General features: G+C 45.0%; 5 protein-coding genes and 1 long non-coding RNA gene across 10 annotated transcripts; 5 read left to right on the forward strand and 1 right to left on the reverse strand.

Moving 5' to 3' along the window:
- Positions 1-18,887: 18,887 nt before the first annotated feature.
- LOC149340584 (interleukin enhancer-binding factor 2 homolog) lies at positions 18,888-34,324 on the forward strand. The gene is made up of 12 exons (XM_089549408.1): positions 18,888-19,014; positions 19,625-19,739; positions 20,546-20,602; positions 20,682-20,810; positions 21,448-21,550; positions 23,703-23,768; positions 26,772-26,891; positions 27,589-27,755; positions 30,117-30,178; positions 30,851-30,965; positions 33,004-33,091; positions 34,025-34,324. The coding sequence occupies exons 2-12, from the start codon at positions 19,641-19,643 to the stop codon at positions 34,162-34,164; spliced, it is 1,146 nt and encodes a 381-aa protein (XP_089405534.1). The 5' UTR covers positions 18,888-19,014; positions 19,625-19,640; the 3' UTR covers positions 34,165-34,324.
- A 5,908-nt stretch (positions 34,325-40,232) lies between these two features.
- Positions 40,233-53,426, forward strand: LOC149340585 (SAC3 domain-containing protein 1). The gene is made up of 8 exons (XM_089549409.1): positions 40,233-40,623; positions 40,722-40,784; positions 42,856-42,984; positions 43,400-43,564; positions 44,082-44,288; positions 45,755-45,895; positions 50,457-50,643; positions 53,219-53,426. The coding sequence occupies exons 1-8, from the start codon at positions 40,502-40,504 to the stop codon at positions 53,321-53,323; spliced, it is 1,119 nt and encodes a 372-aa protein (XP_089405535.1). The 5' UTR covers positions 40,233-40,501; the 3' UTR covers positions 53,324-53,426.
- A 995-nt stretch (positions 53,427-54,421) lies between these two features.
- On the forward strand, positions 54,422-85,147 carry LOC149340586 (polyamine-transporting ATPase 13A3-like). 5 transcript variants are annotated; one of them, XM_089549411.1, is made up of 30 exons: positions 54,422-54,548; positions 55,123-55,405; positions 56,575-56,742; positions 57,208-57,347; positions 57,908-58,052; positions 59,071-59,205; positions 61,057-61,123; positions 62,866-62,994; positions 64,905-65,054; positions 66,254-66,364; positions 66,452-66,498; positions 67,151-67,339; positions 67,890-67,951; positions 70,709-70,853; positions 71,293-71,376; positions 71,683-71,836; positions 72,790-72,913; positions 73,579-73,703; positions 74,337-74,518; positions 76,086-76,187; positions 76,652-76,731; positions 77,989-78,141; positions 79,328-79,424; positions 79,813-79,885; positions 80,000-80,150; positions 81,085-81,239; positions 81,327-81,415; positions 81,880-81,963; positions 83,561-83,720; positions 84,810-85,147. In XM_089549411.1, exons 2-30 carry the CDS (start codon positions 55,355-55,357, stop codon positions 84,995-84,997), a joined length of 3,540 nt encoding a protein of 1,179 aa, XP_089405537.1. In that variant the 5' UTR covers positions 54,422-54,548; positions 55,123-55,354; the 3' UTR covers positions 84,998-85,147. The 5 variants fall into 5 exon arrangements, with proteins under 5 accessions (XP_089405537.1, XP_089405539.1, XP_089405536.1 ...); XM_089549413.1 differs by having other exon boundaries at positions 54,447-54,548; positions 55,261-55,405; XM_089549410.1 differs by having other exon boundaries at positions 54,478-54,548; positions 55,337-55,405.
- Positions 85,148-86,030: 883 nt separating this feature from the next.
- Positions 86,031-88,171, reverse strand: LOC149340587 (uncharacterized). Its single transcript, XR_016283634.1, has 3 exons — positions 87,978-88,171; positions 87,883-87,916; positions 86,031-86,420 (listed from the first exon to the last, which is right to left on the reverse strand). It is a non-coding gene; the product is annotated as an uncharacterized LOC149340587 (long non-coding RNA).
- Positions 86,599-92,214, forward strand: LOC149340588 (ankyrin repeat and SOCS box protein 1-like). Its single transcript, XM_089549416.1, has 5 exons — positions 86,599-88,685; positions 89,224-89,444; positions 89,797-89,982; positions 90,775-90,937; positions 92,007-92,214. The coding sequence occupies exons 1-5, from the start codon at positions 88,511-88,513 to the stop codon at positions 92,171-92,173; spliced, it is 912 nt and encodes a 303-aa protein (XP_089405542.1). The 5' UTR covers positions 86,599-88,510; the 3' UTR covers positions 92,174-92,214.
- A 33,189-nt stretch (positions 92,215-125,403) lies between these two features.
- On the forward strand, positions 125,404-128,869 carry LOC149340589 (acetylcholinesterase-1-like). Its single transcript, XM_089551296.1, has 3 exons — positions 125,404-125,501; positions 126,008-127,558; positions 128,722-128,869. The coding sequence occupies exons 1-3, from the start codon at positions 125,404-125,406 to the stop codon at positions 128,867-128,869; spliced, it is 1,797 nt and encodes a 598-aa protein (XP_089407422.1).
- Positions 128,870-143,221: the final 14,352 nt, after the last annotated feature.

The raw sequence follows: 143,221 nt of genomic DNA on the forward strand, positions 1-143,221 counted from the left end.
GCCCCAAATCTGACCACCCAGTAAGCACACAGTTAACAGTCACCGCCTGCGTCCCCCGGTTCCCCTTCCAAGTGTCCTCACTCCGCCCTGTTTTATTCGCCGTGGAAGTACGCCATCTCACCCACTGGGCCTGTTACCTTTCTAAACAACATCCCGTCAGTTCCTGGGCGGGCATATTACACAGGGACCCTCCTGTTCGTTTCAAAATCGCGCACTATTTTCTTTCCCTTCTCTCCTCCTCCTCCCCCCCCCCCCCCCCCCCTTCCGTACACACTGCCGTGAAGATCAACCATCTGTCCATCTGTCCTCCCCCTACGCACTGGGCTACACTGGACATCCCCCCCCCCCCCCCCCCCCCATCCTTACGGAGGTTATTACACCCCTTCCCCGCGTACGCCACCAACGGAGCGGTACAACAACAAAGGCGTTCTCCTTAGAGAGAGCCTCCAGCAACAGCTGCCGAGAGCTTCGAAAAGCTCGTTCCCGAGACAAAGAAGGGGGAACACCCACACAGCGAACGAAGTACACCGCCGCCCTGCGGAGCCTAGCCAGGCCCACCTTCAGCCTCCCTTCGCTCACTCAAGAACAAAGAACGAAACCGATGGCGCGCCCAGGAAGCCGGAGCAAGTGGCGGTTTTCTCACGGGAAGCGCCGAAAAAAAGAAAAAAAAACTGGGACTACACGTCGGAAAAAAGTGGGCGGGAAGAGACGCTGCGTGTTGGAAAATGCGTTTCCAGCGTTCATAAGCGGTGAAAACAAAAAAAACAAAAACAAATACGCCGGGGGTAAGTGAAAAACGAAGTTTAACGAATAGGTACAGTTCGAGTTTACGTAGGATGGAACAATTTCTCGTTCGTTCGTTCTCCACTAGGGTCGCCTTTCATTTTTAGTTCGCCGCTAGCGTGCTTAGGAGTTGCGGTCGTATAAGAAATTCCTCCGCCAAGCGAAGAGGCGTGTTTAGTTACGTTAGGTTTCGCGGTGCACAATCAACGGAGGCTGTCGTGCGCCAAACAAAAAAGGCCTGTTCAAGGGGGGGGCCATCGGGTGAGAGTTAAGAATTTTTTCCAGGGCCCTCTGAGTCTAAACACAGCCCCCGGGGCATAGGCGTACTGTTATGTGCGCGCACGCTGAGCTCTAAAAGAGCAACGCAGCGTGCTGAAAAAAAAAAAAAAATACAAACCTGATTGGGGAAAAACGATTCGGCAGAGAGACAAAGGTACTTACGCGCGGGAATGTGAAATCAATATTGTCACTGGGTTGAACACTGCGCTGACACCCACCCACCCAGCCACCCATCCACTCACACCACCCACACACACGCTTTACAGCGAACAGTTGCGTCACAATTTGGATACGAAAATTGGTTTTTGAGGAAAAGAAATGGTGCATACAGCTGAAGGTGATATGTCGTCGGTTCGAATCCCTCTTGCAAGCTAGACTTCAACTTGACTAGCACATGCAGGTTATATGCAACCAGAAATCGTATGACACCACCCGAAACACTGTACAACAAGCGGTTGGGTTGCGTCCCAGTTTAGGCACAAATGTTGCTGTGAAAATTGGCGCCACACGGAAGTCGGCCAGAGGCGAGAATACACAGGGCGTTTCACGTAACTTGATGACGTCACCCCATTTTTCTTGCCATCGCTGGGATTTTCTGTACTATCTGCGAGCACACACACAAACACAATCCCGCAAGCATCGCTGGTTACGGTTAAAGGCGGTGGTAAAAAAACTTTCAGCGCAGCGTGGTTTTTGGCGAGGAAAAACAGGCGTCATTCTTCGCGCCGGCTTATTGGGGTTCTTTTTCTTCCTCGAGTAACAGGCCGGAGCGGGCAGTTCTTTTCGAGATGAATGTGAACGAGGAAAAAGGAAAGCACAGCAACCTGCTTCGAGATTGACAGAAAGAGGCGCGTTTACAGCTCCCCGGGAAACGTCGTTAGATAACAGACACGCAACACTCTGGCGCAGATTACAAACACATACTCTCCCCTCGCCCCTTACCCTAACCCACTATCATCCCTCCTTCCCCACTCCTGCTTGCGCCCTATGCCCAGAACCCTTCGCTTCTTCCCTCCACATCCTTTCCCTCTGCCCGGCGGACCCTCCCCCGCGGGACCTAGAGAACCTCAAGACCTGGGAGGACTGGGAGACCCTGCTGCACTCGGAGGACCCGGCCGTGCAGACCATCGCCACCGGCCGGGCTGCCAGTGTTATGGACCTCAGGAACATAAACACTTGAGTGCAGTGGGGTCGTGCGGGGACCCTGGGGCGTGCCCCGAATTCCTTTGTAAATAAAGTTTTCTCTCTCTCTCTCTGGCCTTACGGCAGCAACCTTCTGGCAATTAACCTCACAACAGAACGATTACACTCCAAATAATGATATGATTGAAACAGCGCAAGGCCGAAGGCCAAAAAGAGAGCAGAGGAAAGGAGGAAAAGGACAACACAGCGCTGAACTAGCAACTGACATTTATTTGGCACGCTGCGCGTATAAATACATTCAGGCACCAAAATAGAAAACCACGCATAGAGCAATTCATACACCAGGATCCCTGCAAGCAAACACAAACTAAGAAGTGCGATTCAGGAAGCGAAGTTCTTTTTGTGATAAAGACACTGATGCAGCACTTACACATGTATCACCATACTTCTTGATATTCGAAGCCTCGATAATTTCCCGGCAAAGCTGGTCTTGCCCGATTGCCCCAAAAACCATGAATGCAAATTTGTGAAGTGTCAAAAAAATGTCGTGTATTCCATTCCTCTCACTTGCAATAGGTTTTATATTGGCCAGACAGGACAGTGCTTAAATGATAGGCTCAGGCAGCACCGCAACAATGTAGATAACAAAGAGTCTCGTAACCTTAGCATGCATTGCCGTGAATGTGATTGCACCCCACAGTTTAATTTTTGCCGAGTTGTTGCTAGGAACAAAGACCAGCTTTGCCGGGAAATTATCGAGGCTTCGAATATCAAGAAGTATGGTGATACATGTGTAAGTGCTGCATCAGTGTCTTTATCACAAAAAGAACTTCGCTTCCTGAATCGCACTTCTTAGTTTGTGTTTGCTTGCAGGGATCCTGGTGTATGAATTGCTCTATGCGTGGTTTTCTATTTTGGTGCCTGAATGTATTTATACGCGCAGCGTGCCAAATAAATGTCAGTTGCTAGTTCAGCGCTGTGTTGTCCTTTTCCTCCTTTCCTCTGCTCTCTTTTTGGCCTTCGGCCTTGCGCTGTTTCAATCATATCATGTACAACCAACTCGCCCATCAGCTCGTGCTTTCAAACTCCAAATAATGTTTACATCATTTTTACACCGGATGTTGTAGCCATATCTACCTCGCGGTGCTATGCCATGCGGCGGTTTATAGGCAAGCCGAGCTGTCTTGAAGACCTTGCCCTTTCCTATTTCCTCCTTTCGTGCACGCCAATGCAGCCCCGTGTGATTTGATTTGACTGTCAGCCGTGGAGCCGACTTCCTGCATTTTAAATGTCACTAGACTTCAACACTGCCAGGTTATGCTCCACACCTTTTTTTTTTCTCCCTCCTCCATGATCTATCTGAGATTCTATTTTAGTTGTCCACCAAAAGTAAAAGTCACAGCGCCTTTCGTTTCTACATGACCTAACCTAACCTAACACGCACAGGCGCAACACCACTCGCATTCACGGCCACAGAGGGGGGCTAATCAGCTTCGGCAAGTGCACAGCTGACAAGCGGGGGCGTCTTCGCGGCTTTTGTTCCTCACAGCGCGAACAGCGCCACTGTCGTCCCGAATCACAGCAGCGCGCCGGTTAAGCGCCGTCATTAGTGGACTCCTCCCTCTCTTCCGCAGCGCCCCGGGGCGATCCCCGCTCGCCACCCGCGGGAACAGCAGCAGCAGCAAGCACCGCGCCCCGGCTTACGTACGTGCGCGGGCTATTAGGCGCGCTATCTATGCACAAGCGCCTACGCGCCGGGCGGGCACGGCTGGGCGCGGACACGCACGCACACAGGGGCGCGAGAAAGCGCAAACTTTGCGCGCACAATACCGAAGCCCCGGACTCGTCCTCTCTTCAGTTTGCACGACACGTGCGCGAGCTCTTCCCCTCTCTCCACTGGAGCGTCGTTTGAGCTTCAAATGCCGCTGTTCTTCCTCCCCCTCCATCCCTCCCTAGGTCACGTCGGCAGCGGCACTGATTGGAAGCTCGCGCAATAAAGGGAACGGAGAATGGTCAATAATCAGCGCGATAACTGCCGCCACGGTTGGCAGTTAACGTTAATAACGTGACTTCAAACGTTCGAAGCGCCGCCAACGTTAGCCCATCTACTGCGGCGACGCATCTCTATGGAACGGGGCACGCCGCGACGTCCGACTTTGAAGGCGGCAATCTTATCCTCCGCTGATGCAGTGCCAACCGGCTGCCACTCACGGACGGCCAGATCGCACGCACTGGTGCGTACCGATTCCGACCGGACGCACGGCTGAAGTTCTGTTCCTACCACGGCGTGCCGACAACGGAAACGGCCTCTTGCGCAGCGAAGCATCGGCCACGGCGTACATACGTGCCGATGGTCACGTATGTGCGCGAGTTTCCTCACCGTCGGAGAAGTAGGCCCATCGCTTTCAAACGTGCTTTCGAAACTCCGGTTCCGCTCCGTTCTCTACCAAGCCCCGACCGAACAAAAACCTCGTGATCGGAAGCAATGCCTCCAGGGGTGTGTGTTTGTGTGTGTGGTGATTATCGTTACGGGTGGGGCATGCTGAAGAGAGGGGTGCACAGCGCTGAAACTGTCTCCATTGAAGGGATCAGCGCAACGGCGCTGTGCGTGCCTCTCCTCGGCGGGGGTGGGGGTGTCTCAGGCACAACATCCTTAAAATGCAGATCACGTGTACCTTATATGAGCGACCTGATAGCCTGCACACCATGCACGGACGGGCACTCACTGACGTCTTGTGACGAGACACTGCAATGCCCTAGAGACACAATATAGTCAGAGCATCGCCGGCCTATAATGGCTCCCTGTCGTTTTAAACCAGCAGGATATAAATACTGCACATAAAAAAAATACGATTATAGTTTCTCAATGCGTTTGACCAGAGCAGTTGTTGCATGCTTTTCCGATTTGTGCTTTAGCCTGCTCTTCCTACTTTTGCAGTGATAGTCACGTGACAAGCTTCAATAACAATTAACGCGGACTCCACCAACGCCTGTTTGGAGCGCGCTGGAACGGTTCTCCTCATTCCCAGAGACGTCACGTCACGGTCACGCGATGTGTTACATCACCAACGGACAACGCTCAAGACCAGGAATGGGCGCTGAACAGCTGCGCTGCAATACGTTGCCTATTATGTAACTTTGCAGCCCTGCTTCTTCGGGCACGGCACGGCGCCATTAATACCTGCAGCCACGCGTTCCTCGGCCCCAACGGTAAACATCCGTGCACTATCGCAAAGTGCAAAATAGTACAGCAGTTACTGGAAGAAGCCGGAGGTTCAAAAAACGGTTCGAGCCCAGCAGCGACTAGGACGCCTCGATACAGCCTTTCTTTGCAACGAGCCACCCTAGCGGCGACATGGAGGACAGCGCCCCCTACGCTGCGCTACAGCCGCTTCCCAAAAAACCACGGCACCGGGCCCGGCCGGGGTCGCGGGCCGAGATCGCCGGGGCCGACGAGGCGAAGAAGAGTTCGTTCGCCCGCTAATCTGCCGCGCGTGGAAGAAAGGCCGCGCTGCTGAGGGGGCGACGCGTGATCATCGCCCGCGCCGAGCCACTGCCTCCTCGACTCCGACGCGACTCCATTTTCGCCCCGGACGGCGAGAATGCGGAAACGAAAAGGCACCGCAACCGCCGTGGCCAGGGGGGTGCTGACCTCGCCTGCCTCCCCACACACACACACACGCGCGCACAGTCGCTGCCCTCTACCTGGCTAGCTGGACAAGATGGATGCGACTGAAATGTCGCCAAGCCGAGCGGCACCCGCTGGAAAGGCGCGCTTTCTCATCCTTCCGCCTCGCGACACCACTGTGGAGGCGAGGGACGGGGAAGAGGCGCGCGCTATCTCCGAGGGAGCGGTAACGCATCCACGAAATCACGGTCGCGGCCAGAGCCGTTGCAGAGCGACGTAAAGGAACAAAAGGTCAAGCGCGCCTTTTCTCGCTCACTGCCATCAGTGCTGCACGAATTTCCGCTTTTTGGGGTCGCCCCCATAGGCGAATCCAAAAAAAAAAAAGGAACAAAAAATACGAGGGAACGCCTGCCCCAACATAGCTATCTATATCAGGCTTGAACCAATCAAAATAGACGAACAGGTGCCGCGCATGATCGACGCAGACTCGCCCAGAATTCGAAGCTCCGCTATTTGCATGCAGTACAGCGCGGAGCCGGGCCACTGCACAAGCGAGCGGCCCTGCAGCTGGGTAAATTGACGAAGCGCGAACCAGGCGGCGCTAGGGAGCGCTGTACGGAAAGACCGGAGAAGCGAACGTCGTCCCCTTTTTTTCTGCCCCTGTGTTCCCTCCATTTCAAAGCTGAATCAATAAGCCGAATGACGACAGTCCAATTACGGCCCATAATGGGGCAGAAATATCGCTGCTTTGTAAAAGCGCTCCAGCTGGGGCAACATTCCGCACAAATGAAACGAATACGGTTGAACCTCGTTATAACGAAATTGAAGGGGCCCGGCGATTACTTCGTTATAGCCGTAGCTTCGTTATAGCCTGTGTTGAGCGAGCTTCCGAGGGGAGTAGTCATTTCCTCGTTATATCCATTATTTCGTTAAACCGCCTCGTCATCGAGAGGTTCGAATGTATATCCGTGTCTTTTGTGGGCACTGTTGAAGGCAGCTGCGAGCGCTTCCCGCGTTTTCATTCAGTCCCTAAACACGAGCGACCAGCTTCGTTTCGCTAACACGTAGCGTGCGTAACAAAACGACTTCCCTAAATCCCTAATTCATTCACACAGCTCCTCTCATTAAAAGTCAGCCAGCGTGCTTACAACAGGGCCCCGTTCCCGCAGGGATTCCCCGCGAGGCTTGCGCTACCGGCCTCGCTCTTATTCGCGCCAGACACTGTCCCAGACAGGGAAAAAGAAGAGAAGCCGCCGCCGGGCCGAATTCCCCGCCGGCAGCTGTTTCTCGCACCTGATGGGTCTCCGAATGAATGGCGCGACGTCGCAAGAAAGTCTGCGCTGCTCTCCACGGCGCCGACGAAGCTAGCGAGTCTGTGCGCGGGATCGCCTACAAACGACAATACTCGAGAGTACACCGAACGCACCGTGGAAACCATTCAGTTTCAGTTCAGTGGAGGAGTAAATCTTTCTTTAGGCCGAAAGCACTGGTGGCCTCCTAACCTGGAAAACGCCGGTGTGGTGAAGCCTCTGAGGTTAGTCATGTGATGCGGGAACTAGACGAGACACTGAACTTTTGGCGACGGCTACGCTGGGGTCATTAATGACAATGGCACGGATAAAGGCCTTTAGGTTGAAGACATTTATGGTAAAGACCTATAGGTTCCCTTGAAGGCATTCCATGCACACGCCTTCAGGATAAAGTTCTTTATGTCAAAGGCCTTCAGGGGAAATGTCTTTAGGTAGAAGGCCTTTGTGGGGTAAAGACCGTTAGGTCAAATACCTTTACGATTAAGGCCTTTAGTGTGAAAGTCTTTTAAGCTCAAAGGATACTTTCGCATTCCCGGCATGTAAGGATCTCAAGTGCCCACCTTAACTTTTCTCTCTCTCTTTAGGGCCTTCAGAATGGAGCAGCCACCTTCAAAACACTGGGCTCTTGAAATGCGGCCGCAGCGGTCGCGTTTCGATGGAGGCGAAATGCGACAGACGATCGGGTGCTGCACAACAGCCGCGTTTACACGAATGCGACAGAAGTCGACTCCAGTTCACTTTTAGAGGGAAAGTGTAAAATCTAACGTTCGACGAAAGCTCGTCTGGCCGGGTAGAAGATTCATGATTTTAATGAAAGGAACGCGACCTTCTGGTTGGCGTTCCTTCCATTAAAATCATGAAAGTGTAAAAACGTCGAGGAAGGGAGTGGATTGGATTGTAGAGCATTTATTGCGTCGAGAGCAGGTTGCGGAGGCACGTACTAGATGGCCGCTAGCCCATGGCTAGCGGCGACCTCGTTGGCCCGCTCGATTGCCCGCACTTGGATCTTGGGGTCCGAGCTGACCAGCACGGCCTCCCACCGCTCGGGAGAAGGGAAGACGAGTCAGGCCTTTCCTCCTCAGAACCCCCTCTCTCTCTCTCTCGAAAAGTCGACTCAAGACGCATTCTGTCGATTCATGTAAACGCGGCTAATGTCGGTGTACGTCAAAGAACAAACCTCGGATGTTCGAAATCGATCCATATCCTTCCACTACAGCGACTCCTTTCCTTCACCCCTTGCCTCGCGGCGCGGTTCGATTGTCCACCTTGAACGACGACAGCCTTTCCTCATTCACCAATCATTACGGCTACAAAGGCAGATGGAGAGAAAGCATCGCGAAGTCTCAAGGTGATGTGCGCCATACTCCTTGCATGGTAATTCGCTTAACTAAACGCGCTTCGTGCAATAATCACTTAACGACTGCCCCATTACCAGAATCCGTCCGCAGAGGCCAAACATGTCCGGCGCCCAGCTGCGCGCCTTGCCTTTGCACAGACAGCGAGTGCGCGACGGATTAAAAACAAAAAAAAAAGAGCAGAACGCAGTTCCCACGTCGCCTCGCGATGGAGGCGATTACCCCTAGGGAGCGTAATTAACGAATCAGTTAACCACCCAAGCACTTCGGATTTAATAATTAACGTTCTGCGACCGACGACGTATACACGCAGGCGGCGACCCGCCCGCGGCGAGCCATGAACGCACAATGACCAGTCGCGCGTTGGACAGTACTATAGCTTAACTTCCTTTCTTTCTCTTTTTACTTAAACGCCGGAGAAACACCTGCCCTCCGGTGCTAGTTAAGCCCTAACATCCGCGCCGCCCACGCAAACAAACTTAACGAACTTCGGAGAACCGAACGCATTTCCGCCGTTTGCACTTGAACGATGCATGTCGAAATACTGGGCCACCATACAGTTATCGTGAGCACACAGGCAAGCAAAAAAAAAAAAAGGGGGGGGGGGGGGGGGACTTGCGGGGATGCGGACAGCTGCCGACGCAGCGAAGCGAGGTTAACGCGTAAACGTAACGCCAGTTAATGTACGATTCAGACGCCGGGCGGTGATGCGGGCAAAGCTTCGGGCTGCAGCTGCACTGGGCCGGTAAACTGCTGGCGATACTGCTTTGTAAAAAAGAAAAGGAAAGGAAAAGAAAATTACGAAAGGATGGCTCAACGACTCCGTATCCACATGAGGAGGCAATTGCTGCATCCGCGCACTGCACCTCGAGTTCCGAATAATAATAATAATAATAATAATAATAATAATAATAATAATAATAATAATAATAATAATAATAATAATAATAATTTATTCAGCTCAATACACTAACCCTAGCATAATCCAGCTCGCTTAAGCTCATTTAGTTGAGCTTGCGAGGGGAGCTGAACAATTTATCGAAAACATAACTTGCGAACCGTAGAACATATCTCTACAGGTGATAAAAAAAAACAGCCAAAATACTAATTCCTCTTGACAGATCAACGCCTACGTTCGACAAAGCCGCAGTTTTCTCAGCTGCGTAGCACGAAACGAGGACAATAGGCCGCGACTCCGTGATTCGCACCGAACCACAGCACCCTCCGTGGTTCTCTGCTACTGACCTCAAAGACGCGTGCGGCCACAAGGCTAAGATTAACTGTTTGACATAAGCAAAGAGAAACCCTTGATTGAGCACAAAACCCTCCGGTGGTGGCACAAACGCTTTTGACAGGAGACAGGAAGCCAAATTTAAGCTCGCAATCATCGATGACAAATCGCCCCTTTCTAATGAAGAAAGCGTCACCTTCCCCAAGAATGAACCGCTAGTAGTAGTGCACGACTGCATGTTTAGCAAGATTTTGTTTCACAAAACCTTGTGCACTTTTATCGCGGATGGAAAACGGAAAGGAAATCAACTAAACTTAGAAAATTAAAGAGAGCAAAGCGTCTCTCATAGCCTTAGTCGCTTTGGGACGTTTAAACCCCATAGACCAAACAGAGTAAACTCCCGACCCTTGACGTTATTATCAGCTTCACGAGTTTGAATCAGAGCGGCGAAGGAAAGGGGGACAAAAAAAAAATAAATAAACTCCAGCTTTAACTCTGAACTTCTCTGGATTGAAACCGGCTTTTGCTACCGAAGAATCCCCGACCGAGTTACGAAAGACCCAGACATCGAATTTTCACAAAAGCGAAATGTGATGGAGTTTCACTTTAAAAAACCAAGAACCCCATTTATCTAGCGCAAAAAAAAAAAAAAAAGAAATGCGTGTGAGCCGTAGAACACAAACAAATCAGGAGAAAGTATCGGATGTGACGGTCAAACTACGCCTGAGTGCGTTACATAAACGACTTATTTAGGAGAACGAAAAAACAATAAGCCTTGCACGCGATCGGCGCCTTCCTCAGATGACTGGGTGTGACGTCAGGAGACGAAACCAGATACCGTGTCACTGACGATTGCGTCTCTTTCTTTTCCCGCGTCCTCGATTTCTCTCCACGAAATCCGCTTTCATGCCTTTTCCAGGCAACGGCGGTTGTTTGCCAACAACGAGAATGGCGCAAGACTGTCGGGTTAAGTTAGCCACGGGGCGACGTTGGCGTCTCGATTGAACTTCGAGGAAACTATTTACTTTTTTTTTCCTCTCTCTCTCTCGTTAGGTATGCGTACTCGGGAAAAGTGAGGCAGAACAACAGTATGTCGTTTTGCACACAGGAGCACAGACAATGTAGGATAAGGACGGCCTTATTTTCGAACAAACGCAAAAAAAAAAAATTGCGGAAGATATTTAAGCTCCGCCTCTAATACTGGAGGCATGTTTTATTCCCTACAATGATGCGGAAGACACTACTATGAATGAACCACCATGTGTGCATTCGGCTAAGACCGCTAAATAATTTACAATCCGTTTTTCTGTCACGCTGTTTCGGTTTCAACAGCAGAACGATGGCTGCGACCTCATAGAGAGGTTTAGGTCACGTGAGTGATGGAAGAAAGCATGGAAAAGGCATGGAGGCTTCATCGTTTTTAATTCACTGCAGTGCTGAAGCCAGCCTTCCTCAAGAGCCGGGATGACAACGAATGTAGAAGCACCGATTACGCTGCAGTTTTTTTTATGCCTCACGTGACCTATAACCTGTCTTTGACGTCACAGTAATCGTTCGGCTGTTGAAACCGAAACAGCACGAGAAAGAAATTAGATCAGAAATTATTTAGCGGTCGTAGGAGAATTTCACAGGGTGATTCACGTATAATAATGCCTTACGCATCAGAAAACACGCATACAAAAATTACGTCTGCATACTCCTTTAAGGGTATGACGCAAAAACATGAATGGGTTAATGCCCCTGTGTATGCGGAACTCGTGATTCTGGGTGGGTGGCCACGTAGAAGTGAGCTTTACGGTCCTCCTGAGTTTCCTCATGCGGACTTGCGAAAGTCGGCTCTCGCTTCGTGCGCGCTATCTATTAGGTACAGTTCTTTGTGAAAGCACGGTTTCAAACCACGGCTGAGCGAGTCGATCCTACTTTCGCAGCAAACTGAACATGAGGCTCGTAAGGAAATTTCATTACGGTCTTCGCTTATCCCGCCCCTCGCCTCCTTTATTTAAAGGTTGGGGGGGGGGGGGGGGGGGGGGGGGGGTCGGCGTAACCAGTAGTAGCACTGGGCACGAGAAAGATTTTGTAGCCAATTAGGTTCCCTCAATATACCTCAATATATTAGTCATTCCTTAACATTCAATTCACTGAGAAGCGCGATCAGAACGCACACAGCGCACCTCGCTACTTCCGCTCTTCAGCGGTTTGAAGAGGTACCTTCCAACACGTGGTTCCTTTGTTTCACGCTTTTGATACGGCCTAGTTTAACTTCCACATTGAGCTCGCATCAGCTATACGGCACACAATATAAACCAATACAAACCCACGAGTGATTACTCAATATTTGGTTACTGGGCGTCCCACGTATAGCCTGCTATACGGCACTCCTCCTGCAAACTGCACATGCAAGCGCAGGAACAATCCGAACGAGTGTTCCGCTTCTAAGACGAACGAGAGAAATATATTCCACCCTATCCCTGCGAATAGGCGTAAAGTACTGAACGCCTATTTGCAGCATTTACCGCTCAGCAGAAGCCTGCGGCGTTACACAGAACGTCGCTGCTTAGTCGGCTGACCATCGCTAACCAGCGCTTCCTGCCACAACTCAAAACAAACACTCGCGGCGTCCGCTGGTAGCCGCTGTTCGGCACTGCTGCTGAACGTGAACGCATACAGCGTACGACGGGCACTCTCTCAATATGTTGATACAACACTCGGCAGGTTTCGACAGAACCGACGACCGCGCATACCCGTAGGAGTTTACCGTTTTTCCAGGTCCGCTGCGCAATGATGGGGATGGCGCCGAGCGCTAATTCAAAGCCCATTTTGGCGCCAATTCAAAGCACATTTTGGCGCCATTTCAAAGACTGTTCAGGCGCAGACGGGCGGCCTCGGAAAACAAGCTTCGCTGGGATACCTTTCGAGTCGTCGGCATCGGTGCCTAAACCAAACAGCGAGAGAGAGAGAGAGAAAGCCCAGGCACCCTGGACACAGCGTACACAGTGTATACACGACTACACGCACACTAGCCGCAATCGATTCAAGCCACGCACGGAGTGAGCGGTGAGAAGGAAGGAAGGGAGGAGAGGGATACGCCGCGTTCAAGGGGGGAGCGAGCAGCGGCAAAATTCCAGGACCGCGCCGAAGCGCGCAGCTTGCCCCCGCAGATAAGCATCTGGACGCGAAGCGAAGTTCGGCGCCGCCACAGTCCAAGGCGGACGCGCAGTGGACTCGCACGCAACTGCAGAAGGAAAAAAAGGCAGGTGCCGAAACGTCCCTCGAGGACGTCATCGTCAAATGCAGCTCACGCACTCGCTCGACGACGTCACGCGCGGTCCAGAACCACGGGAATTACTCTCTTTTTTATTACTACCTTTTCACGCGCTACACAACGTCACGGTATTCCGCGCAGCAGGGTTTACCGAGGCCCGATCCGACGCCGCGTATACTACTTGGCATACACCAGCAAACCCGTATACTACACGACGAACACAATACGCGCGGCTGCCGACTCGAGAACCCCCCCGTTTTCGTTCACTCAAAGCAGAACAGAGCGGCAGTCGCGGCCGAAGGCAATTAGACCCGCCCAGCCATGCGTATCTCCGCCGCATATGCATATATGATCAGGCGCATAATAACGCTGTTCCCAATTCGCGCGCCGTCAACGGCGCTACGGACTCGGGAACGAACGAAACAGGGGCGGGCCGGGCGCCCACATATAAGAGCGCGGTGGCGCCCATTCCCCCGCGTGCGCCATATCAATTAGTGCAGCGATGGATTGCGCGGTGCGAAGTTTGCCGCTTCGCTCTCGATCGAGCACCGCAGAAGCCGTTATGATTAACAGCAAGCGCAGAAACGCGAGAGAATGCTTTCTTTTCTCTTTCTTTTTGGAAAAGTTAACCGAGTGTAGCCGGAAGGAAAAATCCGGACGCTTGTAAATTATAACGTTCGTCGCCCGCGGCGCTCTACTTGCAGACATGCGAGGCAAACTGTTCTAGCGAACGCGGAACAAAGCGAATAGGGGGAGCTGTGTAAAGTTCAAGAAAACGGACAAGAGAAATCGGGACCACGGTTAGATACTTTCGCGGGCTGCTCAATCACCCTCCTACTACCCCCTCCTCTCCACTACCCCCCCCCCCCCTTCCCCTGCGCACGCACGCCCCCACACGCAAGCTCGCGCGTGATGACGCTCAACTTGCGGGATGAAGCTCAACAAAGCGCGCGGCTATAGCGTTCTCTCCGACCATTCGTCTTGCTCGCGTTTTTGACGCGCACTACGCCCTCGATTTCCCTTTCAGTATCCGCGCAATGAATCCGCCACTCCTGCCAGCAGTCGGCCAGTCAGGACAGGTTGTCAGCCTCCCGCTTGAAAGTAGTAGTGAGCGGAGGGGACAGGTGCACGTGAGCCGACCCCCCGGCCTATTAGTCGCGCCTCGCGCAAATCAGCGTAAGCACAGCAGGCACCCGAAAGCAAGCAGAAACGCAGTTGCCTACGCAATGATGCGTCGTCCCTTTCAGAGCCGCAAGACGTAGCTGCTATCATCAAGCTTTGTCAACATGGGCCCACATTGCCTTCTATTTCACCCAGTTACCGCTCGTGCCAGCGACTCGGCGCCGGTTCCCCTACTTACAAAATAGCATTTCTTTTTCCTTTTACATTCCTTCAACCCACCGACAATTATTTCTGGTCAACAGGAGAGCCTAGCTTTATTTCTGCGTCACCCACGACAGGCGCACAGGAGGGCCAGATCTGACGAGAAAATGGGAGAGCTCTTTACGTCACCTAACCTCATCATGACGCTGGCGCCATCCACGTGGTGATCGGCTGCGTCCATCAGTCGGCGCGACCAGTCGTCACGAAGCCGCGCCACGACTGCGCGGTGTTCGCAGTGGCGAGTCACAAACGTCGCGCGACCGATTTCAGTCAGTTATTTAGAAGAACGTGTAAGAAAAAGAACCGTAGCGCAACCAAGACGTACACAAGAGAGGACTACACAGGACTAGCGCAAAAGTCAGTCAGTTAGTAACGGTCAATTAGTTACGCGCGCCGAATCGCATCATTTTTCGCGCATGAATTTTGTACTTACAGACGCAGCAACCCAGTCTACGAGTGCCAAGAAAACGAATGCGGGGGGGGGTAGAACGGCCAGTTAATCGCATGGGACGAACAGAGATGGCACCAGGAGGAAGGGAGGAGAGGAGGGGGGGTCGAGTGAAAGCGCACTCACACACACGAGCACTCGGAACTGAACGAGCCCGCACGTTACGCCGCTGCCGTCAACAACCTCGCAAATCGACGCGAGACGGAAGCGGCAGTTGCAGGGTAGAGGGCGAGAGACGACAAAGTGTGCCTTCTCTCCGCGCAGTATTGATTAAAGGCGGCCGCCATTTCCTTATTCCGGTGAGCGGCGAACTCTGCCATTCGCTGCGCGGAATACATTAGGGCTGCCCATCGCCGTCGCGCTCGCTCGCGAGGCCACCGCTGGCTCTCTACGCAGCTCCAACAGGGGAGCCCGCACCGAACAGGCCCCGTGAGAGCAGAGGAAAAACAAACAATTACGGGGAAAAAAGAAACGGCCGCAAAACGCCTACCGCACGCCCCTCCTTCTCTTTCCCCCTCTCGCCCTGTGTTTGGTTAGCCGTACACCGTTAAAAGGGGAAGAGGCAATGGAAAAGAGAAAAGCGAGCTCCGTGCCAAAGAAACTCGCTACATTTCAGATACATTTCAAGCAGATGGCATGTTAATTGCGCAACGCGCCGAGCCAGCCGCAGCAGCAGTGCGCGATTCGCCTAGCCTAGCGCCGGCGTTGCTATCGCGCATGCGCCGCAGCGACATGCACGCAGGACCGGGCTGGCCGAGCGCTATAAGGCGCCAAGGGCGCGCGATATCACAACGAGTGTAGACTACTAATCTCTCCGAGTCAACCACGGCGTCGAAACTACACGGTCATGCGCTCGCGGAGTTTGTAGTTTACTAGCCCACGTAAGAAACACACACACAAAAAAAAATCTAGTTCTCTGGATACGCGCTCAAAGAGCGGTAGCCGACAAGCGGATTCGCCCGCACGAGAAGTCGCGACAACAATCGCCACAGCTACACAGCAAAGGGAAAAACTATGGCTTCAATGCACAGGCGCACAACCTCATTGTATTTCAATGTAAAAACTACTGCACAGCAACGTTACATATCCATATACAAGTTCTTTCTATACTTACGTGATGAGTGATCTGCTAGACGCGTCCTGAAACGTATCGAGAAGTGCCCGCTTATGATAGCAAGATAACTAATCAGTAACCTCGTTCCGGAATTAATTTTTAGCCGGCGTTAACTGCGATCATATATATGTATATGCGCACCAGGGAGCTTTCACGCTGCCTGATGTGGGAAATCCTAATTTCGGTAACCTGCCTGCAATACATCACGCAAAAGCGAACCAACAGCTTAACTTTTAGAAAGGCTCATATTTATGGAAAGCAGGTTCGGTGGCGCATACCCTCTCCTAAGAAAACCGGAGAAGGCAGACCACAAGCACAGCACAACAGCGACTACAGTAGACAAGCGAGCTGCTTCCGTCGTAACTACAGCTAAGAGCGCCGCAAGCATTCGCGACAGTAGACGCAACATTCAGACATTCACTTCTCAGCAAACGCTCCAACCAGAGCAGAACAAGATTTGCAGCGAACATTTCTCGCCGTGAACAGAAGGTGCTGTTTTAGAAAAACGGCCACAACGGCCACCGGATCAAAGTTCGCGGGTATCTTGGCTCAGTATCTTGCATTCAAGTGTGAGCCCACCGAGTCCGTGAACGCACATGCGGCGAGGACAGCAGTGAGCTCCTCACTTGAGCAATCATAACACAACGCGAGAACAAAGCCACAACACAAGCGTTTCGTAAACGTGCAACACCCTGCGAACCAAACAAACGTGGCATGCCGACGGCATGCCCGGGAAAACTGGCGCGGGCTACAAGATCACGCCCTGCCTGCCCCAGTTTAGCGTTGCTCGGGGACATTTATGAACAAGCTGACCTGCGAAAACGCGCGGGCGGCGGAGTTTCTCAGCACCTTCTTCGTAAAGAGGTCAGGGAAGAATGTCCCACCGCGAGAATAAAAGCACGGCGGCGCTTGCGACACGAGTTGCGTCAGATCCCGCGAAAGAAGTTTCCGCCGCCGCCGCGCCTTTTGTTTACGCACAGCGGAACACCCGCTGACTACGAGCCCGCGAAACGCCGCGGACTAGTTGGCAAGTGCGTAAAGCGCGAGACCACAATTTCGCCGCGGCTAACCATGCACCGAAGCATGGTCGGACATGTGCGAAAAGAAGCCCCAGCAGCGAGCGCAGACGCGCTGGCCTGCACAGGTATACACGATGCCGGAGCTGTCGCAATACCAGTTTTCTCTCGGAGGGACAGGGATGCCAAGCCGCTGCGCACCGAAATCGGGCAAACAAGATCAAACCGGGGAAGCCGCGGCGCGGTGCGATGGCCGTTGCTTCGGCCAGCGCTGGAAAACTTCCCGATCGGGAGCGCGCGCTTACGAACAGAGAGCTACGAGCCCGAGCGCACGACTCCGCGCACGCGGATGCGAGCGTCACCTGCTCGAACGTAAACACGGTGCATTCCGAACGCTGCCCAGCGCCTGTCAACGGCGACGGGCAGGCGAGGCCAGCGTGCGAGTAGCAAGCGCGTCCTGGGCAGCGCCGGAGAGCCCGCGTCACCACCTCATAAAGATCGGCCGCTTGCCCGCTCGCGACTCTCCGGAGCACCACAACCCGGTGCACAAAACGCAGCGGCCACCATGGGCTGCGATTCCGTTTATCAGCCATGATGGCAATCGCTGAATTCGAGCCCAACACCAGAAACATCAAAGCGACCCCCCTCCCTCCCCCCTTCAAATCCGCACTCCCTTGGTCCGCTCATCGGCAACACAGGGAGGGCGCGAAAAATACAAAGCGTCAAGCGCGCTCACCTTTGTCGCAGGAACTGGACGACGCTACCGTTAGCAGACAACACAGCAACGTGATTCTCGACGCCATAAATCCATCAACTGCAGATACTCCATAGAATCACCCACACAATTAAATCCCTCCGCCGACCTGATCCACACGCGCGCATACGAATACACACGCACACACGCGCACAGCGAGTCGTGCGGCCGCTCTTCCACAACGGCTCTTCTCTCCAGCGCCCCCACCCCCCACACGATGGACGCCCTCGTCGCTGTTGTTTGGCTTTTCTTTTAATGCGCAGGTGCGCTGTGCTTTTTAAGCCGGTGACAGATCAAATAGCTTTCGTTACACTACATTTTCGTTCGCTTAGAGTAACATCTAAACTTCCTTCAAGGCATGCGTGGAATTTTGAGGGGTTGGCAGCGCTTAACGCAAAAGCCTGCAAGAAAGCAGAACGAAGATCCAAGGGGTGCTGTGATCGGCTGCAATTCAATTGTGGTTTAGTATAGCATGAGAGCGGCTCACTTTTGGATTACACTTGCGCTCCACGGCTTATATACGGCCTTATTCAAACTAAAAACAACGAGATCGCGTTGCCAGAAATCAGGTCGAAGCTTACGGATGCGGAACACGCATCGGAGACACAGCGTGCGGTCTCATTTAACGCTCGTCATTTGACAAAAGGGTCACGAACGCTAAGGAAACTTAATAGGACTTCTTTCCATGAATTTTTCGCTCACCTTGCCGACTTAATTAATCGGCACACTTTCTAGATCTCATTTCCGGCGAAGATGCCGTCAAACATCTGCGGAAAGTTTAAAAAAAAATCGTAAACACGAAAACGCAGAACGAACGGGATGCGCCTCCCGTCGTAAACTTTGTGCAAGCGAGCTCATCGCTCCAACCATTTTATTTTGTGTGTTTCCACGATCCACTTCGCCTCTCTTTTGTTTGCGCTCTTCAAAATAATCAAAAAATAAAACGTAGTAGCGAAAGTTGACTATTGAGCATCAAAGCCGCCGTGCAGACGACGAGTGTGACCTTGTGCTGCCATCTCGGGTCGTAAATGAAATGCGCGTACTAGAGCCCTGCAAATGTTTAGACTAAATGAATTCTTTTTAATATACATTTATTTAACAAGTGAACAAGGTTTTAATTTGCGAAAAATACCAACAAAGCCAAGCATTAATTGACTACTGATTTTTCTTCTACGAGCCAGGCGCCAAAAGGAAGCCAGAAGGCCAGAAGCTAATCCACGCCAATCTGGAGAAGCCATTTGATCTGTGGTTGCCGGCGTCGTTTAGTGTCGTCGTTTTTGTCGTGATCATCAGCTTCGCTGTAGCTGAGTAAGTGCATATTATTTTTATTTATGCGCATATTCGCTAGATCTTGGTTGAAAGTGTGTATGGGCGGTCTACTCGGTCATTTGTGTGTTGGCGGTTGGCTTCACGGTGGTAGTAGAACCCGCATTCATGTCTTACGCCTAAAAGGTTCGCCGGCCGGCGATGGCGGTCATCATTTGCTTCATGTTGTAATCGCCTCATTTGGATGTTTGTAGACGTAATTCCTGCCTTGTGCTTTTTAAAGTGTTGTTTGTTCTTCTTTACATACGCCATTTTTTTTTACCTGTTCGGCTTTCGCGAGTTTTCTTTGGCAAGCATGGCAAGCATGCGTGCCATCGCTCATAGACCACCACTTGCGCCAAAAACCGCACTCGTCCGTAATATCCGCTCTGGTGCCGGTGTTCTTGTCTGAAAGCTTTTGTTTTTGGTTTCGTCATTGTACTCATAGGAATCGGGAAGACAGTAGGGCTTCTGAAACGCAGCGTGTGCTTTTTCTCTTTCGTTTTTAGTTTCTCACTGATTACAACCCCGGCGCTGTGAAGTTTCACATTATTTTCACATATCTGCAAGACTTCGACTGTGCCCCATGTGTGCCTGACGTGCGGCTTCTTAGTTTCAGGTTTGCCAGGATGAGAGGCGGAATGAGAGGAAGGGGTCGAGCCGGTCGTCCTGGAGGGATGTTTAAACCAAAAGTGTTTGTTCCGCATTTGCCATTCGACTTCTATGTGGTAAGTTGCTAGCTGTTATAAAATACGGACTCACGAAATGCAAACTAAAAGAAAACGAGAAAACCGTGTACACTGTTGTGTGCGCCCAGACCAGCGCGTATGACGATTTGAATTATTTTTGCATTTCTACCAAGGCAGAGAGCTTCGCCAATTGGCATCGTGACACAAGTGTTCTGCATTCAACCTATGAACAATTTGTTCTATATTTCTAAGCTTTGCGGGTTTTTGCTTTTTCCTGTACACTTTCCTGACATGTTGCACTCTACTTCCAAGGCATGTTATAACATACCCTTTAGGTCAGCACTTACAAGCACTATTCAGCTCCACAAAAAAAAACGTATTTTTGCTTTGGCTGATGCCAAAGCCAGCAAGTCACTGTTCCACACTGTCGCCAAGGCGTCACCGCATAGCAAACATTGGCAGTTGTAGGTCATTGAGGCTGTGTGACACTTATGCACGTGGTAGTCTAGGTTTCAACTTCTCCTTTGAGTGCGATGACAAGTGACATCAAGCACCTGAAAGTGTCTGCCCTGTGTCCTATTTTTGCTCCCAATTACAACTCATTGCACACTCTACTGTGAAAACGGCTCTCTCCTCAATCCTCACAAGGTGCTGGTATTTCTGTGCAAAAATAAACAAACTAAAATTAAAAACATTGCACCTTCAATGCAAGAACAGTGCAATGCAATACTGAATGCTAACCTTGCCCTAACCTTGTGTTCCTTATGCCATGTTTGTACACTTCCTTAGAAAACTGTTTGTTCATAACAAGGGCTTTGACAACTGGCGCTAATCTTTCCTTACAGTGTGAGCAGCAGTTTCAGAGAGTCAAACCTGCGGCTGATGACAATGCCCTGACTCAGGCAAGCATGTTTCCTTTTTGCTTTTGCTCACACATAGCATGGTTATTTCACACTTAAAATTTTCCCTGTGCTACTGCAGGCTCTGCTGAAGAAGAACCATGACCTTACTCCTACATCTGCTGAACAAACCTCCATACTGAATCTTATGACCAAGATTCAGGCTGTGCTGGACAACCTTACTGTTGCACCAAAAAGCCTCGATGCCTGTGTAAGTTTTTATTTGTTTTTTTTTTACTGAGCCTGAGTTACCGGAGTTACTGGGAGGCAAAATGAAAAAAGGCACTCGCTCCTTTATCCCTTCCCTTAAGTGATCCCGGCCGCGGCGGCTGGAATTTCTTTGGAGGAGAAATTCTAGAGGCCCGTGTACTGCGTCGATGTCAGTGCACGTTAAAGAACCCCAGGTGGTCGAAATTTCCGAAGCCCTCCACTAGGCGTCTTTCATAGCCTCAGTCGCTTTGGGACGTTAAACCCCATAAACCAAACCAAACCTTCCCTTAAGGTGTGGTTCAGGCGTCCGCTGAGATGTGACAGATACTGCGTCATTTCCTTTCCTCAAAAACCAATTTCAATTTCACAGCTGTTTTTTGTGGCCTGTGATAGAGTGGCTATGGGATATCTTAGGCTAGCTCCAGAGGAAGCTTTTGCAAGCCAAGTGCCAGGCAACTGTGATGTCATAAGCATGCCAGTAGGCAGCAATGTTTTAGCTTGCCAAATGAAGGCAGGAAAAGCTCTCTTGTGACAACTATCAGCTGTCCAAAGAAGAGTGGCAATGAAACGCTAGTTCTTGTTAGGTTTTTCATTTGTTATAGGAGGCTAACTTGATGCACATTTGGACCCTGTTCTAGCAAATTGAAGAAGTTCGGCAAGTGGGCTCCTTCAAGAAGGGCACCATGATGGTCGGACACAATGTGGCGGACATAGTAGTCATTCTCAAGACACTCCCAACAGGTACATTCATGATTGTATCCCTCCATTGTCACCTTTTTCCAGGTGTAGTGGCAAAAGCTCATTAATGACTATTGCCTTAGAGGGGACGCAGGAATTAAAACTTTTTGTTTGTATGCAACCAGTGTAACCAAATTCGACACAGATGTGTAACTTTTTGTGCTGGTTTCTGAAGTGCAACTAGCACCCTCATAATGTCATCCTCGTGGCATTCGGTAATTAAGAATAACGTGGATAAGTTTTTGTCACAATGTTCTTAAAGCAACTCATTTTTTTTTTTAGGTTCCCAGTACTCATGGAAATAGAAGTTACAACTCCAGCGTACATATTTATATGAGAACGATTCTCACGAAAATAACTTTCAGAAATTGCTGGAGATGTACATAGAAAAATGGACAGCTTTATTGCGTTCCTCAGAGTCTCAGGATTAATGCGCGAAGAAAAAAAAATCATTCCAGTGTCATTCGTTAAGAAATGCCAATTGGATGAGTGACAGCAATCGCAGAAAAAGTGAAAGCTGGGAAAATCAACCTTAACCCTTTCACTGCCAGGTTTTTTTACTCACAGCTGCACACACCCTGCCGTTTTTTTTTTTTTTTTGCATGTTAGTTTCCTGGAAATTTTTTGCTAGTAATGCACTGAAATGCTCTGCAGGACTTGTAGACGTTTTTATTCAGGATAATCTTATAGATAATAGTTGTACTGAATCAAATCTTAAAGCACCAGTCTGGCCCATCTGATTTTTTCTGCTTACGCGGATTTTTCGGTGGCTGGGGCTCTTCATCGCTGTCATCACTCGACAAGGCACTTAGGTGGGCTCCTTCCTCGTTGCCACTATCATTGGAGTCCGATTTCATAAGTAGTTCTTGAATTTCTTCGTCCGTCAAAGCGCGAACGCATGTCGCACACCGCCTCACATAGCTGCTGTGCCGAGACCAAAACGAAGCGACTTGGATGTGGAAACATGCGTGCCATCTGGTGTGTAAAGTTTACCCTACAAATTTTATGAATTTATGGGGCCTCGAATAGGTGGCACGACATGTGTGCATCGTTTTATTTTTACACGAGTTTTATCGGGAGAGGCAGGGGTGTGCATACATGGTCGCCCGAGTTATCTCGGGAGTGGCAGTGAAAGGGTTAAAGTTTGTTCCCTCGTTTGTTTAGTTTTTTGCCTCCTATGCTTTTACTTTTGGTCAGAGAATTGCAGCATTGCAACCAATGGAAGCTCCAATCTTCTGATCCTTCCTCTTCGTGCTGATACTAAGGTGGCGATGCTCCCGTTATGGGGAAACCTGTAGTATCCACGATGCGCCAGGACCATCTCTCACAATTTTTGACTACCACATATATATAAAAAAAATGTCTTGTTTTTTAAATTTTGGGCCGCATATTTCACTAATATTTTGTCAGAAGGTGAAGATCCAAGAATTACAAGAAAAAAAAAGAGGAAATGAAAATTTTGACCAAACTGGCCACTTTGTTTGCCATGTCTCCCCTTAAAGGGGCACTGAGGAAAAACTCCATTATTGCTCTGAGTAAAAATTGATTCTCTGGCTCTTTCTGGCAATGGTGATGTTTGTCCTGTATCAGAAGACACAATTACCTTCGAGAAAATTGGATCTAAAAATCTTCCTGCTAGTCTATTCAAGCCCATTGACATCCAGCTTAGCCTCTGGAATGCTCACCCCAAAAACCGGTATCGACATGCGCATTTTGCTTGCCAAATCAGCTGGTGATGGTGACACCAATGTTCAGATTTTTTGTCCTTTCTAGAAAGCTCAATTTGTACTGGGAGTGCTTCTTTGTGATTAGAACGCAGAGTCCTATCGATGTAGGCGAACTTGTATTTGTCCTTAGTGTCCCTTTAATGCAATTTCTCTTAGGCATTGCATCTGTCCCTCTGCAAAAGTGCACTGCAGTGTGGGTGGCTTATTTCTGATGTCATATAAGGAATGTCCTCCACGGTGCGGGTTGGAGCAGGTGGCAAGTGTGTTAGAAAAACAGGTTTTCACTGCAGTGTTGACCACTGTGACATTGGTGCAAGCCATGTTATCTGTAATCCAGCAATAGCCTCCGTCCTAACAGAGCCTTTGCCGAAGTTTAACTTTCGGGCACTGTGCTTTACCTGCATGTTCATTGCCTGCATTTTTCACAGGTGAAGCTGTGCAGGCGTTGGCAAACAAGGTTTTAGAAGAGGTGAAAGCGGCAGACCCCAGCTTGAGTAAGTAGATGTGTCCCTGAAAACTGGCCGTGTGTACTGCCATTCTCTGTATGGGTGAATTGGAGCACTATATGAGTTCGAGCTGGCCTGCGGGTCGGTCCGGGCCAGGCCAGGAAATATGCTTTTGCAGTGGGCCTCAGGATCATGCATAGAAGGGCTATGCGTGTATGGCTTTCAATTTTATTATTGCAGGGTGAAGTACACTTCGAGTGTTCTAACAGTGACACAGATGAAATAGGGCCATGGTGGTGGCTGAGAAAAAAAGAAATACACAGAGCTTATATACTTGGCCGCCGCGGCGGCTCGGTGGTTATGATGCTCGCCTGCTGACCCAAAAGATGCAGGTTCGATCCCGGCCGCAACAGTCTCATTTCAATGGATGTGGAATGGTAGAGGCCTGTGTCAGAGCATGCTAAAGAACCCCTGGCGGTTGAAATTTCCGAAGTCCTTCTCTAAGGCGTCCCTCACAGCCTAAGTCGCTTTGTGATGTTAAACCCCCATAAACCAAACTTATATAATAGTATACTTATTTTTAGTGTCTTCTGTAGTTTCATTTTCCCCACGTGAGTGAATTTAAACAATACTGACCTTTTTTTTTCTTTACTGTGAAATTATGGAATCTTGGTGCCAAAATATTTTTAGTAGATTTTAATACTACTGTAGAACACCATTATAGTAAAGTGAAACTGCGTTCCCATTTGGCCTTCCATAGATGACTGCTTTTTTTTTTTTTCAGCTATAATAAAGATTTTTTTCAAAGAAACGGCAGTAGTGGTGGTGACGTACCTCACATTCGGAGGCAAATGGATACTAACGGCGATAGAACGGTGCTCTTTGAAATAGCTTCACCACTAAGTTAGGAAGCTCTGAGGAGAAGCCAACTTCTTGAAGTCTTTGGGGCCATGAGGCAAAGTGCAGAAGCACGGAAAAAAAAAAAAATCTGGCTATGAACGCACAAAGAAAGCTGCATAGGTCATTGGGAAAGGAAAGACAGTAAAAATGCCGTGATGAGTAGACAAGGGAAGAAAAAGGCGAACATTCGCAGCACGGCAGCGTGAAGCACAGGGAAGCGGTGGCAAGAAATGGAGGTGCAGCGGCACTGTGTGAGCGGTACTGCCACGCCTTGACTGTATTGCGAGTTTCTCCACTATTGCTTCTTAAAGGGGGACACTGGTCTTGAAAAGAAAATTTTATTAATTTAGTCATAGTTATGAAATTTTCAGGGCACATGTATTTTTGTGCGCTGATTCTAGATTATGTCATTTAATTTCATGTAAAACAATTCCATGAGCACTTATGCACTTTTTATGTTAGTATTTTGCGGAGAGTTTTAAAGAAAATTTGCTGCAGGAAACTCGCTGATATGTATGCCATTGGGTTCTCTTGACACCAAGGAATACAATAAGGGTAAAATTATCATCCTGGCTATCATAGAACTTGAGTTATAGGGTACTGAAGCTGCCACTTCACACACAGGAATACACATTTTCCTTCTCATTTCTGAAGCGACAACTTCAAAACTCTATAACTTAAGTTCTATGATAGGCAGGAAGACAATTTCACCCTTATTGTATTCCTTGGTGTCAAGAGGACCCAATGGCATACATTTCAGCGAGTTTCCCGCAGCAAATTTTCTTCAAAACTCTCCGCAACATACTAGCATAAAAAGTGCATAAGTGCTCAAGGAATTGCTTTACATGAAATTTAATGACATAATTTAGAATCAGCACACAAAAATACATATGCCCTGAAGATTTCGTAACTGTGACTTCGTTAATAAAAATTTTTTTTTCAAGACCAGTGTCCCCCCTTAATGCTGATGCTGCTGAAAATGGCGCCGTGTTCACAGGACACTTGGTTTTCACATGAAATCGAACTCATGTTATGTTTGTAGCCGCATTGTATTTGGGCAAACGCAGTACTTCCGCAAGACATAAACAAAATCGAAACCGTTATACCACGAGACGTGATAATTGAAATTAATTATCACGTAAAAGGGCAATAAGAGCAAGATGGAGGGTATTTGTGAGTGTTTCTCTTATAAACAAGCACTGTGTTTAGTAACTAGCCAATTAATTACCAGAGAGCATCCTCAGAGCCATGCTATCACCAACAACTGATTACTACAGTAAAGACCCTGGTGTAGTAAAGATTTCAGCTGGTTCGAGTAACTTTAATATAGAGGGGTTCTACTGTACTATTTTGTTGTTGATGCGGGATGAGAGAAAGCACATTTGTAGACAGAGTTTAATGAGCGTCGCTCACAGTGGTATGCCCCAGTAACTTCGAACATGCACGCCTGGCTGTGTTGCACAACACAAGAAAAGTTTTTTAAAAATGCTAAATCCAGCACCGGTTTAGTGGAACGATGTAACACCTGACACATTGCTCACTTACAAGATGCCACGAGAAGCACTATAAGAGGAGCATGTTGGTTTAGTACATTTTGGGTCTTCAAACACACATTTTGCTTTGACTAGGCGCTTTTGTTTTTGGTCTCCATAGGAATGCGGCCGCTGCATCCATCAATTCAACCGGAAAAATCATGCTTCATTAAAAAAAAAATTAACTCTACAGCTTCGAGGACATTTTGATATTTGGACATTGCGGGCTTTTAAAAATGACTGCTTAAAAGTTTAGAGGTATCATAAAGGTTATTGCAGATGTATGCAACCCTTTTGAATTGGCTCTTGGAACTTTGGTGCTAATCACAGACAAGATGACTGCTCAGAAAGCTGAGCGGCAATTTCACATTCTCTTCTATCTGTGCTTACGAAACAAACTTTTTCAGGTGTTATTGCGATTTGAGCACCTTTACCGGCTACTTTTTACTTGTGTGGCAGGGGAATGCTTGCACTCAGTGGGCAGTTTACCTCTTCAGTTGCTGTAGAAATGGGCCCAGTAGAGTGATACTGTAGAGGGCCCAGGCCTCGCAATGCGGCCCGTGCAGTGCTGTAGTGTGAATACCTTATAGTATGATTTATTTGATGGCCTATTTTGCAGAATTAACGCACCAGATGACAGAAGCTGGTTTCGATCTGAAAGTTCCCGATGGTGCCACAGCGAAAATCTTGATCAGTACAGTTCTTCAAAACCTGCACAAGCTGGATCCTGAGCTGCACTGTAAGTACTGTACAGCCTCAGCTTTTCTTCACTTTGATGTGGTTTCTTAAAGTATCCTTTCAGTGCGCTGGAGTGCTCCTGTTTGATCACGCAAGTTGCTTTGGCTAAGCAGCAAGAGCAGTTTGTGTGTATATATAATAGGGCTCTATTTTGAGAGGAGCTGATATGCCCCCAGAATTCAGTATACTGGCTTTTTGAGTGATGAAAATTGTCTTAGCAGGAGGCACTGGAGACATTACAACTGAGAGCGTCTGTCCTCCATAGTAGAACTCATGATCCTGGCTGAAGGAGTGAATCAGGAGAACTTGGCAGTTGGAATGACATGAACTAGTGAACACAGACATGCATAGGCCTCTTCATAAGAGGCACAAATTTTCACTGCACCACATGTTTATAAAGATAAGGATGTGAAAGTAGCTCTAACTCTACCTTCAAAAACGTCTAGAGCGAACATGAGGCAGATAGGAAACGTTTGAAGCAGTGATATCGTACTTGGTGGTAATGAACAGTGGCTATTAGCAAAAAGTAATTGTGTTTGGGGAATTTTTCTTAAACTACAAAGTTTTTGTGGAAGCCTTATAGCTTTCCTCAGTAGCCGTCTGGCTGTGCTTGGGCAGACGCAAATGAGTAGTTAATTGCTCATGATGTCTTTGATTGAGTATTGTGCTAAGAGCTGTTGTTCTGTTTACCCATACAGTGAAGCAGAAGCTTCAGCAGAACCACCTGACTGCTATACGGCATTCACGCTGGTTTGAGGAGAACGCTCACCACTCGAGCATCAAAGTGCTCATTCGCATCTTGCGAGACCTGCGCAGCCGTTTTGAAGGCTTCCAGCCGCTCACACCATGGATCATCGACCTGCTGGTTAGGAACAGTTACAATTTTCTCCTTCAAACTCTGTCTTCTTCACTGCCTTGGTTAGGCAGTGTGCATTTTTATGCTAGTCTGCTTTTTTTTTTGTCTGAGCCATACAGCTGTTATGGCTGTGCTGGCTTCAGCTCAGTTGCTGGCTCTCTTTGTTAACCTGCAGTGTCTGAACAAACCTTACACTTCCTTTTGGAATCTTGTATCGCTTGCAATTTTTCTACATATAAAATTAAATGACATAGCCATAATCAGCACACATAAATACATGTCCCCTGAAGATTGCATAACTCTAACTCCCTTAATTTTTCTCTTGAGCAGGGTCCCCCTTTAAGTGCGTTTAAGGGGGGACACTGGTCTTGAAAAAAAAATTTTTATTAATGAAGTCACCGTTACGAAATCTTCAGGGAGTACCGTATTTACTCGCATAATAGGCGCACTTTTTTTCCAGAAAATCTGGCTCAAAGTTCGGGGTGCGCCTATTACGCGGGGTAAAATTTCCGGAAGTTTTTCGACTCGCAAAATTGAATACACCGCGTAAACGCACTCGTGTACGGGCCGCACCCCGTTTTCGCGAAGAAAATGTAAAAAAAAAAGGCCCGTGTAAGGGCCGCACCGAAACTTTCGGAATGCACGCACCGAGGCCTCCGCGATCGGCTCCGGCTGCGCGCAACGGGCGCTTGATCGCGGAGGCCACACACGCGCACAGGAGCTTCCAGACGCCGCCCAAGGCCAAGTTCATCATCATCATCGTTTTCCTCCGCCGCGAGCTTTCGCTATCTATATCGCCATCAGCATCTCCAGCTCGTTTTTTTTGTTGTTGTTGTTGCTGTAAAGTGCCGGGATTTGCGGTAGCGCGATAGTTATCGTGGTTTATGGCTTTGCCGCGGAGCGTTGATGTTTTAGCTCGAGGGGCAAGCACCTTAACAGCTACACGACTGGGAGTTTGCTCTCGAACGCGGCAAGCGTGCGGCAGGTCGGAAAATACGACGTGGCCGAGAAGTGCGGCAGTTGCGACTGCGGCGTCCCTAAATTTTCGTGCGCGACTCCAAGTGCCGAGGTTTTCGCGGGCCTAAGTCGGGAACGTTTCCGGCTGGAGATGAAGCTTTCCAAACAGACGTTTAAAGTGAGCATCCCTGAAAACTGTGTGCGGCTGTTCTACGCGATGTCGTTGTACGTGCTGTGGGTCCGCAGCAGCTGCGACGGCAGCAGCACTAGTGGGGACTAGTAGTCAGTTCAGCAAAAACTTTGTTAAAATAAAGATTGGGAAGCGGGGGGTGGCGAGGCGTCGGCTTGCAATCGTGTAAATACAGTATTGATCACAGTGCAAAGTTCGGGGTGCGCCTATTATGCGCGGAAATAAAAAAATCTGATTTTTCGCGCCCTAACTAGGGGTGCGCCTATTATGCGAGTGCGCCTATTACGCGAGTAAATACGGTATGTATTTTTGTGTGCTAATTCTAAATATGTCATTTAATTTCATGTAAAATGATTCCTCGAGCACTTATGCACTTTTTATGCTAGTATTTTGCGGAGAGTTTTGAAGAAAATTTGCTGCAGGAAACTCGCTGAAATGTATGCCATTGGGTTCTCTTGACACCAAGGAATACAATAAGGGTAAAATTGTCTTCCTGCCTATCATAGAACTTAGGTTGTAGAGTTTTGAAGTTGTCGCTTCAGAAATGAGAAGGAAAGTGTGTATTCCTGTTTCTGAAGTGGCAGCTTCAGTACCCTATTACTCAAGTTCTATGAGAGCCAGGATGATAATTTTAACCTTATTGTATTCCTTGGTGTCAAGAGAACCCAATGGCATACATTTCAGCGAGTTTCCTGCAGCAAATTTTCTTCAAAACTCTCCGCAAAATACTTGCATAAAAAGTGCATAAGTGCTCAAGGAATTGTTTTACACGAAATTAAATGACATATCTAGAATGAGCACACAAAAATACATGTGCCCTGAAAATTTCTAAACTATGACTAAATTAATAAAATTTTCTTTTCAAGACCAGTGTCCCCCCTTAATAAAGTCACAGACCAGTAGGCTAAACTACACCCCTATGCTTCGTAAACACTGGATTTCACATGAAACATATTAATATTGATGCATACCATGTGTCTTTTTCGCTTACAAAGGGGGGGGCAAAGGTAAAGCATCTCGACAAATTTCAGAACGCAAGCTTGGCCCTAAACTGTGCTAAAGGTCTGTGATGCACACACTGGCGTATTTGATTGACTCTCTAATGAAGTGCAAGCATAAGGAGCCAGCAAAACGTTTGATCTTGCTCGTGATATCAACCCACCACCTAAATTGTGAAACTCTTGCTCACTTGTCAGTCATCTAAAGCATTCCTTGCTTTCCAGGCCCATCACGCCATTATGGTTCATCCAAGCCGACAGCCACAGCCTATTAATATTGCATTCAGGTAAATGCGATGTGCCTTGTTTGTTTGTTTTTCCATCCACGCATGCTGGTGTGTGTTTCTGTATGTTTAGCTTCATGGCAGATAATTCAGGCTACAGAGCAACCATGCAACTACGATATCATCCAGGTTGACAGCTGCAGTTGCAAAAAATGTTTGTAGTAGTATTTACATTGTTCATGGACTGTACAGAGGGAAAAATGCTTGTCTAGAATGGGGAATCGTCCGCACTGGACAGTAATTCAAAGTTTCAAAGGATGCTCAGAACGTGCAGATCGAGTTCCCGTGGTAAAAAGACGACTTCAGACTCCTCTTTAGTGCACCTTTAGAAAGCTGGTTTCTCCTAGCCGCTCTCAAGCCTAGTGGTGGAGGTCACTTTAGCTACTTTGAAAAGATTGAAAAAAAAAAATGAAATTCGCACTGTATTTTTGCCTTGGTTCAGAACATAACAAGAGGCAAAAATTATTTGATGTCTCCCGTAAAATTTTGCGGATTCTTTGCTGGCAGAATTTAAACTTTCCCTCCCCATAAAGATTGGGGCCTTAATTATAGTGATGATCGTATATAATTTGAAGTATTTGGCAACCTTGCTGACATATTTAATACTTGTCGGCGCCAATATAGCAAACACTGCATTAATACAGTCTGTTCCTCCCATGCCTTCTGCCTGCTTAGGCGGGTCTTGCAGCTGTTGGCGGCTGGTTTGTTCCTGCCTGGCTCTGCTGGAATTCCTGACCCCTGTGAAGGAGGCACTTTCCGGGTGCATACTGTCATGAGTCTCGAACAGCAGGTGTGTACACATGCATGTGTAGGTCATAACTTCTCCCCTCTTACAGCAGTAGCTGGTGGATTTTGTGAATAGCCTGCCTTGCTTGATTGGTGACTTCGTGGTGAGCTGTTGAGTCCAAGGACATTGAATCGAATCCCAGCTGCAGCAGCTGCATTCCAGTAGAGGCGAAACGTGAAAATATCCGTGTGCGTTATGATGTCAGTGCGCATTAAAGAACTCCAAATGTTCTAAATGTAGAGCCCTTCGCTACGGCATCTGTCAAAGCCGATGTGCAACTTAGGGACGTTAAGGGCAGAGAGTAGGACCTATATCTTACATGCTCGTGTAAGGGCCGCGCCCCCAACTTGGCAGCCAGTAATTCCCCCCCAAAAAATTCAATGTCGCCAAAAGCACTGTTTCATGTGTGCAAATTCTGCCCATGTGGTGTGTTCCGTTGGGAGCTAATGGACGGTAACTGCCTGCACCACTCTGTACGACCACAGACACGTTGTCCTGAGCACTAGATTTCGTTTTGAACCACGAACACACTGTGCTTCAGCGCTGCTGATTCATCTTGTGTGCTCGGCGTCTGCACCAGAAAGCCCCAAACGTTATCCCACACAAAAGCCAGGATGGTCTGCACCCACACCCACTCTAGTAGGCTCAGGCATCGGCAGAATACGCACCACAGTAGCGGTCCGATCATCTGTTATCACTATGCTCAGCATGCTTCGCAGCAAAGCCGCAGCTAAAGTGCTTGGAATCTAGTCCAAGTTTATCATCAAAGGTCTAAACTTGTTAACCGTTTACCATCGGTCAATAACCTCACATTAAAATGAACATATAATTGATTTCCGCAGTTCCTTCGACTGCCAAGCACACTTAAAAGCAGGTGAGGCGGAGGCCGCTTCACCCCTGCAATGGGTGGAGCAGCCTCCGTACCGTCATTACTGACAGCCAAGCGCCCGTAAAGTGATCTAGAAACCTGTTTTACTCCGGGAGGTTAATTCGTGCCGGTCGTTGAGCATGTGGCGTATCATCCTTACTTTCAACTCATTATGTACTTGAAGGATTCGCTTTGGCTGCGCTAATTCATCATAAAAATGTCTGTCGTCAAATAAAATGGGGCCGTGTATTTGGAGCTTCGCTGTTGTCGAAAAAAAATTTATGGAAAAATTTCCGGAGCCCTTCACTACGGCGTCCCTCATAGCCTGAGTCGCTTTGGGACGTTAAACCCCAATAAACAAACCATAACTCTTAAGGTAGCATCTTTGAGCAATGCATTTTCTCATAGAAAACTGCCATGCCTTTTGTTGCACACATTTTTTAGTGACTGAAAGTTTTCTTAAGTCACGAACTGACTTGTTGAACTTGGAACTTCGACTAAATTTAGTTAATTTGTCATTCCTGCCTGGCACAGTGTCATTTGTTGCAACAAATGAAATGCAAACAGGTTATATTTGTAATGCGAACACCAGAATACAAAAATATTAGCTGCTAGAAAAGATATACAGCCACAAAGCGGTCTTAGCGCCATAAAAGTAAAATCGAGCGCATTAATATTCAGTTTCTCTCATCTAAGATCTTCTCATTTTCCTGTTCTTGTTTTAGTTGCCTTGTTTGCATTTCATTCATTTCTAGTATTAGCGCGCATGTGCATAATTGGTGGTGTGTGTCTTGAGGTAGCAGTATGTGGTGTTGTACTGTTTGACAACAGGCCAGCTCATAAGGCAAACTTTTTCAGCTAAACATATGTTCAAAGAATGTGAGCTCTAACAGGGATGTTCCAAAGACAAGCCTTGTCCAGAAAAAAAAAAATCCTGTTTTTCTTATCGCTTTAAAAGTTTATCGCTTTTAAATTTTTCAATTTTTTTTACTCCCATTGTTGCACAGAACACACCTGCTGCTCATGCTGCCTGCGTATCTGTTCCAGTACTTGCGAGGTCACTGCATCACACACGACTGTTGCGACGAACTTTTACCGCTTGTTGCTGCATTATAGTTGTACCTGCATGCACTGTTGATATGTCTTTAATGGGACACCTGTTTTCTCTTGTAGGACATGGTATGCTTGACTGCCCAGAACCTGTTGCGAATCCTCTCCCATGGCGGATACAAAAGTATCTTGGGGATTGGTGGACCGAAGAGTATGTTCCAGTTTTCATCACAAGTTTTTCAGGATTCATAGCTTGTGTAGTGTGACGAATGCTTTTGTTCTTTCACGGTCAGGAAGTTGAGTCTGGAAGTAGAGGGGAGTTGATAAATGCATTCACTTTACCTGCATTTGTGTTAACAGAGTGGTCAGGGGTGGTCTGCTGAAGCAGATTTGTTCTGCATTTCCTTCTTGAGCTTTCACGTGTACACACTCCAGTTGCTGTTCTATTTTCTTTAGTGCTGTTCTGAATGGTATGAAGTGAGGAGTGCAGAAAATTCTTTTTATGCCTTGTGCTATATCTGTTCTGACTAGCGAGCTGCTAGTCGGCACTGGTGCTGTTGTAACGCAAAGCAATGCAGCTCTTTGAGCACTTCAACGAGCTGCTAGTCAGCACTTGTGGTGTATTCTTCCCTCCCCTCTTTTTTTTTTTTGAGAGAAACCTAAATCTAGCTTGCAACCCAACCTTAGTGTTTGAATAGTCAGTGTATTCACATGTGCCTCTTCAGGAATGCATGCAGTAGACTCCCTTTAAGACGAACTTAAAGGGACCATCAGAAGTGTCTTCCAAGAAGGATACGTGTATGAGCATGCCAAAAGCATAAAAGTAAGAACGAATTAGATTACTTTGAAGTGATAAGATGATGGCAAAATGAGTATTATAAATGAAATGAGCTGAAAAAGGAGGGTATGAAAAAGCTCACGTCATCCTATTTGAAAACGGCACCGGTTTGGTTTGTTTTAATGCACTAGCAATCTCAATCTCCAGTCTCAGATTTCACCGATGTTTGTCCGTCCGAAGCCTCTTGCAGGTGGCCAGTCTGTCTGCTGGCTTGTGGGCAACATTGTTGCTCACAACATTGTTAGGTTTATTCAAGAGTTCATGTTAGTGAGAGTTTACTGTACTCATATTTATACCTGGTTCCAGATGTCGACAAAGAGACTACTGTCCTGGAGGGAGTTGTGATTACGCCATTGACCCAGGTGTATGAAAAGTTCACAGAAAAGAAAGATGATGAGGAAATGGACCAGGAAGAGGAAGACAAGATGGAGACTCAAGAGCAGTAACCTAATGAAAGCAAGCATTGGGACTACTTTGATTGGCACTGTGGCGTTAGAACGCTGTCATTTGCAAGCCACACAGGTGGCATCATTAATGGTAGGTCTTCATTCTTGTGCTTAGCACTGTGCCCGGGGCCTCATGAATAAAATATTCCATCAAACTGTATGATTCCTTCTGTTCTGTGCTAAAAGAGAATGCATTTGCAAGCATGGATTTGCTGTGTTTGCAAATAATTACAGGCTATGCTTTTTTTTTTTTGTACTACAAGTTGCGACTGTCACGCCGTTGTTCACTGTATGCAATGAAAGAAAATTGTGGTCCTTTTCATCATGCATACACTGAACGATATTTGTTGTCGCTTTCAATGTGATTGTCTGCAAGGAACTTTCGGAGACATGCATGAAAGATCCTAGTGTCTTTTTATGTAGGGTAGGTTTAAATGCACTGCGAGAAAGTATCAAGTTCATGAATTACGACCGTACCGCTTTTCAGTCGCTGAGCTCGCAAGTATGTAATTGGAAAATTGGTACAATGTGAGGTACAATGTGAGGTATAATGCACGGTGCTACAGTCAATGTGCCTTATGCTGGTGTGCCTGTTAGGCTTGTTCGGTCCTCACAGATTCATAGTTAACGCAGCTAAGTATATGTTCATTTCATTGCCCAGCTTTATCGAAATAAACATGCTCATCTACAGAACATTTTATGCATGCTGAAATGCATAGAGGATTACTGAGATAGCAGTGATTTACTATGTATGCAACTAAGCTACAAGGGCTTTGTCTGGCATTGTTTTGATGCTGCTGATGACATGAATCCTCCCTCTAAGCTGCAGCTACCTTAATTTGTGGTTGCCAACGCTGAACATGCCAAACAAGAAAAATTGATAGGGGCTTAACATAGGTAAACCGAGTAGACCTGCGAAGGCAGGTGTTCATTCTTCAATTCCGCCTTAGGGGTGTGGCATGGTATCTTTAGTGGGTTAATGCCCATGTATGCTGAATTGATAATCCCTACTTAAGATTCATAGATGGCGGCGAGTCCTCATATACCACTACCAGTGCAGCGGTTAAGCGATGCGCCACTGCACTGGCAGGTGGCTGTTTCTATACCAGCCACCCGTCGGGATTTTGCGACCCATGTTGCTCTTCCCAAGCAACCTCGCGCAGATGGCACGACGCTCGTCCGAACTTAGCTGAGTAACTCGTGTAAGCTCGAGTAGTAACTCTGGCTGCTAGGCAACGGTACAAGATCGTACGTGCCATTTTTGCCAATACGCTTGTGGTGTTAGCTTGAGGTTAAGTGTTTGGTTTAGCTCGTGCTGGCTCACTGGTCGGCACGACGCCATCATGAGCTGTGAAACCCAGTGCCGGTGGTGCCCTCTGGGTGTGTAGATAGATAGATAGATAGATACTTGAGGCCGTACCCTTTGTAACAGGCAGGCACCACTAAAGTGAGCACCCAGACCCAGCGGCGCGGCGCCATCTGTTGGAGCGCAGCTGAAGCTGTTGCTAGGGGACGGCGACTCAAGGTCGTTTGGTGGCCGCACCGCCACGAGCATACGCGACGAGCCGAGCTGGGCTTCAGTAATGTTGCTTTCGCAACAAAAGGGGGCGGGAGGGGGTGGCAGGCTGGGAAGGCTGCAAGCAAGAAGCTGGAAGACGAGGCCTTCAGTGCAGCACCGTAAACTGAGTGACGACCCTAGGCCACCACTATGCCTCCTTGCCCTCTTACGTGGTACACCATGCCCCCCAAAACTTGCTGGCTCTGGCATTGCCAAGATGGCCATTGCACTGGATATTCTCGCCAGGTTACCATTTATGGCCCACAACTAGTCGTGATAGATAAGAGCAGGGTGGTGCCCCAATCTGCTTTACGACTCGTGAAGTTAACGTGAGGCACCTCACCTGGACTTGTCCCACCACAGCCAGCCCTGGAGCACACTTGGCCTTCCAAGGCTGGACGGCATCGTGGGGTGGCACTAAATGCAAAGTAATTGCTTTGCTGGCTTTCACCAGGGCTCTCGATCTCTGGCTCTTCATTAGATATGAAATTCCAACCATATAAATTTCATACAAAGTAAGAGAATGCACAAAGATACCAAAAATAGAGTCCTCGACTTCTGTCTGGCGCATGCTAGACTTAGCTGCTTATACATAGGGGTTGGTTGGTTGGTTTATCAAATCAAATCAAATCAATTTATTTAGCATTTCTTTCAATACAGAAATAAATGCAAGGATAAGAACAAAAAGCTGCTTCTCGAGCAGCTTGACAACGGTTCTTACCCCTTGTTTTCTCTTGGCAACGGATAACAGCAGAAATAATACAAAGCTGCGATTAAAATTGTATGAAGATAAGAGCATGCAGTATACATAGAAACTGTAAACACAAAATATATAGTAAACACAAAATACATAATATACATAGTAATTCCAAACAAAAATGCTGCATATTAGTAAAAAGTAATAATACCGGTTCAATGTAACTGATAGACATGGATTCAATAAGACGAATACTAATACTTAATCACCAATATTTTGCACACTGAAGAACATCTAACGACGAAATTGATATATGGCTATACAGGACTAAAAACATTTTCTGCTACATTTGCAGGCATAGAAGCACAGACCACAGTTTTACCACAGACAGTGTAATGCAGCCACCATTAAAAATACGTGCACAAAAGGCTGCAATAATAAAACAAGATTTCAAAACATTGACGTTACCTCCCTAAATTGTGAGTGAACAAACACTTAAGGTGTTGTTTCGATAGTGTGTGGATGTCCGTGTTTGAATTATGATAGTTGTTAAGTAAAGTAGGCATAATGTATTGTAGTCTGTTGTGACCATGATTCGTGCGGGAAAACGGCACCAACCATACTTCTCTTGTTCTTATATTGTACGGCACCTCGGGTGGTTTAACGTCCCAAAGCGACTAAGGCTATGAGAGACGCCGTAGTGGAGGGCTCCGGAAATTTCGACCACCTGGGGTTCTTTAATGTGCACTGACATCGCACAGTACACGGGCCTCGAATTTCTCCTCCAAAGAAATTCGGCCGCCGCGGCCGGGATCGAACCCACGTCTTTTGGGCCAGCAGCCGAGCACCATAGCCACTGAGCCACACATAGGGGTTGGACCAAGGAGGTTAGATATATAAATTCTTGCTATAGTCGCTTCACAAAGGTTATTAGCGCAACTTGGCTGCCTCAAAGAGACGGTAGCCGGGCCAGCCCTTCTACAGCGTCTTCGAAAGAGATCTGAGGCTCGAGTGTACATGGCACTCAATACCCTTGGTTCGCTGGGTCTTGACATTCGAGGTCGAAGCAAGAGGTTCGAACCACCTTGGTCATTTGTGAGCCTCGACTGTTTGTTGACAATTCCTCATCTCCGTGCTAAGTGGAGTTCTTTGGTGGCAACACATTTGCTCGTATTGGAACACATTGAGTCCGAATGTGCTCGTCATCTTCAAATTTTTACTGATGGCTCTGTGGACAAGGCCAGAGGAGCTAGTGCTGCTGTTTTTCACATTCCCTCTTTGAAGTATACCTGGTCTATTCACTTTACTGAAGTCGTGTCCTCCACAATGGCCGAAAGCGTTGCCATTCATGCGGCTCTCAAAAAGCTAGAGTCCCATATGGCTGAACCTGTTGTTATCCTTTCAGGTTCAAAATCTACCCTTCAAAGGTTAGAGCGTGGGTTCCCTACTGATGCTTTGTGTCTTATCTCTCTATGCTTGTTTCATAATCTGAGCAGCAGAGGCTTCTTTGTACTTTTCCAATGGGTCCCTTTGCATATAGGTGTCGGGCAATGAGATGGCGGACAGCCTCGCCCATAGAGCGCTGTCTGGGAACCCTTCGAGAAAAGTTCTTCAGGGTGACAAGAGACTCTTCAGAGAGAAAGTGTTGAGACACTTCACTTGTTTGTGGGGCTCACCCAACAAGCCATGTGTGACCAAAGGTACCCAAAGATCCCAAGTGACTTAACTGTACCGCATACGCACGAGATCTGCTTGTACTCCTGCGTGGATGTATAAGACGGCCCTGGCGTCGTCTCCATCATGCAGTGATATAGGACATTACTAATGTGCTGTACTCTTTACTACGCGGAAGGGTGCGAGTTATTCGGTCCTCTCAAGAAGGCAGGACTCCCTCACAGCTCCCTTCAAGACATTGTTTTCCCACGCGGGAACCAATTCTGTAGAAAGGAGGCTTCACGGCTTATTTTAAAATACTTACTGAATACGGACCTAGTCTCCATATGGTGACAGCAGGAGTGACAATTATTTGTGTTTGTGACTTCGGTGCCGGATTATGTGATTTAGTTATTGTAGGTGTCGCTAGGTTGGAGCAATTGCCGGCGGAAACCGCAAGGCTAACCGCACCTGTAACTTACAGCATCCCAACTCCACTTGGTTGTGACATGCTTGGGAAAGAGAGAGCAACTGTAAGAAAGATCTCACAAAAAAGGTGATCCTCCCCTCTCCATGGTGGGCCTTACGTGGGCCTATCCTCTTCCTAAGCCGGACGCCAGGTGGCCGACCGGCGGCGATGCCATCCGCGACCTCTTCGGCCCTTCTCGTGAACCTCCGGGTCCGAGCTGAGCAGCACGTCCTACCACTCGGATTGATCGGAGAGTTGCAGGCCCTCCGGCAGTTAATCTCGATTGCACAAGCATAAAATGTGTGTAGCACGTGTTTGCTTTGACCCAACTGAATGAATGAATGAATGAACTTTATTTCTGTCATCATGGGGCCTCACGGTAGGGGCGCAGCAATTAGGAGGGGGGCGCCTCCCAGCCGGCTCTCAGCACCGGAGACCGCGGAGAGAGTCTTGTGGTAAGCTAGTCTCCGCCTGACAGATGATGAGTATTTGCTGATCCGGGTCGTGGCTTCGGATCAGCGCTTCCCAGGTGGTAAGGTCTGGGATGATTTGTATTTTAGCCCCAGGAGAATCCTGACACTCCCAAATTAAGTGATTTTGCGAAGTGATTCTGTGGCAGCTACTGCAGAGCTAAGGCTTCCCAGTGTCTTCATCGTGTAGTATAAAGTAGGGAAAGAATCTGTTGACCTGAAGCCTCCTCCAGGCCCTGCACTCCTTTGGAGTGAGTGACCCAACTGATTGTAAAACATTTTATTCGCCGGGAAGAGCTTGGCAAGAGGTCGCGTTAAGTGGTCAAGAGTACATAGCCCTCGACGACTTTGTCAGCCCACTCCACCGCCAGAACTTGCGTTCTGGGGTCAGAGCTAGCCAGCACGGTCTCCCACCGCTCGAGAGAAGGAGCTGTAACTAGATCACCCGGAGGTGGCTCTATTTTGCAGTCCCACAGGATGTGATCGTAGGTAGCACGTTGGCCACAGTGTTTGCAGTTTGGATTGTAAAGATCTGGATAAATGTGCGCGAGGAGTGATGGGGTGCGTATCGATCTCGTCTGTAGACGACGCCACGTAACCTCTTGTTCTTTAGTAAGTCTTTTGTCTGGAGGGGGGAAAATTCTCCTCTCTAATTTAAAATGATTGGTGAGATCATGATATGTGATCATTGAGTCCTTCGTGAAATTCAGGGAGCCAGACTCATCCACTGCCCGGTCGACGAAACCTCGGGCTTTATTGTGGGCTGCCTCGTTCCCCGGATTCCCCGAATGGGCTGGGACCCATATCAATTCGGAATAATTTGGTGAGAATTTGGTTGCGTTAAGGATTCTAAGGGAGGTGTTTGTAATTCGTCCTTTAGCGAAATTATTGATACCCATTTTGGAATCGCTGAGGATGATGCTCCCTTGGGTATGTGCTAGGGCGAGGGCTATAGCCGCCTCTTCTGCCGTTTCAGAGGATTTCGTTTTGATTGTCGCCGAGACGATGTGGTCACCATTCTCGTCTGCTGGGGTACACTTGCCCTTACTTGAAAAGCGCGCGCTGCAAATGTCTCCTCTGCCGGCAAATACGAAAGCTAAGTGTACTAAGGTAAAAAAAAAAAATTCAAATTCACATCGACACCACCTTTAGTTTTTTTTTTTTTTCAAAAGGGACGCCACTGCATTAAGAACGCCTACGTTCTTATCGATGGGACAAAAAGTCGCTGTAACGAACAGTGTACTCGGCAGTTTCGGTTTGGCTTCCAGACATTTTTGTTGCGGTGCATGGGAATGTTCTGGCATGCTTCGGCACATTATGCCTTTGAAGTAGACATGCTTTCGTCCTTTCGTGCTTAGCGCTGTTGACACTCACTGGAAGGTTTTATTCTTGCCGTTCAGCGTATGGTAACGATGGTTTCAGTGCAGCAGAGTAGAAAGCGGTAGCGGCACCGACCGTGGCAGTCGCAGCCGTTTCTTGAGCGTAAGAAAATGCGGGCGCGTAGGGAATACATACGTGAAATAGGATGCGGAGACAAGTGCGATACCCCGGCACGGACAAATCCTCTCGTAGGAACGTGCCAAGATATGTGCCCACTACGAGAACGGCAGTGGTAAGCTTGCAATTTTCGTCCGTTGTAGTGGTCATCAGTAAGCGTGCACATGTTGATGTGTGTATACGTTTGTGTTTACGGAAAATCCTCTATTACAGGCGTGAAAAGGAACGTCTTCTACACCCATTCGAGGTCCTCCAAGGCACTGAAAACGATACCCGGTACGACATATTAAATCTCACTTTGAAGCTTGACTGAGCTAACTCGTCGAGCAGCGCGAATGTGGCCGGGGTGTTCAAAAGTGTGTTGCTATGCGTTGTGCATCGATGGACCTGCGACTGCCCGCGATCGCTTACTGCCTTGACAGCATGAAGCAGCCTGCACATGCCTGCAGCAGAGTGAAGAACCAGAACGCGGTAGCGGCATTGGCGACATGCATGTCGTGAACAGCCTCAGCACACAACGGTTGATGCAACCCTGTGCATCAGATCTCCTTGCCTATTATTTTGGCACTTTGCGTTTTGTTTTTTACTTTCATAATTTAACGCAAGTACTATTGTCGTAGTCGATCAGAGAGGTTCAATGATATGTTCTAGCACTTTGCAGTGCATTCATTCTTCTGTATTGATGCATGCGCCTCACCTACATGTAGCCCAGAACCGTTGCACAATATAGTAAATATCACACGGCGGGGGGAGACAGATGGAAGGAGACATAAGTAACGCTTGCATCAGGTGGAGTCTGTCATTACCTGAAATTTGAGCTTGACTGCTTATTTGTGCAATTGAGCTGTCTTAAGCATCAGCAGCCGAGTTGAAGGCCTCTGTAGAGCAAAGTCCTCTCCCAGCAATCTTTGGCTGCCTTGTCTTGTGCCACCTACGGCCACTCTGCCCCTGAAAATTTCCTTAACACATTCCCAGGTTTGTGCATCACAACTTTCTGTTCATGCATTTTTTTTCTATTGCATGTGCTATAGCCTTTTTTGTCAAATATTGCCACAGTGAAGAATAGAGCACCTGATTACCTTCTCATTTTGTGTGGCTCCTGTTTTGCCTGCTTAAATTGTTTGCTGACCGTAATTTACCAAATACTAGACCAGACTAGCACCCTTCTCCACATACCACGTCCAGCCTTGCAGCAGCAGACCACTGTCTGAAGTATTAATGTGTTAACAAGGTAGCTGCAGTGAACATAATATTGTGCTGAAGCATGAGAGAAGCCAACAGCCACAGAAACCAAGGAAGGGACAGAGGGGATTTTTCAATTTTTTTTAAAATTTATTTTCTGCTGTTCGACTTAGAATATTACTGAATATGTTATCGCTTAAAGCTAATTGATTAGAAAAGCAGAAGAAAAAACAACCACATGCCGCCGGTGGGATACGAACCCACGACCTCCGAATTACGCGTCCGGTGCTCTACCGCTGAGCTACGGCGACGGCTGTCAAATCTTCTGCTTTCGGGGGTATTTATGTTTACAAATAACCTAACCTTGAGAGTGTTCATCAGCGCCACCCACGTTCGTAAGCGGCGGACGTAGAACGTCCTGAGTTACCGCTGATGTGACGTAGAACGTCATCGAACGACGAGGGTGGAAGCTGTGTGAGAACCCTCTTATGCTTCCTATGGCGTCAAGGCTGCCAGAACCGAGGCCCTCGCTAAGCAATGAAGCAAACAAGGGAAAGGGAATGAGGGGCTCGTTATAAATATGAGAGAAGCCAACAGCCACAGAAACCAAGGAAGGGACAGAGGGAATTTTTCAATTTTTTTTAAATTTATTTTGTGCTCTTCGACTTAGAATATTACTGAATATGATGTTATGTATAGCAAAATATTTGGAAAACCCTCAGGAAAGACTTTATTATCACTCTGTGTTGACACACAGTTTAAAAGAAACCATATAGCTGCAAGTGCTGCACACTTTTGCTAGAAATTATTCACGCTGGCTTCATAACACTGCTTCTTTTGCTGGAATCCTTAAGTGAGCTTCACTTGATGGTAGCAAGGAAGTTTGTTTTGATCAGAACTTCAGTTGTCATTTAGCCTTCCATAAGGGCAAATATGTCAGAAAAAATAATTTACTTGCAGTTAAGCAAAACTTATTCAGGAGAGAATGCTTGCTTGATTTGTCAGACATGCTGGCTGACTTTGCAGCCTGGCTTTAACAAGTTTGCACTTTACAGTTGAAATGCAGTAAGCACAAGAACTAATGATATTTAATGAAGTTGATATTTCCTGCTTTTAAACAATACTAAAATAAGGTGAATCTAATTCAGCCCGCTCTCAACTGCAGGCCCAAGGCTGACAGAAACAAGGCGGTCAAGCAGTTTTCAAGGTCAGCAGCTGGACACAGGCAGGCCAGCCCCGATGAACTCAGACCTCCGAATGTCTTGCTCAAGACCACAGCGTACCTAATGCGGACGTAAGCCAATTTTATTCAGTGCTTGCCAGCTTTATAGACAAACAAATGTTTGATAAAAGGTGTAGCTGCATAGTTAACTTTGTAAAAATATAATTTGTAAATAACTTGGAAATAAGTAAAAAGTGACTAGTTAAACCAAGTTCAATTAGTTCGCACCCCCGTTTATTCGAAGTGATGCTTTGGTTCTGTAAGAATAAAGTGCATTAAAAAGGTTTCTGTTAATTTTCTGTGCCCTTTGACTTTGAATTGAAAGTATATTGTAATAGAACACTAACTCTTTGTTTCAAAGGTGCCATTTCTTATAAATGAAACTGCTAAGTGAAAAGAGTCCTAAAATAATCTACCTGAAAACTACTGAATGATCACTGGAATGCGAGCATCTTTAGTGTTACAGTGTGGTTATTTCTTAATGCAGGATTGCCCCATCATGCAATGGTGACAGCTGGACTGACACTTACCACTTTATCTGGGACAGGCTGTGGTCTGTACGTCAGGACATGACCATTCAGGATCTTAATGGGAGTGACTGCATTGAAATTCTCGAGTGCGCAGTGCGTTTCTACATATATGCCGCCTTCAGGTAATGTCAGAAATGGAATTATTGTTGTCATCAATAAGTGATAAAAATTTACATCCGATACAATAAGATAAAATGTTCTAAAACACAGCCCCAAACATCTTGAAGTTCACATTGGGTATTGTCAGGGTGAGTTTTCTTTTAACATCCAATGCTCATGACTAGTCATGCATTTACAAAAAAAGGCTTCTATTAGTGGCTTGCAAGCACTTCTTGGTGATGGAGACTGCAGGTATTGATATGGGAGCTTATTGGGCTGCTACTTGTAAGCCTAGCTGTAGATAGGCGTGCACAGAAGGAATGGAGTGGGGTGTGCATTGGGACTCTTTAGTGGATATGAAGCAGGGCTCAACTATGTCCTGTATTCTCCCCTGCTTCTGAGAAGTCAGGAAGCAAAAGTTTCTGCCATAAACTTTGCCTTGGTGCGACCAGAAAGTCATGCGTCTACACAAGCCAAGAAGGAAAAGAAGCAGATCACATTCAAGACTTGCTTTTTTGTGCTCCTTTTGTTTGCAAATAGGTGCTTTGAAGAAGACGTTAGTGCCTTTGACCCTCACATCAACAGCCAGCACCTACAGGAGTGTCTAAAACGTCTGCTGGTTCAGTACCAACATTGTGCTCTGGAACATTGTGCGAACAGACCGGAAATGGAAGCCATCTATATACTCCACAACTTGGGATCATATGAGGCTTTGACCCATGCGATGACCCTTTCTAAGGAAGTGAGGTGAAACTGGAGGCTCCAAGCCCTTTTTCCATTTATTACAGCAGCAATTTCAGTTAGATGAGCACCAGTCGGTATGCTACATTACCATAGGTGTGTGGCCATGGCATATGCATGCTTATCTTTCTAAATTTCCACAAATATCATGATGAAAAATGCTCAGCAGTGTTAAAACTAATTTGCAAGCCAGCTACAAGGAGTACACATTTAGTTAACATTGTGTGAGCATACTAATTTGCTGCTGTAAAGTGAGCAGAAAGAAATGCACATGCAAATGTTGCAAATACCTAGTCATCATGACTGATGTACATATAAAATTCGCTTTTCGTTGTCTTCAAACCAAAGTTGTGAATCATTAATTTAAATAAATACATTTTGCCAACTCGTTAAAAATATCTGACTGTGAGTTTGGAAAGATTTTCATTGTCTCATGAAAGCATTTATAGTGCTGAAATTCTCAGTGCTATGCGCTTATTTTATACCAAAATCTAAGGTACTAGATGTGCGAGCTGGTATGTGAATATTTGCCAGAACAATGTGGGACCTGCAGCTTGGTGTACATTTCAGCAAGTATATCAAGATTTGTGCCATGTTTAGTGTTTGCATCTGTTAGTATTCATAGAAAAAAATAATCCTCTTGTTATCCTTTCTTTGTACTACAGTGAAGCCTGTGGGCCACAGCTGGCAGTGACTAGGAATTGGCTTGCTAAATCACTGTTACGAGCAGACAATTTTTAAAATAAAATTTCACCTGCCCAGCTGCTTCCTTACTTTAAATGACAATTTGGTAACTGGCTTAAGTTACGTTTAGTTTAAAATATGATTTTGTTTGCATAGCTTACTTGTCCTCTTCAGCTATCGTTTACCACTGCAGCATTTAGAAATTAACTTACCAAGGTCAGCTTGTCGTTTTGCTCATCTGCGGCTTATTTGATTAGAGAAGCTTGAAAAAAAACTTCCTTGAGCAGAGTACACCAGCTGAAAAAAAAAAAATAGAAATGATGAACAAGACTAGCATTATATGTCTCTGCCTTGTATAAGGGAAAAGGGGATCCTATAGAACAGCATAGTATGTCATTTATGCCTTTAGGGCTCAGAATGGCCTTAAAGCTGGACTACATTCTCATTGCTTATGTGCGTCCAGTTTAAGCTTCCAGTACTGTTGCTGCCAATGTTGATTTTGATTTGTAGAAACCTGATTTATTTCAAGGGTGCAGGTTAAATTCAACACCACTTTGTTACTGGAATTCCCGTGATCGAGGAACTCAGTTTCTTCGGAAAATTTCCAGTTGCCTAAGCAACCTGGTTGCTCTAAAGTGCATTCAAAGTTTGTGTTCAAAGTTTTTGTTCAGTTTCACTATGAAGCCTCCTCTTTGTTCCTTGCACAGTGTGCCCACACACTCTCAAAGGGTGCGAATTTTTTTATTTTTTATTTTAGCCTTATTTTGGCTCGTCTTCATTCCTTCCAGGAGTCACAACTTGGTGAAGATTTCTCTTGACACGAGCCTAGCACACAGGCGAGGAAATTTCATCAGGGTGCTGAGAAGTTACAGATCTCTCCCTTTCCTTCTGGCTTGCACATTGCACCCCCATTTGGAGCTTATCAGGAGGCAAGTATTCACTGAGGCAAACGTCTCTCTTCTCAACAGGAACAGCCACTCGCGTCTGGGGTTCAGGTTAGTTCGGCAGTGCTGTTGTTTTTCTGCATGCTACTCACCACACAGGAGCACCGCCGGACCAACCTGTTGAACTGACTGACCCTGCTACACATATTTACCCAGCTATGCAACTGGGTAAAGAAGTCTTTGTGGAGGACATGTTCACTGCCACTTTCAGTGATCTTTAGAAAGAAAAATCATGCAGGCCACAATGGCACAATGGAAATGGGTTAATTTTTGAGAGGTAATTTTTTCTTTTTTTCACCATTTGCATATCTGGTGAAGCATGCTCTCGGTGCCATGCAAGTGTGCTTTTATTTGGGATCGACAGTGTTGAGCTGTTTTTTTGTTTTCTTGAACTGGGAGGGTGGCTTGTTGCTCTGGTGCTAAGCATAAGGACATGTGCTTGGCGCCTGGCTGCAGTGTTCATCTGTCTGTAAGCGTGAAATCAAGAATATCCAAGTACTGAGATTATTTACAATGCGAGGATACGAAATGTGAGGGTCTGAAATTAATGAGCAGCCTCCACTGTACCATCTGTAGATTATAGTACAATTGTGGACATACTGCACTAATTTTGAGTCCTCGGATGCTTAAAGTAATCCCTCTTTTGCTTTAAATGCTGTCAAACTGTAGTAGTGAAAAAAAAATTTCTTGAAAGGAGTATATTTCACAAATATTTTGTATCATTTCCAAGTGTGACCCAGTGGTAGTTTTGCATATCTGTGTGGAACATTGATTCATTGTACGAGTGCTCAATTTTTCTTGACAAAATCTAAGAGATGTATATACTGGTTCATTGCCATGTTCCGAAGCCATTATAAATGCTTACCACATGAGAGGCCTACAGGAGCTGCATTTATAGGTGAAACCCTAGGATTTGGCTTTAGTGCACACATGAGAACTATTCTGAGCTTACATAAAGACACACATTTATTCGAGTGGAACCTTTGGCCCATATTGCCTGCACCATTGTCTTTATGCCTCGTGATATTATCCCAGTATGTTGTGTGATTGTGTGTTGTGTCAGTTCTTTTTCTTCGTCTTCTTTGAGGCTCACCTGGATAATGTTTATGTTCTATCGAGGCTACACTGGGCATCAGAAAATCCTAAGGGATGGTCCAATAAATTCTTCATATTTAAAACAAATTTAGCCTTTTGGTCTGACTGTAATGTTCAGTAATTGTTTTAGCTGGTTAGTCAGCTCAAACAATAGTTAATAGTAAGACTTTTACTCAGTGGCTTTGGCATTTGACTGCTGATCCCAAGAGGGCGGGTTCAATTCAGGCTACGGTGGCCTTATTTCGATGGCTGCGAAATACAAAAACCCCCAAGTGCTGTGCCATGCCAGCACATGTTAACCCATTTATATTGTAACGGAAGATAGGGCGACAGGTTGCTAACCAGCACAATACGGCAGCCAGCCAGCGTGAGACACTTCAACGTCTTCCTTTTCAAGCACCACCTGAGAGCACCAGGTGGCAATATGCTGAAACATCAGAAATTAAAAAAATATATATATATTTTTCTGTGTAAAATGTTTATTTCACTTCACAGTTCAGATTTATCCGTTTATTGGCTGAAATATTTTTCTCAACACCGACTTTTGAGCCGTCCTGTTACAGTGTAAGGCACCAGACACCTGTTATGTGTGGTAAAGCTTCAAACATGTGACGTCGACTTTAAATCACATTTCTCATCACTTGTGGTGGTCTTCTTATGACAATGCACAAAAATCAATCGTTTTTCTTTTAAAATTTACAAATTTGTCGAATTTTAAAATGGCATCCAAAGACTGGCGAATCGTTCTGAATGAACACAACACAACCTTTGCACAAGAAAAGCTTGGACCCTCTTGAAGCTACACTGGTGGGCACAAGCTTTTACACAATAACTTTTAAAGTTACTGGTCAAAAAAGCGGCATGTGTCCTACATGTAGGACACAAGGCATGTATGGGTTAACCCCAGGTGGTCTAAGTCAATTCGGAGCGTAAAAACCGTAGCGCAAAGAGACGAGGACACAGAAAGAACGACAACACACGGCGCTGTGTCCTCGTCTCTTTGCGCTACGGTTTTTACGTTTCAAATATGAACCAACAAGCCCAAGCATATACCCTTCTGAAATATATTTCTAGTACAACGGGCCCTTTTATGTGTTCTGTGGATCCTTCGACTGTCATAGCTATCATTGCTGTCGCAACCAGTCGTGCTAGGACATTCTCGTTTTGCTGCCGGAACAATCTGCTTCCAGACGAGGTGAAGCATCTCTTCGGTGGGTTTATCCCTTCACGAGGACATGGCGTCGGAGTGTGCAAGATTCTGAAGGCTGAGTCGTTTCGACAAGCTCGTCTCTGCAAGGAATTTCTGCATCTTCTTGCTCATCAAACGTCGAGCCAATCCACAGCAGTAGCGCCGTGTGTTGTCGTTCTTTCTGTGTCCTCGTCTCTTTGCGCTACGGTTTTTACGTTTCAAATATGAACCAACAAGCCCAAGCATATACCCGTTTCAATTCGGAGCCCTCACCTATGGTGTCCCTAATCGGCCATATGTCGCTTCGGTACATTTAACCCCACAATTCACAAGTCGCATTAGCACCTATAGCTTGCAGAGCACCCTGAGTGCAGTGTTGGCATCACTGTTTGATAGGGGAATGATTGGCGATTTAATAGCCTTTCTAAGTTAAGGGGACACTAAGTACAGCTCTGTTAAGTTTTTGTTCTCACTAAAAATCAATTCTCTTCGTGGCTAAGTTGATGTTTGTTTGGCAGCAACAGACACATTTATTGCTGCGAACATTGGACGTAAAAATGCAACATTTTTGTCACGCCTCTCAATTCAAACTTGTGACATCAAGAACAGAAAGGCCTCTGTGATCACTTTTTCGAAGTGAATGGCAGTGTGGCTTAGCCTCGGAGATATGCAACAATAAAAGTCTTGATGTCATCACAGTCTGTTTGTGAAAACAGCTGGTAGCAGGAATACCCGCATTTAATTATTTATCTTTGCCTACTTTATGAAAGCTCCGTTTTTGGCGAGAGTAACCTTTTTGACATTAGAATACAGGAGTCTATCAATAACGAACCAATTGCAGTTTGTCCCTAGTGCCTCTTAAAGTGTTCAAAGTTTATCTCTCCAGTGGTCTAACCTTGAGCAGAATTAAATGCTGTTAATGAACAAATGCACAAATCGCTTTTTTGCATCTTGCACTGTGCTACAAAAATGATCACTTCACTTGTCCTGAAGGCCTACAGGTTGCTTTCAGAAATTGGGTAGAGCCTGAAAATAGTTCACAAAAAGTGCCATCTTCATTGGATTTTGGCAAGTGTTCTACTTGGATAAATTTTATAAAACATATTACGCATAAATATTTATCTGAATGGGAAATATGATGAATTAAAGCAACGCTTCACTAAGGTAGTGTTCTTGTAGTGAAATCAAGGTTCTCAAACTTTATTTAGATGCAGAAAATTGCTTTTTAATCATAATCCAGGTAAGATAATGCTCAGCTGCTGATATACTTCAGTGGACATTACCGTATATTCCGGTGTATAAGACGCACCCTTGTATAAGACGCACCTGCCCTATATGCAAGCTGTCACTGAAAAAGTTCGTATATAAGACGCACCCGTGTATAAGACGCACCCCAGTTTACCCAGTTAGGCTAGTGAGGCTTAATTAAACACGCTTACGCGACTATCGCGAAATGCACCGTACCTGTGAGCAATTCTTAAGCAATGCTAAGTGATCGAAAAAGGCAACACTCACGCCATACCCGTCCACGTTTTAGAAAAAAAGAAAGAAAAAACGATACAGCTCCTCATATGCCCATAACAACATTTTATTTCTACTTGAAACCTTCGAAGTCTTCATCTTCAGATGCGCTATCAAAAGGTTCACCCATTTCTGGAAGCAACTCGGCTGAAACACGCACTACGTACACGGAGCAAAAAAAGTTGCAAAGGGTGACTAAAAAAGAACGCCGGCTTGTCTTGACAATGGCGAGAAGCGCGATTGTCACCATCTTTTGGCGCTTCGCATTACTTTTGCTTGGGGCCTCCGAAACAGCCGCGCGTTTGTGATCCCGGAAGTCGTCATCCTTGCCGTTTCATGATAAAGATCACCTAGAATGTTGCGCACGGCGTTCCTGGTATTGAAGTATTAACCGTGTTACAACCGCGTTATTGGTAGTGATATTTTTTAGGTGAAAAAAGCTTGAGCATGAACCGGAGTAATCGATGAACTCGCAAAAAAAAGATGAAAAATTCGCATATAAGACGCAGCCTTGTATAGGACGCACCAGCAAGATTTTCGAAAAAAAAAAGCCGCGTCTTATACACCGGAAAATACGGTATTTATCCTTGCCCTAAGGATCATTCGAGAATAAGGCAAGTGAACAATGTAGCTGTGTGCTGAGATTGATCTCAACACCACATGTGGGCAACAGGACATGCTTCTGCATAGCATTCTGTACTTCACTGTGTTTGAAAGTGTGCTATACCTTTGTTCGCATAGGACGGCGCTTCAAGTCATGGCAGTGGCATGCAGTTCCCAGAACTGCAAGTTTCCTCTCTCTGTGCTGGCTCGCTGGCTTTGCTGCACCGACAGTGATGCAAAAGAGCTGTGCCTCCTCTATCAGCTGCAAGTTCAAAACTCTGAAGTGAAGTTCCTCAAAGGCAGTGGAGATTTCACTGTGAAACAAGTAAGAATTTTGCGTTACAATGCCCCCAGGAGGTTGGGGAATGTTTGAATCATGTAATTGAAAAAATTGCAGAAGAGGGCAAATACGGGCTGGTTGGTACGTGTTTCACGAATTGGAAAAGAAACAGTGCTATGGAAGACGACACAAGAGAAGGACAAACACCAGCGCTGACTAACAACCAAATGGTTTATTGCTACAGGTGAGGCAGCATATAAATGAAATGGCATGAGTAAAAACACAAAAAAAGCATGAGGGAAAGATACCGCACAACCACACAACCTGACTGAAAAAAAAAGCACGTCACTGATTAAGATATGCAAGTTCCTTAGGTAGTAGATTTATCGATGGGCTGTTGATACAGGTGTTACCTAGCTTTTTAATATGGCAAGCCTCTGAAATGAGCCTCGCAGTCTCATGACCCTCATCGTCTCATGATGAGACCACGAGGCAATATGGCAAGGAGACCACAAGACCATGAGGCAATATGGCAAGCCTCCGAAATGAGCCTAGTGGTCTCATGATGAGACCACGAGGCTCGTTTCGGAGGCTTGCCATATTAAAAAGCTAGGTAACACCTGTATCAGCAGCCCATCAATAAATCTACTACCTAAGGAACATGCGTATCTTAATCAGTGAGGTGCCTTTTTTCAGTCAGGTTGTGTGGTTGTGCAGTATCTTTCTCTTATGGTTTTTTGTGTTTTTACTCGTGCCATTTCGTTTATATGCTGCCTCACCTGTAGCAATAAACCATTTGGTTCTTAGTCAGCGCTGGAGTTTGTTTGTCCTCCTCTTGTGTCGTCTTCCATTGCACTGTTTTTTCCAATTCGTGAAAAAATTGCCTTTGCTGTAGTACTCAATTAGCAATTCCAGTATAAATTGTTCTTAATTGACATTCAGCTCAAAGCAGTGATCTTTCCTGAACTCTTTTTTTTTCTGACCGTCATCCAGTACTTAAGTCTGAGTGTTGGCAGGTGATATGTCGCTCATGCATCTTAATTCAGTGCAGCAATATGAATGCTTCATGAGCAGTGTAAGTACTCAAATAATGTGGGAAATGCAAAGTTTGCTTCTCAGAAACAACGTTAGTGACTAGCTCAGCACAAATGTAAAAATGCGGGTGTTTCTCGTGATAAAACGGGAATCCTAAGGTTAATAAGTTTTTATTCAGTCTAGTCAGAAAAAAATGACGGACGATTTAGTGCGGTTAGGTCAAATGTGAGTTAGGTGCGCTTGCACTTCGGTTTCCACTTCAGTTTTGGTTTCGGTTCGAAGCTCAGTTTAAGAGGGCGATGTGATAGTTGGTTTGGTTTGGTTTATGACGTTTAACGTCCCAAAGCGACTCAGGCTATGAGAGACGCCGTAGTGGAGGGCTCCGGAAATTTCGACCACCTGGGGTTCTTTAACGTGCACTGACATCGCACAGTACACGGACCTCTAGAATTTCTCCTCCAAAGAAATTCAACCGCCGCGGCGATGCGACAGTGCTGTTATGAATGCACTAGGCACGGATGGAAGACGATGAAGATGACGACATCCAAAGCACATCGCCGCAGCAGTGACGTAGTGGTCTAATGCAGTGGCAGCGAAGCGTATCTGCTTGTGCCCCCACGAGTGCGAAACCCACTTGCGGCCTCAGTGCTGTGCATAGTTGGCCATAAAGCTTGCTGGTGGGTTGCCGGGCAGGTGGGCCACCTGCCGGAGGCTTCGGACAGTCATACATCGTCAAAATCTTGGATTGGGGGCTTTAATGCTAATGCACTAGTATACAGATGCAGCCATGCCTGGGCCATTTGTTGGCTTGTGTGGTGATGCCCAGCAGCAGCTGAAGTTTTTATGCAGCACGAGAGTAATAATAATAATAAAGAAAGTCGTCATGTAAGCAAAAATCTCGAGGAAAATTAGCACAGATTTTATGCTATTACAGTGATCAAGGTACAGCATGGCCGCTCCAATTTACCTGCAGCATTTAAGGAAGAGATTTCATTTGGTAGCTTATTACAAATTGCTGGAATATACCACGACCATACTGCTTTTCCATAACTACCGACAATATTATAGCGGTGCGGGCGAGGTCTTTCTTCTGGATGTCTGCTTACCGTCTGTTTTTCTGTAATGGGTATGAATTCTTGCTAAAACATACCGATGAGTCTCTTTAATGTATATTAGACTGTCTTATTGCCTCCAGTTGTCCTTCGAACTTCAGGATGACAATCTGTTTAATAAACTATCGAATGAAGGGAGAGCGACTGTTTCAAGCACACCTATTCAATTCCCCTTGCTGACATTATAGAACACACTTGTGACTATGTTTTAAAAAATATTTTGACTATTTATCTACGTATTGAAACATTCTATGCCTGGGGACATTTTTATTTGCTAAGACATTTTCAGGCTGCAGTGATAGAATAATTGAATTTTGTGAATTTTTACAGGCAAAAGTAAGTGCAGGCATAAGAAAGTTGGGTATTTTAAATGCCTTTAGAACTGCATAAAAAAAAAAGCACGACTTCTTAAGATGGTTATTGGCTGAATGGTTGAGTGTTTAATTATAATCTTTTGCTCTTTTGGTTTACAGTGCAGAAAACGCCGAGATCCAGCTCTTATGAAGACTTTGTCCACAACTGATGTCGGTTTCCTGCTCTGCCCTGACACCAAAAGACAACTGAACCAAGCAAGGTGATGGCAAGCGACAACTTATATGAAAGAAACATGCCTCTCTGTCCCAAAGACCACCGAGAAAGCTTTTGTAATTTATTCACTCATCACAATAAAGATTTTCATTTTTATTTTCTCACTTCCTGTTCTTGAAGTTAGTGCCACATACTATCTCTAGTGGCAACATAGAACCTCTTAGAAAATTTGACAAGGATAATAAAAAAAAATGTGAAATTGATTATACCTCTATTTTTAATTTTGTAAAAAATTTCTTTGCATATGAACTGGTAACAGTACAATTGATGAATTTTAAGGGGGGGGAAAGGGTCTTGGAAAAAAAAAAAGTTATTAACGAAGTCACATTTTATGGAGTCTTCAGGCAACATATTTTTATGTGCAGATTCCAAATATGTCATTTAATTTTATGTGATGCAAGTCCTTGCGCGCTTGTGCAATATGCTGTTTAACTTACTGCTGAGAGCTTTCAAGAAATTTTGCTGCACAGAACTTGCTATAATGCATGCTAATGGTTTCTCTCTATATCAGGCTATGCAATAAGGGCAAAATTATTATCCTGCCTACCATAGAAGTTGAGTTAGAGGGTTTTGAAGTTGCCACTCCACAAACGGGAAGAAAAATTTGTAATCCTGTTTATGATATGACAAATGAAAAATCCTATAACTCAACTTCTATGACCCTTATTTTACCCTTATTGCACAGCTTGATATCAAGAGAAACTAGTGGCATGCATTAGAGGAAGTTTCATGCAGCAAAATATCTTGAAAGCTATCTGCAGAAACTTAAACACCATATTAAATAAGTGCGCAGACTTACTTTGCATAAAAGTAGATGAAAAATTTTTTTGAAGACCCTCTCCTTCACTTAAATATAAGTTGGGCTTATTGGCATGCTTTTTTTTTGACACAGACTAACTGGCCGATGTAGACAGTTGGCTCATTAAATATTAGTGCCTAATAACAATAAACAAAAATCTTCTCTTTGCTTGGAGTATGGTTTTTGTGTAAAATTTTAAGTCTCGGGACTGACTGCGCCCTTATCTTGTGTTCTCTCTGGAGACGACGCACGAAGAGTTGGGCAAAGTGTGTGAGTGTAGTGATAAAAGTGAATGCCTAGATAAGAGCTAGATATGTACCTGGGCGGCGCCGCTTGCAATGTGTGGCAGTAAGCCGGTGTGGAGTGCATGCTGTGAGGAGTTGGCAAACCCAAATTATGTGCTCCTTCTACATGAAGTAAGCCACTTATTGCTGTGTGTTTTTTAGAAGTTCTTGTAGTTGCATGATAACACAAGTTAGACACTTTACTGGCACACATTTGTTGTTTTCTTTTGAGGAAGTTGCTTGTCAGTAGCAATGTTTGGTCTAGAAAAACTTGTGTCTTTGCAAGCTCATGGGAATTGGTAACCTTACTTGAAATCCTGAACCCCTTTTGTGTCAAACTTATACTTGAAATACAACCCTAACTTTTTAATGACATTAACATAATGTGCATATATCCATGCTATTCAAGGCAGTTGGCCAGAAAAAAATAAGATGTATTTTAATAGTTCAGATCACGTCAGCATTCTTTCCTATTGGCTTTTTTCAACATCGACACCGTAGTGAGCTGACTGCACAAATAGAGCAAATAAGCTGTAGTTTAAAAAGTCTAGACTATCGTCACTATTCCATAAAAAAATACACAAAGTAAATGGTGAAAAGATATATTATAGCTTGTGTTTTCAGTGGCATCTGGACAAACTGTGTGCTGCATTTGTGTAGGAAACTGTGCTTTCATGTGCTGTACTGTTTGTGGGTTTGTGCACAGATGTAGATAGAGCCCAGGGAGGGCAGAAAGGAAGGCTTTCAACGGACACACAAAGGATGCCTTGCCGGTTCTAAAAAGGCCCCCCGCCCCCTTCCACTGTGTCCCACGAGGCCACTCGTCCCCTCTCTCACTTCTTAGTCCCATTCAATGCCTACGAGCCTCGGCTTCTGGCACTCCGAGAGACTGAGCACGGGGGTGACACGTTCTGCTTCAGAGGTGCACAAACTCAACCATGGGTAAAACCAGCGCTTACAAGATTAACATGGGCTATGAAGATGAAATGGTGAGTTCCTCTATTGTTTGCATTGGCAACTTATTTAGTGCCTATACTAATTCTCCTCTAAAAGCGCTGTGTGAATGTGGAGGAATGAGTGACACTTCCCAGAATTGGTTAATATAGTTTACTGTAGAAAGCATGGACGAAATTGCCTGGTGAATAAAAATAACAGATCTTGCAAATTAGCAGATTAATTCATTTTGACTTCTTGCTCTGTGAGGTGTTAAGTTATATAGCGACTGTAAGTATTTACTGCATAGGAGGCAGGTTTAACCTAAAGCTTTTGCTACCATTTGTTGAATCCAGTGAGCGAATCCAATTCAATCCCGTTTGCAAGTTATAAGAGCGCTTTTTTCGGTATAGCATTGTCAGTGGTGTGGTACATCAGAATACAGCTAATAAATTCTAACTAGCAGGCTGGTTAACTAATACTGAATAGTTAATTTTTAACTACTGCTGTTAAGCTCCTTAATTATTGAGAGGTGTGTAGCCCATGGTAAGTAATATCCATATCAGATTTTAGAATTTGGAAAACATGGTTGCTCTTTGCGCTGTGGCCCAACAAATTATCACTACATCGTGCCAAAATACATGTGTTTTCGAGAAGCTTGCAGGCAAAGCAGTCCCTCCAGTACATGTAACTGGTAAATATAGCCAATATTTGTTGCGCCACAGTGCCTAGGGTAACAGCGTTTTTGAAATTCTAAAAACTGATATGGATATTACTTATGGTGGCCCACACGCCTCTCAGTAATTAAGGAGCCTAACAGTAATGGTTAAAAAATTAACTATTCAATATTAGTTAACCAGCCTGCTAGTCAGCATGTCTCAGCTGTATTCTGGTGTACTAAAACGCTGACATTGCAATGCCGAAAAAAGCGCTCTTGTAATTCAAAGCCGATTTTTAAAAATTGTGTGAAGTCTTAGGTGAAACACCCTGTATATATATATATATTCATACCTGTGGACAGATGCCAGAATTCAGTGAATATGGCTGATTGCATTAAAATCTCTTGTATCTGATTTCATATCAGCTTGAAAGAGAGCTTCCTTATCCTGACTGAACTTGATAGGATTTACAGTAGTGCCATCCTCACATTAGTGAGTTGTCTTTTCTTAACATGGTGGCTGAAGGCCTCACTACACAAATAATTTCCCCCTTTTTTTTTGTGCAGACATTAGAAGGCTACAAATGGGTTCTGAGAAAGGCTGCCATTGGGTGGATTGTGATCATTCTGTCTGCTGGAATTCCTTTAATACTCGCCTCCTGGAAACGAAGTATTTTGCTCAAGCTGACACATGTATTGTGTCACCCCGATGAGGCACAGAAAGTGCTTCTGAAAGTAAGATCAGCTTTTGATTCTTTGTACCTGCTCTTTATTTGGCTGTACCTGAAACAACGTGTCAAGTGTGGCATGGGGAAGCTCTTCAGTTGATCTTTTATGCTTCTGTCACATGCAAACAGCACGATTACTGTCAGCTTGTAGTCTTCTTCCCTGATCTTCAGAATTGTTTTTAAGCTTTTTGCAAATATTCAAAGCAAATGGTTCTCCATATTGTAGGCAGTGCCTTGCTAAATGCTGTGGTTTCTGTTATGGCGTAATTTATAAACCTCCCGTACAAATATAAAAATATGCATGATTATACAAGAGGTTGCTGCTTGTCGACCTACCTACTATCTTTCGTTCTTTTTTACATCCTAGACAGTCATTTTTTATGTGGTGAGCTCTGTGAATAAAAGCAATAACAGAAAGGTATACATTAAAAATTTGTTCTAATTTTTCTGGACATAACGTTGAATTTTGCAGGACAAGTACTCACAAGAGTTCATAGAATCAGTCTTCCAAAGCAGCAGGCCATTGAAAGACGGCTGCAGTTACTGCTACTTCTTCAACAAACGTATCAAATACATATGGAAGAAAGACCTTCAGCGCTTCGTGAAACTAGAGTAAGGTGGATTTTACAGAATCTGTGTAGCTGACTGGCTCACATATCTACGGCACTGTATTTGTCTTTGTTTGCTTCTTAATGAATAAATTAGAAAACTGCTTCCTTTCATTTCAAGAGGAAGGTGCAGGCTTCACATTGGGGTTAAAGAAAATCGTGAAATGCATTGTCCTAGATCCCCCCAAAAATAATCTGACAAAGCATCTAGCTGCAATAAAGAAAATGCCACATTGGAAAAGACAGCCTTGTAGTCTGAAGACAACTCTTTTGTTGCCTTGGATAGCTAGTGTAACTGCACTGGCGCAACAGCAACATTCAGCTTTGTTTGCAAGTCATGAAAATTGTGTTGGTCTTTGGCCAGGAGTTTCCACTACAACTTTTAGCACTGTTGCTAGGCCCTGCTGTCATTATTAAGTGCAGATATAATAGCCAACGAGTAGAATTAAAGAAGCATTCATAGTAGACCCCGTACAAGCTATGGTCCAGCCATGTTTTATGTGCAGTCTCAGTGTGTTCATGCTACATTGTTTATTATATTTTATTCTTCATATTTGATTTTAGTGGGCTTGAAGTAGACAGCTGCCAAGACTTGCTCACTATGTCATCAGGTCTATCAAGCTCAGATGTTGACTACCAGCAAAGTCTATTTGGTGAGAACTCATTGCTAATAGAGATGACTCCTGTATACAAGCTCGTCATAAATGAGGTACGTGTTTGAGGCATGACTCATGTGCATAGGTCGTACTAAACAGGATCATGCATAATTAACTGTACACTACTGAATAAAAAAAGGAAAAGAAGAAAGTGATCTACTATACTCCGTTTCATCATCAGATGCAACTCTACGATCGGTACGGACCTAGTCGGCATGAAAAATAAAAGGTAAAAGGAGACGTGCCACTCCGTGCTTGTTTTGTGGCTGAGTGGTCTAAGTCACGAGAAAGCCACAGCGTGTCGTCAGCAACAACACGGCATTTAATCAAGCCCATCGCAAATATATCATGTAATCAGCCTGCAGGCAAAGCATTTACTGTTTGTTGCTCACCACAAGCAACGCATTACTTTCTGGTCGTGGATATAGGCAGCGTAAACAAGAGCACTAGTTCTGACAGCGTTGCACCTGATGCATGAAACAGACTGTAGTGATGGATAACAAACTGCATATTGTGCACCACTTATTGTGCACTTGACCAAATGTTTATAGATATAGTGGCTCACAATTTACTGTTTTACCTGCAGCTCTGTTACCTAGCTTTGGTTTTGAGCCGCATACTCAGGCACACCTAGAATAATAGAGCAAATTGCAGACTTCTTGAGTGTTGCCAAATGGAGACAGGAAGATTTATAATACAAATCAGTGTCACCGATATGATTGCACATAAGCACAACAGATCTCTCGATTTCTGCCAAGTAAAATGTGAGAACAGTTACAATGCCGAAGTGTGCCCCACATTACACTGACTGCGCTCGTACTTTAAAGTATGAGAACATGCCAGAATGTTCATGAAACTGCATCATAACATGAATGTAACGTAGTGTGCACTGCATAGTTTATCCTTTCTTTTTTTAATTCTAGTAAGTTTGCTGTGGTTGACTGTTTTTTAATCTCAGCGAACAGCAGAAATGTAATTTTTTTCTGGGGTCTGGAGCTTACCACTTACAAAAACGATGATACATTGTTTGTGCAAAACAGGCTGCTAATTGTCTGCTTTTTAACCTTTTAGGTCTTCAGTCCATTTTACGTGTACCAGTTGTTCATCGTTATTGTGTGGATGGTCCAGCTGTACTACCAGTTTGGTGTTTGCATCATCTTGCTTTCCATCATATCTGTCAGCGTATCAGTCTGGCAAACCCGAAAGGTAGGCTTCCTTTACACTGGAGTTTATTGTGGCTGCTAATATGCACATTTTTCAGAGAAAAACAGGCAATACTACTACAAATATACCTTTTTGTCATTGTTGCATAAAATGTATGAGAGCATAAGAACTCTGGCATTCATTTTACAAAATCATCATAATATAAATACTTTCACTGATCTTAGTAGTATTTCCAAACATGTCCTTTCTTTTATTAACAAGCTTTACTCTGACAGCTTGAAGTGTCCTACTGAGCACGTACAGTAAGTTGAGCAGCATATATGCAAAATTGGTAGCACTCATGATGCACTGATTATGTCAGTAAAAAAAGAACGAAAATCAATATTTCATCGCATATCACTGTCTCCTCCACAAGCTGTGTGTCTCGTGTATTATTAGCTATGAAATGCTGCATGCATTAATTTCAGTAGCATTGGCATCAAGTTTAAGCTCATTGAAATGATAGTTGAACTCATAGTAGTTGGATGAGAGCTAAGGTACTTTAAAGCCACCATTTGTGGGATCACATCATGTCATAGTAATGGGTCTCTATGTCGCAAAATTATGAACATGTCCCGACATTTCTATGTTCTTTTGACATTTCACTGCTCTCATTGCTCAAAAGTTTGGAAAATCAGTGCCACATATTACAGAAAAAGCCTGTTATTAAATAAAGTGCAGCTCATAGACAGAGTGCCTCCAGTACTGTAAAAAAAAAAGTCATAGCATAGAACTTTGAAATCTCATCTTTATATTTATTTTATTACTCAAAATATCCCCTAAAAGTCCACTGCTAAGGGCATCATGTGAGAAGGGAAGCACCACGAAATTAATTAGGCAAAGGCAAGCACAACAGATAGGCTCAAAAACAGACTCTGAGAGGTAGTTAACAAAAAAAAATGTCACTGTGAAAAAAGGTAACAGTAAGCTTAACTGAAAAATGAGTTATGAATTTTAGGATGTCAAAATGTGGCCACTGTGACTAGGACCACATCCGTGAATGAGTAAATGAAAATAATCTGGAAAAAGTGGAAATTAAGCCACCTATAATAACTGTGTAAACATCACACTCATGGGCGTCCGGAAGGGGGGGCAAGGGGGGGCGGTTGCCCCCCCTTGGAATTAAGGATATTATTTATGCCCTAGTAGAAAACAACTACAAACCTACCGCCTCCCCCATCCCCAGACATCGGCTGCACCCCCCTGGAAAAAGTTCTGTGGACGCCCTTGATCACACTGGAAAAATATTAAGTGAAAAGTGCAACAAGAACTGTTACATACTGACAAAAATGCTACAACAAGTAGTGCAGCTAGCACATGGAGTAGATGACACAGCTCAAGTAGAGATGAATGACAAAGTGATGCACTTAACTTCATGTGCATGGTCATGCCGCAAGAAGAATGCAATGGGTGGATGAAAAAAAATCTTAGCAAAATGATGAATTGTGGTAAAGCCTGTGCAAAAACATCAGACAAGCAAATTTACAGTGATTGACTAGTCCTCGTAATGACTTTGGAAGTATGTGCACAGTCTAAAAAAAAAACATTCAGGAATGTTTTTCTATCTATAACGTAGGCCTGCTTTGTATTTTAAATGGCTGATGCATTCAGGATTAGGTAGAAAGATGGAACAAGTTTCTTCACAGGTATAAGCCCACTTTGAGATTTTGGATTAGAAGCCCAAGTAAATGGTTTAGATTTTTTCGTATAATACTAAATATTAGACAAGTCTTGGTCGAAAGTTCTCAGCAGCCTGCAAGTCAAAGGTACTGGAAGCTTGAATATGTATGCAGCTAGTGCATACATATCTATGCAGCTAACAATATCTATGCATCTCTATGCATATCTATGCAGCAAACAAGAGCCCTCAAAGAAGCTGTCCACAGAGAGTCTCCTGTGACTGTGCTGCGAGATGCAACTGGTAAGTATGAGCATTATATTGTATGCTTGGTTATCCTCTCGGCCAACTGCAGCCCTGTTGTGTGCAACAGATTAGCAATAGCTCGTACAAGAATTGCAGTAAGCACATCAAGGAAATGCTACAGAAGTGCCTAATGTAATGTTCTCCAGTGCCTTAGACTGCCTGCCTTTCCAGGGCTTTTGTACCTAAGAACACAGAGTTCATTTCACTCAGAGCAACTGCAGTGTAAGCATTATATATATATATATATATATATATATATATATATATATATATATATATATACATCACATCTTGCTGCCACTTCTCCACAAACCGTTGCCCATGGCAAAGCTTGTCCTTTTACAATCATATGCAGTTTGTCATTTTGGTCTGGCTGTCCGAAGTAAGGTTTGGTTTGGTTTATGGGGTTTAACGTACCAAAGCAACTAAGGCTATGAGAGACGCCGTAGTGGAGGGCTCAGGAAATTTCGACCACCTGGGGTTCTTTAACATGCACTGACATCGCACAGTACACGGGCCTCTAGAATTTCTCCTCCAAAGAAATTCCAGCCGCCGCGGCCGGGATCGAACCCGCGTCTTTCGGGTCAGCAGCCAAGCACCATAACCGCTGAGCCACCGCGGTGGCATGTCCGGAGTAAGGAAATTTAGTAAGGAACATATTTATTCGATCTCCTGAAGAAGATCGGTCTTCCGATCGAAATGTCGAGTCGAATAAATATGTTTCCTTTAACGAAGCGTATACTTCGCTATATACTCTTGTAAGCAGTCAAGTACCTTATGATTTTGCAACACACACACACACACACACATGCACGCACGCGCGCGCACACGCACGCACGCACACACAACACACACACACACACACATCGGGTGTTTCAGCGAACACTTTAAAAAATTCTCATAAGTAGAATTTTCTTGACAAAGATATGGCTTTTGCAGCATAGTATTACCAATGTTGGCGGACACCAGAAAACCGGTAAATCATATTAGGTAGTAAACTGGTTCACTAATTTTTAATACTTAACTTTGTAACTATTACAGTTAGGTGCCTAGTTGCAATTAGATATTTGTAGCCGGTCGTTAGTAATAGCCATATCAGTTTTTAGAATTGCTGGCTGTTTCGTGCAAAAAATACATGCGGTATCGAAAACATTCAGGCAAAGCGTCCCCTCCAGTGCACGTAACTAGTCGAAAAAGCCAAATTTTGTCGAGCCACAGTGCCGAGAATAATCACATTTTCGACATATATATATATATATATATATATATATATATATATATATATATATATATATATCGAAAATCTGATTATATAATGTGATATATATAATGAAAATGTGATATATATAAACTGTGCCTAGAAGGAACAGTTGAAAAGTGTCCAATTTTGTTGTATTTTATTGCTTGATTTGCAGCGTAACATAGCCAATTCTGAAAGAATAATGTTATGGGGATGAGTGAATGAGCACACCAAACAGCAAGGAAAACCATAGTTTACAGTGTCATTAAACACTGCGAGTAAACGTTGTCACCAGCCTGTACTCACGACAGACAAGAATTGCCAAAAGGAAAGGAGTATTACTACATCACTTCACTGAGAGCACAAAACAAACAGCGTTACTCTGTTTCTCCTGCGCAGTGATTTCTCGGTACAAGCCAAGACAACTGACAAGTTTCTTGCTCCTGGTAAATTCCAGAACAAGCTTTGTATACTCAGTACCTGCATCATCTCTGTGCAGAGGTGACCCTGTCCTCCAAGCAGCTTGTGCCTGGCGATGTGATCATCCTTCCCGAGAGCCATCACATCATGGAGTGTGATGCTGTCCTCATTAATGGTGACTGCATCGTCAACGAGAGCATGCTCACGGGTAGGTTTAAATCTATGTCTTTATTTCCTCAGTGTGTTTGTGGTATCATTGCAATGTGCCTGAGCACATCAAATCTTTCATGCATGCATGCCTTGAGCAGGAGTAGTTTCCGGCTAGTTGGTTATCATCTTGTAAAGCCATAAGGAATTTCACTAAAAACACTACAAAAAGAAAGACACATGGGCAGGATGAGTGAAAACTAACAATTGATTTATTCAGAGGCTGTTGCTACCAAATATAGAAAAGTTCAGTGCATGTGCCTACGATGCTCTCACGACAGGCCTGGAAAAAAATGCATGTAGTCAACGCAACCTACTAGACAGAATTAAAAATGCTAATCTGCTTCTGTACAATGCCACTGAATGCAGTTATGTGTGTTCTTTGTAAGAAAACCTTCCATGATTCCACATGCTACGGCACTCCTGCCGCTCCCATAAATCTTTATATCATGGAGATGTGGTCAACACTTGTATGTTTTGCAGTGCTGTGTTAGATTTGGGCTTTTTCCCTTATCTCCTAAAGAACATTCATGCTCCCCTGTATGATCAGTTGTGCAGCGTCCTGTCTGGCCTACGTAGGCCTTACCACAAGTTAGTGGTATTTTGTGCACCACTCCTTTCGCATATTTAACAGAGGGCTTTCCATGCTTTACTGCGCAACCACTTTGTCTGTCTCGCTCCTTTGGTCTACGAGAGCAGAGCTGGCCTAGCTTCCTAGGTGCTGAGAACATCATAGGTACCGCGTATCTGTTGGCCACTTCCTTCAGGTTGTGCGTGATATTATCCGTCATGGAAATCATGGAAAGAACACACAGAACTGTGTTGACGACACTTCAGTGGCATTGTACAGAAATGAATTAGCATTCTTGAATTCTGTCTTGTAGTGTGTGTTGATGATTGCAAGTTTTTTTCCCAGGCCTGTCGTGGAGGCATCTTGTGCTCAAGCGCCGACTTTTCTATATTTGGTGGTGACAGCCCCTGTATAAATCATTTGTTAGTTTGCACTCGTCTTGTCTGTGAGTCTTTCTTTGTGTTGTGTTTTTAATGCAATTCCTTATGGCTTTACACGCCTGGAGTTGCATGAGCATTGTAGATGAGTTTTCTCCTGGCTTTCCGGCTATTTGCACTTAAATTTCACACGGAAGTGGCATTAACTATGAGTTCTTGTTAACGCCATATTTGGCTGCATCCACCACAGTGGCTGAGTGGGGCTGTTGAGCCCTAGGTTACAGGATTGAATCCTGGCCATCACGGCCGCATCTCGATGGAGGCGAAATGAAAACACACTCATGTGTTGTGTGATACCAATGCCCATTAATAAACAGGTGGTCGAAATTACTAACCTGTAGCTCTCCATTATGATATCTTTCATAGCCCATGTGCAGCTTTGGAAAGTTGAACCCCACATAAAAAACATAACACAACACTTGGCTGCAGTACTTGTGTACTTTGTCCACAATAAATAAAACGATTTGTGAGCAGTTAAGGAATTAGCAAAAATAGCAATTAAATGTTTACAATGTATAACCACATTTTTGTGAGAAGACTACGCTATCTGCCTTAAAGAATGAAAGCCCAACATGTTCCCAATCTATTCTTCAGACATACCTTCCAACTTCTTAGCGGCAAACAGCATTATCCAATTCACTTTTCTCTGTGAAATCATGCATTTTTTGTTGCCTTACCTCCGGATTGTATGCTTTAGTTTTTGGAGAAAGTAAGTGATGTCACCAAGCATACACTCAGCTCAAGTTATCACTTAACGCTGCTTCTGTGTAAAATTTGAGAATAAATAATGAAAGCAGTAGCCAAAAAAAACTCCATACGCCAGTCTCCTTTAACAACAGAATTAACTCTTAGTATGCATCGCTCGTTCACCCAACGTGCTATGATGGTCTATGTACATTGCAGGGGAAAGTTTCCCAATCACAAAAGTTCCAGTGTCTGCAGAGGATGGCTACACCTGCTTTGCAAACAAAAGAAATACACTCTTCTGTGGCACAAGTGTACTGCACTCAAGAAGCACTAACGGCAGAGTGACAGCTGTTGTCTACAGAACTGGTGAGATCCCTTGCTAGAGTCTAGGCTGTTCACCAACAAAAGCAGCAATATGCTCTGAATGAGGCAATGTTTCTTCTCCACATTTTTTAAACTAAATCCACTGGCATGAATGAATATGTACAGTTGCTCCTCGTTATAACAAAGCTGAAGGGGCCTGGCAATTGCTTCGTTATAGCCTATGTTAACCAAGCTTCCAAGGGGAAGCATCATTCCTGCGTTATGTCCATTATTTCGTTATAAACTGTTTCGTTGTAATGAGGTTCGACTGTATTAGTGTTCACTCACTGGTAGTTGTTTTAGTAAAAAATGGATATACAGGGTGATCAGAATTAGATTTTCAAGGTGTAAAAAAAAAAAGAACGATGAGTAGTACTCAAAGACGTTTCTGCACTTAGATTATGTGAACAGAAAGTCGGAGGGTACTGTTGGCATCAGCATCCTAATCTAACTGAAATCAGTGAATAAATATTTAGTCATGCATACAGTGTCTGTTTATATTGGAAACATAGAGGTAGTCGTATTCTTAGACATTGTATAATTCTTATAGCGGGGCCGTGTTCCGAGATATTTGCCGCCAAAATTCCAAGTCAGCGCAATTACGCATGCAATTAAGGTAGTAACAGGTGGCATCAACCTCGGCCTCTGTGTGACACAATTGTCGCTTATAGATTTTCTTCGATGTCAGTAGCCAGGAGCAAAAGGGGAAACAGTTATCTTCACCGATTGGTCTAGGTCACTGGCATATGTAAAGCCATGCGCAAAAGCTGCGTCCTGTCAGGAGGAGTTTTGCACTAGATGTCACCGCCTTGCACACAGATCGAGATAAAAGTCTGAAAGTGAATATCTTGACACATGGGTACGCTGTGCGAATTCTACAAAATAGAATTTTTAAGAAATACGACTACCTCGTGTAAGTTTTCAATATAAACATGCACCCTAAATGCAATTGCTATAAGGCTTATTAAGTGATTTTAGTTAAACAGGAAACTGACAATATCCTCTCGCTTTGTATCCACCTGGTCATACAACCTAAAGTCAAAAACAGTTTTCATCTACTGCTGATCATATATCTTTGAGAAGCCTTAAAAGCCCAATTTTGAACATATGTATCTTGAAATAGACTGCACTGCATAGTTTTTAAAATGTCTCCCTGCAAAGATGAACTTATCGTTTAGAAAGTACTGTGCTAATATTTCCAGGTTTTAACACCATGAAAGGAGAACTTGTGAGGACAATCTTGTTCCCAAAACCGGTTCACTTCAAGCTGCATGCGGATGTGATGAAGTCGATGGTGATATTCCTCATTCTTGGTGGGCACAGTTTTATTTTGCATGTACCCTAATGGTGTTATTTTTGCGCACAGCATGAGCATGACGATAAATTTCTTCTGTGTCTAGGCATACCAGCAATGATTTACACTGGTATCATATTCAGCAGCCTTGGAGTAAGTACTTTTGTTTGACTTAAATTTATTGCCTGCTCAAAAATCTGCAAGACATGGGATTTGAGACAAAAACCTGCATTTTTTAGTGGTTTAGACTAACAGCCCAAAACCACAAGTTACACTGTACATGTTGCACATGCATTTGCAAACTGCCCCTCTAAATTCCCGGCTGTGCAGGAATTCAGATTAACTGTGAATACTCTGTCCCATAATCCACCAAGAGTAGCACCAAGAGTTCATCTTTTCTAAACGTAAAGAAGAGATTGTCTTAAATATAGAGACAATACTAGGACTAACAATTTTGCTTGAAATAATGTGGTTTCCAACCTGGAAGCTTCTGTGAACCACTCGTGGTATTGCAGAGCACAATTGTTTGAAAGTACTCTATTAGTTTCATAAGGTCCTGTGACAAGCTTAACCTTCACTTGCGAAGTTTTTACATTTTTCACTGCTGTGAGCTGTGGTGTTTCTTAGTAGCCTGCAGTATTTTTTGATAGCTGGATGCAGTTATACAAAATTTATGCATGCAATAAGCTTTGAATGTTAGAAAAAGAATTTTGTGCTATTATAACAGAGTGGTAATATTTTGCCACAGTCGTCCGCTAGGTTAAATTAATTGCCCCTCCTGTCCCACTGCTCCTCTTCATTTCAGGCATTTGCTCAAGACATAGCCATCATTGTCATTGATGTGGCCACTTTTGTGGTGCCTCCATTGCTGCCAGCTGTACTGACCAGCCTCAACGCCTCAGCTCAGAGGCGTCTGAAGAAAAATGACATCTACTGCCTCAACTCCAGATATATAAACTTCTGTGGAGCACTGAGCGTGGTCTGCTTTGACAAGGTCGGTCGTAATGCTGGCACCAGATTCATGCCCGAGCATTTCAGAGTGATAGTTGTATGAGGTGTAATGTTTGCGCTGTTGAGAGACGAAAGTAGCACTAACCATAGACTTCCTAGGCATTACCTATCTCTGACCAACATATGTGGTCCAGCGGTGCAGTAGAGATATACTGGACCACTCTTGTGAATATAACTATGATGTGACCACTTGCATAAATAGCCAGTGCATTTTTTTTTCTTGCTATGGTCCAAATATAGTTACAAGTGCAAACATTTTCTTATATCTGTATAGCTATAAGAGTATCCACTGAATAAAATTTGAGCTATCTACTAGTTATCTAAAGCTCTGTGAGTATCCATTACGTGAAATTTAAGTTTTTTGGTTAACACTTCCATTTGAAGCTTTGTGTAAGTCATTTTTAAGACATTCTTGTTGCCTGCATGCATTTACCCTCTTGGTTTCTTCTTTGCTCAGCCATTCAGCGTGCTAAAAAAATTTCGTAAGAACAGAGCTAACGCCTACTCCCATCCTCTTTTTCTGTTTTGTGCAGACTGGAACACTGACAGAGGACTGCCTGGATATAGCAGCTGTTGTCCCATGCGAAAATGCAATGTGAGGCGATACTAGTGCTTTCATTGTTTGCCCATTGTGTGCAGGTTTGATCGTGTAGCTGAAAACAAAAACTACCTCCAGGAGGCGATGGCAGAGTGAAACTCCATGCATTAAGCGTTAAACATAACATAACTACATAACAAATAAATAGTCTTCCTGACAAGCGAAGCACCTGTTGCTGCATTAATGCCTGCATGTAATAGCAGATGATACTAATTTTCCAGAAAACGATATGTTTATTGGTATAAACTAGGATGCTACGAATGCCTGCATATATTTCCACCAGTGACTGCACTAGAACAAAAGCATTGCTCTTGTGCCAAGATGCACCTTTAGAGCATGTATCACACAAAAAAATTGCACCTGGCTTATGATTTCTCCACGATTTCTGCCTCAAGCACAGTTCATGCAAGATCAGTAGGCTGTGGACTTTCCAGTGTTTATTTCTGGGAAAAATTGGTGGGTGTATTTCGGCTAGTTGTACGATGCAGCCACTAAAAACTAAACAATAAAAATGCTACAGGGGTTATTAGCGAAAATAATTCTCAAAGTTTACAAGCTGGGTAAGAAACCAAGAGCACCAATTTTTGTACCTAACTGTTACATGTACTATGCGCAGTTGGTTGTAGTTGTAGGCTTGTTGACCTTGCTTATTTAAATATATCAGCATGCTTGTGTTGACCACCCAAGTTCGAAAATATGTATTGAACATTAGTACAGTTTCAAAAAACGGTCCGAGGTTTCGCCTACCATGTTTATTATAAGCCAGTTCGTGCTTTAGGAGCCTTCTGCTGATGCCCGATTCCACTTGTTTGGCAGGAAAAGTCTGACACCACTGAGAGGACACCTCTGGTATTCGAGGTTATTCTCCTGCTTGAGAGCCTTGAGTATAAGGAGGCAGATGTCTTGTATAGGAAGGCCATTTCCAAAAATTTTTGCGAATATTCTGTAGCTTAGACAAATACTTTACTTTCAGTTTTTGGTTCCTCTCTCAATGGCATCAGTAGTCCTGAAAAAAGGCAACATTGGGCACCAGTGCTTCACAACACTGGCGAGAGACTGATTGAAACCAAGATAGGAAACTCACTGTGCAGGGGCAGTTTCATTCAAGACATAATAAATGATAGAGAATCATGAAATTAACGTCACAGACTATGGCAACTCTTTGTGAGAAGCATGATCCAGCATCCTTCCGCTGATATGGCTCACCCTCTTTCCCATATTTTTGGCCGAATCTGAGCATTCTTTGCCATAGATAAAAAAATGGCTGAGGCTTAACTTGGTTAAGCCTGGAGAATGCGAAGCATCATCGTGTCGTGTAATTTGGAGGCGCACAACCACAGCGACGGCGCGAGGTGGGCCCCCGTTTCTCCACTGTCGTGATGTCATCAAGTCACGTGGTGTAACGTCATGTATCACGTGATTTGGAGGCGCACAACCACAGCGACGGCGCGAGGTGGGCCCCCGTTTCTCCACTGTCGTGACGTCATCGTGTCACGTGGTGTGACGTCGTGTCACGTGATTTGGAGGCGCACAACCACAGCGACGGCGCGAGGTGGGCCCCCGTTTCTCCACTGTCGTGACGTCATCGTGTCACGTGGTGTGACGTCATGTATCACGTGATTTGGAGGCGCATAACCACGGTGAAGGGCTGAAGTGGTAGCTAAAGTAGTATGCTTCGCATAAAAAAAAAAAAAGATGTTCTACGCATTTGTCAGCAAAATTCATACGAATGGTATAAAAATTTTCTACAGTCAAGTTTGCTGCACGCTAAGGTTCTTGGCCATGCCCACTACGCTCTTTGAAGGATGAAGAAATACATTTCGATGATATCCTTCTCAACGTGAGCTTAAAATTTCACCGGTACTATTATGACTGCCTCGTGAGCATTTCTGTTTTTGAAAAGGAAAAGAGTAGGAAAGTTTGTTGGCAGAAACTGTTGTTGGCCAGCCTCAGCATGCCCAGAGGTCAGTGCTTTTCGGTTTTAACTGATTCCATATTTTTTCAACCAATGGATGTCTATCAGTGTTTTTATTTATAACCGGAATAACTAAGTTTTACATCAGCATGAGTAAACTTTTCAATGTTCAAGTTTTTGGAGAACCAAGATCAAGAGAAAGAAGCTACAAATCAAGCATAAGTTAAGTTGAATGCTAAAAATGCTGAGTCCATGTTAAAAAGTGTAACCAGATGCTGTTTAACTATTTATTCTTGCTCACATACAACCATTGTCAATTTCATAAATTAAAAAGCATTGACACACAAGAAAGACTGTTTTACTTATTCTGGTAGTCAAGATTTCCATGCAGCCTATATTACCAACATTCCCTTCATTACCAGTGCTCTCAAATGCTAAAAAATTCTTGAATTTGTTATGATGAGTACTGAGCAGTACATCATTTCACTATAAAGTGACCAAGCTTTCTAAATTCTAGTGTTTCAATTTCTGAAACTGCAATCTTGAACTACCACAGTCACTATCATCAATACTACATGCTTCAAAACTTTACTGTGACTGACTGGAAATGAAAGGACATTGCGACATCACTTGCATTCAAAAAGAGGCTGAACACAGAGCCAATATTAATGCCTTTGTGTCTGTACCTTTCGTCCATAATGCTTTTTCCTTGAAAGTGTTTGTCGGCATATATTGCAACTCACGCTACTGATCATTAGCTGTTGCTTTGCTCTGGTGCCACCCAGCAGTGTATCTGTGCAGTTAGTACTTTGCCTTCAAGTATATTTTCGGTCCTGCAGGCTGCAGCCTGTTGTAACCAACCTCAGTATCCTCCCACATGGCCCCATGCTTGTGGCACTTGCAACATGTCACTCCTTGCATCTCATTCATGGTGAAGTGGTGGGGTATGAAATGGACATCAAGACACTGCAGACCATCGATTGGGTAAGTACGAGACATTGCATTAGTGCTGATGGTACTGTGAAAAATCTGCGTGTATGGAACAACTTAATGCACGGTGCTGAAGCTGCTGTTCATAGGTGGCTGCAATTAGCTGGCAGGGTTTTTGCTGACATCGTAGATATTCAGTACAGTTATGGCTGCCGGACATCGTCGGAGAACAATTATGACTGCTATACTTTGGTGTGAACAAAATACAATATGTCCTTATCTGACAATGGTGAGCACATCAGTGGTTGTTTGTTATTCTAAAGTACTTTACATTACTCCCGCCTGTCACAAATCCAGCAATAGAAAACAAGGACCTCTACAATATGATTCATTACATTTCACCTTCTGTTTACAACAAGTATAACTGTGTGAAATTGGCTGCAGTGCCACTCTTGTGCATAAACCATGCACCAATGTTTCGTTTGCTGTATAGAAACTTGAAGAACCTAAGCTTGGTGAGCCTGTTCCCTTTGAGAAGATACCAGCTCGCATTGTGATGCCAAGAAATGTGAGACTGGTGAGTGTAACCCTTTTCTTATGTGTGCTCTTTTTCCTTGGCACAATGTAAACGGTTAGTCACTTATTACATTACATGTCTTTAAGTTGTTTTTGCATAATATTCAAATAGTGGTGCACTTACGGTGCAATTAGCCACTTCTCATTAGAGTTCTAGTGTGTCATCAAGGCTTGGATTAAGATTAGTTTTCCTTCAGCTAAGATCGCTTGTGTGGGCTAGTGAATAGCTGTTGGTGTTCACACTTATTGAGTATTCTTATTGAGCTTATTAAGTATTCACTGTTGCTCCCTCTCACTCCCTGCACAGAGTAGCCCAAGCCTGGGAATTGTGAGGCAATTCCCGTTCGAGTCCCAGCTGCAAAGGGCGACTGTCGTCGTCACAGCAGCAAGCAGCAACCTTTTCCATGTCTATTGCAAGGGTGCCCCAGAGATCGTCCAGAAGTTTTGCTTGCCGGCAACTGGTACAAAACATGTTTTTTACCTAAATCCACTGAGAGCTATCAAGTGATAACATGTGGAGAAGCGTGTGTAGGATTTTATATAGGCTTCAAAATCTCCATATAAATGGCATATGCTGGTTGTTACAGACTGGTAAAGGCAAGACACTGTGTTAAAGTGTTGGTACTGAACTGCAGTTTTATTATGTCTTATTGCCTCGGCAGCCCACCTTCTTCAGATGCATGAGATGGATGCATATGAATAATTTCACCCTTTGAGGTGCAACTCCCAGCAGCATTTTGCAATCATTGCTTTGCTTCAGCTGAATTTAACATCCTTCATATCGCAGATGGGTTGTTTTTTGTGCTAATTAGCGAACACAGTAAATAACGTTTATTTAAACAGTGGGCATGGCAACATGTCATACACCATTTTCATGCAAGCAGGTTTCATCTCCAGTAATTTTCTTTTTTTTTTTTCCGTATTTCCAGTGGCATGCACATCTTTAGAACAGAAAGTGACTGCATGGTCCCTCGGGTGTTTATTTCACAATTTTTCATATATCAGTGTTACAGTTTCCAACCATTGTGGCACTGCATGAAATTCTGTACATGCCAGTAAAAAATTGACCGTTGGTGTGTTGTGTTGGAAAACAGGCGAACTGGCTTTCTTGAGACCTAGATGTACTATTGAGATGGAAGAATATTTCTTTTCAGTTGAAATAATGTGCCATTTAGAGAGCCATAAAAGCACACAAAGTGGCAACAGTGAAAGCGCACCTACACACCAAAACTAACTAAATCTGACAAGCTATAAAAGCATTACTGCATTTCAGTCCTAGGGTTAAAGAAAAAAAAGTTGAAGAATGACCTGTGTCATGTTAGAGTGCACAACTAGCATGGATGAAAACAGTTGTATAAGTGCCTTTAGTGGTATACCAGTAGACGTTCCAGTGCTGACTCACCCACACCTGCAGTTCCAGAGAACTTCAAAGAAGCACTGGAGAGCTACACGAGGCATGGGCTTCGAGTTCTGGCTGTTGCATCAAAAGCACTCCCAAACGACACAACATGGGACCAGGCACTGCACTTGCTTCCAAGGCATGCACCACCTTTACTAATATCAGTCTAGCTGATAAAGAATATGGTAGTACAGTAGCCTTTCATTACGGAAGTTTGGCTCTTGTGATCCGTAAAAAATGGTCTAAAGGAAATACAAGAAGCATACAGCTTTGATGCACACTGCAGCCAATTTGCCTTGGATTGCGCAAACTTTGTACTCTGTCCATTGGACAGAACACATGTCTGGACAAAAATTTGGTCTTCATGATAGATGAGCAAGTGGCGCCTATAGTTCGAATCCTGTTACTGCTGTGAAGGAAAGCCTGACAATGACAGCAGCTGCATTTTCTAGAGACTGCATTGATTTGTACTGTGGCTAGCTGTTACATATCAACACGTGACCCTTCTTCTCAGTTTTTATTCTTTGCTACTAAAAACGTTGTTTCTCATCCGCTCAGTTCTCACTGCGAAATTCAGGGTATGAGCGTTTCTTTATTGAGCCATGTTACCTCTCTGGGGCTACTTATACCTAAAAACAAACTGCTTTGGTTTTTAGGCCCACCTACTAGAGATAGAACTTCCCAGTGTGAAGTTCTGCCTTTGTTTCACTACGTCTGACAACCACTAGCATTTTGAGTAATACTGAATACTGCTTCCATGTTGAGTGGTATAGTATTTGATGCCAGATGTTTGGTTTTTCACAGAGCAGAACTTGAGTACGACCTGCACTTTAGAGGATTCATTGTGCTTCAAAACAAGCTGAAACCTGAGAGTGCATCAACCATCTCTACCCTAGAAGATGCACTCATAAAAACTGTGATGGTCACAGGTAAGCAATGATTCAGCTTGCATTTCTTGCGTCTTAAATGACTGCTTCCAGTGGTCACATGTAACAACTGAAGTGCATATGGTGCAGCTTTCGCTGAAAGCTTTATTACTCGGACATGCTTTACGAAGCAGGTGTTGCTCTGCAGCTGAAGTCTTGCAAGACTAAGCATTTGCTTTACAGTTCTTGAACCACTCATGGTTTCTATGATTACTACTGATAATTTTAGTAGGTAGGGAGTATTTAGAGGCACCTATTTACTCTCCCAGTTTAGACGTCAACCCAGTTTAAGCATTTTTTGTCAGTAAACAAGTGGACTGCAATTTTAACATTTATGCACATATAAAAATGTTCCGTCAAAACAGCATATATTTTTGGCCAACTTCAGACTGATGCTTACACCTTGACAAGCGAAGTTGTAAGCTTAGATGATAAACACAGACTGTATAAAAACTTGCCAGAAAATATACTGATCACCTCGGAGCCAAACACATTCTCTTGGTTCTCCTTATCACATATATGCTCTACTACCTTGGTGTACTGCTGTTCCTTGGAATTGTTAGTTTCCTCCAGCACCATCACACACAGACGCCTGGCCTGCCCCACCTGCTTTCACTCCATATCATGCCTTTTCAGGAGACAACCTACTGACAGCCGTTGCAGTGGCCAGGGACTGTAACATGATCAAGGAAGCTGACGCAGTGATTCAAGTTGAGGCTGAACATGCCGAGCATGGAACCATAAGAGTTGTGTACAACTACATTAAGCTACCTGGATTGAGCGAAAAGATTCCACTCTCCTACAAAGCTTCAGCAGATGTAAGCTATCTGGCCGCTGCTGGCTGAATCTGTAGTGTGCTCAATAATTAGCGGTGTGAGATTAAGGTCCCTTTCTTTTTTTCTAAAATGTGGTGAAGAAACAACTGTCCATGAAGAAGCATGCACAATAGCATTTAAAAACCATAGTTGCATGCAAATGTTGGTACTGCAGTGTTTGTGCACTTTACACAAGTGCAACAAGGGTTGCATGAGCGAACGCTTCGGCGTTCTTTTTGCAACCTCTGTGATTTAGATCCCCTGTTTCATATCAAGTAGAGATCTAAGCTATGGTGTTTGTTAGAGGCCAGTGACCTTGTTGTTGATGACGATAGCAATGACACAGTGGAGAATGAGACCTGTTGCAATGTGGCATGTGTATACTACTGCACTCTGCAGCATATGGTAACATGGATGGCCACAATGCATTAGTCTTATGACGGGTGCCTTGCAGTTGTTTTCTTAACGAGAATCAAGATGACCTCAGAGCAAGCAAAGCAAAAGCACAGAAACAAAGATGGTTGTACTTACTGATTTTATGCAAGTGCTCTATTGAACGAAGCTGTTCTATTCAGTGTGACAGCATAGTGTCTAAGGTGTGCAGTAGCAGCACTGGCAAAAGCAGTTAATCACTCATTATAGACATTATAGTGGTTGTGCACCACTCGATATATTCAACATGATGATTGAGCTTTCGAGGATAAGTGATCTTTCAAGCTTACAAACAGAAGGATTTCAAAACACTACTTAAACAAAAAATATTAAAACACTTTCACTTTTACCACACGACTGATTCAGGAACTGCTTTTTGGCTTGTGCCTCTCTGCGGAAATTGAAGCATAAGAATTTGTATTCTTTTCACAAATGCAGAAACAGTGCTTGAGCACATATTTAAGCCTTAGCATTTTGCACATCATAGTTCCATGAAGTTTTACTGGAAAGCTTCATAGCGTATTGCCATGTTCCTTAATTCTATTTTTTTTTTTACTGGTGGGGAGCCGAGTGTTTCTATGACGCATTTATAGCTGCTGATGTGCATCTTTACTGCCTCCTTTTTTCAAGCTGTAATCTGTGTTCTAAATGCGTGGTAATATGACAAGAATGCAAGATAATCAAGCAGACTGTTTTGCTGTGATAGTGCATGATACAGATCGAAGAAGTGTCAACACAGACAAACACAAGAAAGCGACACAGACAAGTGCTTGTCCGCGGTCACTCTCTTGTGTTTGTTTGTGTTGGCGCTTTTTCGGTGTGTATTATGCAAGGTAACTGTCACTGTACTATCGGGGACAAAAGTTTGTGGGATGCGAGTTCTTGGAAAAGCGTTTATTGTAGCTTTACCTTGCTCCCCAACCGTTTAATATTGCTACAAGGGGAAGGAGCATCTAGGCCTTTAAGACCTTAATACAATATGAGTCAACTGGTTAGTGAGGTGGAGCTACAATAAACATTTTTTTCAAAGCACTCGCGTCCCGCAAACTCGTGTCCACGATAGTACATTAGCATCTAAAAGAGGTAACCAAAAACTGAGAAAACATGAAGAAATTAACTTTATTGTATATATTTTCAGGACATTGCCGTGCCATTGCTTTCAGACTGCAGTTACCATCTGGCAGTTGATGGCAGAACATTCAACCTGATTCGGCTACATGACAAGCTTCTATTTGAAAAGGTAAAGGACTATTCAACTCAGATTTGTGCTTAACTTGGTTTACATCAACCTCCTTCGTAGAAATTGCTCTTGCAGAGTAGTGGCGACAGTGCTAAATCAGCGATTTTGAGGATATGAATGCTGTTTTTGGCATGGAAGTGAAAAATTAGCCCGTATTTTTGCCAGCATGTAGTGAAGCTATATGCTTGCACTTGTTCTTACAATAGTGTCATTGACCCATGATAGTCAATTCCAATTGCCTATACGATTGCAGAATATATATCAAAAACGGTTTGATGTTTCTTGTAAATTTCTTGCTCATGTACTGATCGAGATCTGAATTATAAGAATTAGTTCAAACCCTTTCAATGCTGGCCTTGATTCTAAATTTCAAGCTGTGTTACTAAACGAATTTAAAATGTTGGACATGAGTGATGCAACCATAACAAAACTATCACTTTGGGTTGTTTCTTTTTCTTTGTCAGCTTGTTCACAAAGGCAAAGTGTTTGCCAGGATGCTGCCTGAGCAAAAGTTGCAACTCATTGAAGCTCTTCAGGACATTGGGTAATAATTCTTTTTAAACGAATCAGTTTATTCTAAACGATCAATTAGTGTGTATACATTTTTGATAAATACAGGAGGACGTCCCAAAGTCAATGGCTGCACAGGGGACCTCCTGTTAGAAATGTGCAAAAAATGATTATATACAAACAACAGTGGATAAAACTAAAACTGATTACATAAGGTAATAGTAAAACATGCCAATATGCAAGATAATGCGACTATAAACGAAACATAATTTGGGTAAATGCATACAAATGCATAAATAGCATTAATGCATACAAATAATGCATTAATAGCATTAATGCATTAATGTATAAAATGCATTAATTAATAATTAAATGCATAAATAGAGGAAAACAGTTGAGTACTCTAATGGTATGTCAATGAAAAAAGTTGTTTATCGCGATTGAAGAAAAGTACGAAAACTATGTTTGAAAGCACGAGTGTTAGATGATTGCTTGATACGAAATGGTAATGAATTCTACAAAAATGAGGCGCAGAAAACTTCATTGTGAATTTACATAGTTAGTTCTAGGCTTCGGTATTAGGAAATTGTTCCATTTTATCTCAAAACTTGCCATGATGATACCTAGCTTGAAAGTAAAATATGTGTTGAACGCTGCTCCAGCACTCTTGCTGTTTCAGTGCATAAATATTGTGCAGCAAAGTGGAGGCCAAAATAATTGTCGACAGGAATCAGTGGGAAGATCTTTGGGACTGTTCTTGATATATGATTGTTATAGTTTCATTTTATATTATAACACTATTAATTTGCCTTATGATTTTTTGAAGAAAGGAAAAAATGAACTGCAAGTCAGTTCCTGGTTGTACTACTAGGTAAGATGAGGAGTGGTGGTCAGATTGCCATTCTGTGTATATCACTTTCCATTTTGCAGATTATATTACAAGGTCTGCACTGAGCACATAAACTGACATTGTACACTGTAATCGACTCTGAAACACTCACTCTCACCTTATACACAAAAATTTTGTCATGCCAGTCCGCTGCACTGTGTTCAGCTATCAAGAGTTATGATGTGCCCTGAAAAAAAAATAATTTTAACTTGCGCTATGATCTGTACATGAACCAGCCAAGGTATATTTACTGTTGCGGCATAAGAGATATCTTAAGACTTGTTTATAACATGCCAACATTCTTCGTTATATTACTGTGTTACTCTATTTGTGTTAACGAAATGCAGTGCACTGAAGCACTTGGCTGGTTATTGTGTTGTGTGTGCTGGGGACCATTTGTAGGCACCAGGTTGGCATGTGTGGCGATGGGGCCAATGACTGTGGAGCACTCAAAGCAGCTCATGCCGGTGTGTCCCTGTCCGTGGCTGAGGCATCTGTGGCATCCCCGTTCACTGCCCAGCGTCAGAACATCCAGTGCATGATTGATGTGATAAGGTGAGGAGACTAAAACATGCTGCTGCCATTTTCCTCCTTCACCTCATCATTCATGCAACACAACTGTTGAATACCGATCATGAAATGCAGAGGCGATTACTGACAACGCTACTCATGCATCTTTTTGTTTGAACACAAAGGAGACAATGAGGGGTGTACAGGAAATTGCCCAGCACTTTGACAACACTTTGGATCGGCAGGTTTTTTTTTACTTGAATTTTATTAGGAAAGTTGTTTCTGCTCATTAGCCGCAGTGAAACTCTTTCAATGTAAAAAGACAAACTAGTGGGAAGCTTAGCTTCTTCAGGACTGTGCATGTACAGTCTTTGTCAAAAGTAACCAGGCTCCATGGTTTGCTTCTCATTCGTATAACAGAGCCCTCGCGGCTTCCCTAACGATCAAAAAGTTCTTTGAAGGTGAGAACAAGGGTTCTTCTTACCATACAGAGATTAAGAGCTTGAAGGGCTGGCATAATAGCTTTTATATTCGACTGAGAAGAAAAACGTGCAGCCTGGTTACTTTTGACAAAGACTGTACTTCTTGTTAAAAAGTAAACTACCCTTCCTCTGTTCATTTTATAGCTGAAACATGTGTGTAAAACTTGCTGTCCAAATTACAAAGAACATGCTGCTGAATATCTGTCAGTGTGTTTGGTAAAATGTATGCACATGACTCAAAGCAGCTATCATCTTTATGAGTGCAGTAACGTGGCTGCAAAGCCTATGTCAGCTGAACCCATGAAAGCAAATAAGACAGTAACTATGATATGATGATTGCATCATGTGTTGCCACAGAGGTACACACCAGCAGCCTGCTACCATGGGATGATGATAACGTGCTTGATCACAGCAGTGGCAAACCTTCTCAAGGAAAACATAGCATCGCATGTTTCTGGACAGCTTGTCTCTCTGGCAAACAATATATTTATACTTTCAGTGTAAGTGTAAAACACGGTACTTTCCATTGACTCCATGGAGAGTCAGTTTAAATGGACAAGCAGGTATTCAGCATTCCCTTTATTGTTGCAGATAGTCTTAACACTGTAGTGCCACATAATAGTGGCATTTGTAAACATAGGTGGCTGATGTTGCATGCTGGGCTGTCTACTGTTTATTCAGATTCTTTTGACAGTGAAAAAACTAAACTCACTAATCTGAAAAAGCTTTCTTCTTTTACACTTTTGCAGGGAAGGCCGTGCAACACTCGCGGCAACGTTTGGTGCATTCCGTTACATGGTCTCCTACTGCTTTGTGCTCTTGGTGGGAGCCCTTTTCCTGTTTTGGGTGAGCACGCATTGACAGATACGTCATCACTTCGGGCCAGGATGTGTTATTTACTGGTAAATTATCTGCTACAGTACACAAGTAGTACTATTAGGGACAGAAGTCCTTAGGACATGTGAGCGGCTGCTCAAGCCGATAGCTTCGTTATGAGCTGGTGGCCCAGGACTACACTTGGGGAAGTAACAAAACAGCAGAAAGCATATTTTTAGATCTCTTACTGGCTTTTGTAGACCTGGTAGCTGTTCTTCAAGTAAGATATCCTGTGCAAACCACATTTGTTTGGAGGAAGCTTTGAATCTCATACCTGAAGACATTTCACTGTACAGAGCACTTTAGTAGTAATTTTATTACTTTAAGATTAGTAACAAGACTTGACTATTTTCTGCAGGATGGACAAAAGCCATCAGAAGGTGCCTATGTTTTCATCGACGTCTTCATCAGTCTCGTTCCACCTATGATTTGTAAGTGCCATTTGTGAGAATGAATGATACGTTCCAATGTCATAGTATATACTCGCTGCATCTACTTTTGAATGCCAGTACATTTGATTTCACATTTTTTTTATTGTTGTTTAGTTGGAACAACTGGACCATACCCTGAACTCACCAGGAGAGCACCTGCTAAAAGCATTTCAAATGTTGTATCAATTTTTTCCATTCTGTCTTTCATTGTGATACAAACTGGCTTTCACACAGTGGCCTACGTCTTCTGCATTCAACAGCCTTGGTGAGTACATTAAGCAGGTAGCTCACAACACAGGTATTTATGGCAACTGTTGATGAATTAGCACATTCAACTATATATAATTATGCTTCCCAATTTTGTATTCATTCAATTATGAAAGGCCAATCAGTGCAAACAGCACTGCTTTATGGGTTTTAAGCAACATTCTATAGAGCTTGCATCAATGGCAGATGAATTCGCTTCAGATATCAACTGTGTCCTGTAATTTTAAAGACCCCCCACTAATTGAAAAATATACTCTCTAAGAACAATGTTACAGATGTGAGCAGTATGCAATAGTTTATTTAAAATAGGTACAGCAAGCTTTCAGTTTAAAGAAGATAGTGTCCAAAATGGAATGAAAATATTGGCTGCCAGTCACTTCAAACACTTAAAATGACTTAAAGTGGACATCCTGACCAGTATCAAAGGTGGCATCGTTTTGCTTTGTGCAAGATGGCATCACCCATTTGTGTCATTTCAGCACTCAGCCATGTAGGCTTGTCACAGCCTTACAGCAAACTATTGTCAGAAAATTAATTGTGCTCATTGTAGTGGTGCTGATGCACACAGTTCTAATATTTTAATGATGAGGTATAAAGGGGGCAGACAAGGTGATACTTCGGCCTTTATTCGACGTAGCTGTTTATTTATTAATTAATTTATATATTGTTTACAAATACAAGATACTTTTGGCTTTAAGCACTCTGCCCACTCCCTAATTTCATGGGTCCAAATTTGGAGGATAGGAGTCCAAGGTTATAATCTCACTGAATGCTGTGTTTGCCCTAGCATAAACTAATTAATTTTTTAGTCATCAAGATAGCTGGCCACCATTATTGTCTCATAGTTTACAACCATGCAATATTTTAAGGAGTGTAATGGCACAATCAGCTAAAGGGAAACACATGTGGGTAATGCTACTCTCTTCTTGCAGGTACACGCCTTTTGTGTTTGACAAAAACCTTGTGCACACGCCACCACAGTCATACGTAGCCACTGCAGTTCTGAGCGTGAACTGCATGTCCTATGTTATTGCTGCTGTGATCTTCTCCCCTGGACCTCCCTTCAGGAAGAGCATCATATCAAACAGTATGTAATTACTCATTGCTTTGGACGGAATTGGAGAGATTGGCTGTGCTTTGCATTGAAAAAGCTTTTTTTTGTTATTGTTTTCAGAACTGTATTTGGCTGTTGTCGTGGTGGAATTTGCTGTTGTGTCTTATGTCATACTGTACCCAGCAGAGTTCATACGGAACTATATCAATGTAAGTAAAAGCATTTTCACTGCAGCTGCAACACCTATTGGGCCTCGGTGTAATAAGAACACCAAAAAAAGTCGTGTTCATAGTGCTTATTTTGCCTTTATTACTTTGCATTGACTCAGTGTGCAGGAGTAATGTCATGTGATGCTCACAAGAACACCCGTTAATAACACAAAAACAGGCAATAGGAGTAGCTAAAAATTTCAGCGCTTTTCTGAAATGCATTATTCCTGTTTTCCTTGCTAGACGTTAAGAGACCGTCAGCAGTGACTCTTAGGGCTTTTGTTTTAATAGCATGGTCTGGAAGCATGTGTAGTTGTACACCTGTGCATTCTTACAATCAGAGGTAGCCACCGCCATTCTCAAAATCAAAGCTGTAACCAATGCTATTGTGTTAGTCTATCAGATACAGTGCATACTGAATGATGAAGTTTACTAGTTCACTGTTTCTTCTTGCTCTCTTACAGTTCAAGGAGGCTCCACAATACGAGTTCCATGCGTTTCTCTTTGTCCTGTCCTTGTTAAATTTCATATTTTCATACCTATGGGAGGTGAGTTCTGTTCGTTTGTGCGTTTACTTTTTCCTTCTCAGTGGCTTGCGTTTCAATAAGGTTGAACATTCGAGTGAAGGGTTCTGGTTATTTTGTGCCTGTTCTAAAATGGGCGTATTCATTCTAGGTGCTGCTCTGCACATAAAGCAAAGCATTTTATCATCATCAAGTTTGTTTAGCTTAATTTTCATAAATAATCATGTTAATCTCAGATCTCGGAATGGAAGCGATCAAGTTGCATTACGTTAGCTGTGAATCAACTGCTATACTTTTTACATTTATTAATCATTACACACAGCACTGTGCACAGCATATCCAGTAGTTCTCGTAGTGCTGTGCGCTGTTGTATTGATAGTGCTATATGAAGTTTAGAGCACCAGTGAGTGTAGCGACGTTCCTTGATGTTTTCTACCTATCAACATTCTTTCACAATTGCATTCACTAAACTAGTTTAGGTTACCGTAAAGCACATCTCCAATATAGCTCCTGGTCAAAGCCATTTAAATGCAATAAATGAGGCATGCTCAAATTATAGTCCACTGCTTCGAAGGTACAGCAGGCTTTTGAACATCTGCACTCATTTCTGCTGTCCACACTCTTGTGCTGTCTCCCTGTTCCTTGGATCAGCATCTCAGCGCTCTGTAAAGCGTTACGTCATGCTTCTCAACACTCTAAACCGTGCGAGCATTTCCATGTGCCTCAAGGTTTTGCTGCGCTTTGAAACCTTCATGCTTGGTACATTGAACTACTAATATAATTAGCTTAGATTAACATTCAGAGTTCGTATTTTGTTGATCACAATTGTTTAAAGGGCGTGGAGCCACCAAATAGGCAGGATGAGTAAAGATATTGAGCAGGCAGAGTAAGTCACCACTCAGTCTAGTTGCACTCTCCTATTCGGCGTGTACTGCTTGCAGCTGGAGTGCAAGTCAGGCTCTCCTTTATATCTCAGAATGGTAGCCTTCCCAAGACTTTTGGTCAGCAAAATGTGCTCATAGCTGAAAGCATGAGTAGGCAACCCCAAGATGTTATCTGCATGCCAGTGCCAACACGGTCCAGATAAGGGTGAAAAAACTGTTTATCGTTGTACAAAACCTCATGAAAATTCACATAAATGCATAATGATCTCTTGCTGAGCTCAGGCAACAAAAATATGAAAGTAACAGTCTTGTTAATTTTTTTTTTTCACTAACAACACAATTATGGAAAAATAGAAGGTTGTTATCTGCTCGCAGTTTGGCTTGAATCTGCCTGTGCTCTTGTTTCCCTAGGCTGCCACCTCTTTGTCATTGGGAAAGTGGGCCATTACTACCAGAGACACAAGTCAAAACGAGTCGAAATGAAAGAATAGGGGAAGCTAAAGTGGGAGAGATGGAAAAAGCTAGATATTGCACCTCTTTCCATTCCATGCTCTTGTTAGGTACCCAAAAAAAGTACACCAAAGATGACATTACTCATGAAGCAAGAGCTGTTTAGGGGCCTCTGATTCACCAAAGTCGGTGCTTTATAGTAAGGCTCATTTAATTTTTACCTTGCAATATGCAGTGTGTTTTTTCCTGTGAAACTGCCCTATTTATTTGAGCACTTCTTTTTCCAGGTTTTTTTGGTCCAGCAATTTCTGGTTAAGGTTGTCATGCCTAAGCTGCATCACTGGAGGGGACCTCGTCGGCCGCACGAAAAGCTGGAACGGGACCTCACCAACGATCCTACATGGCCTCCTGTCAACACTGCAGCTAGCATTGAGGACAGGCCTCCTTGTAAGTAGCCTTTTCACTGTGCTGCCTGCTAGTGCTGCCATGGGCCCTCGCATTCAACCTTTTCAAAACTACGATGCGACACCTCAGTATGTAATCTGATGGAACAAATGAAAAGAATGCATAGGGCTACTGCAGTGCAGCATTTTACCAGTAATCTTTTAACATGTGCATGCACCCTTCATCAAAAATACACAGGCCACTTCATGTTTGCACCAAGCAGTTTCCGGGGGTGTGACACTGCTGCCACCTTGAGGTAGTAAAAAGCAAGAAAGACAGTTGTTCCCACTTTCCAAACTTGTGGAGATCCAAAGCATGGCCTGGAAACAGCCCTGCTCAACTGTGAAATGGCCTGCATATTCAGGGGAATTTACATACAGGCTTTCAGGGATTAAATTGATGTTTCCCAGTGGCTTCACTGCATTTTTCAAATGCTCATAATAAACAAGGCATTGCTGTTTTCGTTACCAAAGAGATCATATTTCAGTGAGCAAGATTTCTTGCCAGTAACAAAACTTGAATTAATGCTGCATCTGAGAGCCACTCATTCTCCCAACATGCTGTTCAAAATGTTGGTGCTACTGCGGGGCTGCCATAATGGCAATCATATTCCCTATTAACCATAGCTAAGGAGCTGTCTCGACCTGCACCTCTGGTTATTCAGACTGTTGATGGTTTTTGGTAACAGAACAGAACAACTATATATTAGGAGAAGGCTTGCTGATCACGCTAATGAAGGTAAATAAAATCTGAAGCTCTTTTTAACTAGCCAGGCTTACAATTCAAAAAAGCATTACAGAGTCTCGAATGGCTTCCACATCACAGCATTGGTAAAAACAAATGGCTGAGGGAATAAAATGTATTCATGACATCTATTTGACGTACATGTGTTTTGAAATGCTGGCATGTTTCTTGCTTGGCTTGAAGGATGTCCTCTACAAAGGGGAGGTTAAATAGAGGGAAAGAGTAATTTCACTTGACTTCAAATTAAATGTTAAGCGTGTGATTAACCTGCCACACAACAGTGTATAAGGTCAGTTGATTGCTGCACTTTGCCACTGCAATGCTACAATGGCAAATTTTGCATTTCAGCATCTCCTGACCACGATTCGTCGGCAGCCCTGCTCAATTTGCCTAGCAGGGAAAAGCAAACCTCGAAACTGAAGTTCCAGTCGGAGGAGACGCATGAAATGAGTGTGGTCGGCAGGCCTACCCTCTCATTCTCTACATTCCGGGGCAGCAACAAGAAACGGAAGAATGAAGCTGCAAGGTGTGACTAGCACAAAAATGGACCGTTAATACCTCGTTATTCGATGCATATGTTAACCGTACAGTCACACGAGTTAAAAAAACTGCAACAGCATTCATTTTGCATGCATTTAACCAATGGTGATGTGCATTTTTAATATGCAATAAACATACCAAATGCATTGCCTTGTGTGATTGCCTCACATTTATTGACATTTAGTACCATTGATTTCAATGTTGTGTGTTTTTGAACATTTCAGAGTTACTGGTAAAACCACAGCAGTGGTCAACTTGTTTGAGCATCCGCCTCATAAGCGGGAGGTGTTTGGTCCCTAATGCTGCCAGGTACCTGTCAGTTTTTCAATGGATGCAAGCATTAACTTAGGCCTGCTGTTAGGTATCTCTAGGGTGAAATGCTTGGGAAAATGGGCCGTTGGCTCCACAACAAGCAAAACAAAAACACTTTAGCCACATGGCACTTTTTGGCCAAGCTGCCCTTACACCATTAAAATCAAATTGTTAATCAGAAGTGCTGGTAGCGCTTTCAGCGAGCTGTTGTGCAGGAACTCGAACTTTTCTTTTAGTGGGGGAGCAGGACCTTAAGTTTATTGATTTTTTATGCCATTTTTTATTTGCACATTAAACTTTATATTACTTGTTTATATTTGTTCTTATTTTGCACTCTTCAAAGCTGTATTAGTTAGTGCATGTAAAACTTGAATTGAAATGGGCAACTTTGTAAACATGAACAAACGAGGAGTGATTGGCTGCACTGAAACAATTTTGGGGTGATCAGTTTGACTGATACGGAGGAAATGCCATAGCATTCTTCTTTCACTCGTCAATCTACTCCAGTTCTGATTAGATTTCAATTATGATTCTATTCCGATTCTGAGTTCATTGTCTTTCACTCCCAAATCTACTTCAATTCTGGTATCATTCCAATTCCTACAAGGCAACTACGCAAAATGTGTTGCATTGTTAGGTGGTAGTGAGTCTTCACATTGCTACCAGTGCAGTGGTGCAGCGGTCTGGCGATGCACCACTGCACTGGCAGGTGGCTGCTTCAAACACAGTCAGTGGTGCGGGTTGCTCTTCACAAGCAATGCAAGAAGGAATTTTCTTCCTAGTCATTTTAATTTTTGCGGAGTCGGACGATTACATCGTCCATCGTCTCCATCCCCTCCCCTGCAAGTAGAGAGGGGAAGGGGCAGGGGAAGAGGGGGATGGTTGACAGGTGCAGGACTCACACAGATGCTGACGTAGCCGGTGTTGTGCTGGTGCCCACATTTCGCTGGCTGGCCTCTCTGGAAACCAGCGCTGCGCGCCCGCCGTCGCTCAAGGCAGGCCCAGACTCTCTCAGACATGTTGCGGCTTGCAGCGTGAATCATCCCGCCTCGCCGGCGCCTGGTGCGGACCCTTCCTCCTCCCCCTCCTCTCCGCCGGCTCGAACACCTGCGGCGCATCGCCGGCCGCCCGTTCCTGTCGGCAAGCCTTCAACGGCCGGGCGCCTCTAAACCATTTGTCTAATTTGAACGGTGGGCAGTGCCGTGACCTGATTGGAGGATTTGAACGGCGCTGGCTGCCGCAACGGACACCGACGGCTTTAAAAACGGAGCCGCGCTGAACCCGAGCAGCAGACGGGCAGAAGAACCATCACGCCGGAGCTATACGCTCGCCGCCGTGGCCGCCCTTCTTTGTGCTAGCCCGTGGTGCTCTTGGCCCTTGTATCATGTAAAAGCCCTTGTACATACTACATAAAAGTCCTTTGACTCACCGTCGCCTCGACCGTTTCCTGGCTCGGACTCCCAGTCCCAACACCGGACAGTTTTAGCCTTCATGGCCTTCCTAATGCTACTGCATTAAAAGTTTATGCATAGTCTGTTTTAATTCTGCTAATCATGCTCATGCACAGGGGCCAGGCAATCAACAACTTCCAAGGGTACAACTTCGAAGAACTTCGAAGGCAGCGAGCTCAACCCAACTATAGTTTACATTAATAATTTCCTAGAGTTGAAGCGTTTATCACAAATCTTATCTGGGTGACCGTTGGAGAATCCCCTCTGCTGTTGCATGCTATTGTGCTTAGTCGAGAGCAGTGCAGTGAATGAGATAATATGGCATTATTTGCAATTCCCACTGGCTAGTTTGGATTGCTTGGGCTGTTTAGTAGCCTTGTATTATCTGGAGTATTCTGGGCATTTTATCGCCTCAGTCTTGCCATAATACTCAAGTGATTTTGGAGTTAGAATTAGCAATACAGCTCTATGATTCCATGTTATGCACAAGGCTCCAGTTCTGGAATATCAAGTCTATACATAGCTGTCTTAATTGACGACGACACTGAGCCTGGGGTGTCGTAAGTTGTATCATTTACTATTTTCGACGCACGGCTCAGAAGTTGTTTGATTTCATGCCAAAGTATCTGTCCAAGAGGACTGACGATGGCATCTGCTGGGGCCTAGTAGGTGACAACGATGATAAACCAGTTAGGAATTTTCACCAGTGAGTCAGGAAAGAGATTGAGGGGACTGGCTTTCCAATCTGAACCTAAGTAAACTGCTGCGTCTGAAGCACGGTTAGACAAGCGGCTCATTTTCTCCAGCACGCGCGTTACGCCATATGACATAACATCGAACGATCGATGCGCTCAAAGATAAAGAGGCTCGCGTATGCACCACCTGGCGCCAACCAACGGACACCGCCTTTCCCTTTGCCTCTTGCCGCTTTCACAATCGTGCGTGTTCTTTCTTCTCCCACGCCCCCAAACTATTACAACCGCCACAGATGACATACCAATTAAGGTTTCGGACACTAGTAGCAGCGACGACGAATTTCACGCGCGGAGAAAGAATCACAGTTTAATGCACATTCCTGATACGAAACTTCCAAAGAAACGGGAAGAAAACATACTAACCACTGCATGCAGCTCCAACGGACTTTTGCACAACCTACAAAGAAGACAACGAAAACAGGTGCACTAGCCGTTGAAAACGTTGGGGAGTTCCTTACCTTGCCAACGTCAGTCCTTCACACGATTCAGCCAACGCTTAAATGCACGATACTTTTTAACCAATGTGAGCGGCATGGTGCGAAATGTGTAAGGAACTCACAAGTCGCTATTCCGTCAAGCGCAAAGTAGATGTCAAGCATGATGTGAAGCATGATGTCAAGCATGCCGCCAAATCGACGCGCGCACTTCGGCCTTTGGCTGATTCGGCCATTTCGGCCGCTTGGGGCGGCACGAGCGTAGGCAAACACTAAAATTTATTTTAAAATTCTGCAAAACGACTATTGAATTTTCGAGCAGAGTATGCATTATAATGGCTGTAATGCGTAATTAGCTTCGTTTGTTTTTACAGTCAAAATATACTCTTGTGGAAAGCCAGCACAAAGCCACCGAATTAGCGTTTTCGGTTTCGTCGGCGCTGCTCGAGTTCTTCAGAGCCGCGATGGCGCGCGGCTCGGTCCGTATTTAAAGCTCCTGCCCGTATTTGGTTGGTACCTGGCAGTTGTGTACTGCTTCAAAACGAAACCGCAATTTGATGGTAGACATATCAGAGTTTATTATCGACTTCCAAGACGGAGACACCTGTGTTCATGTCGCGGCCTTTGAAGGCTCCGTCAGCAAACTCGAAGGGCTGCTGAGGTCCCGTCCAGAAGAACTGAATCGGCGAGTGCGACCGTACGGTGCTACACCTCTTCGGCTCGCTGTTACACGTGAGTACTCCGAAACCAGCGCCGAATTATATGGTGACTAAGCTCTAGTTTGCTTGGTAGCTGGATCGCGTAACCCTAGACTTTTCTGTGCCTGTGCTTGAAATCTTTCGTTTTGTCGAGCACAATGTTGCACAACCGCTGCATGCAGCGAGGGTAACTTCAACAGTGCGAGCTGACCTCAGCATGAGCTCTTATTGTCCAGATCAGAACGTTTAGACACTATTTACACAACGTTTAGAGGGATGTCAGCGTTTAGAATGTCCTAAAATGCCACCTCCAGCTGCTCAAAATCGCAACGCACGTTTCAGGAGTTATTTTATAGGCCACGTGCATCTTGTCCAGAAAACTAGAAACTGCCGTTTACCAGTGAAAATCTCGTTTGTAAGTTTACATTTGTCAGTGCACCGAATGGAAATGAAGTAATTGAAACAGAGTCGTACAGTTTGACAGCAGCACTCACAGCTGCGCGAAAAGTAACAGTAAGAAGATAGCGTCATATAACATATGCACATCTTCAGCACTAATTGTTTCTTTCCAGGTGGCCACATCGTTGCTGTTCACTATCTGCTGGAGCATAATGCAGCTGTGGACTTGCCAGACATCAAGGCACAGACGCCACTTCTAGTTGCTGTCCAAAAGGAATTCTCCGACTGTGTTAAGGCCCTTTTGGCAGCTGGAGCAAATCCAAATGGGCATGTTGGGAATCGAAGCACTCCACTTCACACTGCGGCACAGAATGGATACTTAGATGGCGTTAAGGTAAGCTTTAATGCACTTGAAATCACTCTTAGGCTGGCATTGCATTTAGTGTACACCAAGGATGCAAACCATCGACATTTCGCATGAGTAGGTGTACACTCAACATACCTGCTTCACTGCTGCACTGAACACGTGTGACGTTTGTTGCTGTTGTGTGCTCCAAGATTTTTTAAGTGAAATCTCAAATTGAGATTTTGTGATTGTTATTTGTGATTGTAATCATGTGCAGTTTTCTTCAGGACATAACGCAATCAACATATAGCTTCAGTTATGTTTGTTTTTCTGTTGACCCAAAGTGCAAACACTATATCTGCCTATGATGCGACACAATTTGCGATTTGTATTGCTGCAGCTATTGTTGGCGAGTGGTGCTGAAACGGAAATTGAGCATCGGCTTCTGGGGTGCACACCAGGCCTTCCCTTGCACATAAGTGCCACCTATCATCACTTTTCGTGCTATAGCTGCCTTCTCCTAAATGGAGCTGAGCCAGACCTGCGCCACTCCCCCATCGCTGTGCCTCCAATTGTGCATGCACAGGTACAGTTGTTTTACACATGGTTTTCTTATCGTTAATTTATATGTGCCCATAAATGGTTTATCAGAGGAGGTGATAGCAATATCAGTAGCCTGACAAACTGTACTTTTAGCATTGAGAGGTATTCAGTTTTGGCTTAGGTGAGTTGCGATTTTAAGTGGCCAATAACAGAGAGAAAAGCGAACAATATCTGCTCCTACCAGAGCATTTCAGAAAGGATATGCAAGTGATGTGCCAAACTTTTGTGTTTTGAGGATCCTTTGCTTTGTGATTACGTTTCTTCTTACATGATTACTTTGGCTTGGCAGGAGCACAAATTTGAATTGCGAAGCTTTGATGTGTGCACAGTGATTTGCAGTGGGTAAAAGGAACAAAATGAGGACATTTCGGCTCGTGTGCAGTTTGAGCATTATGGCAACACTCCGGCTTAAAAACTGTGCTACTCTAGAACTGGGACGGACAGCAAAGAGGCAAAGACACATGCCTAAAAACTCCCCTTGTGTATGCGTGTATGTATGCACTATCGGCCACAGTTTGAGCGTTACATCATGTATTGCCATAGGGACCAGCTGACGTGAAATATTACTGCAGCATCTGAACTTCCTCATTCTGACCCCTACTGCACTACTGCTGCATTGGTCGTTTTACCTGAGGGGGAAATGAAACTCTTGCGATAGTGGATGGGCTATTCTGAATAGGACACTTTTGGTAACTTTTGGTAGCATCTCATCAGTCCTTGATCCTTGTGCATAGCCTGCCTCTCAACCTAACAGCCATGCCTGTTTGCTCTCCAGGTTTCTCTGGCTCATACCCTGGTGAAGCACCGTTGTCCAACTCGTTTTGCGGTTCTTTTGATTGAATTTGGAGGTCACCTCTGGCAGCGTGATATCCGAGGACAGTTGGCCACAGAGTTGCCCCAGGATGGCCCATGCAAATTGCTCTTCCAGCAGCTGTTTGGTATGCTTTAATTTTTAACACTAGTATTACATTGTAATACACACTTGGTGCTGCTAAGACGCACAATACTGGCAGTTTCTGGGCCAGATAAGTTTGCTTAACTGAGTACCTCACTGAATTATTGTCCCATTTTTTGACACTGTGTAGTGTAAATGAAGCAGAATGTATATCTAGTGGTTTGAAATATAGAGAATGCTCATGAATTCTGCCCAATTGTGCAACACAAGTTTGTATCCTGTGGCGGAAAAATTTAAAAATTTTCTCGGCTACAAATGATTTTATTGCTGCTAGACTAACGTTAGCATACCAGAAAGAGACAAAGGATCAATTTTTACTAAGAACAATAATTTCATGCGATTGCCTTCACTGTCTCTAAAGTATGGCCACATGCAGCAGTGCTGTGGCACGATACTGCTGCTGCAGAGAACAAATTCTTTACTTGAGGCCTGCTCAAGGGTACAAGATTCGTTCGTATTCAACCATTGAAAGGCATCATGTTTGACCTTTTTAAATATTGTTTGTTTCTTGTTTACACCCAGTAAGTATGAAGTGCTGTGGGCGTCTTACAATTCTGTAGTCCTCATGTGAAAATGGTCCATCAGTGGTCATCAGCTATTAAATCTAATAAATTGCACACCACTGGGCAAGTCGGGGATCTAATTTCAGCTGCTGAATTTCAAAGCCAGCACTCAGCTGGATTTGGAATCAAGAACTGGAATAGAAAATTTTGTAATTGATGAGCTATGCACTCATCAGCATTGGCACTTATTTAACGTAGCACTCATCGCACATGTGAGAGAGTAGAGAGACTGCTTTTTGTTGAGAGAGAAAAGGTATGAGTCAGCAGCATGTGAAATGACAATGGTGAGCTTGACACAAGACAAGGATGATGTATTTGGGTAACTGTTGCAATTTTTAGCCCTTTCGTGCTTAATTATACCTCAGACCATTAGACTGACCATTATCCTTTGTCAAATTTATGAAGCCATTGGGTAGCACTTCTAGATGTGCTTTAAGATAGCATTACTTTTGAGGGAAATGTGGCTTTTTATTTGGATCATTTTTACAGATAAGCCACGGTCACTACAGTCGCTCTGCAGGGTTGCCATACGAAGGACACTTGGAAGGCACAGACTTGGGCACCTCAAGAGTTTGCCTGTCCCCTTGAATATGTACAGATTTCTAATTTATGCTGACTTGATTCCTAATGCACAAGAGCTCATTAGCTGGCCCTGATGAAGTGAGGAAATAAATCATTCAGCCGACCTCCCCTTGTCTACTGGTGTCCTCAGACTGACATTCTTTTGTACGTAATTATGCAGTACACAATTCTCTTTCTGTTCCAAGGATTTCTTACATCAAATGACTGCCAGAGATACAAAAGAAGAAGAAGACCCAAAGGGCAGCGGTTTGAGTCCCAGCTGCATCATTTTTCTTTTCAGTGCAATTGCTTTACTTCAGAGGCATGAGGTAACGATTGTGGAATGATGTCGCAACCCTGTAGGCTAATGAGGAATTGTATAATGACGTCATCACTGTTCTACAATATGATCTTGTGGGGAGTTCGAATTTCTTGTATAAGGTCATGTGGTTGTGACCTCACGATCCTTTCGACCCACCCGAATTTTCTCGACACAGCACCAATGACCATTGAGTTTCTTGCTATTCAGTGGAGGGAAAGCTGGTGGCTCTGCACTTCATCCACCATGGATGCCCGAGGCATGCGGGGAAAAACAGCACTTCAGATTGACATCTGATGGCTTGTTGACCATGTGGATTGAATATTTTTTGGTTGTTTAGTTTCGTTTTCGTTGTTGTAGTTCTTACTGATATTTTGTGTGCTTTATGGTGATGTAGTTATCCATATGCTGCTATGCACGCAGTTTATTTGAGATCGGAAACATCCAAAAGTCCATTAGCCCCCTCACTGGGAGCCATTTACACAGCAAGTTGGGATTTTCTCAGCAGGAGCCTGTGCTATTTGTGCATTTAAAGGTGAAAGAAGAGAACAGAGTTTTTTGTGAATTGAGAACTCAGCAGTCTGCTGCTGTGACCACTCTGCACATTTTTTGTAGGAGTCTCGGAGGCACTTAATTATCTTTTAAAAGCACAAAGTCCTCCAACAAGCGCAATTTATGTTAACTGCGTACTCGTCGTGAGGATTGCATTTGCTTCATTTCGAAGTATGGCGGTGGCCATGCATTGCATGCAGAAACAATTTCCACTTCATGCATTCGTTCACGCAAATACCCGCTTGTAGGACTTGTCAGCATGAGCATGGTCATTATTTGCTGTGCGATGTCAGTGCACGTTAAAGAACCCCAGGTGGTCGAAATTTTTGGAGCCCTTCACTGCGGCGTCTCTCATCGCCTCAGTCGCTTTGGGACGTTAAACCCCAATAAACCATAAACCAAACTTACTTGTGGTAGCTACAAATTTTCGCTTCCTAATTGATGTTTTTCTTGGCAAAATCTTCAAACGCAGCTCCAGGACATGGTGAGAGCCGGCACTTAGTGTGTGAAAATTAGTTTCTCATAGAAAAGCGAGGGCTCGGTTAAGTTTCTCATGGTTTGGTTTATGGGGTTTAACGTCCCAAAGCGACCCAGGCTATGAGAGACGCCGTAATGAAAGGCTCCAGAAATTTTGGCCACCCGGAGGTAAGTTTCTCATATCACGAATGTAGCCTATGCACAGACACGGTTCCCGAACCCGTAATAGCAGACAACACCACTGAAACGTTTTTATTTTTCACGCTGTGTAAATGAAAGCTTCTATAGTGTACTATTTTAAGCGCAACAATTTCTTTGAAAGAATATTTGTTCTAAAACTTGTGTAATTTAAACGAAAAAAGCAACAATATTTTCCATGGTTCGCTATATTTGGTAGCATGAAGAGAGAAATCTTTTAATTAGCAGAGAGAAAGCCCTCTCTTTCCATGGACTCGTTTACGCCTATCTGCTTTCCTGCTCATTTATTGCAACGTACAGTAAGCAAATTTCATTACAGGACATAATGATTGTGAACCAACATTTCCTTGAAACATATAATTTGTGAAAATTTGTATTTTTGCAATCGTAATGTTTTAGGGCCAAGCCAAGTACAACACGCTGTCTTTCCTGCATTCCTACGGTGGATGAAGTGCCCTTTAAAGTGCCCTGTTTCAGGTTGGCTATAAAATGCTTGCATGATGTAGAGTACAGGCCGCCGAGCGTTCATGCCGCGTACAAGACCTCTAAAGCGAGTCTATAATTTAAAATACATTTTGAAAAAATTGGGTGTGGTTTAGCTCTGGTTAAACTTGGAGTGACGCGAGAGCTCCGCCGAGCCGCCTACTTATACAGCTGCGGAACCTCTCCCCCTCTCCACTATAGCCCCCCCCCCCCCTCCCCATTCGACACGGCGCATGCGCACAGTTGCAGCTCGGTTTCGCCGGCGCGCCGCGACGCCGGCAGCAGCAGCTGCTCCGCACCACGTGACCTACCGGCTTAAGGCCACGGCGCCGCCACGGAGCTCAAGGGGTGCCACGCTGAAGGCTCGAAGAGCTGGCGTAGTGTAGCTCTCGCTACAAAACTCTCGCTTCCGCGCCTCGCAGCGGCCAGCGGTACCGGGCTTCCGCCCGATCCGCGTGCAACGCGTCATGCAGCAGCATGCAGAGCTCCTTACGACAGCAGCGGACTGCTGTCATTGGCTCGCCTTGCCACCTCCAACCCCCGCGTGCGTCGCAGCCGGCGGAAGGGCCAAGTGAGTGGGGCCGGCAGAGGAGCACCGACTTTTCAGCATGCAAAAGTGAGAGAGGGAAAGGCGCGAAGACGCGAAGACGCGGAAATTCAAATTTTGACTGCAGATAACTGAGCTTTCACAAAACGCTTTAAAAGAACTCTTGCTGGAGGATATTTGTGAAGCGGCGTCCTTCGACGTCCTAGGCATGCCGCAGCTTTATTGAGAGCCCCTTTCACACTCGCATAGACGGTGGCGCCAGCTTTCCCTCTAGGTATTTAGAAACTCGTACGAGGGAGTGACTTGGTATTCGCTGGCCGGGGAAGACAATGGCCTTTGAGATGGTATGCGGTGGCTGATGCTTAAATCTTCGAGACCGTGGTGAAAAAAAAATCTGCTTCAGTGAGACGCGGACAGATGGCGCGTAGGTGCCATTGATAGTAGAGTTGGGTATATTTGCTATTATGATACATTCCAGCGGCTAAAAAGACACGGACGAAGGTAGACGAGACAGGACGAACGCCGGAAGAAGGATTTACACACAAAAAACGAGGAATCACAGGGCCCATTGTACTAGAAAGTATGTCATTAAGCGTAGAAAGTTGGGCTAGTTGGTTGGTAGTACTATTATGATACATTCCAGCGGCTAAAAAGGCGTTCGTCCTGTCTCGTCTACCTTCGTCCGTGTCTTTTTAGCCGCTGGAATGTATCATAATAGTACTACCAACCAACTAGCCCAACTTTCTACGCTTAATGGTATATTTGCTTCAGCGCGTCCGTTCAAACAAAAACAGATCCCTAGCTAGTGCTCTAACGTGCCCTAACGGCTGAACATCGACTCTCCCTTGCGAGGGCTGTTTTAGAGCGAGAAGCTCTACTCTTCGCAAAGCACAAGGTCAAAACCGCTTGACAATAACCTTCAACCAGGAGGAGGGGCGGAAGTGTGGCTGTGGCGTCAGATCACGTGCCTCGCTCGTCGTCACGCCGCAGCTGCGCTTGCTCTCGCCTTGAGTAACACCTGCGCCACCGCAGGCTGAATCACGTGCTCAGAGTCATCATCATCATCAGCCTGACTACGCTCACTGCAGGGCAAGTAACCCTGTCCTTTGCCAGTTGCGGCCATTGTATCCCCGCAAACTTCTTAATCTCACCCGCCCCCCTAACTTTCTGCCGCCCCTTGCTACGTTTGCCTCCTCTTGGAATCCACTCCGTTACCCTTTACGACGAGCAGTTATCTTGCCTTCGCATTACATGTCTTGACCAAGCACATTTCTTCCTCTTGATTTCGCCTACGATGTCATTAACCCGTGTTTATTCCCTCACCCACTCGATCCGCCATTTTTCTTTCCATAGCTATACTGCGTTGTCCTTATCTTAAGCTGAACCCTCTTTGCTAGCCTCCACGTTTCTGCCCTATATTTGCATGAGTACCGGTAAGATACAGCTGCTGCATACGTTTCGCTTGAGGGATATTGGTAAACTGCCATTCATGATCTGAAAAAAAAAAAAAACAGCCATATGCGCTCCACCCCAAGAGGGACAAAACAAAAAGTGGCTGTCTGCCAAAGCCTCGCTACCGTGGCCTCGCTAGACGACACCATGGCTGAACAGCGTGCCGGGCCTTTGCGGCAAATGATTTGCAATCGAAGGCAGTCAGAGCGAAAACGTGTGGCGTACGATACAGAGACGGATGAAGAATTAGAGCAGAGGCTGAAGAAAAGTCGTCAAAAAATGCGTTAGCCTAGAAAGTGATTTGCAATAAAGTCTTTAACATGTTCCGGAGTCGTTGACTGAAGCCCCTCTGTTGTCGCTGGCGCTTTTTTTTTTTTTTTTGGTGTCAGAAAACATCGTGGAGGGGCTTTACCCCTGACAACGCTTCTTGCGAGCTCATCGCAGCGACTTCCACTTGCGTTGTGTCAGCGCCACCTTGCGTTGCAGAGACAAGGGACAGCTCATGGAGGAAGGAAAACTGTGACAGCTGCTGTCCTTTACTAATAGATGGCGCTTCAAGTCTAAAGCTCTTGCGGTGTTTCGGTAGTAGAGCTAGCAGAGCCACCCTCGGAGAGAAGGCAAAAGTGCGTAGTGGCCCTTTGTGCTCATTCAGAGCCAGATGCATAGATATTTGGAGGGTAATTTGAATGCCGAAGTCGGACACCGTTTTGTTCTTTATTGAATTGGAGCCTAATAAGGTGTAGGCTTGGGCTAGTTGGTAATCCATTCTTGTCAACAAAGCGCGCACAAAACGACGACTACGAAGATAGCGCTTGTCTGTGTCTTTTCTCGTCTTCGTCAAGAATGAATCGGAGCCTTTTATTTTTTGTCATGTGACATCGGCTGAGCGAAATCTGAATCTAAGAATTTTTGTTTTATGAAAACATAAACGAGAGAATAATCGTATTTGGTGTACCATCTGTCCCAAAAGGGACCAGGCAACGGAGTCTGTTTGTTATCCGCATAGCGGAGCACTTAGAGCGACGCTTAAGCTTTTAACCTGTACAAAGTAGGGACACGCCTTGTGCTCACCTTTCGAGACTTCAGGGCTCCGCGACGGCAGAGAAGCAAATCCCGTTCCCTGATTACTTCTGGCAAAGGCGGTACTTGTTTTTTCCTGTTGAAATCCAAGACTTCTTGCTATAACTTCCTCTCAAGAACAAAGCGTCTCCCCCCTTCTCAAAGAACACCCCTCCTAGCCAATGGCATCGGCCGATTCTCATGAACCTGCTAGCGTGCCAATGCAGGCAGGAGACTATCCCCGACCATAGGGCATTATACCCTTTCACCTGCCACTCCCTGCGTTGCTACGCCAGCAGGTTCATGAGAGTCGGCCGACGCCATTGGATAGAAGGGGGTCCTTTGACGGGGAAAAGCGCTTCTTTCTTGAGTTGTACCCGACTATAGGTGAATGGGAGGGCTGTGCTTGCTTAAGGGAGAAATATAACGCGTGTAGACGAGCCATGTAGCCCCGGCCGGTTTCTTCTAGGAAAAATAGGATAGCAGCCGGATAAACAATGCTCCGGCGCCGACCAGGCTAAAACGTAAACGTCTGCTCACAGAAAACAATGCGCCAGCCTCAACAACAGAACGGAAATAGCTTCGGGCTCGTCGCACCTGCTGATGAGCGCAGTCTTAAGGGAATTTCAAAAGTTTCAAGGCAATGGCAAGTTGTTAAGGCTATGGTTGTCACAGATTCTCACACAGAGTTCCTGTCATGGCTAACTTCGTAACCGTCGCCGGAGCACCTCCGGTGGGCGGAAGTTCGTCCGTGTTATTCCATGCCACACCCGCAGACAACACACGCTTTGTCGACAAGTGGGGCCTCTCCAACCGCCATCGTGTCAGAACGCCAATGTGTGTTCGCCTGCTTACCGCTTATCACGCATTTGTCGCTACTTCTTCGCATTTTGAAGCGATAGCATCAGGTAAAGCCGGGTATCGCCTTGTGTGCAGCATGACCTTCATGATTCTGGCAAGTTGCGCCCAGAGAGCAACGTAGGAGGCAGGTGGGACACCTATAGGTCACGTGACCTTGCGGCGTCATCACAACCTGCCCACTGGATAATGAGCGAACTACCCACCGTAGCAGGTGGCAGTTAATGATTGGTCGCTCGGGAAGAGCAACCAGGGCCGCACAGGGCCCACAGCTTGGAGCACCTGCCATCGCAGGGCAGTAAGGCGCATTGCTTAACCGCTGCGCCAAGAGGGTTATGAGGACTCCCAGGGATCTATGAATGTATAAAATAAAGAACGACCTTCTGCATATATGGGAATTACCCCAATACGCTATCGCGTCACACCCTGCACTTAAGGAGCCTTAAGGAGCCTTAAGGAGCCTTAAGCTCCTTAAGTGCCCACTCCATGTTTTTTTTTTTTTAATGAACGAGCTACTGTACTCAGGTTCTCAGAAATGAGATCATGTAGCAGCTTTCTTATGAAAGGTAACATATTATCTGCATTCAATCAATTATTAGTGCATGCGCATATGAAACAAAGCCCACTTTTTCCTTTGATCGGCGCTTTCATTTGAACGGATAACGTCCGCGAAACATTTTAAACTTCAGTACAAAACTGGCAATAGAATTCGTCCTTGTGTGTACGCCGACTGTTCCCATTCACATTGGAGCGGCCTGCACATAAGCGATGGAGTTTCGATAAAGCAGATCTGCAAGATGAGAACAGGCAGTCTGCAGCAGCATGCAGATTGTGATCAGTGCCCCCAAAGTCATTAAATAATAACACAACACAGGCAAACATAATTTAAGACAGCCCATAGAAATTCGATAATGATTATTTGATTTTGATGGCATAACGTCAGCTTCGCCAAAGAGCACCATTGCCAACGGATTTCGTTCTGTCTAGGCGGCGTCACAAGACCCTTTTCCTAACATTTCACCCCAGTGAGGCCGAACAACAAGTCAGGTAAAAATTTGTGCCTGTTGAAACATCCATGCCTGCCCCGGGGGCACTGGGGATCGAAGGTCGCGCCTCCCACAAACGAAGCGTGCGTTAAACCTCTGCGCTTCCGGTTTAGGACCATCCGAGGATTGTTTGAAAAGAACAAATATATTGATCCTTTTCTGACAATATATCATTCTGAGACAGGGTTGTTAGTTTCTATGTCGCCGAGCTTGTACGAAGGTCCGTGTACTGTGCGATGTCAGTGCACGTCAAAGAACCCCAGGTGGTTGAAATTGCCGGAGCCCTTCATTACGGCGTCCCTCGTAGCCTGAGTAGCTCTGGGATGTTAAGCCCGCGTAAAGCCATAAACAATAAAATGAGATGTAGCAGTGCGTGAAGAGCCAATATTTGAATTTTTCGTGTTTTCAGAAACTTTGAAAGTGTTTTTATAAATTGCTCCGTGCATTAATTAGTCCTTGGTTGCGGAGAAACCCTTAGCTATGGTAGGCCTGTTCTGCATATAACATTTTTTTTTTTGCGCTACGGATGTGTGTGTGTTTTTGTAGAGGCGTATCGTGAGCGCATAAACCCGCACCCGTGCGTGACGTGGGCAACAGACGCGCCGTCAAGCACGGGCCTCGAGCCCTGCACTGTCTGAAGGTTCTAATAAGTGCGGTCGAAAATATCTTGAGAATTGTTTCTTTTTGGAGCCTCTAAATCACAAAACTGAACTTTGAAAGTTTTGAAACCCGTCGGTATTCGGAAATTTTTATAAAAATTGCGGTCTAAAACTACAGTGCTTCCAATGAGGAAGAAATATTAACTGGTTTCCATAATCACGAAACCCCAGTTTATATGGCTTCTAAGACCGGAAAACAAAATAAGATTTAGCTATTTTAGTGTTAAATTTAACATGGCGAATAATACCGTTCGAGAATAGGATTGACGTTTCCGGTGTTTTCGGTATTTTAGCAATGTCAGCTAACGCCTCCCGTACCACGTGCTGGAGGCAAGCATCAAGAATTATCGAAAACAACTTCACGTTTAACGCTTAGCTGAACGTGTGGTGCTTTAATTAACATGTCATTCTCGTTCACTAACTTGTGTTTCTCTATTTATTGAATTTCATCGCCTTCTAGAAATTATGATGAGAAACCTGCCGCTCCTATTATACGCTGTAACATGTCCAACATTCTCGTACAAAAATTTTGAAAATTGGAAAATTTTAAGAAACTCTTATGGAAATATTGAAGACAATGGTCCATTCGTCTCATATGCAGCAAATTATTTCTTTTAAAGTGTTTCCATCGATCGCATGGAACAGTTAAGTCTACCATAGAAAACCAAAGGGGGACTCTTTTGACGATGGCAAAAACGTTATCAGAGAAAAAATACAGGACTGCCGTGGAGTGATCTGCGGATATTATTGATTGTTATAGCGTGAAACCTTGTAATATATGAAAAAATTGCGTTCATAAAAGATCTCCCGCTCAAAAATGCTTTTACGCAGAATTGTTGAGCATGCTTGAAGCCCTGACGCGTACACGCCCTGAGATCTATGGTGACAAGAATCCATCATAGAAAAGCTATTTTCTTCTATGTTATTTACTATTATTGAAATACATAAAAGAAGCATATTCAAGAAAACTTTGCGCAGAATAACACAAGACGAAAGGGAGAAACACGTACACACACACGAGCGCAAACTTGCAACTGTATTTTTTCGGAAATGATACATCGCCTTAAAAAGCAGAAAGGGCGCCAGCGTACGATACCCAGTGCAACACATGTGGGAGCACAATGGTGTTGCACTGGCCACTGGTGTTGCAGTGCAACACGTGTTGCATTGGCTATCGTACGCTGGTGCCCTTTCTGCTTTTTAAGGCGATGTATCGTTTCCGAAAAATACAGTTGCAAGTTTGCGCTCGTGTGTGTGTACGTGTTTCTCCCTTTCGTCTTGTGTTATTCTGCGCAAAGTTTTCTTGAATATGTCGCTGCACCAACTGGCCCAACATTCTGCTCTACATAAAAGAAGCTTTCAATCGGGGCATTAAGAAAGATTTATGAGACTGGGATGAAGGTTCGTAATTCATCCACCAGCCAAGTACCCTAACAGAGTCTATTGAAGGCACCTCAGGTGGACTTGCAAGCATCTTTTCTGTGGTACCTTGTATAATTCATTGAATATGTCGATTCATGTTGATTTGCTGTAGATCCTCATAGATTATTCTTTTTTAGGGCGCTTATTAGTTTGCACCCATATTATGCGCCGCGAAGATTCGGTGCATGGCTATGGCGCTCGAGAGATGAGCCCAAGTCACTGGATCGAATCCCAGCTGCTGCGGCCTCATTTCAATGCAGCCGAAAAGCAAGAGACGCCTTTGCGATGTCTGTGGATGTTCATTAACCCGAAGTAGTATAAATTAATTCGGAGCCCTATAACTCAGGTTCAGCTTCGGGACGTCAAGCGCGACACACAATAGCATGTCATATTACACGCCATAAACCCGGATTCGACCGAATCAAAATGTAGGTTTTGCGGGGAGAAGGCAGACCTGTACCATATGGTTTCGGCCTGCCAAAAAAAGACAAAACAAAAAACAAGCCATAGGTATTATAACTCAGCCAACGCAGGAGGGATGAGAGGCGGCACTGTCTAGCTCGGAAAAAGGACATCAACGTCATCTTATCGAACGAGCAAGTGCAGCAGCTTACGCCAATGGAGACCCGGAATAAGGACACCACCCTTCTTTCCATCATCATCATGCTATTCGACACCATGTCATACTGCCCCATGTCATACCCTATTTGCCATACCCTATATGGTATTAGATACCATGTGATACCATATGATGCCACGCCACACCACACCACACCACACCACACCACACCACACCACACCACACCACACCACACCACACCACACCACACCACACCACACCACACCACACCACACCACACCACACCACACCACACCACACCACACCACACCACACCACACCACACCACACCACACCATACCATACCATACCATACCATACCATACCATACCATACCATACCATACCTTAAGAGAACTTCTTGCTGGGCTAGTTGGTAATTCATTGTAAAGTAAAGGCGCCAAAAAACCACACACACACGCAAGACAAAAGAACGGGACAGAGCGACTCCCGTTCCATACCATACCATACCATACCATACCATACCATACCATACCATACCATACCATACCATACCATACCATACCATACCATACCATACCATACCATACCATACCACACCACACCACGCCATGCCAATTAACACCCTCTAAGTCTATGCAAGGAACGCGTGATTCGATGCAACTCGACTGTAGCAACTTTCTTCCAAGTCACTAAAAAAAAAGCATACGCAAAAGATGGACATATTATGAAAACTATTTGAGTTTATCTTGCGCCTGTGAACACGTGGTCTGTAGGCAGTAAGCAACGAATAAAAAAAATACTTCTTAAAGTATGCGCAGCTCGGCGGAAGCCCCAGCAGTCCTCCAGGGTGGACCGGAAACCCAGGCTTATGGCAGGAAACGCTCGCATCTAGCTTCCTTTAAACGCGCCTGACCACCGTGAAGCCTCTCCGTTTCCGGATGGCTGTTCTCTTCCCGAGGCCTAATTGCGGGCCCGGCTGCAGAAACGCCTCCGCGGCCGGACGCACTAATTTGCCCCGCCTCGGTCTTTGTGCGCCAGTCGCGCCGAGCAGGGAAATGGCGCAGCGCTCGAAGAAAAGACAGACATTCGCCCACGCTGCTTTTGAAGTTCGTGTTGCTTCGCCGAAAACCGTCTGCCGCACGCAAAGAAACCGCCTAGGAATTGACGTTGGCATGTTTTAAGAAGAACGATAGCCGCACACGTATTCAGAAAAGCTAAAATATTGGAGGCCGTTAAGAGGAGCAATAACTCAGGCACACACGGAAGAACACAATGAACTCATAATTTTCTTCCTAACGTTCAGTTGGGCGAGTTGGTAGATATTCATGATTTGAACAGCGCGAACTACAAGGGACAAGAAAAGAAGGGACACAGGACGAGCGCTGTCCTGTGTCCCTTCTTTTCTTGTCCCTTGTAGTTCGCGCTGTTCAAATCATGAATTTTCTTCCTGTTGGAAAAACTCGTAGGACGTCGTGAAATTGCTTAAATGGCGGGAGAAGCGGTTAGGAGCAAGTTGGTCTTCCGTGCGAAATTTTTTCAACCTTGTGTGAAGTTAGTATTCGAGTGCTTCTCTAAGCGTCCTCTTCTGGTTATTTAACTATTAATAACAGAGAGACAGAGTGACGTGCTGCTTTGTGATTAAGATACGAGTTTGGCAGGTTGTGTCAAGTAAAATTAACTATTCCAGAACTAAATTTTACAGCCCAGCGGTACTGTTCAATACGTATGTTTCACTCCGACGGCAGTGAATTGAAGATCAAGTTGATAAAAAGAGTGTTCGGTGGATTTTTTTTTGCTCCCTGTGAGTGAATACTCTTTACAACTATTCAGCGCTGTATTTTGCAGTATTCCTTTCTGCGTCACCCTGAATTTTAACGCGAGAAAAGTATTCACATGTGACATTTTTGTTTATGTGTCAGAACACCAGCAACTGAGAGCTCTTGCTTAATTAATTCTCTTTTGTGAATGTTAGCTTCATTCAAAACAATTTGTTAAATATCTTGTTTATCATCTCACTTGTGGTGGAAAGCAAACTAGACTGCGAAAAAAAAAAGAAGCAATAAACGGTGCGAAACTTAGGAACATTGAAGAGCTTAGACGGGTCTGCGATACTGCATGGGCATGGCCTTGCAATAATTATTATCAGTAAGGGAGATAAAAAGTAGTTCCTGTGTTTCTTAAAACCATCACTCCATTGCAGCAAGAAAATATCCCTTAATTATTTTAATAAACGATTAACTTTTCTTCAAGAAGTGCTGGTTCTTGATTTTCCTGTTTGAAAATAAGACACGACGTCATAGGTTTCTAATCCCTCGCTTGAGGTGGTTTTCTTGATTTAGGTTCCTTTTTCACACTGAGGGGGGGAGGGAGTTGAGAAACTGAAACGAATCTGGTTACGAGCCTAGTTAGTTTGTCTTGCAAAACGTGCAAGCAATGCCTTTCCTCAGACAAAATGCGCACTTGAGTGAGATAATTAGTAGGAAAGTGCTTATGCGAGTAACAGTTTCTCATTAGAGAAACAAAGAGAGTATTGACTGAGTTCATAACTAAACGATTTAATGAAAGGAAACTTGAAACAAGCTTGAAACAAGGAAACAAGCTGAATTGAGGCAAAGGGTGCTTCTACTCCACAAAACTGCGCAAGCATGCTAACATCAGACTCTGAGGGACAGTAGTGAATAAAACTCCGTCCAATTACTGCTCTCAGGCAGAATTGATTATCTAGCTATTTCTGGCTAAGTTGACATTTGTTCGGTAGCAAAAGGCCCGTTTATCGATTTGAGAATCGGAATTGAAAATCTTCACGACAGTCGGTTAAAACTGGTGGCGTCTTTGCAGAAAAGGACGAGTTGACACCGTTTCAAATGGGATGTCTAAGTTGCGTGGCCTCTGGGATCAGTACCAAAATTCGCTGTCGACGCTAGCATTTTACTTGCGAAATCGGACAGTGACGGCAACACCTGTGCTTTGTTGCATGGCCTTTCATAACTTATAAAAGCTCCGTTTGCAATTAGAATGCGATGCCCTATAGACACAGATGAACTTTAATTGTTTCTTGCTGCCCCTTTAATACGATTTAGAAATGGCTCCTGCTGACTCACTCGAATTTATTTCATGTGCATGTATTGTTTGACACAACTGCGCCACAAAATCATAGAAATCTTTCCAGCAAAATGCTGTAAACCGTATTTTTTTTTCTTGACTAAGCTTCTTCCAACCTCAAATATCAGCACCTGCTCACTTTCACACAGTAACTTTTTGCGGACAAAATCTATCACCAGATGAATATTGAGAACGAGAAACAGCCTTATTTTAAATACACCTATTGTAACTAATACCTGGGTTAAATAGTTTACGGCTTTGGCAGTTATCAACCTCATAGACACTGTTTTCATATGCATTGACTAAAAGAGCAATGAAATGCTCTTTTAGTAGTTGTTCTTTTGAAAAGAGCAACTAAATGCTTTTTTTTTCATGCTGATCTCGATATGACAGTAGCAGAAGCGAGATCTCTCGACACGAATTTTAACGTCCCAAATTCTTCGAAAGAATATACATCTTCTACCCGATAAAGTATTAGGCACAGAGATATCACGGGAAGTAACATTGTCAAACTAGGTGTTCTCTTTGATTGGTGTTTCTGACGGTTTGAAAGCAGGGCATAAATAGAGGTGAAAATATTCTAGTAACATCTATAATGAACTCTTTATCACTTCATTAACTTTACGTCTGCGTGCTTTGCACTTAGCGACAGAGTCCTTTACTCCAGTCTATTTCATCTCCGTAGTGCCCAGAGCTCAGGTATAGCACTGCGAGGGAAATGTAATCAACTGCGCATTTAGGAACTAATTCGTACTACACGTCTTCAGGAGTAATGAAAGATTAATGAGCAGACAATCATGCTAGTCCACATGCGAAAAGTTTTCGGAGTGTTTCTCTGTTGTTTTTTTTTTCCCACGAAAGAAACGTTCCAGTGCATGGTGGACTAATGAAGAAAGAAAACTTGCGGTTGTATTATATTCAGTCTTTCCTAAGCACAATATTTGCAAGGCTTTAATCACAGCCTAATGTGACTTCCACTAATGAGTCGGCCTGCTTTTATGACTGCGACGTCTTTCTGCAGGGATGATCGTAGCTCGATGTGGAGTTCTTGCCAAGGAAGAAACTAGTCCTGTCAGGATATCGGAGGAAAAGAAGTAACAGAAACGCACTAAATGCTAACAAGATAAAAAAGTAGGCATTTAAACTGGACATTAAGCCTCTAACGCAGCATCGACTACACGATTACTTATTTTTCGTTTGCACGAAGAAAAAAAATTACTGACGGCTACACACGCAGAATTTTAATGAATACTGCTCTCGCAAGTTGTCAAAGTACGAAAAATGACAAGCAGCCAGAAAGCCACGAAAATGAGAGCGAATTCTTTTCTACAGCTTTCGTATATTCTCCCACCTTCAGCAAATTACTTACTTGAGGGGGTCCCTACAACACGCTGTCCGGCCAAGTCTTGTCGCAATTTCCCACTCAATATAAAGGTCCCGAGATCTGCGTTTAATCAGGATGGCGTATGGGGTGTCATGGGCAAGTGGAAGTTATAATTGACCATTTTTGTTAAATCAAGGAGACCATGTTTAACTCTGTATTATCTAAAATTAAAAAGAAAAGAATGGTAGGGCGCTTTAAAGTAGTTAAACCGGTGCGAAAGCATGTGTTTAGCGTGCTTGGCTAAATTACTAGTTGGAACTGGTTTGAAGTTGATGAAGACGTCTACGTGCAATGCACAGCGCGAGGCGTGATCAGCTACGTCGATAACATGGTGGTAAAGGTTGGTTCTTGGCCGATCCCCCAGAGTGGGTATGTGCCATTCTGTCGTAGGCTACAACAACAACAACAACGATAACATGGTGGTCTCTTGCAATGGCCAGCTACGCTGATCTGTTCAGGCCGCCGCTGGTTCGGAGCCCAGTCGCAGAAATATTTATTTCATTTCTACATGGGCTGTTGCTATGCTAGATTTAGCCAAGGTCACCCTCAAGACCACTTTCCTGTAGGTTACAGCTTGCGCGGCTATTCTTCGAACTTACTCTAGCTTACCGGAACTTCCTCCCATTGGCTGCAGCTTGTGCGACCAAGGCCGGGTGCTGGAATGACATAGTTTTCAGGAGCAGCTTAGCGCATTCCGAAAAGGGTCATATCTGCTACTAGCCGCTTCGAATTAGTCCCGGCCTGGTTACCTACGAGTTTATTATGGAGTTCGTCTGCTTTTAATTTTGCGGGTACCGACGCGTTCAGCTGCCTTTTCGCTTACGGGCGCACTGAGTAACCGTTTTTTCCCTTTGAGCGCTTCCGTGCTGCTGTCTGCAGTCAAAACTTTAACTGATGCAGCACTACTTCGACCGAGCACATGAGCGCTCAGGTTGATCTTACCATGTATGAAAGGTGACCGATATATTAATGACTTAGGCCCACTCCCTGTGTCAATATAATGCCAGTTGCCGCCCGTGCTTTCACTCAGTGACTCATTATTATCATGATGATTGGTTTATGGTTGGTTTATGGGGTTTAATGTCCCAAAGCGACTCAGGCTATGAGAGACGCCGTAGTGGAGGGCTCCGGAAATTTCGACCACCTGGGGTTCTTTAACGTGCACTGACATCACATAGTACACGGGCCTCTAGAATTGGGATGAGTTACTGGTTGAAAGCACAGGTGGCCTTATTGACACAAAGGGAAGACCATAAATCACACATCTGGTGAGCCTTCTTTCATTTCTTCACTTTATAATTTTGTGCGCTTCTCTCATTCTGTCTTTTTGTTCCCCATTACCCTCCCCACGCAGACTAGCATGTCCGCGAATTTTTCATGACCGCTAAAATCTCTGCTTTTCATTGAAATGTTTGTCTCTCGAGGTAGCTGTGGCTACTATGTTCGCGACCGCAAGGGCTCGTATGCAGCTTTGGGAGCTTGGAAATTTGTTTCCTCGTATATGCTTACCTTTCGGGAAGAAGTTCGCGTCAGTTTTGGGGTCAACTTCGCCACGATTTCGCGAAGACGATCGACGAAGTTTGGTGAGAACGGCGGAAGCTAAAGCACTTCACGCTTGAAGGACTCAGCTTAACTTTCAAACAGTCGGACAACGTTTGTGCGTACTGAGCACGACGTACCCCTTTGACTTCCACCACGCTGTTTCGTTATTTAGTTAGCTAGGCAACTGCACTACATTTAAAGGAGCAGCTACAGCGGCCATCCTACTTGAAACGTAACGGGAAACGGGTCAATAAAGCTAAAACTAGTATTTTGGGGTTAATGGTGCAGTGATACCCAAGGCCGTAATGCGATTGCTAGTTGCGTTGAGAAGATAGCGAGATGCTTCGCATCTAAGGCGAGTAGGATCAGTGCAGGCAGAAAGCCTGGGTATTGCGTTTCGGTGAAATGGGGTATTCATTCGTTCCGAACGTCCACAGTCCACCAAGTTAAATAAGAAAGGCAATGGAGTTATACCAAATAGGCATGGTTTTCTCCGCGCCGAGTATGTGAATTCCGCTGTAACGATGCCGTTAGCGACCAAGAACTGAGGACGTTGACAGTCTGCTCCACAGCTGTGTTCAGTCGAACTTCTTTTCTCCATATTTTCCTTTCTGTTCAGCAACATTTGCTTTGTACTCACGAATCCTTCACTACCGAGTTTTTGGCTGACGGCTGCCACACCAGGAAACTTCAATTACTACGACTCATACCCAGCAGTTCTGGACAAAAACATTTTTGAGAGGGAAACCTTTTATGAACGCTTTTTTTTTTCTTATAACGCAAGATTTCGCTATAACAATCATTATATCCGCAGATCACCCGACGACAGCCTTGAATTTTATTTCTATTAACGTTTTTGCTACCATCAAAAGCGTTCCCCGTTGATCTCGTATGGCAGTCAACTGTTCGATGCGATCGATGGAAACACTTTAAAAGAAATATTTTGCTACATGTCAGAAGAATAGACCCTTGCCTTCGATGTTTTCGTAAAAGTATCTTACAATTTTTCAATTTTCTAAATAATTGTCCGAAATTGCTGGAAATGGCTGCTGCGACCGCTTTACTATTATAGGTACTGTTGCTAAAAGCGGGTACGCGGCATTTAACGTTAGGAAAGCATGAAAAAAGACCAGAATAGAGAGTCGCCGGGCCCAGCTGGTGGCCTGTCGCCATTTAATGCTTAGAGGGCCGCTACAGAATAAAGCCGACAGATCCTTCACTATTATCAGCTCTAAAGAATTCATCCCCATGAGTTAGACGTATTGATATTTAGGGCAGAAATGAAAATTAGCGTCCTCCTACGTGATTCTGAGGATGTTTTATCTATTTTATTTGATTTTTAATTTATTTTAGGCATCATGTCAACACCAAAGAGGTTATTAGAGGAGTTGGTTAGAAGAGGTGAATAATTTATACAATTCTATATGTGGCTCTTATGTTGGAGCCACTGCCAAAATATGAAGGTTTTGACACAATAAAAATGCTAATGTACAATCATTATCAACCATGCATAAAAAAAAAATGCCTTCTAGGCAAGCGGTAGAAATTTTCCAAACGTTGGCTGCGCAGCAATACATGTCTCTAACGCAATCCATTCGTGTACAGTCGGCGGAAAGTAAGCATGCCAAAATGAGTTGTTAGTGCACGCGAATTCCTGTAGCTAATTTGGGTGTATATGTCCAGTTTCTCTTGTGCGTTTCCCGTTCATAAAGTTCTAATAATTTAGCTTCAACGAGTTGTGAAGCTAGATGTGGAAACTCGTTTGAGCCTGCTTTAGTGACTGTTGCAGAGCCGCCCTTGATGGTAACCCCTTTAGTGGGAAGTCCTTCGAGGACAGCTTTGGTAGTCCGGCGGAAATATAATGTCTTTTCTCCTCATCCCACTCTTCCCTTTCATCTTTCCCATTCACACACCCTTTCCCGCCGTTCAGGGCAGCCAACCGGAATTGCTTCCTCGTTAATTTGCCCGTCTTCCTCTTCATCTTTCTCTCTCTCCGTTGACGCAACCTTGCATGGTAACTGCCGTGGAAACCCTTTCGGAAACGCTTTGGTGTCTCTGTGGGAGTTCATCCGGGAAGCACTCTCATAGGTTCAGTTCAATTCGCAAGCGCTTCGGTATTCCCGTGAGAGCTCCATTTGTAAACTGATTGGTACTCCCAGCGAATCCTGTTTGAAGCGCCTTCAAGAACTCTCCGGAGAAGCCGCGACGCATTAACCTAGATGCATTCAATGTAATCTGTTTACACGAGTATAACGTGAGTTTCCTTCCTTAGCTAATCGTTGTGAGAGATCCTCTCGTGTTACATTCAGAACCAAGTCATGAATATAACGCAATTTTTATCGCACTGTTCAAGATAGTTGCAGCAAGCTTCACCATTATACTAACAAGCGACTAGAAGAAGCCAACCTTTCGATGGCTTTGGGGCTGTACGGCGCCCACGGGCAAATTAGTGGGTGGCTATGAACGTGGAGAGAAGGTGGTGCGATTCATCGAGAAAATGCCCTAAAAGATTTGAGTGGACTAGGTAAAGATGGGCAAACGGGCACAGGACTGGTCAGCACGAAACGTGAAGCGGAGGCGGAAACATGAAGCTCTTTGGCACTTCCTGAGTATTTCTTTAACCTTCGGGCAACTAATTTTACCTCTGCTGGCTTAATACCAATCACCTCCCCCCCCCCCCCCCCCCCCCCACTATGTTTTTTTTTAGTTGCGAAAGCAACACTACGCGAGTCACCGAACCATTTCGCAGAGCTGACGAAAGACCATACTACGCATGCGCGAGGAGCAATGACGTTACACAGCGTACAGCTGGCGCGCCGCCGCCGTCGTGCGCGGGTGACTCAGAGGTGCGGCCGCCGCACTCGCCAGATGCGCATGTGCAGTAGCGGCGCATAGCTAGCGTGCCGGGGCCGCCGCCGCTGCCGCTGCCGCGCGTTCTCCATCGCCTCTCTCTCTCTATCCTCGTTGTTTTCGCAATCCTCCAGATTTAACCAGAGCTAAACCACTGCCAATTTTTTTCTAAATGCCTCTGCAGCTCCATCAGCACACACCAGAGCACCCGTATGCAGCTAACGCTCTCATCATCATCATCATCGTCAGCCTGACCACGCCCACTGCAGAGCAACGACCTCTCCCATGGCTCGCCAATTAACTCTGTCCTTTTAGATTTGCGGCCACCCTATCCCCGCAAACCTCTTAACTTCATTTTAAGTTCACTAGAATGATACAGAACCATATCTCCGTTTCAAGTATTTACTTGGCATGTAGCTTGTGTAGATCGTGCAGGCAAAAAAAAAAAAGATCACCTTTTTAAGGCTGCTATTAACAATATTTGGTGCCCCATTATCTTCATTGCATTTTCGTCTTTTACAGCGTTTATCAGATTCAGCTTTGCTTGAAACCAGCGTTGGGCCAACAGATGCCAACTCAGCAGTTTAACGACGTGCGTCCTGTCCACGCGGAGAGTGTGCCTTAAGGCCGATGCTTGCCCAACCCCTTGCCCATTCTCAAATTCCACACGTCCGGCGGCCGTCACATCCTTCGTCTTCCGCTACGTTGCCGCAAACTACGCAGTGTCTGCTCGCGCCCAATGCAATGCGGGCGACTCATTACGGTTGTATTTATAGCTGGACGTCCGCCGCCAGCCCCCCCTCTCCCTGGTGGCGTCTCGCAGCGATACATTACGGGATAGCCATAAAAGCTGCGCAATTACGCTGATGGATGGCCGTGGCGCCTACAGGGCCGCAGTAATAATCCCAAGGCACGTGTTTCCGTCGAGCGAGCCAAAGACAGCTCCACGCAGCTTACCGTAACAGCGTCGGTAAAGATATGTGCCGAGCGCGCCGCGGGGCTTGGACCGATGGGCCCGCACGATAGCGGGGGGCCTACAGGCCGTGTTTGCCCAGCGACGCGACACGCCGGAGCGTCCATAAACAGAGCCACCGGGTCGTTCATCTCGACTGCGCTACGAACGAGGCTCCTCCACGCCACCCTACAGGGGTACGTGGCTCTACTAGCTCGCGCCGTAGCTCGTGTCTATCGCCGCTGTCCGCGCGAAGAGCTCCGTGGTCGAGAAATCCAATAAGCACGTACGTTGGGCGTCTAGGTCTGGTGTTGTCTGCGACAGCCGATCGACGCCTGCGGTGTTCAAGGCGAAGGAAGCTCAGGACGGTGCGTGGTTGGGATTTACCACCCAGCTGCGCTCACCGAAATCGACACCAGAGAACCGAAAACTGGATCCTCGGTTGTCTCACGAACCAATAGTAGCCACTGACTAGTTTTTGTCGGAAGTCGTAAGGAGCAATGAATGGTGGTATGAATATAGCGAGAACTGACCAAAATTGCGCCAGTATTGCTGCATATCTTTTTGAGCAGTTGATGTTGCATCGCGTTTCCACGCGACATCGTTGGCAATGGAATAGCAATGGTCCCTTGACCTCAAAAGTTACGACACCGCTTCACAGCGCTGTCAGCATCATACAATGCATTCTTGTCCCTGAAGGTCAAGAATGGGGAAGATAGTGGTGTTGCCACCACAGCATCATCGATATGGGGCGCCACTCACAGAGGGAATTTCAAGGTGCCTATCTGTACAGCCACTGTAAGCCCCCCCCCCCCCCCCCCCACCCTCTTCTCCCTCCCCTCCCCTCCTCCCTCCCCATAGATACAGCAATAAAGTTCCAGTAAGGAAGGGTGCAAGGCAGGGAAACAAGGTCTCTCCAGTTCTGTTCACAGCCTGCTTACAGTTGTTATTCAGAGAACTGGATTGAGAACAGTTGGGGACAAGAGCTCATGAAGAATAGCTAAGTATTCTGTGACTTCATGATGACGTTGCCTTGCTAAGTCACTGAGGGGATGATTTGCAAATTATGATCTATGACTTAGACAGGAAAACAGAACGGTGGGACTAAAACATAGTATGCAGAAAACTTAAGTACTTTTCAAGTCTTGGAAGGGAACAGTAGTTTGCGATCAATGGAGTGAAATAAGCATAAGAATAAGAATGGGGTGAAGCGCATTTGGCAGGTACTCTCAGATCATGAATGCCAGTTTACCGCTATGCATTAAGAGAAAGAATACAACAGCTGTATTTTACCGGTACTCACCTATGGGGCAGAAACATGGAGGATAACCAAAAGGGTTGAACTTATATTGAGGACAACGCAGAGAGCTATGGAAAGGAAAGTGATAGGTGTAACCTCAAGAGACAGTGAGATAGCAGAGTTGGTTAGGGAACAGAAGGGGGTAATGAGATACCAGTAGAAATCAAGAAGAAATGGAATGACGTTTTAGTCGAAATCGAGGAGCAGAAGAAATAGGCTTGGACAGGCCATGTAATGCGAAGCCAAGATTACCGGTGTCTTTAAGAGTAACGGACTGGATTTCGAAATAAGGCAAACCTTAGCCGAGGGCGGCAGAAAGTGCAGTGGGCGGATGAGATTTTTGGTAAGGTAAGGTGGTTGTGGTTGGCACAGTACAGGGTTAATTGGATTGATATGGGATAGGCCTTAGTCCTGAAGTGGGCGTAGTCAGGCTGTTGCTGCTGCTGATAGTGATGCTGATACCGTCAGCGCCACTTCTTACCGCGCACCGCGAGGTGGCGCCATCTGGGCGTGCACATTGGGGGCATGCGGGGGGGGGGGGGGGGGGGGGGGGCTTGCGGGGGGGCACATGGTATTTGTTATGCTGATGCTCTCGATTGCCTTAGGCCAGTGCTTTGTTTTTCAGCTATGATATAATAAACTCAGAATCCATTGGGAAAGCCATGCTTCGTTGGTTCAATGTTTAGGGGAGTCGCCCAAAGTGGTGGAGATCTGTAATAACGGAGTAATTACTCATTAGCATCCACCCAAGTGCAGCCACGTGGCTACAAAGGAAAGCTATACAGCTTTCACAGAAGTTCCGTAGTTGAAGAAAAATTCGTCCTGACCCGGGGATCGAACCAGGGACCACTGCCAATCCGGGACAGTCGCTCTACCAACTAAGACATCCAGGACAGCTAGTACAAGGCAGGGGAAGGGCGTATTGATCATCAACTTGAAGTGGGAATGGTGTAGGTCCAGTGATTAAGGGAATGCTCCTAGGTGTAGTAGATTTCAAAAAGGGAGTAATTAATCACTAGCGTCACTAGTGATCCCCTAAGCGTAGCCATGAGGGTACAAAGAATAGCTGTATAGCTTTTCTTTGTAGCCGTATGGTTGCGCTTGAGTGGGCGCTAATGAGTAATTACTCCATTATTTAGAGTGATTTGTTTTGTAGAGACCACTACAGAACACGTACGCCAAATGCTACCAGGAAGGACCACCGTCGTGCCGACTGGAGGCTTTATTCTTGCAGTTGACAGAGATGAATACTAATGTGGGTGCTCATTGTGTATGCCGGGTGTTTCACCTAAGATGTTCTGCAGTCTTTAAAGATAGGCTTTTTGAGTTAGAAGAGCGCTTTGTTGACATCATTGTCTCCGGTGTAGAGCATCAGAATACAGCTAAGACGGGCTAATCAGTAGGCTGGTTAACTAATGTTGAGTAGTTAACGTTTTAACTATTACTATTAGCCTCTTTATTTATTGATAGGTATGTAACGCACCGTAAGTAACACCCATATCAGTTGTCAGAATTCCGAAAGAGGAGTTACCCCCGGTGCTGTGACCCAACAAATTTTTCCTACATCACGCCCAAATACATGCGCTTCCAAAAAACTTGCAGACAAAGAGAGAGAGAGAGAGAGAGAGAGAAAAAAACTTTATTATGGCAACTGTATTTAGACCCCCCTTGGGTCCCTGGACCACCGCACGGTCCCACTCTACGTCGGAACCCCTCCAGTGCACGTAACTCGTCGATAGAGCCAATATTTTTGGGGTCACAGCACCGGGGTCAAGTGCGTTTTCGAAATTCTAAAAACTGACATGGGTGTTCCTTACGATGGGCTACATGCTTTTCAATAAATAAGGACACTATCAGTAATAGTTAAAATTTAACCATTAAGTATTAGTTAACCAGCCTAGCAGTTGCCACACCTTAGCTGCATTCTGATGCGCTACACTGCTGACAATACTATGACGAAAAAAGCGCTCTTCTAACTCCAAAAGCCTTTCTTAAAAAGAAATTGTAGAAAATCTTTTAGAAGCCGCCGGTATGTGTTATGGTAAATGTCGTCGCCGGAAGTGACCTTGTTAGCGTCTTATCGCTGTCAGGCTGACTTCGCCATTAGAAAACACTTATAATGAGCTAGAAGTAAATTACTAAATTAAAATTCGTTCGTTTTCATGTTCGATTCATGTCCATTTCGTCTTCTCATACACCAGTCTGTTTACTGGCGAACTTTGAACACTGCTCGTTTGTTGAATGTTTTTATGCTTGCAGTTTCCGTTCATTCAATTCATTTGCTTTTCAAAAGCCAATTTTCGAAGTAAGAAGCTTCAGTGATTTTGTTTTACAGTTTCCGCGTTCTCAAATTTTCTTGTTTATTTTGCGCCAAACAAATATTTAGAGCGATGTTTTACAAGATGGGGACTTTTATTTTCAAATCAAAGAGTTCTATTTCTTGGTTTCTTTATGTGCTCAATTATAAAACCAATAACAGGCGTTACGAAAGCAATCAGCAGCTCTTGAGTCATCCAATTCAGACATTTTTTTTTTCCACATTGTGCCGTGAACATTATGGCGATGGAGGGCGGCGTACATAGCTTTCAAGCCGTTTCCGTGAAGAATTGCGCTTCTTGGCCATCGCTCAGAGCAGAGCCGCGGCTGGGCTCCCCCGCATCGCTCAAGACGTTTTTGGAGGCTCGCGAATTCGCTAAAAGCAGTAAAGCATGCCCTTTCAAATAGCTCCTGAAGCTAACCTCTCTATCATCCAAACTTAACGCGTTTTTAAAATATTGATTCCTGCTCGATAACGCAACTATCCGGCGCTCTCTAGAATGATAGGGCCGGTGCAAGGAAAAGTAAAGAAAAAAAACAACGCAAGCATATGCCCGCAGTTCCATTTAAGCTAACCTAACCTGGTTGCTTAGATCATCGCCATCCCAAGTAAAGCATCAGCCTGGAAGGCAAGAGACAAACCAAAGGCAGAGGCTTTCGCGCGGGTGGTGCCATATCGACAAACCATTAACCGGGAGAAAAACCAATAGCCCATAACTCTGAAACGGCGGGTCGCCTAACTGCCCGAGGGAAGCGAAAAAGAAAATGCCTATAAAGATGCCGAGGGAACACAAATGACCGTGTGAACCGAGAGAGAAAGCGAAAGAATGAAGCGGGATTGCGTACATAGATATACATTTGCCTTTCAGAGGCACATTTGCGTAATGGATTTGTGGAAAATAGGTTTTGCGCAACGGAGCCAAGTACGAAACGGAGAGGGTAGAGTGCGTCCGCGGGGAGAGAAGCAGCTCGATGCTTGCCCCCGCTCAAACGACGCGCCCAGAGCGACATTTCTGGAGACCTCCTCTACCTCCTCCTCATCTTCATGGCGTCCTGTACGCGACATGCCCCATTAGACGTGCTCAAGTCGGCGTGCCCGAAAGAGCAAGAGAGAGAAGGAATACTTGGGACAAGAAGAAAGAAAAAAGACGCGTGCAATGTTGCGACTCGACGCGCCTACGAGGCGCCGGCGCTTTCCGAGCACCAGATTTGGTTGCCCGAAATTGTTTTCATCACTGCAAAAAGATTACACTGCGGGCATATGCCCTACGGCGTGCGGAGACATTTTTTTTTCGAAACACACAGATCCCGAAATGCGACCTCGCAGCAAGAAGGGAGATCTCCCCGTCTACGCGCAGACATGGAGAGGTTTTGAAAGTAAACGTTGAATAAAGTGGTTGACGTTCTATTCGCACGTCATTCCGTTCGAGGTCTCTCTGCATCCCGTAATTGGATCGACGCAAGAAGCGATACAAATATGGAGATGTAAGGCCAGCGCATCGTTATTAGAACGAATGTGTAAGCCTATGTCTGTTCAGGAAAGGGCAGCCGGCTCACTGACCAAACACTTCCGATAAATCTCGTGGCTTCGGGTCTCAGTAATGCTAAATTAATTTAAAGTACATAAGCATCTGTTTTTCATGTACTAATGTTTCGTACAGATGTGTATTCAGCCAGCTGCAGCTTTCTATTCATTACTGCAAAAATTCTCGCAATTATAGAAAGCGACTTTTCAACTTGTATAAATAAAAAGAAGACAAACGCGCAGTGCTCCAAGAAAACAACTTGATCAGCTTTGAACGTTATCGAGACCTCCGAAGTTGTAACTAAGGTGCCCGAAAGCAGATCACAAAGCAGCTTTGAAGCACTAAGTTCTGCTCAAAGCAGTGATGCCACTGAACACAAATGAGCTGTTGTTTAACTTCACTGTTCTTTGTGCAAAGTTTAAGCCAAAGGCCATCAAAAAGAACCCGTTGTTTCCAAGCCGGTTTTAATGAATGTCATTCAACGTGACTTGAGGGTTACCCGATGAGGCAGGACGGTTGCCAGCACAAAATACGGCAGTTTTTAACGCACCTACGTCAGTCAAGTTTACTCGTCTCTGGCCATTGCGAAGTCCTGTTTCGAGTGCAGGCCCCCGCCTCATCATGCAGGAAAGGAGCAAGCACAACTGAGATGTTTCAGGAGCCGCTGATAGTAAAAACGCAGACTAAGTGCGGCAACTGGCGCTTATGCACAACTGCCGAAACAACTCCGGCAAATACGACCTCGCGGCTTCTCTCCGATTGCAGGCACGACACGTTCTAGCAAGCATGTCTTACGCTTCGGCTCAATGTACGCGTGGGCGCCATTCCCAAAACTGCGGCTTCCCAGATTCGGAAAAGAAAGTCAGCCATCGTTCCCGCTACGGCAAATGAAGTAGAGAGCCGGGGAGTTGGCGCTATGCAACCTCCTCCCCCCTTTCCCAAATCCTCTTTCTTCTACCGTCCACCTCTCCTAACACTGTACTGGAACGACAAACAGAAAGCAGGTCTGGAATTAAAACTTCTCTCACTCCGGAAGCCTTTGCTACCGTCGCTCAGGCATTCACTTGGCTGCTGCTTTTACGACCGGCTTTCTTTCTTCAGAGCACGTACGCTCTTCTGTTCTTCACTGGGCTCTTCCAAGAAAGGGCGGGCCTCGTGTGTCTTTGCGCATTAGAGCCACGGCTTCTCTTGGGCGCCGGGGGCCAGTTCAAACGAAGGATTATGCCGTAAGAATAAAATGACGAACGTGTGGGGAATCATCGAGCAGTGATTTTTGTTTGCCTTGTACCCCGGGCGGCCCCATCAGACCTTCTTGCCCTCTCCGCTCGCGGGAGGAGGAAGAAAGAGGAGCCCTTCTTTCGTTCCGGGCGGGCCCCAGAGACGGAACTCCAATTTCCTCCGCCAGCGCAAAAGGTTCCGGCCTCCACAACGTGAGCCGCGAGCTCGCGGAACAGATTACTTCCAATCCAATTAGCCTGCCGCTGGATCGGAATTCTGCTGTCATACGTGAATGGGACGGAACGGCGAAGAAATCGCTCCGCTCTCGTGAATTATGGAGGACAAGAAATAGAGGTGCGCTAAGGTGTGCCGCGCGGCTCGTGCTCCCAAAACAAACTCACGTCTGGAACGAGCCTGATAGGTACGCGCCAGTACAAACTCTGCCGAGCGTTGGATGAACAAGCTCCGCGGTCGCATACGGGTGAACTCCAGGGGTGAATTGAGGTTAGACTGGGAATAAAACTTCACCGTTTTACTTCGGTTGTGAAGTCAGTCCTTGGTGTCCTGGAAGCACTTACGTGTTTCTTATTGGCCAGATAATCGTGCGTGGTACTGAAACTGAGCGGGAACGTAATTTTCTTTCCTGTAATGCGAAGGTGTCGGATGTATAATACAGCAATAATCCTTTGCTATCGGAACCCGCACACTATACCGGCCTTGCTCTTCAATGTAGAAAATAAGCGACCATCTTAACGTTTCCTGAAAGCTTCTTGCTGCACCGCTCTTTATATGGTAAACTAATTTATCGATTTTGTATACATAGGGAGACTATACAGAGATAAAAACAAAAACTCCCAGAAAAGGCTAAAAAGCCGACAATTAGCGCACTGCGCGTGAGTGTTGAACATGCGCTTCCTTCAAACATTTTTTTTTCGTGTTATATTCTTGCCGTTAGCAGGATGAAACAGACCCCCCCCCCCCCCTCCTTTTGTTGTTTTCCTAATAGATAGCGCACATTTATAACCCACGGACTTTTGTGAACAAAGATCCATTCTCCTGCGCTTTCGTCATTGTGCTCTAGTTAGCACCAAACACATCGGATTAAGCATTCGAATGTTTAGCCGTTTGAAAATGAGTCGTGAAGGTAAAGGATGCGCAATCAAAGGACGAACCACGAAGAAAGACACAGGGACACACACAAGCGCTTGTGTGTGTCCCTGTGTCTTTCTTCGTGGTTCGTCCTTTGATTGCGCATCCTTTACCTTCACAACATCATGTACCAACTAGGCCCTACCCAAGTTTTGTTGAAAATGAGTCGTTTTCTGAGCGAGACAGCTGGCAAGCATACCTCATGAAGCATTTAAGGAGGAATTTAAACGCACTCATTTCGAATAAGTGAACTTAAAAAGATTTTTGCATCCACTTGTAATTGAAGCGGTGAAATGGCAAGCTGATGCTCTATATGAACGGTAAGCCCCCAGTTGTTTTACCATTGCATGATTGCGAGGAACTCTGTTCCCTCCGACTGGCCACCGCGGCACACCTGTAAGGGAGCCATTTCGTAACTGGCGTGTGCTCAACAGACCGTTCAGTCCAAGGTCGGGCGGACCGTTTATAATTGAGTGATGGAAGCTCAGCGCCGCTTGGTGCGTGCCACATACAGTGTATGGCTGCGTCAGAAAACACCAGAAACACGAGAATGGATGCTGCTCTTTCCGTATATGGCTGTCGGTTGGCTCGTCTTCGTTACTAGGCGCTTGCAGGTCGAGTACAGTGCGCAGAAAGAGTGAAATTCAGCAAGTCTACAGCCACGTATTCTCGTTCATGGCGTGAAGAATGTCTTTCCTGAAAAAGAAAAAAATTCTTAGCCGTTCGTCTTTGTTGTAGTGCGAAGTTTTTCGACCGATAGTGTTTGGCCGAAGTGCGGATGACAGTCGGAGTGCTTATTAACTCTTAGTAGTGGCCGCGGATACCAGTTGCACTTACGCCGCTACATTCGCACTAGCGCCACGGGTAAGCTTTAGTGAATGCCTTTTGCTCAGAATTGTCCGGGTAGCCGGTATGCAGTAAGCAGTCATGGAGTGTGGAGCATGGCGAGGCATTTCGCTTAGGCTTCAGTGGCACGGCGAGCGAGATATCTCCAGGTTGGACTATTGCGGTCTCATTTTGTGTTGTGGTATATGGTAGGGTATAGGAATGCAACGTCCCAAACCACATGGGCTATGAGGGACATCGTAGTGGAGGGCTCCGGATTGATTTTCACCACAGGGGGATCTTTAAGATCCATGTACACGGGCGCCTTGCATTTCGCCTCCATTGAAACACGATCTACGAGGGCGGGGTCGAACCCCCGGCCTCGGGCTCAGCTGTCGAGCGCCCTATACCACTGTTCAGTGCCCGGCACAAGTCTGCTGCATCGGTTCTAAAAAAGTGCCGGCTTATCCATGGCGTCCGAAGCCGCGGATCTTCACACTCCGCTTTGACTCCGAACGATGCGACCTCCTCGACTAATCCTCTCATCTCCTCTCACTGACGCACGCGTGACGCAAGGTCGCTCTTCGCCTCGTCCGTTGCTCTCGCTGCTCCTGTCACGTCGGCGGGATCAGACCCCGCAGCTTCCGCATGCGAGGTGGATGCTGAAACCACCATGCCACCGCTGCGGTCATCTGCGGGAAATGCGTCGCAGCATTTGCAACGTAGCACGCTATACGATGGGTTACTCTTCGTGCTAGCCGCACACTTTGAAATTTTCTCGGTCAGGTAAATACGTGGTTAAACCTTCCAGATGTGAATCCTGAGATTTCCTACTCGCTTATTTAGCCTGACAAGCCAAGGAACAAAAAAAAACTTGTCAATACAGGAGCATGCGCCGGTGCTGAATTGTGAGACCATGGATCCATAGCAGGACTCGAGAGCTCAGTGGCTGTAGTACGCGTGGACTCAGCATAACACTCGGAACACAGATGTTTTCACGCGAATCATTCTTTGGTTACCCTTAAAATACCTTATGCTTAAAGCAGCAGTTAGCGCACTTGATAGGCCTTCAAGTCATTTATTTTTTCGATTCCTCAAGCACAGATGGGAATATCGTTTCTTCCAATTGATTCAGAGCCTCCCTGTATAACATTCTGTCTCCATCTGGAATTCCTTCTTAATTTTGGCCACAAACAGCCAGTGGCCGATTCGATCGGACCCAACGCCATTGGCTACTAAGCGCATAGAATAACATGATCTTTTTCATGGCTGCTGTGGAAGACACGATCGCGATCCTCTATTTCTATGTTGGTTGATACTGCTAATTATTGCCGGTGCATTCATTGCACTACCTTTAAGCCCAAATTTTTACTCTTACTTCTCGTACTAGCCTTTACTATGTCTACCCCTACCCTTGCTTCTTTTCCTGGCTCCCCGTCTTCTACTAATTCTGTGTGTTCTGCGACATCTAAGGCAGAAAATCTATATTACAATGATTTAACACAGAGAAAAAGATCTGAGGTAAGTAAGGAGCTAAATCAATTTTAATGAACAAGCGTTTCCTAGCTCCTTCGCGCGACACGCTAACCGCTAATCCTTGATGTCTTCAAATGAGAACAGTTAATGAATTGTGCAATAAATTTATTAGCGAAGGAAAAATTTAGTTGGATTATTGTCTGCAGCAAAGTTGAGGACATCCGTAATATTAACAGCATGCTCGCAAATATTTCGCGAATTAAAAAGCTGGAAAACCTCCCACAATAGGCAACGGCTTAAAAAATTTGGCGAGAGCCATCCTATCACATCATTCTTTGCCCTTCCTTGTTGTTGCTGCCTCAAAAACGATGTCTTCTCATCTTGTTTTTCTGTTATTCTTCGCCTCTTCTTATTTTTTGCCTTCCCTTCTGTCTCTTTTCTTTACTTCCTCTCCTCTACTCCTTCTTCGTCTTTCTCTTCTTCTTTTCTTGTTATCATCTTCGCCTTCCCCTTTCTTTCCATTTCTTTCTCTACGAAGGCGTCCCTTCACTTTGTCCTCGCCTTTTCTTCTTTCGCTCTTATTCTTCTTTCTCCTTCATCTTCTCGATTCTTCTTTTTCTCTTCTTCGTCATTCTCATCTTCCTCTTCTCCTTCTATCACTCGTAACTTGGCTTGGCTCTTGGTTTGGCATGCTTTGGCTTGGCGTGCAAGAGGATTGGCGCCAAGCCAAGGCATGCCAAGCCAAGAGCCGACTCTATAGCTACAACGGGCTTCGATTTCGTGACGACTGTGAGTAGGCTGCCGTAAATGGCTTTCACCGTAAAACGTCACAACATGAACATCCCATAGCGATCAAGGTTTGTGTTATGCGCCGTCTTCTTCGCCCTTTTCAGCCACAACAAAAAATACTGTAGTGTGAAAAGTGGAGCCTTCTTGAGCTCACTTTCACTTTTCACTATCACTTTCACTTTTGATTTCGCTGCTAAGCTCAGTGACTGTCATGTTTACTAGACTTAAAAACAAATGCAACGTGCCCTTAATTAGGAACACTGGCTCCGAAAGGTGCAACGGCGGCATTCACCGGCAGTGATTTCCTTCGGCCTCAGTGACGGGTTCGGGCCCCTCTTCCCTTCGCGTGCGGTCCCATAAAAACTGCTGATGTCGATCACTGAAGTGTTCTTTTGATTTGGAGTCGAACCCGCTAACCGTTGCAGATTTCGAAGACGCATCGCGGCTCTCGAGTCACCCAAGCTTGTCATTCAGCTGCAGAACTAATTCCGCCGAACACATGGCCGTGCAAAGAGAATGCACCAGACATCGAGCAAGACAGCGATGACGGCAAAGACTCACTCCCTCCTCCTCTTTGTCACAATGGGAGGCGGTGCTTACGGTACATTTACGCAGCCATCGATTTGTCCTTAAGGTTCTTGCTTTCTTATTTTTCTGTGCATGATTCCTCTGAGCGGATAGCTTTTTAAGACACACTCTTGGATGGACAAGAAACAGGCGTCATGCAGAAATTAAAACTAAATAAAATTTCAATCAATAGCACTTCTTCAAGTGTCCTCAGTTACCTTTTGTACTGTACATACAAGCGGGCGGCATTGTAGCTGAAGCCCAGGTGGCTGTAAACGACTGACTCACAAAACGAACCTAATATTCCGGAAATTCGGAACCATGTGCAACAACCTCGCACAAAAATTTTGAAAATCGAAAAATTGCAACATACTGTTATGGTAACATTGAAGGTATTGGCCCATACTTCTGATATGCAGCAAAATCTCTCTTTTACAGGGTTTCCATCTATCGCATCGAAGAGTTATGACTGCCATAGAAAATCAATGGAGAATGCTTTTGATGATAGCAAAAACGTTAACAGAAAAAAAAAATGCAATACTGCCGTCGGGTAATATGCGAATTTGTTGATTGTTATAGTGAAATATTACATCACATGAAAGAATTGCGTTCATGAACGCTCCGCGCTCAAAAATGCTTTTGTCCAGAATAGTTCAGTATGATTTAAACAGAGTTTTCGGCGGAAGGCTTAGCAGCCACAGCAAAGAAGACATTAGCCTTTTGTTTCATGTTGGGTGCAGAATTAACATAGTGCTGTGAACAAGAAATCGGGTCTATGAAGATGAAAATTCACTGGCACAATTCCTCAGCGAAAAATTATCGGTCACCTCGCATTCTGCGGAAAACCATTCATTCGTACTCCACATGAACGTTAATTATCCGGAATAATCGGTTAACAGCACATAGAGAGAATAAGAGGGAGAAGAGGGAGAGAGAGGGAGGGGGGAACTTTAATGGAGGCTTACCATCTTGGGTTGTCTTCTTATTCCACGAGTCCAGCGCTGATTGCGACGTCCTGCATGCGGCGGACCAGCAGAAGCTGGCGGCCGGCAAAGAGTTGCCCATAGTGCGAATGTCACCATGCAGTGAGCTCTTGTAGGGCGCTGGATGGACGGTTGGGGGATGCTTGGGCATTCCTATACCATACGGCTGGGGTTCGGAGTGCCTGCGCACAAGCTACAATAAGTCGATAAATCGGTGTGGTGGCTTGGCATGTAGATTTTTGGGGAATGAAATGTATTTGTCTGTTGCTTCCAGATAAGAACCACCTCTTGTCTCATAGAGGGGGATTACGCGCGGCATTCCTATCGCATCAAGTAAGTATTCCTCGTAGAAGTACGTGCTTAACCAACACCCCTTGGATTACTAGGGGGTGTCGGCCTAACTCCTGCCTCTCCTTTCGTGCCGTGCCCCTAACTTTCCCTGAGTAACATGGTTCCGCTGGTCGAAAGCGAGCGCGTGTGCGCGCCATTCTCAATGGCAGCCGAGTGTCCTAGTTGTCAGGCAATGAAGTAGCAGTCATGCGGAGGCGACAAGTGCCCAATGAGTCATCTTTCCACGGTGCGGAAACGCCTGCGCATTTCCTTACAGTCCATGAGGATGACCACCGGTTGGCAACCACAGCACACACTCAGTTTAAATCGCAGCACACATGTGACTGGATGTGTTACAACATTAACATCCACCTGACGGGTGGTAGCGGCCGCTGAAAGGAGAAATGACAAAATCATTGTTCTGTTTCATTTACTTCAGTGGAATGCGTTGAGCCAGTGCTTAACGGAATAAGGATTCTCGGCAGGAGTCGCGATCAGGTGGCACGCGAAATTCTTGAGGCCTTTATGATCAATAAGAAGGGAAGCACTTGTGTTAGCGACTCCTCAGTATCCCTCCGTAGAAATGAAGTGTCCTTTCTTGACAGTTTTTTGTAACGCCATGTGCTGTGCATCTTTTCAGCCCTGCATTTCTAGCGGCCGTCTGTTGTTTGTTTTAGGCGGGTTGTTAACTTTGTTACTGTTTTTTGCTTTCCGTTTTGTTGTTTCTCGGGTTCTGACTGCTTTTGCTTAATACATTTGACTCTGCCTTTGCTACGATTGTATATTTTTTAATTTTTTTTTACTGCTTTTGCTTCTCTTGTTTGACTCTGCCTTTGCTACGATTGTTTGACTCTGCTTTTGCTACGAGATGGCCTGCTCAAAGTTCTGTTATCAAAATCTTTTAGTTTTTTTCTGCAGAGGTTAAGGGTTTTTTCTTTTTTCTTTTATCCTGATGTTGCTGTTTCTTTTCCACGTGTTGGGTTCTGAGCGATAATGCGATTAGTGTCATGCCTGAGCTGTATAAATATGCCTCCTTTCCATGCAATAAAACAGTTGGTAGTGTGCGCATGTGGTGTCCCCTCTCTTGTTGTGTTCTTCTTGTTGCGCCGCCGTTCATTTCTTCTTCTTCTGAATGCGTTGTACTTGCGCGGGACTACGTTTTGAATTTTGTACTTGGGGTTTAATTTACCAGGAAAATTTATTCTCTTTCGTATTTCGGAAGAATGGGTAACCCTCATAGAGGCTGTAGGTTAAAAGCCATCGCAGAAGAGAAAGAAGAACACAGTTGTGAATGTTTACTGAAGAGAAGAAAAAGAAGAAGAAGAAGAAGGACAGCTACAAAGAAGCACTGCACCGAACGTGATGCCGCTCATAACCATCACGTCCGTCCTTGTCATGGCGTATTGCGTTATGCGAAGAACGAGGCTTCCGCTAATCAAGCTGCATCCTCTCATTTCTAGGTAAGCAGCTCGTGATTGCTCTATATTTGCCATTATGGTTCTGCGAAAGGTGTAGTACAGGCTGCGATGTCGACACAACCGCAGATGCAAGCATACGGGGCACTGAAAAGCATTTTTCTGTCCAAAGTTGTACCGCAACTTATCACGCTGTCCTGCTGGCTTAGAAAAATAACTAGGGAGGAAGTTTTTTTGCTTTATTTAACTCGAACTCGAGCGTCGTTTAGCGAGCGACTGCGCTCAGCTCACATCAAGAACCGTTTGTTCCGGCGCCGTCGGCCGGTGATGTATGAAAGGTGCACACGTTCCATTTTCGGCATCCTCCCGATCCCAGCGCATCCTTCACCCTAACCACGCGCACGTTTCTTCGCGCCACCGCTGGCCGCATACTGACGTCCTGATCAGCGGCCGACACTTCACGATAGGTTAATCTTACAAGTAACAAGATCTTCTTGTTGTAGTATCGTAATATTCAAGCCCACAAGTAAATTGTGCCCTCTGACGTGCAGGTGGAAGACCCCTGTATTCCTTCTGATCGGGGCAAGCGCGGTTCTCTACGTCGCTCTCAAGGAAGTAAGCCTACTGAGACAAGACCATCACCTAGGCCAAATACAAAAGCCTCAGCGTTTCTCCAAGCCCTTACTACCCCAGCATCAAGTCTCTGTAAGGATCAACAGCGGCCCTTTGCAAGGAATAATAGAGGCCACGTCAGATGGTGTTCTAGTCCGGGCTTTTCTGGGGATTCCTTTCGCCGAATCGACGGCAGGTCGAAACAGATTTCGTAAGCCCGTCCCGGTTAGAGCGTGGAAGAACACGCTGAACGCAACACACACAAGACCTCCGTGCGTGCAGGAGTCGTATTTCTCGCAAGCCATGCACATCGACAACGCCAACACATCCGAGGACTGCCTGCACCTAAACGTCTGGGCGCCTATTCAGAAGCACCCCACGGAGTCCAAGAAGACAGTAATGGTCTACTTCTACGGGGGATCATTCACTCACGGTGGCAACAGTTATTTCTTTTACGACGGCCGATACGTTTCGGGAATAGGGGACGTGGTACTCGTCGTTCCAAACTACCGGCTCGGCGCCCTCGGGTTCCTTAACGCCGGCACTTCCGACGCTCCGGGTAACGTAGCGCTGCACGACCAGATCCTGGCGCTGTCGTGGGTCAGGAACAACATCGCCGCGTTCGGCGGGGACCCCGAGCGAGTCGTGCTCTTCGGCCAGAGCGCTGGCGCCATATCCGTGAGCTACTTGCAGATATCGCCCAAGACACGCCACCTCTTCAAGCGCGCTATCCTGCAGAGCTGCTCGGCGCTGGTGCCCTTGCCTGAGAACAGTGGCGAGACGGCGCTCGCCAATGTGAAGCACCTAGCGAGCGCCACCAACTGCACCAGGCTTTTCGCCAACGGCAGCTTATCGACTACGGACACGCTGGCTTGCCTGAGGACCGTCGACGCCAAAGTGCTGGCTAACGTTAAGGGTGCGTTCTTCTACCCGAGCTTCTACGACGAGGTCCTTCCGAAAGCGCCAGTCGAGTTGATCAAGGCGGCCGACTTCGCCGACCGCGAAATGCTCATCGGCAACACGCTTCGCGAAGGAGACATGTTCTTCGATGCCATATTCAGACAGAACCGTTCGGGCACTGCATCCAGTGGGTCAAGCCTCAGTTTCGAAGCCATAGGAAAGGCTTACAACTTCTTTTACAAACGGATCGGATTCCTTCAGGCGGTGTTCACACTCGCGCAGATCCAGAGGCTTTACGATTTGACAAGCGCCACCCACGAGGGTTTCAAGGACGCTATCGGCGATATTCTTTTCAACTGCCCGACCAAGTTTTTCGCCGACTACTTCGCGGAGAGGAACGGCACCGCTTTCTACTACGTGCTGACACCCAGGCCATCTTTCAGTGCCTGGAACTCTACGGCTGCCACGCACACGGATGACGTGTCGATTTTGTTCGGAGTTCCGTTCATGCTTCCCTGGAGGGCAACGGATGCGGAGAGGAAACTCAGTAGGCGACTGATTCGGACATGGACATCATTTGCCAAGACCGGGTAAGTACTGTTGCCTGCGGTCCTGTGGTGTTTCACAGCATAGCTGTCAAGCGCCGCTTCTTGACTTGGTGGTGTAGTGATTGGGAGAGCGAGAGCAGGAGGCTAGTTTCCATGGCAACCACAAGGAAGGTAGAGGGGGGTTACAGTAGAAGGAGGAACGCTTGATAAGAGCGGAGGAACGTGTCACGTTTCGTCTGTGACAAAGTGACGAACTGAACAGGAGTTCTAGGCAAAAATTGATAACGTATGGGAAAAAGAGTGCCATATGTACGAGTACATATACCAGGTGTCTCAATTAAAACTTGATAAATTTTTTAAAAAGAAACTTTAAGTATTTTCTTCGGGAGTGACATGTGCATTTAGAAGTTTTAGATCCTATTGGAAAACAGCTGGCAATGACGATGACAATGAAAAGTTAATTTCGTTTTCTGAGACGCGTCTCGGGTCATTGAAGCAACACCGCTGTCACGTGGAAGCTTTTGTATTTTGCGAGCTTTCTTTTAAGGGCGGTAGAAGAAGCTACGTAAGTGGTACTTTGGTGTAAACGTTTCGAACAAATGTTTTTTAGGTGATCTGGAACTTCCGCCCTGAAAATTTATCCCTCACACCAATATGCAAAAAGTCAGCTATTTTGTAGCTACTAATTAATTAGGTTTCTTAAAGGAAAAAAGAAATACTGTTCACTTGGCCATGCCACTCGCAACAGTACTCAAATAGTTTCTTGCCTAAGAAATTCCGCATTTTTTGAAATCTTGGTTATTTCTAGCTGGAGACGCCCGGTATATGCGTATCTTTCTGTGAAATGTATTACGTGAATATAAAGCAAAATGAAAATACCTCAGCAGCAGCGCTGACAATTTTATCTGCCGAGTAGAGTAATTGTCCAGGGCATTTTTTACCTACATTTTTCTATGTATGCAGACGTTAAATGTTCTGATAAGTTGTGGCCAATTTACCAACACCATCATTGTTAACATATCGACCTCTGCGTCGCCTGCGCACGTCAACGAAAGAGGGAATGATTCGGCTGCAATGTACAAGCAGTCGGTGCTAATACGATCAATGTTTACTAAATTGTTCCTGCATATTTTAGAGGAGGTTCGTCCATGCTATCTGCATAGCTAACATATCCAATGCTGACCCTGTTTTCTTTTGTTTTCTAGGAGACTTCCAAGAGTGGAGGGCAGACCATGGCCGTTGTATGTTGGCAACGGCAGCGTCGCTATAAACGCGGTCAATTTCTCTTTCCTGAGAACTTTCCGAAGTGAACACTGCGAAGCATTGAAGAGTTTTATCATTGGAACGAAATAAAAGGCCCTAGGCGCAAGTTTTTTAAATTTTAGGGCATGGAAGCTTCTACGCGTATTAGTAAGACAATCCAGGCCCATTTTTAGCGTCATGTAGTGTATAGGTTCGGAGTTTGAAGCTCTCCTAGGGTGAATTTCTCAGACCAGGCTAAGTTTGCTTGTCTCTACCAGCGAACTTAGAACCTTAACCGTGCAAACTACATAATTTATTATTCAATAAACCCAATTACGACTTAACCAATGCATATCGGGCGTCATTCACCACTAAAATTAGTACAGTCCAGAGTGTATCAATAATGCTCTATTAGATTATATAGTTATCAGAATCATGTGCATTAGGTGCTATGCGCTGTTAATAAGCGTGGAAGTTCTAGTACAGAGTTCAGCACAGGAGTACACAGGGCTCCTCGAAAACAGTGATTGATCATATGCGTATACGTTCAAGCTTTATATATGCGGTGTGATTTTCTGTTTGAATTATTTCTACTTATATGTTTTTAGTCTCTAATGTCTGGAAAGCGAGGGCATCCTGAGAAGTTGGGAGGAATGACAGCGCACTTACAACATGTAACGTGACACAGTTTACTATAGCACCTGACAGAACGACTAAATTAAAACAAATTTGCACTTAAGTGGATGGCCCAAAAATGTTTCTTGTCCTCAACAGGGAGTTTTCGAATTAACACTGTTCTTAAAGTCCAGTATCGCTTGTACTGTGGTTGCATTATGCTCTAGCTATTCGTATTGGATGTCACTATTGGTCATATTAAATAGAAATGAGGTTGCTTACTCGGGCTACCTGCATCGAAAAGTCTCATGTGAATTGATTTGTGTTTTGCATATATTGATATATGCTCTATACGAGATCTGTGACATGTGCCCCTTATGAATTCATACGTGCTACATTCGAGTTAATACGTGCCACATGTCACTTAAGTGTTTTGTATGAATTTATATGTGCTGCACATGAGTTCGTACGTGTCGCAAATGTGTCTCGAATGGATTTGTATTTAACACACCCAGCTGCTAAGAGGCAAACATGTGCACACATCTGCTAAGTGGCGCCTTCTATGAACTAACATCTGCCTCTTACGGAAGAAATAGTGGCTCGAGTGTCTCCTATATAGAATGGTACGGCAAAACAGCGCTGACGGACGGGACGGAAGAAGATGAGACAAACACAGCGCGTGTGTTTGTCTCATCTTCCGTCCCGTCCGTCAGCGCTGTTTTGCCGTACCATTCAACATGAACCAACCAGCCCGACTCAGCCCTCTCCTTGAATTCATCTCCTATATAGATCGCGCGTGTTTCACGAAACACTGAGAAGCAGCGACTAACCAGTGCCGAACTAGTCTGTAAGAAAAAAAAAAAAAGAAACAATGGCTGCTTCGCAGAAATTTCTTCCTCTTTTTCTTCTTTTGCCGTCTTTCGTGCTTTCAATGCCACCTATACGAGTTTTCGGTCATCTGGCGCTTCTCGATGTGTTTACACACATTATACGTTTAGTTTAAATGCAAAAATGGCCATCTGTGCTCCGTTGAGCGGTTTTATAGGTAAGTAATGTGAAACGCCAGGTATTTTCGTGGCAGAGCTCCGCGCGAGGCAAAAAATGACTGGCGGTTTAACATTGCTAAGCACGCAGTATTGTGCGAGAAAGCACGGGTGGACACCATTGCCGCGTACCTCAAAGCGCGATTGAGGTGTCTGCTGACCAAATGATCCATTTACAATTGATACTCAAAGGCTTCACACAGTCTGACACCGATGAAACAAGGGGAGTGCGGCTAGAAGTACCATCGCACTAAAGTACGCACGCTTTGAGAGCGCAAGCAAAGAGCCGGTGATGTGAAAATTATATTCCACAGTGTTTCTTTGTTTATTATAGTGCGCATCAAGGTTCACAAAATCGGTGGCACCCGCCGAGGTCCTGCAAGAAGTTTCGGTACACTTCAGAGACAAGTGCCCCCCCCCCCCCCCCCCCTTTCTGCACTTGACGTAGCAAACCAGACCAGTAATGCCCCTAATTCCAAGGCTGGTGGCTCGAAGGCTACTTGCGGCCCGTTTATTTCTGTTTTCACCATGAAATCAGTTTTTTCTTGCTTTACTTCATCAATTGCGTGTCAGACAATTTTTAGCTCAAAATTTCTATTCTAGCCGAGCTTCCTTCTCCCATCATAATCACTTAACCATGAGACGTAGGAGACATATATGTAACCTTTCGCTAGAGATGTGACGAATCACGGCGAGACATAGATGACTAACAGCCTATCATACCTTTAATGCAAGAAAACAAATGCGCAATGCATTCCACTGCAACACGTGTTTGACTTCCCATTTATGATGAGTTAGAAGTTGTCGTGAATGTCAAGAGGATACAAATTTAGTTCTCTTCAAGAACCCCGTTTTGCATTTTTTCAAGGATTTCCAAACGGCAATGTTGTTGTGTTGAGGACTACCAATAATGCCTAAGTATGGCAACTCCTGCGTACTGCTGGAGCAGTTAAATGAACTCTGGACGTGCATACAAATCGCTTCCATGAAAATAAACTAGACAGGCTCAGTGCATGTTTATGGCACCCGTCAAGCTAATTAACGCCGTCTTGTTGCGATTTAAAATCTAGCAAACTGACATGCGAATGAAGTCGACTTTCGGTCACGTTAGTTATATAACCCAACTTCTGATTAATTAGCCAATTTCTAATTCCGGGCCTCCCCTCTGCATAGTAAAAAGTTTTCCAGGCTCGAAACTTGCTAGGCAGAAAAAAAATCGCTTGGCTTTTTGACTTTAGCTTTTGAGCTGTTTTGTACAAAATCAGCGTACATCAGTACATAGCCCCTGAGGGCAGAATTTTTCTCACTAAAATTCAACATATAGAGCTGCCTTCAGGCTGCATATCGGAGCAGGAACCTGCGTTGTTTTCATTTGTAGCTGTCGTTATTTTTTCGACCCGGCTATACGTGCTACCAGCTTCCTTCTCGTCCCGACGTGACCCGAGCGAGGGACCACGAGAAGGTATGCGAAGCAGCATCAAGCGCCCAGACGACGCTTGTTACATTAACTCTTTGGGCTCCCAGAATGCAGTTTTATTCCCGTATTGTACACCTGAGCTTCTCTCTCGCTCGCAACGCACGCGGGCGGGTGAACGAATAAGAACCGAAGCTGCGGGGGCGTCGCGGCAGGCACGGGACTCCGCTGGTCCGTGCCAAAGCCTAGCGGAGGCGGCGAGCCCAGGCGTGTTGGCTGTGCCGGCGACGATCGCAGCGCGCCCTGGGGGTCTCAAGCCCGGAAATATAAATCCGGGCCTCGTGTTTTGGGCGGACGTGATTCCAGTTATGGGCTTTGTTCGGGAGGCTTGGCGGGGGCGCCCATGTAGCACACCAGCGAGCGGCACTCGCGTTCGCTCGCGTCGCAGCTCGCATCCGCTCGGGATCCCGCGATATCTTGTTCCTAATGCTATGACAAATAAGTTGAACACGGCTTCCGCTCCCCCCCCCCCCCCCCCCCCCCCGAAAACCTTCTCTTCCTGCCTTATGCTTCTCTTCTTTCTTTATTTTGTTTATTGGCTGCCTGTTTGTGTGTGTGTCTGTTTGCTGTGCACACACCACTTCCTAGAAACAAACTTCGTAGAGTGTACTAAAAAGAGCCAATGCCAAGTGCAAGAAGGCCTGCCTCACTTGCTGGTGCGGGCACCCATTTGTTTCTGTAGGAGGGTGATATCACTTTTTGTGCGTGTGAGTGAAGTTGAACGAAGCGTGTTTTAGGAGCGAGCTACCAATTTTGTACACGATGTTTCTGGGAAGCAATATTCTTTGTTTTTTTTTTTCGGCTTTAAAAACGAAACAGCCGTCGAAGTAGATACTTACGTAGAAGGGCATCTGTTCTGCGTGTTACTGAAAACACGTAAGAAAGGCTGTTCGAAAGCGCGGTGCCTGGTTGCGCTTGTTAATTTAATGGCACTTTTTTTGAAGAGCTTAGTCACACTGAAATTATCATTTTTACACACGCGATGAGTAACTTAGAAGTAAAACAATAGGTAGTTCTTTTGAACAGCTGGTTGTTTAACAATTCAGTAAAATATTGCCAATTTTTTAGGAAAAACAGTTTTTAGGAATGGCGCACAGTTACATAGTAGATGCTTATCTGAATTTATTCACCACGTTAGAGTTTCTTTTCGAATTCTGCAGTGTTGATTTCGGCAAGGTCATAGTCCCTCATCTGGGCACCTGCATCTTTACCTGCTCCTGAAATTCTTGTATCAAGCTTTCGCTAACAATTGATCTCTGCCAGAAGCACAACAATTTCTCCCCTCACTTCTAACTGTAGTGGACTACTTTGAGCTTTAGAAAAGAGCTCCGCAGTACACTATTTCACTCTGTATCATTTTCATTAGCTTCTTTTAAGGCATGCAGATGTGTTCGTGCCTTCAGCGCAGATAGAGGATGAACGGCCTGCTCGATTGTGTCGTCACTTTAATATTTGCCGTCGCTCTAATATAGTCTGCAGTGCGGTGGCTCTCTGGTTGTGTTTTCAATTGTCCTTTCTAATAACTCATCATGTCCAACATTCTTGGAGAAAACTTTTGAATACTGAAATATTGTGAGGTATTGTTAGGGAAATATTGAGGGTAACGGTCCATTCCTCCGATGTGCAGCAAAGTTTTTCTTTTCGAGTGTTTACATTGCTCGCATCGAGCATTTAAGGCTGCCATAGAAAACCAATGGCGAACGCTTTTGACGACAACAAAAACGTTGGCGTGGAACCGGCGATACCGAAATGGCGTTGCCGCTCACGCATTTACTGCTTTTCACGCAGGTATTCATCGCTGGTTATTCAAGTCACTGCTTTCATGCCGAGGAATTGTCTGCTGTGCATGATTCGTCTACGCTGGATACTGGTTCCTTCATCAAGCTTTCACCTGTGCTAACCACGGTCGACTTCAACGATTGTGTGTGCCTCGCAGCCGATTTTGGACATTGTGCGGTGCCAGTCAACCCACCATGGTTTTACAGCCCGTGCCACTACACTCTACAAAAGGCGGGAATCGTCACTTCATCGTTGGGGCGTGGAACCGGCGATACCGAAATGGCGTTGCCGCTCACGCATTTACTGCTTTTCACGCAGGTATTCATCGCTGGTTATTCAAGTCACTGCTTTCATGCCGAGGAATTGTCTGCTGTGCATGATTCGTCTACGCTGGATACTGGTTCCTTCATCAAGCTTTCACCTGTGCTAACCACGGTCGACTTCAACGATTGTGTGTGCCTCGCAGCCGATTTTGGACATTGTGCGGTGCCAGTCAACCCACCATGGTTTTACAGCCCGTGCCACTACACTCTACAAAAGGCGGGAATCGTCACTTCATCGTTGGGGCGTGGAACCGGCGATACCGAAATGGCGTTGCCGCTCACGCATTTACTGCTTTTCACGCAGGTATTCATCGCTGGTTATTCAAGTCACTGCTTTCATGCCGAGGAATTGTCTGCTGTGCATGATTCGTCTACGCTGGATACTGATTCCTTCATCAAGCTTTCACCTGTGCTAACCACGGTCGACTTCAACGATTGTGTGTGCCTCGCAGCCGATTTTGGACATTGTGCGGTGCCAGTCAACCCACCATGGTTTTACAGCCCGTGCCACTACACTCTACAAAAGGCGGGAATCGTCACTTCATCGTTGGGGCGTGGAACCGGCGATACCGAAATGGCGTTGCCGCTCACGCATTTACTGCTTTTCACGCAGGTTAGTGACACATATTTCAATATATGTTTAGTGTATGCTTTGCCGGTTCCACCCCCTGTATTGTATGCATGCGTTTCTTCTCATTCTGTAGCACACAGACCCATGTTACGCAGAAGGTGTCGTTTTTCTTTATTTCGAAGAGCTGCGTTTTACCTTTTGCTTCTGGTTTTGTGCGGCGACATAGAAGTTAACCCAGGACCTAGCGATGCAATCCTGCAGCAGCTTTTGCAAGGCCAGACAGAAATTAAGGAAAAACTTGCAACTATCGTGAGTTATCAGGATGAAAACAAAACAGCTATGTCGGATCTGAATGCCCGTATGGCCAATTTAGAAGCAAAGATTGCAGGTCTTGAGGAAATGAGGGCTGCTGTCGAGGACTGTAGGGCGAGTAGTGAAAGACAGCGTTCCGAGTGGCAGACTCTGATGATGAAAGTGGACGATCTTGAAAATCGATCTCGACGGTGCAATCTGCTCTTTTATGGAATTAAGGACGAGGATGAACGCGAGTCACAACCAATTTCTGAAAAACTTGTCCTAGATTTGTGTAGATCTACTCTGGGAATAGACCCCAGAATCGAAAGAGCTCATCGCCTCGGACGGTTCCGTTCAGAAGGAACTCGCCCAATAATTGTTAATTTTAGTTCATTCAAAGAGAAAGAGGCTGTTCTGTCAAATGCGAAGAAATTGAAAGGAAGTTCTACTAGCATTTCAGAGGACTTCTCTGAACCAGTACGAAACAAGAGGAAAATGCTATGGGACTACGCCAAACCTCGCAAGGGACCCAATGGCAAAGCACATCTGAAATACGATGTCCTTTACTTGAATAATGTCAAGTACATTTACGACGAATCTCAGGGGCAGGTAGTTCGAGCCTCTTGACAAGTTAAGCCGGATCACTCTGTTTTGTCGATTCTAGTACTAAACTGCAGAAGTATTAAGAATAAAGTGGACAAGCTACATGGTCTAATTGACATGGCGAGACCTTCCGTTGTGATCGGATGTGAATCATGGCTGGATGGGGATGTTAGCGATAGCGAAGTTTTTCCGAGTAACTATATCAGCTATCGAAAAGATCGAGACAGGCACGGAGGAGGCGTATTTATACTGGTGGACGTCTTAGTTAGTTCTCGTAAGATGGAAATTGATGTTGGGACATGTGAGGCAGTATGGGCTCAAATTAGACTTTTAAATGGTAAATTACTATCAGTTTGCTCGTTTTACAGGCCACCTGGAAATCAGCTTGAACCCATCAGCGACCTAACTGATATGATTGAAACTGTTAAAACTGACTGTTTAGTTGTTGGAGGTGACTTTAACATTCCTGAATTAGACTGGAGCTCAGGATGTCTTCCGTCTAGAGCCAATTCCGCAGTAGGCAAAGAATTGTTAAATCTGTGCAATTCATTCAGCTTATCCCAATTAGTGCTGCAGCCAACCCGTGGCAACAATGTTTTGGATTTATTATTCACTAACCAACCATCGGCAGCTTGTTCTACCCTTGTAGTGCCCGGTATCAGTGATCACAGTTGTGTTTTAGCGGAAATGAACTTTCAGTATGTTAAACTTGAAGACTGTGGCAATCGGCGCATTTACAGTTACCGAAAGGCAAATTTCCCCGAGATAGCCTGGGCACTTGAATCCTATGTCGATGTGTACGAAACATTGTCTGATTCACTCAGCGTTGATGAGCTGTGGCGCACACTGACAGCCAAACTTTTTGATTTGCGTGAGCAGCATGTGCCGTCATGGGTGATGACGAAACGTCGCAGCAAAAGCAAGCCATGGTTCACAAAAGCGCTGCGCAGAGTCGTTGAAAAGAGGCAACAACTATATGCGCGCTTCAAAAGAAATCCGTCGGAAGATAACATGGATCAGTTAAAAAAGATTACAAAGGATATGAATGCTTCGGTCAAAGAGGCTAAATTTACCTACTTTCAGTCTTTCGACATGCGTATCCAGGATCGCCCTAAAGAATTTTGGCAGTACATAAAAAGAAACAGAAAGGATGAATTGTCTATCCCGCCACTCGATCACAACGGAAGTATCGTTCATGATAATCTGGAGAAAGCCAAGTGCTTTAACACATTTTTCAGCTCAGTTTTTTCTGCTGAGGACAGCAATAGCCCTGCCGATTTTCGCCTTGCCTTGAACTGTACGGAACCCATGGAGAACATTGAATTTGATCAGCGAGGAATTGTGTCGCTCTTAGAACGCTTAAAAGATAACAGTGCCACCGGTCCGGACGGCTTACCCACGATCCTGCTCTCTTCTTGCGCTTTTGCGTTGTCAAGGTACCTTCAAATTCTTTTCACAAAGTCATTACAGGAAGGCTCCTTGCCTGATGAATGGAGGCTTGCTAATGTTGTACCTATACATAAATCGGGACCTAGGAATGTTGTTTCAAATTATCGACCAGTGTCCTTGACCAGTGTATTATGCAAAGTTTTAGAGCATGTGTTTTATACTAGTATTATGAATCATCTTAGTATACATTCATTATTAAATACTAATCAACATGGCTTTCGCAGTGGTTACTCGTGTGTCACCCAGCTTACCGAATTTGTACATGACCTGTCAAGTGCTTTAGATAAGGGATATTCTGTTGACTGTATTTTTCTAGATTTTAAGAAGGCCTTTGACGTTGTATCACATTCCTTATTAATACAAAAATTATACTGGTACAACATAAATGAGAACGTTATTAGGTGGATAAAGGAATATTTGAGCTTTAGGCGTCAATGTGTTGTTGTCAACGGGAAACAATCGCATGAGGTGGCTGTAACATCAGGGGTGCCTCAGGGATCCGTCTTGGGCCCATTACTGTTCATAATTTACATGAATGACATCTTTTCAGGTATTTCTTCATACATGCGTCTTTTTGCGGACGATTGTGTATTGTATAGAATTATTAACGATCAAAGTGACTGCGATGCATTACAACAGGATTTGTGTAAAGTGGCCCAGTGGTGTGAGAACTGGAGAATGCATATTAACTTACAAAAATCTGTACATATGTGTTTCACTAAAAAGAAGGTTCCCCATATTTTCACTTATAACATAAATAATAGCAGACTGCTTTCAGTGTTGGAATTTAAATATCTTGGTGTATATTTAACAAGTTCAATGTCTTGGCATCGTCACGTGCATTTCGTGACTGCCAAAGCCTGTCGTGTTTTAGGTTTCCTGCGACGTAACGCTAAACTTTTCCCTTTAAAGACTAAAGAACTGCTGTATAATACAAATGTTAAAAGCATACTTGAGTATGCTTGCACAGTCTGGGATCCGAAAACCTTGCTTGACGTTCAAAAGCTAGAAAGAGTTCAGAATTTGGCCGTTCGTTTTGTTTTCAATAACTATGGGCGTTATTTTAGTGTAACGAGCGCGAAAAAATCTTTGGGTTGGGACTCACTTCAAAAACGTAGGAAAGTACTGCGTTTAAAATTATTTCATAATATATTTCATTCTAGAACTGGAATAGACAGAACCAAATATATAGCCAACCCTGATTACGTGTCTTTACGTAGAGATCATTCACTTAAAGTTAAAGAATACAGGTGCCGGACTGACCTTTTTAAAATGTCTTTTTTCCCCAAAACGGTTTCGGAATGGAACAAGCTGCCTGAGGAAGTAGTGTCCATATTATCAAATGATTCATTTTCTTCCATGCTGTGACATTTGTTTGTGTATAATAATTCCGTGTTCTTTCTATCTCATTGTTATCTTCTTTTTTTGTAACCACCTGCACGCGGTGGCATTTGTGTACTTTTTCTTCTACCCCCCCACTGTAATGCCAGCCAATGACGCTGTGGGTATGATGATAAATAAATAAATAAATAAATAAAAAAGATTCAAGCCTGTCGACGGGAGATCTACGGATATATTCATTTTTTTTTACACTACAATCTTACAATATATAAAAAAGTTACGTTCATAAACTGGCTCCCGCTCAAAAAATGTATTCGTCCAGAATTGTTGGGTATGTGCGCCTGGACAAGCAACAACAATTAAGCGAGACCGCTGCGCGGAAGCAATTTACTTCAAGTTGTCCGTTGGAAGCACCCTTGCTCTGCAGCCTGCAGGAACGTAGCGACTTTTAATCTGAGCTCGCATCTTCCCTTACTTGGTGAAAGGTGAAATTTAGAGCGGCTGTGTAGCTGGGGGAAGTGGGATGCTATACACGATAGTCAAAAAGCGCCATGGGTGACCTAAGGTGCGAAAAAAAAAAGTGCTTGAAGTTCATTATAAATTTCTTTCTGTCCACCATAACATACACCTCACCTTTTCAGCGGTGCTCATTTTATCCCTTATTCCTTCTGCCTGAATAAAACGTCCGGGAATAGCGGGTAGCCAGTGGAAACTTATCTCACGGCTTTTATGTTTCGTCAGACGGTTTGCGTCCAAGAATGCGGATGATGCAATGTTGCCTCAAACAAACTACAAAAGATATTATATGCAAAAAAACACCTGGAGAAAGGAAAAAAAAGTGCTAGTTGTCCATTTTTTTCTTTTTTTTTTATTAAAATGTTAGTTGCGCGTGCCTGAGCGAGTTTTCGTGAGCGTTCAGTCACCGTTCTGAGAACGGAGCAAAGGCATTTGTGGCAGGCTTGGTTTTTCGTTTAAACCCCACTCCCTCCCTTATGTTTTTTTATTTTTGACGCAGTAGCTTCAACTCGTTTCGCATTAAGTTGCTCACTGGAGTTCCATGTAAGAGATGAGTATACTCTATTCGCTCCCTATAGTGAAGCGAGAATTTGCATTTTGTGATGGATGCGCCAGCGTGTGCGCAATAAAAGCGCACGGGGTCAATAGGCGTTGCTCAGGCATCATTTTTATCGAATATCGATGTGCCTTTTGCAACCTATCCAAAGGCCTACCAGATGGCGCGCCAGCCAACCGGAAAAGAAAACCTGAATGGGAACAGGGCAGTGAACCTGACAAGGGTGATTCCGGTCGGCAGGAGCACATGGGAGAATTGAGATGAAAGGAGCAAAAAAAAAAAAAAAAGAGAGAGAAAAAAAATGTGCTCATCAATCACAAAATAAAATAATACTTAAAGATGTGGGGAAAAAAATAGGAAAAGTGCGGAATGTGCGACGGAAACCTTTACAGCGCCGTTACTGGGCACGCGACTTCTCTGACGGTATAAATTGCGAAACTGCTCTCTTGACACCTATACTGCTCCGGTCAACCGAGAATCCCTCGCTCCGGTTGGCTGTCAAACCTGTCGCGTAGGACGGAGTGAGGAAACGTCTCCTCCGAGAAGGCTATTGGCCAGGTGGGCACATGGAGACACATTGCCACATGCGCTGCAACCACGGTGGCTGCAACGAATCGCTTGCACGCGCGCACTGAGGTACTGTCGCTGTGTTTTGCAAAGTAAAAATAAAGGAAAACTCACTGCACGATTCCGATACTCGGTATAAGGCGTTATTGCAGCGCAGCTGTCATGGCTGGTTTCTTCGACTGAATGAAAAAAAATGGGTAGTTATTTATGTATTGTTTATGCTAACCGGATTATTAAAGCGGCTTTCACAACTGGATCTTGGGGGCGATGGCGCTGCGCTGGCGGCGCGTTTACTATTACGATTAATGAGTATTCGCAAAGGTCGAGGTTGGTAAGCTTTTGGTTCTGCCCAGGTGTCCGCCCCTTATCGCTGTTACCCCTCCTTTCCATGAACCACACCTTACGAAGACGCGTACAAAGCGTCAGAAACGCCATTTACATGAGCTCGACAGAGTGCCGGTCGAGCTGATTACTTCAGAGAAAGAGGGAACATTGACGAAGAAAGGCTTGACTACTTTTCTGCTCTCTTCGTCGATGTTTTTTTTACTTTCGCTCATTCAGTGGACTCAGCTCGACTTCTGTCGAATTTATGCAAACGTAGCAAGAGAGACGTTTCGAAGCGTTTGACTGCGTGTTAAGACCGCGTGCACCCAACGAATGTGAGAGAGAGAGAGACTCTTTAATGAAAAACAGATAATTTAGCCGGCGTTTCAATATCGCTGGCATGCTACTCTGCGTAGGGAGGGGAATTTGGGAGATAAAGACTGAAGGAGAGCAGCGTGGAAGAGGTGAAAGAAAAAAAAAACGAAGATAAAATGCGGCCATGAAATGGGTACTAAGGATGCAATGGCGAGTAATGATGTAACCTATGGAATGATGGAGTGCATAGTCCGACAAATGGGCTGACGAAGTTCACTGCATGAAGAATGCATGAAGGTAACGTGCAAGTGAATTTAAAGCTTATCGAGATGTCCAATGTCTTTTAAATATGTGAATAGAAAGTTCATTGCAAGTCTCTGTTGCCTAAGGCAGGCTAAGGGACCTAAAGCTTTGTCCATTGTAAGGGGCACTGGGAATGTGGCACGATGTGTGAGCCACAACCTTCCTGCGCGGGGTGATTAGTCCGATCGCGAGGAAGGACTAAGCGTGGTCACCTGATCTTAAGTGAGCGCTCTCCCAACCTGAAGACGACAAAGGTGGCGCGAGACACGCGCAGGACCTGATCACGTGATCGCTTGCGTCCATACCAACGATCAACTTACAAACAAGGTATTAATAGCCGTGCTGTAAAAGTCCCCGCTCAGATTCAACTGTACGCCAAACGGAAAATTTTGGTTTGGCTTAGCTGGTTCGTGGTTGAAAACAAGCGAAAACAACGCTGCCTAACGAAGACAAGTAAAGCACGCACAAGACAGGACGGGCGCTGTTTTTACAAACCAGAAGAATATATGCCAACAGCACTGGACCACGTGATCGTCAGGCCATCAAATCTCCTTTTTCGCAAGATGTGGCACCCTCTGGGGAGTGCGCGAAAATTCATCGGCTACACAGAACGCTGCTTGGAAAATATCTCATGTTGGCAACGCTGCCACGATCCGCTTGCACGAGGCGCCCACTGTGAAAAAAATGAAAAAAAAAAACCCTACAGGAATGGAGAAAATAAATGAATTTTTGTAGATGCTTCCGCGTGAATTAGTATACACATGAATTTGAATTATAAAAAGATAGCGAAGAGGAGGGAATGTCGAGCAGAGAGCATAAAACTGAGCCCATTCGCAAGCGTGAGGTAAAAAAGCTCACCAGCCCATAGGGGCAGCAGTGGAAGATGTAAAAGGGGTGAAATACGAAACTAAAACCTGCGCAGCGAAGACACTGTCACTCGGTACAAAGGTATGAAATTCAACGCCTACATAAGCGGACACAAGACAGCGTCCGTCCTATCTTGTGTGTACCTTTCTTGTCCTTGTTTATTTGAGCGGTTTACGTTTGTTTAGCTTAACCTTGGCCTAATTATCAATGGCAAACAAGGAGGAAGAGAGGGAATATAGGGTAGTGAATGAAAGAGAATTATGGTGTTCTCTGTCACTCGTATTCCTACGATGTTGTTCCCTTAGCGAAGAGTTTCGCATACAGCTGCAACTGTAAAAAAAAAAAAAAATAAAAAAGAAGAAGCGAAGCTGCACGCTATTCATTGGCCATATAGGAAACCCATAACTCAGACGACATTTTTGAATTGCCCGTAGCTTAGTAGCGGAGAAAAATACTAAAAGTACTGCGCTTTCGAAAGAATGCACCTGATGTGGTAGGTCAGGTCAAGGCTTCACAGACAATGGGACAAAGAGGAAAGAGGATGTCCTCATTATATCGTACTTTAAGCATAATTAGGCAAGGAAAAAAAAATACCTGCAAGCTTCGATTTCTGCGCTGTGATGAGAGAAAAGCAAAAGAAAAAAGAATTTGTACCAACACGTACAGTTAAAGAAGGAAGGCCCGCATAAGAAAGCAGCAAGAAGGAAGTCAAAAAGAAAACAAGAAGAAACGCCCAAAGTGTGCAAAAAGAGAAACATAAGAAAGAAATGGTCAGATAAAAAAAAAAAAAAACTAACTAAGTGGCGTCAGAGCGCAGGAAACAGGGCCCGCACTCGCACCGCCGGCATCGGACCGGAGTGAAAAGTTGGTTGTCGCTGTCCGCCACGGGGCTGTCGGGTGATGCCGGTGGCGGCGGGGGGGAGAGCCTAAAACCAATTAACGGGCCTTCCTACAAGACGTCCCGCTGCAGGCCGCGTAGAGCGAGCAGTGCAGTGTGATCAATCACTCGGATTGTCGCTCGCGCCCGGCTTAATACATTCGCCGGCGCCTCGCCACGGCGCCTCCCCCGCTGCCGCCTCGTCCGGACGGATGCTCCGCGTTCTCCCACTATACGCTCTTCCGTCCGCCCTTCCTTCACATCCGAGCAAAACACGCCGATATGTTCGCAAATGGCCGCCAGGGCGCGTGGACAACGACCTGCACACAAGGGAGAAAAGGTGTACTAGAGCAAAAAAAGCGATAAGTGAATAAAGAGGGTGCCACTGTAAAAGCAAGCCCAGATAGCGGAGTGCACGTTAGGGTGCGGAAAATTTCCCGGGAGAGTTTGCGAACCGCAACAGGCGCTAACAGCGGAGCCCCAGCCTGCACCACTGTCCCCGGTTTTATTGAGTTTGAGCGTTGTGGCGCGCGGAGGAACAAAAGAACGGAGGAGCAGAAAGAGGGGGTTCGGCCGAATTCGGCTGCGAGAGACAACGGCCGCAGGACAAAAGAAAAAAAAATAAAAAGGCTTGATTGATTTCTGA

The sequence above is a fragment of the Amblyomma mixtum genome, chromosome 6, assembly GCF_055824585.1.
Source record: "Amblyomma mixtum isolate Tamu chromosome 6, ASM5582458v1, whole genome shotgun sequence".
Taxonomy (NCBI): Eukaryota; Metazoa; Arthropoda; class Arachnida; order Ixodida; family Ixodidae; genus Amblyomma; species Amblyomma mixtum.

Coding starts and splice junctions, on each gene's coding strand:
- LOC149340588 (XM_089549416.1), top strand. CDS start 88,511: ATGGTAGACATATCAGAGTTTATTATCGACTTCCAAGACGGAGACACC. Junction 89,445..89,796: donor GATACTTAGATGGCGTTAAG/GTAAGCTTTAAT, acceptor GTATTGCTGCAG/CTATTGTTGGCGAGTGGTGC. Junction 89,983..90,774: donor CTCCAATTGTGCATGCACAG/GTACAGTTGTTT, acceptor TTTGCTCTCCAG/GTTTCTCTGGCTCATACCCT.
- LOC149340586 (XM_089549411.1), top strand. CDS start 55,355: ATGGGTAAAACCAGCGCTTACAAGATTAACATGGGCTATGAAGATGAA. Junction 57,348..57,907: donor CAGCGCTTCGTGAAACTAGA/GTAAGGTGGATT, acceptor ATTTGATTTTAG/TGGGCTTGAAGTAGACAGCT. Junction 81,416..81,879: donor TCATACGGAACTATATCAAT/GTAAGTAAAAGC, acceptor GCTCTCTTACAG/TTCAAGGAGGCTCCACAATA.
- LOC149340584 (XM_089549408.1), top strand. CDS start 19,641: ATGAGAGGCGGAATGAGAGGAAGGGGTCGAGCCGGTCGTCCTGGAGGG. Junction 20,603..20,681: donor ATGACAATGCCCTGACTCAG/GCAAGCATGTTT, acceptor GTGCTACTGCAG/GCTCTGCTGAAGAAGAACCA. Junction 23,769..26,771: donor AGCGGCAGACCCCAGCTTGA/GTAAGTAGATGT, acceptor CCTATTTTGCAG/AATTAACGCACCAGATGACA.
- LOC149340589 (XM_089551296.1), top strand. CDS start 125,404: ATGCCGCTCATAACCATCACGTCCGTCCTTGTCATGGCGTATTGCGTT. Junction 125,502..126,007: donor CTGCATCCTCTCATTTCTAG/GTAAGCAGCTCG, acceptor TCTGACGTGCAG/GTGGAAGACCCCTGTATTCC. Junction 127,559..128,721: donor ACATCATTTGCCAAGACCGG/GTAAGTACTGTT, acceptor TTTGTTTTCTAG/GAGACTTCCAAGAGTGGAGG.
- LOC149340585 (XM_089549409.1), top strand. CDS start 40,502: ATGCGGGCGCGTAGGGAATACATACGTGAAATAGGATGCGGAGACAAG. Junction 40,624..40,721: donor CCACTACGAGAACGGCAGTG/GTAAGCTTGCAA, acceptor CCTCTATTACAG/GCGTGAAAAGGAACGTCTTC. Junction 40,785..42,855: donor GGCACTGAAAACGATACCCG/GTACGACATATT, acceptor TCTCAACTGCAG/GCCCAAGGCTGACAGAAACA.